This window comes from Monodon monoceros, unplaced genomic scaffold (genome assembly GCF_005190385.1).
Source record: "Monodon monoceros isolate NGI ecotype Baffin Bay Population unplaced genomic scaffold, NGI_Narwhal_1 Super_Scaffold_20, whole genome shotgun sequence".
Lineage (NCBI taxonomy): Eukaryota > Metazoa > Chordata > Mammalia > Artiodactyla > Monodontidae > Monodon > Monodon monoceros.
The window spans coordinates 17,506,246-17,650,424 of NW_021703777.1; the positions used below are offsets into that span (position 1 = coordinate 17,506,246).

The 144,179-nt window shown below is 38.8% G+C and overlaps 3 protein-coding genes across 7 annotated transcripts in view; 1 reads left to right on the forward strand and 2 right to left on the reverse strand.

Moving 5' to 3' along the window:
* Positions 1-27,615: 27,615 nt before the first annotated feature.
* On the forward strand, positions 27,616-87,481 carry DAPP1 (dual adaptor of phosphotyrosine and 3-phosphoinositides 1). Of its 2 annotated transcripts, XM_029235135.1 has the most exons (9): positions 27,616-27,812; positions 47,691-47,813; positions 50,446-50,579; positions 63,568-63,698; positions 78,863-78,910; positions 80,305-80,367; positions 81,792-81,877; positions 84,330-84,417; positions 85,752-87,481. In XM_029235135.1, exons 1-9 carry the CDS (start codon positions 27,712-27,714, stop codon positions 85,818-85,820), a joined length of 843 nt encoding a protein of 280 aa, XP_029090968.1. In that variant the 5' UTR covers positions 27,616-27,711; the 3' UTR covers positions 85,821-87,481. The 2 variants fall into 2 exon arrangements, with proteins under 2 accessions (XP_029090968.1, XP_029090969.1); XM_029235136.1 differs by lacking the exon at positions 84,330-84,417 and having other exon boundaries at positions 85,752-85,822.
* LAMTOR3 (late endosomal/lysosomal adaptor, MAPK and MTOR activator 3) lies at positions 85,239-102,783 on the reverse strand. 3 transcript variants are annotated; one of them, XM_029235137.1, is made up of 8 exons: positions 102,644-102,783; positions 102,280-102,325; positions 99,654-99,688; positions 97,079-97,137; positions 95,414-95,547; positions 94,213-94,276; positions 89,492-92,523; positions 85,239-88,692 (listed from the first exon to the last, which is right to left on the reverse strand). In XM_029235137.1, the coding sequence occupies exons 2-7, from the start codon at positions 102,286-102,288 to the stop codon at positions 92,450-92,452; spliced, it is 375 nt and encodes a 124-aa protein (XP_029090970.1). In that variant the 5' UTR covers positions 102,289-102,325; positions 102,644-102,783; the 3' UTR covers positions 85,239-88,692; positions 89,492-92,449. The 3 variants fall into 3 exon arrangements, with proteins under 3 accessions (XP_029090970.1, XP_029090972.1, XP_029090971.1); XM_029235139.1 differs by adding an exon at positions 93,664-93,716 and having other exon boundaries at positions 85,239-92,523; positions 102,644-102,741; XM_029235138.1 differs by adding an exon at positions 101,327-101,384 and having other exon boundaries at positions 85,239-92,523; positions 102,644-102,741.
* An 8,407-nt stretch (positions 102,784-111,190) lies between these two features.
* DNAJB14 (DnaJ heat shock protein family (Hsp40) member B14) overlaps positions 111,191-144,179 on the reverse strand; it is a 42,980-nt gene continuing 9,991 nt past the window's right edge. Inside the window, exons 2-8 of one of the 2 annotated variants that reach the window (XM_029235166.1) lie at positions 138,483-138,654; positions 131,988-132,133; positions 119,371-119,556; positions 117,731-117,825; positions 116,803-116,912; positions 115,790-115,962; positions 111,191-112,984 (exon numbers count right to left, since the gene is read on the reverse strand). In XM_029235166.1, coding sequence (XP_029090999.1) covers positions 112,860-112,984; positions 115,790-115,962; positions 116,803-116,912; positions 117,731-117,825; positions 119,371-119,556; positions 131,988-132,133; positions 138,483-138,654 — 1,007 coding nt within the window. In that variant the 3' untranslated portion in view covers positions 111,191-112,859. The remainder of the gene's footprint in view (positions 112,985-115,789; positions 115,963-116,802; positions 116,913-117,730; positions 117,826-119,370; positions 119,557-131,987; positions 132,134-138,482; positions 138,655-144,179) is intronic. The other variant, XM_029235167.1, reaches the window with a different exon arrangement.

Sequence of the window (144,179 nt, forward strand, 5' to 3'; positions counted from 1 at the left end):
GATTTTTGTTTGTTTTGTGCATAAATATCTGTTGAATAAGTTAATGAAGGAATTAAGCTCAGGTATTGATACCAAGAGATAATCAATGACTGTCTTTAGGTATTAAGAATATACTCCATCTAAAAAATACAACAAACTAGTGAATATAACAACAAAAAGAAGCAGACTCACAGATATAGAGGACAAACTAATAGTTACCAGTGGAAGGGGAGGGGCAGGAGAGGGGTATGGGAGTGGGAGGCACACACTATTGGGTGAAAGATAGGCTACAAGGATGTATTGTACAACAGGGGGCATATAGTCAATATTTTGTAACAACTGTAAATGGAGTGTAACCTTTAAAAACTGTATAAAAATTTTTTAAAAATTAAGAACTTAAAAAACAGTACATAAATAAAAACAAAACAACTGGTTGTAAATAAAGGCTTTATCGTCCTGAAAAAAAAAAAGGATTCTAGTCTAGATATTTGAAATTTTAGGTATTAAGAAATCACCTGGACACAGTGACGAACTTTTCATAATATGTGGAATATCTGGGGAGACAGAATAGCTTAACATTGAAAAGCATGTGGTTAGGGAACTAATTCAAATCCCAGCCCTGCCACTCACTAGCTGTGTGACTTGTGAACCTCTCCCAGACTCAGTGTCTTCCTTAGATAAATGGAAATAATAACACTAACTACTCCATAGAGTTAACGGGAAGAGTAAGTCAGAGTACGTTTCTGAAACCAGCACATTGCCTGACTTATATTGGAAGTGTTCCGTAAATGTTTTGTTATTGCTTCCAGTCATAGATAATTTATGTACAATTTCTATGCCATGGTGAATATATTTAAAATTTTTACCTTATGTTAAATTCAACTACACTTTTGTAAACAATTGAAACATTTAAGCCCTCAATTCCACTGATTATTTTTATTCTGCTCCTTAGCCAGCTGTGTGACCTCAGGAGGTCACTCTACCTTTCTGAACCTCATTTTCCTCAGACATCAAATAAGCAAACAGAAACGAGCAATCCCAGATTAAAGGCCCTGGCAATGTTGACATTCTATGTATACATGTTTGGCTTCTATACCTTCCTAACTGTATCCCACCACATCCCCACACTTCTTCACACATTCCATGTGTTAATCAAAAACACAGCCCACAGTTCCAAGGTTCGCTCATTCCCTGCCACCTGCATGCCTTTGCTTTTATCTCAACAGGCCCATGCACATTCAGAATGCCTCTTCCTTCAGCAAGCTCTCCTCTATTTCATCCTGTTGGATACCATGACCCTCTCCTCTGACATCCTGGGATACTTAAAGTATATGTCTCCTGTGACAACATCATTCTCTACCTTATATTTTAATTATTTGTTTACATTTTGTCTATTTCAGACTCTGAGTTCTTTTGAGAGAAAGATATTTGCATTGCTTAAATGTACTCTGCCCATCAGAGATGTTTATCAGGAATTTGTTGAACTACTTAATTCCTTTAAGACAGTTAATACCGTCAAGGCACAACTTACATCACAAAAGAAATCTTTTAATATTAGAAATTTAATATTAGAATCTAATATTAAAACATCTGAATCAAGTGATCAAGAAGTCATCATTATTTTAGAGTACAATATGTTTCTGCATCAAGGTTTGTCATGAGACATCTAAATCAGTTGCGTCTGGTAATTGCTATCCCATAGGCCTTTAATCTGGAGAGAAGGACCATAAATGTCTGTCTGAGAAAGCGTGTGTTCATTTCTGAGGCTGAATGGCACTACCTTCCTAAGTAGGGCAGCAGGGAGACAGCAGAAGAGCTGACTCTCTTTGTCTCATGTTGGTCTTTCTCTCTCTGGCCTCCTGGGTGTAACAGATGCAAAAGAAAGGCTTTGCACAGTTATAGCTAAGCCAGGAGAACCAACCCCAGGGAGGGTTCAGTTAAGCTTCATTAGTTGCTAAATATCTTTTGCAGGTTGTTGCTAAATTAAGTTCTGTAGATTAGTGACTTTCAGTCTTTCCATGCATGAAGCCGACTGTTCTTGCTCCTGTGAGTACTCCCTAAGGAAGTCATAGCCATGATGATCAATGTGGGCTTGAGAGCTAAACTCAAGACCAGAGGGGTTATCAGGGTAATAGTTTTTTTTTTTTTTAAGTCAGAATATAACATAATGATGTAGAATGCTAGCGGGTATTAAAACACAGGTATCTTTCAAACAGGAACCTTTACAAAACGATTTACAGAGAAAAGACAGGTGTGTCTGTTGCATCTGCAAGGAAATGATGACACCTGGCAATCAAAGACCAGGGGTAACTGAGAACCTCCTTCCCTGCTTCTCTCAGATTTCACTCTGGAAAGATGTGTCAGACTTCTTGTTCCAGGGAGAGTTTCTAAGATTCACAGCAGAACTGTATCTTGCCTTGAATCATAGTTACATTGTCAAGGAAGAAGAATGATACATACTCAGACATGTTTTGGTGAATTTGTTAAAAAGCATGTCAATTTTGAGTTCAGCGCTTACTGGAAAGCAATATGAAAATATGTACTTTTTTTTTTTTTTTTTTTTTTGCGGTACACAGTCCTCTCACTGTTGTGGCCTCTCCCGTTGTGGAGTACAGGCTCCGGACGCGCAGGCTCAGCGACCATGGCTCACGGGCCCAGCCGCTCCGCGGCATGTGGGATCCTCCCAGACCGGGGCACGAACCCGTGTCCCCTGCATCGTCAGGTGGACTCTCAACCACTGTGCCACCAGGGAAGCCCAATGTGCCTGTACCAAGAAATTGCACTTCTGGAAATTTAACCTAAAGAAACAGTCCAAGATTTGCTCCAAATATGTACTTCTAAGAATATTTGCATGAGAACTGTTTGTAAGAGTGAAGAGTCAGAAATAACCTCAATGCCCAACAATAGAGGATTGGTTCCATCAATTATAGCCCAGCCATATGCTTGGGTATTATGCAACTCTTTAGAGGGATGTTATAGAAAAAGTATCATTGCAATTAAAAGATATTCACTATACATTCTTAACTTGAAAAATAATATGTAAGTTACACACTGTTAAAAAAACTCAACAGCTAAAATAACAGTCCAATATTTACTATGTACTAGCATTTCGGTACATCTTCATATTTAACTCTAAAACAGTTCTATGAAGTAGATATTACTATTACCTTCATTTTACAAATGATGAGTGTTCTCAAGGTCTTATGATAGTGAACAGCAGAGCCACAGGAAAAAAGAGTGAGAGAGAGAGAGAAAACTCAGAAGGGAGAGATAAATGAGGATACGACATTGAAAATGATCTGCTGCAAGATGTTAAAAGCTGATCTCTCTGATTGTATGGGATTGTGTGAATTTTGTTGTTTTCTTCTTTTTGTGCATATATTCTGTGATTTTTTTTCCTCTAAGGGGCCTGAGTTGATTTCATAATTAGAATTGCTTCATCTCTCAAGTGTCTTTTCTTCTCCTTGGTCCTTTTCAGGACGGCCTCACGTTTACAGGAAGGAGCTCTGGCTCACGTGACCTCATGGTTGGGGGAATGGTGGGTAAGACAAGAATCCACACAGAGTCCTCTAGATCTTGCCACGCTCTGCTACAGAGTGGCTGGTCTCAGGTGCTCCTTGGACCAGTGAACACTGAGGTGCAATGAGTCTTAGCTGACTTTTTGGATAAAGTCTTCCATTGCCACATGGTCTTTGGCCACTGGGATCCTCATTCTCAGTGACCGCTTCTTCCCAACCCCAGGCTCTACAGATCAATGATGTTCTAAGAACAACTGTGCTCCTATAAGTCAGCACCTGGGCACATCTGCACCCCATGAATAATCTGTGTAAACTGAAGTATTACCTCTTTTTTAATTGTGTTGAGAACAGATAACATGAGATCTACCCTCTTAGCAAAATTTTGAGTGCACTTAAAGACAATGTTGTACGGCAGATCCCTAAAACTTACTCATCTTGCATTACTGAAACTTTATATCCATTTCCCCCACTCCCTAAGCCCTGGCAACCATCACTCTATTTTCTGCTTCTATAAGTTTGACCATTTTAGATAAGAGGTTTTATCTCTTAAGCTCACTCCTGCTGGTACCCTTCCACTATCTCTCCAAATCTTGTTGGAAGTGGTCCCAAGGTTGGCTTCTCTTAGAGCCTTGTAGCTTTTCTCCAGCACACTCAAGGATATAGGACTCCTCTGGGTTGTTCTTTCTCCGTCACCCTCTGAAAGCTCCTTTCTTCCCCCTCAGTCCATCCCCCTTAGAAGGAGGAAGGCTTTCCTCCCTTCCTCATTCTATCAGATCGGGACTTTCCTTAAAGCCATCTTTATGAACAAGTGCAGCAAGCCTGGTTCTTGATATGCTAAAGGTGAGTATAAAGGAATTTTATAATTTTCTTTCTCCAAAATGCCTAGCTTTCAAAATTATCATTACAAAATCATATTTTGGATGCCAGAAGAGGAATATTAATTCTTTCTTTCTCTTGATATTCCTGATGCTACAATTCGAAACCTTCCTAAGTGAATCAGTCAGAGGTAGCAAATGGATTCCTTTGGAGGATATAGGGGAGCTCGGTTCAGGAAAATTCAAACACATAATATTTGTATTTCCCTAGTACATTGCTATAGAAAAGATTGAAACTTGACATAAAGATTGTGTAATTAGGGAACAGGACAATTTATGAGGACTTTCAAAGTTATAGAAAAAAAATCTAAATTAGTGGAGGCTTAAGAAAAATGATCAGATATTTTGTCTTCCTATAAAGCTCTGGGAACAATATTCTGAGAACATCCTCTGAGAGTTCTAGGTAGTGGTATGCTCTGAATGTGAGTTAGGACAGAAAGGCAAATTTGGAAATGGCCACACAAAAGTACTAGTGAAATAAGTAGGATACTTTGAAACAAAAGTCCGCGAAGCCAACTCAGAAGTAAGAGGAACTAAAAGAGATGACAGTGGAGAACCACATGTAACCACCTGTCGCGAAAGCTGTCAAGAAGGAGGAGCCTGAGCTTTGAGGTCACACAGAACACAAATTAAATGCAGCTTTGCTAGTTACTGATGATATGACAATTGGAAGTGACCAAACTTCTCCCTCACGCTCAGTTACCTCATCTGAAAGATGGAGAGGGTAATACCTAATTCAATGAGATGTACAGAGAATAAAAATTAGATAATGAGTAAATAAGAGTAAATAATGTATGTAAATTTCTCACAGCAGTGTGTGGCATAGAATAGATGTTCAGTAAACAGTGGCTAAACAAAACGCACCATCACCATCACCACCACCATCATTAGAAAAGGTATCGTATGAAGAACTAGAAAAAGGCTCCTGGTCCAGGCCTAGAGGAAGCTGTTAGAGGTCATGACACAGATGCTGAGTGAGAGCCACAAAAGAAAATGGGAGATAAACCAGACACTTAAGGAACTCTGAGGGAAGGTAAAAGGAGAATGGGGGTGCATGTGGGATCCTTATGGATATGCAAACAGGCGTGGTAGTAAAATCAGACTCCATGCAGCTGAATTCAGAAAGGTCATCTTGCTTCCTCTGCTTTGAGCCACACAACTCTGAGGGAAGAGGGAAGAAGCTGGGAGGAAGAAGAGGAGAAAAAAATAGCACCCGCTATATTTAGATTTTCCCAATTGCGGTAAGAGCCATGAATCCTATAAGCATCCTCCACAAAGGTAGCTTCAATATCCAGGCATAAAGCCCCTTCTGAGCACGGGATATGTTGCAGCCTGGGTGTTCTCATGCTGCTTCTGCACAGGGCCTGCTTTTCCCCTTCTTCTCTTCATTTCCTCATCTTCCTGCACAAGGCAGTTTTAACTATTGAAAAATCTTTACTAATTGCTATGGCTGGTGCTGTGCTGGGGACAAGGCTCCTGACACACATGGGTGGGCACAATGGCTTACCACTCGGGATGGGTGTTTCAAGGAAAGGAGAGATGCCACAGTGGGGCTTCCTCTGGGAAAGCCTTCCGTCTGGCACAGGATCTAGGGGAGGTGTTTCAATACTTGCCCCCTGTTTAAGCCTGCGATTTGTTGTTGTTTCACTGCGGTTCTTCGAGTCTGTGGAGCCTGTTTCTAGCCTACAGCGTGGCAGGCCCGGCCCCCGTGATGAGTGTGTGGGTGGATGGCTGCCTCCCTCTTTGTGTCTCTGTGCTCTCCTCTCCAGGAGCCCCACACAACTACGCGACCGAAGAGCAGACGTGTCTGCAGGCTGCTTTGTGGTCTACTTCTCTGCCAGGCAGGACAACTCTATGTGGGAACATTCTATCCTGGCATGAGTAAAAGCTTGCTTACCTCTCCCAGCAGACCAATGTATATGTCTGTTACCACACCACATACAGTTTCACAGCTGGGTGGCTCTAATGATAACAGAGAATTATTTTTGATCTACATTAATATTATTCTTTGCCTACAATCTCTTCTTAGAAGGATATTGTTAGGAAAGGGGGGCTGAATTATCTCATCTTCATCTATGCATTTCTGTATGTACAGAGGTTCAGGAAAAAGCAATTTTGCACATTCAGAGAACTTGGAAATGAATGTTTGCATTATTTATACTATAAAAATGCTTTTCTCCCATAATACGACTCCAGAAATCCTTTACTCAAATCATTTACTATGATATAAATATTGTGGCTAAAAGTACTAGCCTTTGGCTTATTCTGTCCTCCAAGTCTCAAAAGTATCTCTTCATTTAATTAATGCCTCAGTCTCAAATCACATTTATTAGCATACGAAAATACTGGCCAGGTTCAGATCCCCAAAGTCTTCTGAAACTCAAACACAGCATTAAAGTCCAAAGTCAGCTTAATTGATTAGTGATCCTTATGTTAAGGGCCTGCTAGTTTTGTTCCATTCCACTCAGTTCAACAAATGGAATGTGCCTTGCCAGGCAGAGGGGAGACAAAGATGCCCTCAGACACCTGATGGTCTCCTGGGGACAGCTGGAGCACAAACACATCATTTCAACCCGATGCCTGAGTGCTCTGGCTAGTCCTCCCACTGGTTGCTATGGGAACACAGAGAGGGAACAATTTAGCAGTCTGCAGTTTGGAGAGATCTGGAGGAATTCTCCACCAGACCTAAGATGTGAAAGATGTGTAGAAATTGATCAGGCCAGGGGAGAGGATGGACACCTGCATTCCAGCAAAGGAATTTACCCCCTCATGTGACGTATGAGTGAGGAAATGACAGTAGATGAGGCCAGAGAATTTTTAGGTTACCCATAAAACATTGCTAGAGTCAAGCATTTTGACCTACAGAAATGACAATTTCATATGGTTCCACCACCTATCAGAGGGAGGCAGTCACAGACAACTTTGTATTAATTCCAGGTTGAAGAATTTGCACTGTATCTTGCTTGGGGTGGGAAAGTAATGAAGAATTGTAACTAGATGAGTTTCAAACTTTACTCTTTTTTGTTTCTACAGTGCCCCTTCTCTCCTGAGCAAGCACCTTGTTGCTTCACTTAGAATATTTCTGTGAGAAAAAGAGTCCCATGCCTAAAGGCTGCTCAGCTGGCAAGGGCACCTCATCTCCCTAAGGAGCGCTCACGTTAATGATAGGTCTTTCTTGCTGCTCGAAATTAAAAGAAAAACATTGCTGACATCTCTATAATGCTTTTTAGGTTATTTTATGTACATCATTACACAGCTTTAAATATGTAACATGTATTTAAATTTACATTGTATTCAAATTTACATTAAATTACATTGTAATTACATATTTAAATATGTAAATTATAATACAAAAAATTATTTAATTACAATATCTGTACATTTCCCAATTACCAAGAACTTTCCATAGGTGTATAATAGCCACTTCCTATAACTGCAGTATCAAGTTTTCACTATTTTCCTTTCCTTCTTATTTCATCTGGAATGTGTCCTGTCCTTCCAGTTGGCTCTTCTGAACCTTTAAAAATCTCTGACTTAGGCACTTCCACTAGATCAATAACCCCATTCACGCAAATGTGATTCTGTGTGTTTCTTTTCCTCCTTCAATTTGCTCACACCTGACCAATTTGTATTCAAAGAATTCAGAGACCCTGCACTGTTCTTTCCTCCAGCCTTCTCCATCTTTTGGTCAGAGTATGCTGTAGGCCCTGAATGCTTCACTGCCTGTAGCCAGCAGAGGGCTATGTGAGTTTTCCATGTATTTCTGCCGTCTAAGCCCCTCTATTTCCTGAGCTCATGCCTCATCCTCAAGTCCACTCCTTCCCAAGGCTCTTCTTTATATAGTATAAAGCAGTTGTTTGGAGCTCCTTTTATCCATTCATCTGACAAATACTGTTTGTTGAGCTTATATTATGTGCCAGGCACAGGTGCGTTATCTCTATGTATCCAATGATGAACAAAATAGACATCATCCCAGGTCTCAAGGAGCAATAAGGAAATAAATGTTGTTTCAATTGGGTTAAGTGCCAGGAAGGAAATAACCAAGGATCACTGAGGAGAATAAAAGGGGAGACCTACTTAGAATGGTCAAGAAAGACTTCTTAATGAAATGTCATTATAGCTGGGATCCTAACAATTTTTCTATGATACATTTCCCTGATTTTCTCTTTGGGGGCTTTTACCCTTGTCCTTCATTCTTCTCCTAGGATTCTTTCATAGAGATGCCTATCTCTGTTAGCAAATCCCCTAGATTAACACACCCTTGCCCACACCTTTTTGCAGAACTGGAAAAACTTGCTTTCCTTGTTGTCATCTCTTGCCTTAGAAATAAAAGAGTGCTATCCTCTGGTGGCCTACACATGGGTACACGAGCCACCAACCATGCTCTACTATGTGGTCAAAATAAGATCCCCTCTATAGATCGCCCCACCACCCAGACAAACTTGGCCTTTGGGAGAGAGATTTGGCACCAGGCACCACGTGACCAATTTTATCCTGTTTTCTGAAAACTTTTCTGATCCAGTCCTAAGATCTTTTTTCCACATTTTGATTTTGATTTCCGAATTTCTTCTGCTGCCTCATCCCCTCTGAATGGCATATCAAGATTCCCTTTAACCATCCTCCACTTGTATAATACATCTTTAACGGCTTGAAGCTCCTTTATTCCCTGGACTCTTAGCTTTGGGAAGCAGAAGAGCACGGTGGTTAAGCACACAGCCATGCACTTGAACCCACACTTTACCACTTCTTCCTAAATGACATCTTTGGTGATATTATTAACTTCATCCTCCCCTTTCCACAGTTTACAGCACACTGTAATGTAAAACTTTTCCTGATAGTTTTACTGGTGCTCTTGGGTTAGCCAAAAAGTTCATTTGGGGTTTTCCAGAAGATGTTACAGAAAAACCCGAATGAACTTTTTGGCCAGCCCAATATTAACTTATCACACCAGATTTAACCACAGCATAATACCATTTAAAACCCCTAATCAGTTCTGAAAGAGGATGAGAAGTTTTTCTTTTTTCCCCTAACTGCCAATGGCTCTTTTTATCATCCCCTTTCCTTGATAAAATAAAGTTAATAAATGTAAAACAAATCTAATTTCTTTGCTGTTCCAATGGGTGTGAGTTCCCCTCACACCCATTCACAAGATTTGTTCCAGCAATAAAATTCTATTCTTCCACACATCTCTTCTTCCTTCACAGAATTTGAAGTGCTACAACCATTCCTTTGGTTTTATCTCAATGGAATTAATAATCAAAGTACTCAGTGCCTTGCTGTGGCCAATGTATGTTGTCTGCTTTCCTAGTAAATCCAGAGAGTCATGCTTTCTACATAAAAATGAAATTCCAAACAATACTAAAACCGTTATACTTTAGTAGGATGCTAAGGATAAATAGTAATAGATTTCTTAATCTCCAAAGGTTGAACCATATTCTAAACTCGATGAGAGACAGTTAGAAATTCTGTATTTTAAAACATATGTCCTGGAAAAGTTTCAGAAATGATTTTAAGCATCCAGCCTCTTCTGGTTCAAGATGTCCCCAAAAGCCCCTGAGCTCATCCTGCCCCTTTTGAAGGACTTCTCTGGCGGCTACTTTCCTCTCCATCATGTGACTCACAAGAGTAAAAACTGTGCCTTCCTTAAAGTCTCTCCCATTGAGATTCTATGAATGTTACTCATGCTGGGTAAGGAACCATCCACAAATTATTTAAGCTGTCATTGGTGTGAGAGTTGTTGTTGGAATATTTTTGGTCTTTAAGCAAATATATTTTTAAGCAGCAATTCAGTTCTATTTTTGGTTTCTAAAGGATTTTTAGGAATCAGGGTGATCAAGAGACTGTTCTAGCAGTTGAAGCTTCCGACTTGATTTCAATGACTTCCGAGATGTATTTGCCAAGTGAGACCATGGCGGGAGACAAAAGAGATACATAACCTCAGCCCTAAAAATGCCTGCCTTCTGGCAGCGAAGATCAAGCTGACTAGCATCTTTAAAACAGTGAGCGGCCAAGAAATGCAAATAGGGTGGCACTGATGAGAAGCGTAAGAGCAGTTCAGAGAAAAGACAGAAGTGTGGTCCGCAAAATCAGGGAAGGCCTCAGGGAAAGAAACAGTATCTTAGACTGAACTTTAGGAGTGCGTGGGATTAGGGTTGATAGGGTAGGCGGGAAGGCACTGTAGTCAAGAGAAATAGCATAGGCAAAAGCATGGACATCTTTCCTGGAATTCTCAATGGAGGAGAAAAATCTTCAGCCTCCAGCCTTTTCCTCCAAGATGCGTGGGTGCCTGGCCCTCACAGGACTCTGAAAGCACCCCAACACTGAAGCCCATGTGTGTCAAGTGAGAGAAGACATTGACATCTATCTCCAGAATAGTTGTGAGCAGTCTCTTGATTTTTTTCCATTAGATTTTGAAAAAAATAAATGAGCGAATGTCAGATTCAAATAGATTCCCCCAAGAAGGATAATTTTAATTGACTGTTTGGGACTGGAAGCCTGTCTGGGCACGTATAAGCACACAGATATCAGGTACCTTTGCTTACTGAGGAGGAGAACGTGTCTAAACAAAGCTTCTGCTAGCCAAACTGATTTAAAATGACACGGTCTTCCTCCACAGCCTCAGGGATTAGCGAGTGCGGCAGCCCCAAGATCACCTTCTCTACAGATGGCTTCTGAGGACACCTGTACTTAATTTACTGTCACAGTCGATGGCTACATCTGAACCGGATATTCTGTCCCAAAAGAAACACGAAGTTATAATAGTACAACGCCGTTGAGCTCAGGACCTGGAGAAAGTGACTCCAGGCTATCTGTCCCGGGTTCAATGACTTTTGGAACGATGCTGGGTCTCTCTGAGCTCCTGTGTAACTCTAAGTAAGTCAGGCAAGGGTACAACTTATTATACTTTCTTATTGCTGTGTTATTCCTTTTTCAATTTGTCAAGCATGTTTACTGAGCATTTATTTAGTCTGTGCAAGGCTCTCTGCAAATGTTTGAGGGAAAAAGGGAAACACAAAGGTGAACGAGGCAACTGATGTCTTCAAACAGTGTAAAATCTTCTCTGGTATCTCAGTAGGACAGAGTAAGTCTGAGGCCATGAGACAGGTACAGAATATGCCAAGGGAAGCAGGGAGTCGAGTGATTAATTCTGAGGGAAAGTATCAGGGATGACTCCTCATAAGTATCTTTTGACTTGTATTTGGCAGAACAGACAATATTCTGACTGGGAAGAGAAACATTCTACCATACTGGAAGTGTGTTAACAGAAGTACCAGAATATGCAAATGCAAGGTGTATTTGGAAAGGATCGGGAGCCCGGTGTGGTTGGAGGGGATATAATGTAAAATATGTTTTCCAAGGTAGGTTGAAGTTAGGCGACGGGGAAGTCGAATGCCTGGCTAAAGAGATGTAACTTTTTTTTATATACAAGTAATAAAGAGTGACTCAAAGTTTTGAGGAGGATATAGCGTGTAAACATAGTGTGTAAATATTAGTATGTGAAGGATGGCAGACTACGCCACCCCAAAATAGGCCACTTGGGCATGTGGATTATTTTGAGCTGAAGGCAATTGAGAAAAAGCAGACACGAGAAAAGCTCCCCACTCTCCTCTTATTTGTCAGTCTAACTTACCGGGCCCCATTCAATAAACCTAAGATGGGTGGAAAGAAAATAACTTTTCCCTCCCCTACATATGCTATCAGGAATGGGAATGCTGGACGGGAGATTTAAAAAAAGGCCAGTTAGGACTAGCATTCACCTTATTCCTAGAGTGAGATGATGGAGGCCTGATCTGGTCCAGAGAGGTTGAGAAGGGCTAAAAAAGAGGCTGATTCAGTACAAGGTACAGAGAAGAAGAGAGCATGGTCCCGAATCTAGCTGGAGTTGATGTTTGAATGCCATCTTCCACCACACTTTTCACAAACATCCCATCTCATGGATGGGACCTCAACCCTATTCACAAGTAAAGAAACTTAAATTTACAGACCTTCTAGAACTTTCCAGACCACAACTAGCTATGAGTAGACTAAGGCTGGCCAAGGATCTGACTTCAAATCCAGTAACTGGGAAAATAAAAATAGCTGCAAATGAGGAGGAGGGAAATAACAAGAACCAGGTCATGAAGGGAGACACTGAGAGACACACTTGATCTTCAGCTGCCTGGTGACCATCAGGGTAGCGGTCACGCAGGGGTGATGAGAGATGCTCCCTCGTTCTCTCACAGCATTTGACAAAGGCGATGGCTGCTAGAGCAGGTATTTGGGAACATTTAGGGTGACATTTTGTTTGTTTTCTGTTCCTCTGTTTGGAAAGTTAACAATTGGGGAAATATAAGTTTCAGTTCTGGTGAACCTTCCAAACTAAAGACAAGAAGAAGGAAAATATTCTGAGATCAAATTTCTTCTAGAAAACTTCAGCAGAGTGTAGAGGCAAACGTTATGGGAAATGTCGTAACAGAGCTACAAAGGCCACGAGCATTTGTCTTTTAAGCAGGGAGACCAGGCCTTTGGCCTGATGGCATGGGATGAGGTTCATTTATTTTAATTCCGTCTACTAAGACCCTTATCTACATAAGCAATTGCTTTTGGCCAATTAGAAAGGGTTATGCCTTCCTTGAATGCCATCTTGAAACATGCTCTTTCCCAAAGATTCTGAGGAGGGGGACTTGTGATCTTGGGGAGCTCCAAAGAGGTGGTCCCCCAAGAACACACCTCTGCTCTGAGAAGCCTGTAGGTCTTGCCTCAGGAACAAGACAGGCAGCAGCCCTTTGACCAAAGAGCTCATGCAGGAATGGCGGAAGTAAAGCAATTCAGTAGAATTCGTGCTGAAGAGTTTCAAATTCCTCTGAGAGTAAAGCTAATGCGCTCGTGTATTTCCAGAGCAATTATTAAAGTTTTTATTGGTTGAAAACTTTTAAAAGATTCAGATTACTGGAATTAATACCTTTAAGTGATCTTGCCCAGCATCTAGATAATCAACTTGAACAACTTCGGTGATAACATTTGCTTTTACTCCTTCAAAAAAACATTTGTAAAACACGATTTGGAAAATACATTCTTGAATGACAAACACAGAAATATAAAGCAAATTTGGTACCCAGATGTGGGCATTTTGATATGTTTATTCATAGTTATAATTGAGCAGTGTGTTGATCCAATTGACAATTACGATCATTGTTACCTGCAAAGGAGTATTTACAGCGTAGGATTTCAGAGTAATTGTGTGTGTGTATACGTGAGTTTGTGCATGTTTGAGGTTTGCCTCAACTTACAGAAGAAGACTTGCATAAATTTGCCTCGTAGGAAACTGTCTTTGTCCAGAAAGAGTTCTTGATTCCTGTACTATATCATTACCTTACAGTTTGAGGACGATGAAAACGTCATCTGAAAGGAAACACGTGCTTAGGAAATTCGCTACGCCTCTTTTTGATTTTTTAGGTAGTTTCCACAAAGCTGACATGAGGTTTTTTCTTTGTGACTGTTTCTCTTACAAAAGAAATGAACAAATATATAACTGAGAAGATGTTTTTAACAAGAGTGAGTTTTACCGCTGTATATGATCCTAAAACCAAACATTCTCAAGACACGAACTTCCCAAGCAAGGGGAAACAAACAATAACATTCTTTGTAAAAATGCCGTCTTGCCACTAATAAGAATGAGTTTTGGTGATTACAGCTAGCCGTGATGCACATGCCCGTGACACAGGGGCAGTGTGACATCAGGCATGGAAAGTACAGACCCTTTCTCAGAGCCTTGGACACCCTCTCCGGTCAAGTCCTCTCTGCCCCAGGCCTCTTTCTGGCTCATTCCCAGCCCATGGCCTCTCATGTGGAACCTTGTTTACGTCTGCCAGCTCCACCGGGTCTTACACTCGGTGGAAACTTATCACCGGCACATGCTACTTCCCATCCTCCATGCTGGAAGACGCTGCTGACATGTAATACTCCAGACTTCCAGAGTCACTGCCAGAAATTCACTATGTTTCATGGCAGGCATCCATGAACCACTCTACTCTATAGATGGTCAGGCTGAGTCCCAAGGAGTGAATGACTTGCCCTTTGAAAACAGAGCAGTGGCAGAGCCAAGTTCAGAAGGTAGGAGGGCCCCCCCAAAAAATGGGTCACCCCACATGCAAACTCAGGAAGTGAAAATGTGGCCTCAAGCTCTACGGCAGGGGAGAACTTTTAGTCCGGCTAAATATAGTGACCCGAACTGGAGGACAGCCAGTGCGCAGGGTGCCAGCCTCACGGGAGCATTCTAGGATCCTTAATTGCCACAGGTGGGCTGCATAGTTCTTTTAAAGCTCGCCTAAAAATAAACCTTCAATGAGTCTAACTCCAAGGGTTGATTGTATTATCATTATAAAAATCAGGATGAAAAGAGGTAGTGGTGAGGAAGAGAAAGAAGAAGTAGGTTATTGTTTGGAAATTGGAGGAGGTACCTTCCACGAGTTGCTGGGGAATGATGTTGAAAATCGATATTTTTTTCGTCTCCTTTTAAAAAATGTCTTACAGACAACTATTGTATTTGCTGTTTACAGTATTCTCTTTGTTGTGTAGAAGCCTGAGAAATGTACCTGTCAATCTGTGATTCCTCACTGCCAGAGGTCTGAGGATGACCTCCGGAGGTGTCTATTTGCAGCCTGGGGCACCAGCCCCAAGCAGGGAAAAGTGAGCCCACCGATAGGCCGGCAAGGTGCCTTCTCCACTCCCTGGGGAGCCCTAACCTCCTTGGGTGCAACAGGAGAACAGGGTGGGAATGAACAAGAGCTTTGGAGCCAGATAGACCCAGAGTTTGAAGCAGGGTTTCACTCTCACTGCCGTTTCTAGATGCAAGCCTTGGGTTTTTGTTTCTACCTCAGAAATAATAAAATACCCAACCTTCAGAGGTCACGAGATCAGATGAGGGAATGGTACAGGGTGGCTTTCAAAGGGCCTGACACGTGATACCGTCAGCCCACTTTTAGGGGTCCTTGCTTAGCATCTAAATAATCATCTTGAACAATTTAGGTAATCGCAATTACTTTTAGTGCGACTAAAACACTTTTGTTAAACAAGGTTTGGTGCTGGGAATAGAGTACTGGGGACAGCATTAGTTTTACAGTGGCAGTGCTTCCATGGGATAACTTGCAGAGAATAACTTATTTTATGACTATCAGAAATACAGAGGGAAGACCTCTTCTCTTTTTAAAATTTAAAATTTTTTTTATTTCTCTTTTTTTTTTTTTTTTTTTTTTGCGGTACGCGGGCCTCTCACTGTCGTGGCCTCTCCCGTTGCGGAGCACAGGCTCCGGACGCACAGGCCCAGCGGTCATGGCTCACGGGCCCAGCCGCTCCGCGGCATGTGGGATCTTCCCGGACCGGGGCACGAACCTGTGTCCCCTGCATCGGCAGGTGGACTCTCAACCACTGCGCCACCAGGGAAGCCCCTATTTCTCTTTTTTTTGGCCGTGGTGTGGCATGCGGGATCTTAGTTCCCCACCAGGGATCAAGCCTGTACCGCCTGCAGTGGAAGCACAGTGAAGTCCTAACCACTGGACCACCAGGGAAGTCCCAAGACCTCTTCTTAATTGGTATTTCAAATGTCCTCTGATTTTTTTTATTTGACTACCAACTTAAAGTCAAATGAATTTCCTTCCTGGATAGAAGGTGAGTGAATTACCGGGGCCCAACTATGCCAACCTGGCTCTTTGTTACACGTTTGCTATCGGGCGTCCTCCACACTGTCATGTGCCTTTTCCCTTCCTGAAAAGCAGAAGCCTTCATAGCCACATCTGTTGTTCTCTTCTTCCGCAAGCTAGTGACTCTCTAGTGTTCTGTGAATTCTTCATCCAGTAACATTGGACTCACGTGGGACCATTTTCTGCTGAGGGATTTCTCCAGACACACAACCTGCAAGCTGAGTTTCCCGGTCCCTGAAAGCCACTTTCTCCTCTCAAACTTGTGCATTTAAATATAATCCTCAATAAACAAACAGTTTTTGCCACTACCAGTTGGCCCCTTTTTTCAGTTTGACTGTTTTTATTTCCACCCAAGTCTACTCCTTTGTTTTCTTCCTGTAAAATCTTTTTAAAAACGAGGTTTTACTTGGACACTTTTAGCTTTCCTGAGGCTGGGGTGGTGAATTTCTATTGGTTGAATTTTGTTGATGTGATTGAAAAATTCTAATTAGAACCCTCTGGGGAGCTTCTCTGCACACAGCTGTATAAAAGAAGAGCTGGAAGGATGACCTGACACACCAGCGAGGATTAAACAGACATGTCACTTTGGGGCTGGCACAGCTGCCGCAGGTCGTGCCCCAGCCAGTAACCCTGGGACAAAGGTTTGCTGTGATACATTGTTATATTTTCCTGGGGGCTTAGAAGGAGACCTCTTCAAGGAAGGATTTTGTAGCACTGTTGATTCAGGTGAAGTTGGCTGCCTCTCCCAGCTGATTTAGGGGCACCAAGGAGTCCCCGGAAATAATCCCCCTACCTTGTTCTCTGAAAATGGTCCAAGCCTTTCATCTTATAATTAAAAGGTCAAGTGTGGAATCTAAACACCCCTGCTAAAGTCACAGTGTGCCACTTTATAAGAGAGTCACCAACTGGTCAGGGAACGGTCACAGGAGACGCCATGACGTCTTAGAAGTCCCCTTAGAAGGAAAAGCTTTGGAGAAGGGAATTTATGAATATGTGCTGTCCCTGGGCCAGTCCAATGAGAGGAAATAGATTTTCTCATTAAGGACATCCAATGAGGAGTCTCAGGACAGCCACTGCCCCGACCCCCCGATTCTCACAGCCCTTGCTTTACCTTAGAGCCTACAATCCACCATGAATGTCTAGCCCTTTGGGCTAAGAATTGTCTTTCTCCCTGAGTGCCTATTTTTGGTTGCTGTTTGCAGATGTAGGGGCTGGGGGTGCCGGCAAGGAGAACACCAGGTTGCTTACACTTTTGCTTCGCAAAGTTTGGCCCATGGCCCATCACCTGGGTTGATGTTGATGAGAAATGAAATATTAATGAATTGGAATTAAAGTCTGTATTTTAACAAGGTCCATGGATGACAAATACGCATATTAAAGTTTAGGAAGCACTGACTCACAGCTTAATGTATACTTATTTTTGTTTTTGTTTTTGCGGTACGCGGGCCTCTCACTGTTGTGACCTCTCCCGTTGTGGAGCACAGGCTCCGGACGCACAGGCCCAGCAGCCATGGCTCATGGGCCCAGCCGCTCCGCGGCATGTGGGATCTTCCCGGACCGGGGCACGAACCCGTGTCCCCTGCATCGGCAGGCAGACTCTCAACAACTGCGCCACCAGGGAAGCCCCTAATGTATACTTATTTATTTGGGGTTTGCATGTTGGAAAGACAATGGACCATTTCTGGATGTTGAAAGAGGATATGAGGACACAAGAAAGTGGACCTCATTCTATTCCCTGGTAGATTTACTTGAATGTCTCCAAGGCCCATCAGCTCGGCTGTCCTAGGTAAAGCCCCTTTACCAGTTTATCCCCGTGCTGACTCGACCCACACCCTCCACCCGCCAGTGGCTCGGTCCAAGTCACTCCCCATTCTTGTGTCTGTCTCGAGGGTCCTGGGAGGGGAAGGGAGTCTCTCACAGACACTCGGGCCTCTACCTACTGCTCCAGCTGCCGCTCAATTCTTGGGCAGCCTCTGCTTCCAGTCTCTGAAGTCTAATGCTGCTGCAGGCACAGGTCTCCAACCGCGCATGGAAAAAGTGGACACGTTCCAGACCTCCAAGCCCAGAGCAGCTGTTCGCTCTTCTACTGTCACCTGGAGCGCATTGCCATCTGCTTCATGGTCTCTGATACTCACCTCTTTTTCAGGTAAGAACATCTCCATCCACGTGGCCACCTCTTTTCTGGAGAGGAGGCCAGGGACAGAGAAGTTTGGGAGAAGAAAGGAGCCTCATGCAAGATGGTGGAGAACGTGATCAGACGGCGAAACTGATCCCCAAGTAATGCTCTGGGGAGGTGCTGAAGAAGACATTCAGCAGAGAGAGACTAGTATTCAACGTGAAGATTTTCTCTGAGCTGTGCTACAGTATGAGTCTCTCTCCATCTCTCCAAGCAAACCTTCAGTAAAGCTTGCTGTCTCCAGCTCTTTGGCAGGAGAACTGAAGTTCGAAGGACCACGTGTGGCCAGAGGTCGGGGGTGCAGTGAGGGGAAGCATCACCTGACCTAAGAAGGCAGCCGGCTGGCAAAGTGACCTAGATTTCAGTGGAAGCCAGAGCGGAGGAGGGCAGTAACTACGAAAGTGTAATCTTGGGGAGATCAGCAGATTGGCCACAGGATATGGGATGGGGAAGGCTGGAACAAGTACTTTTTAAATTAAAGGAGTGGAAAAGAATAGATACATGTACATGTATAACTGAATCACTTTTCTGTCCACCTGAAACTAGCACAACATTGTTAATCAACTGTACTCCAATATAAAATAAAAAGTTAAATAAATAAATTAATTAATTAAAGGAATGAATGCCCCCAAAACGGATGTGGATCACCTAGGAAACAGTTACACTACTGAGTGTCATCGGGCCCTTTCCTTCCAGGACACGAAGTGCAAGAGGGTGAGAGAGATTAGGTTGAGCTGAGGTCAGGAAAAGCCACTGCTACCTGCCTGCATCGAGCCCTGAGGACCCCCTTCGTCACTCCCCGAAATCCAGCTTCTGCCCCTGTCTGTCAGGCGTGTGTGTGTCTGAACACTAAGTCTGGATAAAGTTCAAATTCCCTTTCATGGGACTCCAGGGCACAAAAATTACCAGTGATATTGAAAAATCCCTGACCCCTAAGAAGGCTTGGAACACACAGGGAGGATCCTCACGGGGAGCCACCACATCCTGACGCCTGCAGAGAGCTGAGTCTCAGCTGAGCTGCAGCCGAGAGACACGGGCACAAGAGAACTTGGGATCACTTAGCTGCCACCGTGCAAGCAGGAAGAGATCCTGGCCTTTCCTGTTTTTAGAAGTTCTCCTTTCTCCCCAGCCCCAGCCCACTGCCAGCCAGCACACACAGATGTTTCAAGGGAGTGACTGAGCCTACCTTGGTGAAGAATGTTGACAGGTGCAAACGTGGACAGCGGGTTAGGTCACGCCATGCCCAGCTTCCTCGGCCCAGGCTTACAGCTCATCCTTTACCCGCAAGCCCCCAAATCTGTCACCATACCACTCTTGGTCTGCAGGCTCTTCCCTAGTCTCCAAGAGTCCTCAGCCTTTGGAGGGTATAAGAATTACCTGGGGCGATGGTCAAGGATGCAGATTCCGGGCCCTGGGCACGGCTAGGGTTTTGAGGCTGTGGACGCCGTGGGAGAAGCCCAGCTCCAGTACTTGGTCTTGGTTATCCAGTACGCTAACTCCAAGCTCCCTGCCCTCCAGGGTCTTCTGGAGCCATTCATTTTTCCTTCTACATGGCCTTTGGATCCTTAAATTCCCTTCAGCTTCATCCTTTCTACTTCTGGTATATTATTGTTTTAATAGTCACCTATTTCATCAATTTAGCCAAGGGCCCTCATTTTTAGTTTTCCTGATCCCTTCATTTTTCTTTTCTAATACCCTCTTCTAGTTCCTCATAATTCTGCCCTTCCTCCTGCTTCCTCGCTCCACTTAACCTAGAAAAAAAAATCACCTTTGTAATAGTCCCCTTAATATAGACCAAAAAGACCAAAACAAAACACAATTACATTTTAAGGGAAACTTCTCTTTATTATCATTAGAATGTTTAAAATACCAAAGACCTCACATTTATATAGTTAACCAGAGACCTATAGGCCAGAAAGGAGCAGTGACAAACAATCTACTTCAAAATTCTTGCTGTGGCCAAATCATGTTCTCTGTCAATGAGCGCCACTCTCAATTTCTTGCTGCGTGCGAGCTTCCTCTAGTTGTGGCGAGCAGCAGTTACTCTTCATTGCAGTGCGCGGGCTTCTCATTGCAGTGGCCTCTCTTTGTTGCAGAGCATGGGCTCCAGGCGCGCAGGCTTCAGTAGTTGTGGCACGTGGGCTCAGTAGTTGTGGCTCGCCGGCTCTAGGGCGCAGGTTCAGTAGTTGTGGCGCATGGGCTTTAGTTGCTCCGCGGCATGTGGGATCTTCCCGGACCAGGGCTTGAACCCGTGTCCCCTGCATTGGCAGGCGGATTCGTAACCACTGTGCCACTAGGGAAGTCCCTGAAATGAAACTTCATTCAGTGGAAGGATTCTGCTCTAGCCGTTCAATAGTTAACAGTTAATAATAAAAGGCTTCTACTTTAGCAGTTTGATAGTCAACCACATGCTTTATTTCACATGAAAAATGAGATGCTTTGAAGATTTATATTTACTAACTGGGTGTGTGGGGGGGAAGTAAGTGCTTAAAATATATTGTAATTGCAGGAACAAAAATCATTTCTAGGTATACAATTGAAGTTTTAGGTTCAAATCTCTTTTTACTCATTCAAATCCTTTTGGTAAGTGTCGGAAAGCTTTAAAGGCAAGGAGAGCAGAATAATGAACGGAACCATTTAAAGCCCGATGAGACAGGTAATGAATGATACTTGAATCATTTAATGGTTTGGTTTTCAGTATATCTTCTACAAATGAGGTGTTGGGTAGTAGTGCTTAAATTCGGCTTCTTTAATAAAGAGCTATGCATACTCTTATAGATAAGAGGAAAAAGCAATGGATCTAATCTCCACTCTGGATAAAGCAGCCGCCGCAGAACCCCCTAACCGGTGCGGTATGACTGCCACCTAGTGGCGGCATATCCTCACCACAGGAGTCCGGCCCAGTGGAGGTGAAGGAGAGGGGGGGCCCCGACAGCTCCCCAATGGCAGGGCTGATCTGCAAGTTAAAGCACCCGGTAACTAGAATAAAGTTATATTTTCTAACATGTCAACTCTTACAGCTTCTATCTTAAGGTCTATTTTAAGAAATATACTTTTATTGATTCAGTTTCAAAAAGAGTTATATAAGGACATGAAACCTTGGTTTTCACTTGAGAGTTTATCTTTATTCCATGCAGGCTCCAAATGGACAAATAATATATATCATATATGTGTGTGTGTGTGTTTGCATATCATATATAAAATATAAATTTGTATGAATTTAATTCTAGCCCAGAAAGCATTTTGTGACTTAAAAACACTGAAGTTTGCTGGCTTTTGAATCACTGGAATCAGTAAGGAAAGAACCGTGAGCTAAGTCAGATTCACTCAGCTCCACCACTGACCAGCTGCCGGACCTCAGACAAGTACTTTATTATGTTCCAACCCATTTGCCCAACGTGTTAAACAGGGGAGTTGAAATAGATTCTCTCTAAGATGCTCTCCATGAAAAGTTCTAAGACCTCTCCTGTTGATTAATTTCCACCCTAAGGGGGACCAAACATTTTGAAATTATAGCTGAGCTACTCCATTCCCTCTGCACTCCCCATTGCCACTCCCACAGTATTATGGGTGATTTCAAGGCTGACCCATTTTCATAACCTGGTTCTGCCCTGGAGCCTCCAGAGGAGCTAGAATATCTCAGAAATATCTCAGCTGGCCAGCTGGTCAAATAATTTTTGCTCTTTGCTATTTGCCCCTATTAGTACAGCAATCTTTTCAAATGAACTCAGACCAAGACAAAAAGTATTAAAATAAGGCCCACAAGATCTAAAGGTGTGTAACCTGACATAGTTTCACTTTGTTGAGGTAGCAGCTAATTTTTGCAAGCTGGAAAACAAAAGCTGGTGTGTTTGAGGTTTCACTTCAATCCGTGCTTTCACTATTCAGCAATCAGTGCAAAGACAGTTAAGCATGACCTTTCCATACAGACGGTGCCACCCTTCACCAGCTCAAAGAGCACCTGTCCCGTTAACCCTCAAAGGCAGATGTTTGCTTATTTTTGAGACCTAGTCTGTTAAAATGGCAGAGAGCGCTGAAGTAAGGACTTTGCAGAAGGGAACATAGTATCACTTAATCTGCTTGCACTACTTGAGAACAAAGTCATACTGCCGTTCTAGGAAATTAGTAGGAGACACATAAAACAAAGCACTCTTCTTAAACCACATGTACACGTGCTTTCTTAAAATTATTACAAACACCGCTCTATTTGAAGGCATATTGATCACAGCGATAAGAGGTGTTCTGTTGAATGCAGTGGTCCCCAGCTTCAACACAAAGCATAATGCGTACTGCTTGTGGGCAGGAGAGCTTCGGCAACCCTGCAGGATTGTTCCAGAAAGTCCGAATATCTCAAAGTTTAAAGGAATCTTAAAAGCGATTTCCTCCAAATACAAGAATCCTTGTATCAGTAGCTACAAAGGCAGGGTAAATGAGGGGGTGAGAGCAGTCCAACCCCAAGGATAGCCAGTAAGAAATGAGAAACAATGATAAACCCCATGAGAAGTCAGCCTGCTTTTGTTATCACAAGACACCAGCAATTCCGAGCGACCTCAGTGATAAGATGCTCCTTTGGGCAGGGGTAGGCCATCCCCACTCCCCAGACCCACCCTACCCCATCCCCTGCTTTCTACCCTATCTGGCCTCTGATTTAATGTTAGGTGACTAAGAGCACGCTCCTTTCTAATTTTTAAAAAAGAGGTTTTCTACTTCATATCTCCTAATTATCAAAGTGATATTTTATATCTTAGAAGATACACCAACAATAATAAGAAGGATTTAAGAAATTGTCGGGCTTCCCTGGTGGTGCAGTTGTTGAGAGTCTGCCTGCCGATGCAGGGGACACGGGTTCATGCCCCGGTCCGGGAAGATCCCACATGCCGCGGAGCGGCTGGGCCCGTGAGCCATGGCCGCTGAGCCTGCGCGTCCGGAGCCTGTGCGCCACAGCGGGAGAGGCCACAGCAGTGAGAGGTCCCAGTACCAGAAAAAAAAAAAAAAAAAAGTCATGCAGTGTCACCTCTACCCCAGGCCTAGCTGACACCTCCACTTGGCTGCTTTGTATTTTTCAATGACTAAAATTTACCTTTATGAACTATTTCCTGAGCGTCTGAGAGCCCATACCTTGGGTCTGCTGATGCTATTTTTTCAGAATTTTAAATCACCGAGGAAACCATATTATCTGTAGGAATGCTTAGGAAAGTAAAATCCAACGTGTTTATATCCTTCCTTTCCCCTTCAGAGAAAATCCTTTCATTTGTTTCTGGTTTTCTGCTCTCCTGAGAGAGGAAGGGGTTAGAGTGAAGTTTATACCTGGAAGTTGGCGAGTTATAGCCACATACAGACAGCTTTATCCAATAAAGAAGCTAGGACTGGTTATCTAGACGAGAGAAGAAAACGAAATACGGTCCCGGTTAATTCAAGGCAACCAATTGCCTTGGCCTTTGATACTGTAGTAAGTGATCACATAATTGTGGTAGAGAACACAGAAGTGGCAGCTTGAAATAAAACTCCAGCTGACATACTTTTAAAAGCAATATGGCAGCTGTGAGCTTGCCACAGAATTAGGAGGAGAGCTGGAAGACTTCCCTTTGGAAAGCCGGCCTGCAGCTGAAAAACAATGGTGAGTTCTTTCTTCCTCTGCTGTTCCTCTGTTCCAATTTAATATGAAATGATAATTTCTTCTTTTTCATGGGTGGGGAGAACAGCCAGTGGGAAACAGAGTAAGGGTCCCTCAACCCCAAGCTATGGTAACCTCAGTCCATGGTAATCCCAAGCCATGGTTTCCCTTTACAGAATGTATCCTTTCTTTCCCACCAATATCAATGATGGAGAAGACATCATGCTTATGTAACAGTTAACAGTTAACCAACCAAAGGAGCTAAAGGACCATTCCCTCTGTGCTGTGAAGAGCATGAGTAGAGTTGCCATTGGCAGGTAAGCAGGTGTGAAGCAACGCTGTGATATTTGAGCTTTCTGTAGAGACGAATAAATTAGGAAAAGATTTAAAAGGGTCTTCAACCCGGAGGAATGGATAAGGAAGATGAGGTACGTATATACAATGGAGTATTAGCCATAAAAAAGAACAAAATAATGCCATTTGCAGTGACATAGGTGGACCTAGAGTTTGTCATACTGAGTAAAGTAAGTCAGACAGAGAAAGACAAATAACATGTAATATCGTTTATATGTAGAATCTAAAAAAAGGGTACAAATGAACCTATTTACAAAACAGAAATAGAGTCACAGATGTAGAAAACAAACTTATGGTTACCAAGGGAGAAAGAAGGAAAGGGATAAACTGGGAGATCGGGATTGACATATATACATTACTATACATAAAATAGATAACTAATAAGGACCTACTGTATAGCACAGGGAACTCTACTCAATACTCTGTAATGGCCTATATGGGAAAAGAATCTTAAAAAGAGTGGATATATGTGTATATATAACTGATTCACTTTGCTGTACACCTGAAACTAGCACAACATTGTAAATCAACTATACTCCAATAAAAATTAATTTAAAAAAATTTTAAGAAGAAAAACTTTCTTGAACAATTATAAGAAAAAAAACCACATGGAACTATTTCTTTTGAAAAAGTTCTTCTTAGAGTAGTCGCAAATGTTAGAAATTCAAATCTGTGGAATTCCCTGGCAGTCCAGTGCTTAGTACTTGGTGCTTTCACTGCTGGGGCCCAGGTTCAATCCCTGGTCAGGGAACTAAGATCCTGAAAGCTGCGTGGTATGGCCAAAAAAAGAAAAAAAGAAAAAGAAAAGAAAATTCAAATCTGGACAAAATAGCTCTCCCTGAATCCTCTTTATGAGAAAATTGATGATTTGAGTGTGATAGTCATCCCGACGATGACTATCTTGATAACATTTATAACATTTCTTGAAAAAAAAATATTTTTCCAACAAAAAATAAGATGTTCCAAAATTGTTAAAACGCTCGATTGTTTGTGCCCATTTCTGTGTGGAAAGAATTCAGTTCCATGAACAAGCATCATTGAAAAGAGAATAATGAAATAAATAAGAAGTGAACTATGTGCTTTTAAAAAATATTCTTTGTGCTTGTTTGCAAAGTGTTTGAAAGCAAAAGTAGCAGTTTCTTTAATTAAAAGAAATTATGTAGCATGTGACCAATCTAATATAAAAAATATTACCAAATATTTTATGACTGTCCAGCATTTTATTGAAACCATCTAGTAATTCTGCGGCAACTGGTTCCCCTATGATGCTGAAAGCATGCAGACTTAGTGGAGCAGAGGGATGGGAGGGGTCCTGGGGAACACAGAATAAGTGACAAAAAGAACGAATGACATCAAAGGAAAGGACAACAGATGGGATAGCAAAATGAGAAAGGGAGGGGACAGGAAGATTGAAAAGGGGATGAGGGTCATACAGAGTGAAGTAAGTCAGAAAGAGAAAAACAAATACTGTATGCTGACACATATATATGGAATCTAAAAAAAAAAAAAGAAGGTTCTGAAGAACCTAGGGGCAAGACAGGAATAAAGATGCAGATGTAGAGAATGGACTTGAGGACAGGGGGAGGGGGAAGGGTAAGCTGGGACGAAGTGAGATAGTGGCATGGACATATATACACTACCAAATGTCAAATAGATAGCTAGTGGGAAGCAGCCACATAGAACAGAGAGGTCAGCTCGGTGCTTTGTGACCACCTAGAGGGGTGGGATAGGGAGGGTGGGAGGGAGACGCAAAGAGGGAGGAGATATGGGGATATATGTATGCATATGGCTGATTCACTTTGTTAAACAGCAGGAACTAACACAACATTGTAAAGCAGTTATAAAGATGTTTAAAAAAGTAAAAAATAAAAATATGTTTTAAAAAGAAAGAAAAGGGGATGAGGGTTGTCTTAGTAAATTCTGCTACTTTCCTAAAAAAAAAAGTTAAGCAGAAGAACAACCCGAATTTGCTTAAAGAGGAACGGAATAGATACTAAAACCCTGAACAAAGAGCTGTAGAAAGGGAACAAGAACTCTGCCCGGCTCTCCCCCATCTCTGCTGTGTTCCCATTCAGCACCTCCCTGGCCAGGACTGGCCTCTGCTGCAAGTGGACACTGTGCTTCTCTCCGAACAAACTGTAGCCAAGAGAATTTAAGTGTTGATGTACCATAACGAGAGCCCAGTCTCCACTCAGGAATCTCTCCCTGGCAGTCAGAGTAAGCCAGGGTCTCACACATCACTGACAAACAGATCATAGGGAAGGGCTGTAAGAAAAGCTGGAATAATGCCAGGTGCTGACCAGCCTCTCCTCTTGGAACAGCTCTGCTATCTTGGTTTCCTATAAAGCAGTCTCCTCAAACTTTAACTCGCACAGGAGTCAACTTGGGGATCTTGTTTAAATGCAAATACTGGTTCAGAGGTGCTGGGATGAACCCAAATTCTGCATTCTAACAAGCTCCTGGGGACCCTGCTGGTCCTCAAGACGCACTGGGAGAAGTGAGTTATAGAGCACCCAGGTGAACCCTGAGTGAGTCAGGTGTGACAAGAGGGAGAGACAGAGAGAGAACAGGCGAGAGGGAGAAGCACACTCTCTCCTGCAGGTTACATACCCAGAGAACACAGGAAGCAACATATGTTCTTTGTTCATTCATTACGGTACTTTGTCCAATTCCCCAGCATTCAGAGTGATGACAGTTTCCCTTCTGGACTTTTCGGCAGCTGGCATTCTCTACACATGAGTCTGGACCCACAGCAATACCAGCTGTGAATAAGCCCAGGGAAGGAAGTAGAACTCGAAGACTCCAGGAGTTCTAACCTGCCCTGTTAGCTGGGCACCCGGCTGGGCCCCCTGCAGCTTTTCCTACCTTCTTCTCACCCAATCTTTCTTCCACGGAGGAACGATAATTGTCTCTGAATCGTGCTCAACCTGAATGTCAAGGGTATGCTGGAAAGCTTAGGTGATTGAAGCAGAACTATTGAGAAAGTGCTAAAAACCAGACTTCCTGATGGAAGCTAGTGGCTTGAGTCTGATTTCTTTACCCCTTTGAAAGATGTTCCAGATCCAGAAGCTTCCTCGACGCTCCTTACGTTTGTGTGTGAGACGGAAGGTGTAGGTGATGGAGTGCATCCTGGACAAACCGGAGGCAAATAGCACTAAGGAAAAACTATGCTTTGGCCTCACGAAGAGAGCTGGAATTAAGAGTCACTCAGTTGGAGCAGTTTGATCTTTATTTCCTTTGCCAGAAACTGCGTGCGGCATGATGCAGTGTGGGTGTCCTCAGAGGTGCTACCTAGCTTTGCATGTTTCCTGACGGAGGCAGCACTCCTGCCAGCACCTAAGTGGGGTGTGTCGGTGGGAGGAGTAAGCAGGTTTCACTTCCTTGATGGTTGGAGACTCAGCTACAGCTGGCTTCTCTCTCAGCGGGGAGGGGAGGGCGTGAGGGGCAGCAGAACGTGTCTCTCTCTGCCTCTCACCCAGAGCACCTCGCAGGGGCTTAGCGGACGCGAGGGGTGCGAATGGGCAGAGCAGAATCTCCAGAAGGGAAAATGAGCATCCAGGATCCTTCAGATCTGTGGAGCAGGTCGGACGGAGAAGCTGAGCTGCTCCAGGACTTGGGGTAAGTGGGCAGGTCCCCTTTTCCAGGTGCTCATTGGGTGAACCTTAACTCCTCACCCCTACGCAAATGCTCATCTTGATGAATGATTCTCTTTAGCACTCTTTCTCTCTGACACCCCAATCTTCTGTCCTTTCCACTTTACTCATCTGTGTCTGTGGGGGCCCAATTCCATTGTGAAAGTGTGGATTACCTTTCCACATGTGAAAACAAGTAGGTGGAGAAAATGGGACAAAAAAATCAAATGCTGGACGTTCTTTGAGATTTTAGGGACAGAATTGGGCTGTCGTCGCGGTTGTTGCTGGGTTTCCTTGTTATTGATCTGGTCTATGAATAAATGTGCTATAAAAAGTTCTGAGCTCCAAGCTACTGACAGTAAGAGGGCTGAGCTGCTGTTGAGATAAACAGAAAGTCTAGACCCTACAGTAAGGGAGAGGGACTTTTTCAAAAGAGAACGAACGAGGAAGTGTCTGCAGCAGTGTCCCATGTGTGTTTCTTTCTCCTGACACTGCATTTGTGAGCTCTTGTATGCACGTATGTCTTTTAGGGCAACTTTGAGCCTTTTAAGTACTAACAAGTCAGGAAGAATATAAGCACTCTGCCCCAGACAGGTTACACATTTAGGTAGGAAGAGGCACTTATTTAAGAAGGGACCAGATGAGACAACTCATCAGGATACTTAATAAAAGAAGCAAATGTTACACAAGAGAGGCATAGGGGATTTCCTACAGAAACTGCTCCTTTCCCCTGAAGCACCGGGAATAGCCTGGTGAGGCTGATTTTGACACCTGTGATTCCTAAGAGGCGAGACCTGCACCTGCTGTCTCACTAAATAGCTCTAATCTTCACAAACACTCAAGAGCTGTGATCATCTCCATCTCACAAAGGAAGAAAACAAGCACCAAAGGGATTGAATAACTTGCCTGCGGTCACACATCAGTTACAAATCAGGATTCCAATCTGCCAAGTCTATGTCTTTATCCAGAGAAAAGCTAAAGTAGGGATGAAATCTCTCTGTGTCAAGATTGCAGAGATTGTATTTTGGGGTGTTGTAAGCGTTCTCAATAAGTCCTGTCTTTAGATTTTAAACTTGAGGTCTCAGAATTGAACTTTACCTTCATAAGGTAAATCAAACGCAACAGCTAGACTTTTCATTAAAGTAAACTCCCCTTATGGGGAGTCAGAGCTCCAGGACACCTCTAGCCTTCTAGACCAAATCCCCAAACTGCAGAGGTAAAATGTTCCCTGAGCATCCAAAACGGGTGTCACAGAGTCCAGGCACTAAAGCTGGACCCTGGGCTCTCACTTAGATCCGTATGAAGTTATTAAACTATCATTCTTTATGTGTTTGGTTATGTGGATTCCCAGCCCACGATCGGTAGGAAGCCACAGAGGAGAAGAGAGACAAAGGAAATATTCAGCTCTGGTCCTTTAATTCAACAATCTTTGAGCCTACGCTCTGTGCTTGAGTACCCTTGGCACTCACTTGGATGACAAAGATGAGCTAAACACTGTCTCTTCTCCCCACCTTAGTGCCCGTAGCAGGAAGCAACCTTAGATAAAACCCACTAGGAAACAGAACTGTATCTTCCCTGCATGTGCAGAGATGGACATTCAATTCAACCCAGAAACACCCCAAAAAGGTGCCTTTATGTCCATACTTCACTATTTCAGAAAGTCTGGAAACGTCTTAAACATTGGAAGATGGTTTCTGTAACAGGCAAGTTACAGTGGTCTAGGGAAATTGCTCTACGGTTGTGGCTCTTAACCCTGGCTGTGCACTAGAATTACCCAAGGAGTTTTTTTAAATTCCTGCCCAGGCCACACACCAGACAAATGACATCAGTATCTTGGGGGTGAGCGTTTTCTTTTTAAACTTTCCAAGTGATTTCAGAGCAAGACCAAGGTTGAGAATCACTGCATAGAATAGAAATCCAACAGAAGCACTGAGTAAATGTGCCCTTATTTGTTGGAAATGTACCTGAATCTTAAAGCCGTTAATAAACGTTGACATTTCGTCTGTGGGTTTGGGAGCATTTTGTTTAACAATTTTATTGAGCTATATTTTATAGATCATAGCGCTCACTCATTTCCAGTGTACAATTCAGTAACCTGAATGCCTTTAAAGAGTGGTACAACCATCACCATAAATCAATTTTAGAACATTTTCATCTCCCCAATAAGAAACCTCAGAAGCATTTTTTAAAATATACTCAGTGGTGTGTTAGTTAATAAACCACCTGGGTGAGGGATAGCCCTGATTCAAGAGTCTGCCTGTTTCCCCGGTATAAATACTCCAATCACAGGCATTTTCAAGCTGCCAAGCGTTTAACAACAAGATTACAAAATTCCTGAGAATTTAATAATGGACTTGAGTTAGTATTTGTGCCTCTAGGACAATCCTGATATACCTCTCATAGGTCATAAGATCTGAGCAAACTTGAAAATGACCTGTTGCCTCTGGCAGTATTCTGAATAAAATGAAACTTCTTCTTTGAACCTCTAGGCTACTGGTTAGGTATAATCTACCCCCAAACTTCTAATTAATTCAGTTTTTAAAACGCTCCTTAAAAACAAAATGATTTAAAGCAGTTGATAGATAAAAAGTGGCTGGTTTTAATGCCTTCATTTTGAAATCGTTTTTAATAGGTTATCTGAGTAGTTAGGTAGGTTCTTACCTTTGTATTTTTGATAGATACAGACAGACAAGGTGGTGGTTAAATTAAAGAGATGGCATCTTTGTTCTTTGGTCCCATTTTTCTTCAGGTTCTGGCATCTGTAAGCTCTGCAAATTAAACCCTGCATTGCAGCAAATCCATCCCCTGCCTTTCTAGGACACACACGACTTGCTCAGAAGACATTCTTTCTAAAGTACCTAAATCAAGCAACTCAGATGCATTTCTGTGTCTCACATGCAGAGTATCAGTCTAAAGACACTTAGTTTCCTTCATCCTAAACATATTAATGCTTCCAGAAGCAAAGGGGAAATAACACAATTTGCAATGGTTGCTCAGCTTCACGTACACGTTGGCCGAATGGGATGGGGGAGGGAGGGGCAAAGGCTGTGGAGAACGGTCGGTGAGAAGCAGGAGGTGTACTGGGAACAGAAGGCAGGCTGTGTGTGGCCTCCAAAATGAAGCGACGGGGCTGTGAAACAAATAGTGAATATTTGAGGCACCACCTAAGGAACAAACTAGGATAGAATTGCTAATCAGTTAGTAATTGATGATTCCAGCAATTCTTTGATTATAACAAAGGTTCCTACAAAACCATGTCGTTTTGTATGTAACTACAAACTATATAACTACAGACACAAAAGGGATACTGTGAAATAAAAATATCTTAGCATATCTTTAAATATTCAAATTATCTACTCAGACATATTCCTTCAAGCAAGAAATATAATAAATGTTCCCTTTTTTATATATTTTCCTGTCTCAAATTTTATAAGGAAGTGTCTGTGTTTGGCTGTGCTGTCAGAGTCAAGAAAGTAGATTCGAAGCTGTGGATATTTAAGTAAATTAATTAAAAACTAATTTCTCTGCTGCTTCCCATGTAAGAGAAGGTTGGAGCAGATCAGGGATCAGCAAACTTTTTTTGTCAGAAGCCAGGTAATAAATATTTTAGGCTTTGCAGGCTTTATGATTTCTGCTTCAGCTACTCACATCTGTCATTGTCATGCAAAAACAGCCATAGATAACACAGAAACAGATGACCGTGACGGTGTTCAAACAAAATATTATTTAAGGACGCTGAAATTTGAATTTCATACAATTGTCACGAGTCATAAAATATTCTTCTTCTTTTTTTCCCCTAACCACTTAAAAACGTAAAACCACGCTCGGCTCACAGTCTACACCAAAACGTGTACCCTGGTAGGAACTGGCCCTCACATGGTGGTTTGCTGATGACCCAGGGAATAAGTAACAATCACCAAGGCGAGGTCTTATGAAGAGGCAGACATTTTGCATACAGGAGCTCTGGCCTTCAAAATGTATCTACGTTCCAGCTTTACACATGAGGAGACTCATTAGCAGAGAAATCAAGCTGCTTGGAGTCCCAGAGAATCTGGGTCCCAAGGCCATGCTTATTCCACCAAACCAGGTTGACCTCCTGTTGTGAGGGTCGTTGGCCGGCACCAGGTCGTTCACAGAGTTTGGCCTTCACAATAATACCATCAATACAGTAGGATTATACTCATCTTATAGATGCAGAAGGCGACTTCAGATCAGTCAAGTGAACTGTCCAGGTCACAGACCTCATGGGTGGTGCCCTGAGAGTGCCTAGGCGCGTACTCCAGAGCTGACTCTCTCTCCACCGATGGAAGAAGGTACACCTTCTAAGAACGGCAATTTAGTAAGGGTTGGATGCTCACCATGCGCCAGGCACTATTTTAAGCCTTTTGCTTGTATGACTTATTAAATTCACACATCACTGCCAGGGAGTTACTACCACTAGTGACATTTCTGCTCACAAATGAGAAAAATGAAGGACAGAGCTTTTATCACACGCTCAAGATGACACTTTCATAAACCTTCAAATCCAGGAGTTTGGCCCCAGAGCCCACATGCTTCTCCACTAACACAACTTCCTGCTTATTATACCAGCACTGTTAGTGCTAGTGAGAACTGAGAGAAAAAGTAGTTCTGTGATTGCTACCACCAACACATTTTTTTTACTAAAAGACATTATTCTTTCACATTCTTCACATAACAGACATGCATATACAAAGCCAGATCAATATCCTAATTCATCAGAACTTTTTTGAATTGTGTGTAGATTCCTTTCTTCGGGGCTAGGCAAATCGAATAGGCTAAGAAGAGCATAGTAAATTCAAGGCTTTAAAGGAAGCTGTTTACAGAGCTGATACCAAGTAGAGCAAAAAAGCTTGTTCCTCTTCTGGGCACAATTCCGTAATCTTGGACTCTAAAAATGGAAGGTGATTCTCTTGTGGCCGAGCGAGAGTATGTAACTAGTGTACAGTTTGATCTTGCTTGGACTCAAGCGAATTTCCTCTTCAGTTGTTGTGTTTCTGTTCCTCTATGGGTAACGGTGACCTCCTTCTACTTACGTGTGGAGATCTGGCCACACACCTTCTCCACATCGAGTGGGGTCACTTTGTTTCATTCGTTCTCTTTTCCATTTATTCAGACCTATCTGTTGAGTGGTGACATTATGCAAGGCGGTGTGGGAGTTACAGTAAGAAGAAGTGGCTGTCCCCTCAAGGAGTCTACAGTGCAGAGGACAGAGAATGCACGAGTGGGTGGAGTTAGAACGCAGGATAGAGGGACTGAGGGTCACTGCAGTGTCTACATAAAGAACACAGCAGATGGCAAGAAAGGAGGAGATCATTGGATGTGGAGAAGATGGCCTTGGAACCCGTAGGATTTTTGTCAGTTGAAGGCAGAGAAGAAGACATTTTCTAAAGAGAAAATGGCATGAATAAAGCAGTAAAAGTGGCAAAACATATGAATATTCAGAAAATAAAAAGTGTCCACATGGACTCAGACCCTCCCAGTCCCTGGGACCCAGCAGTAACTCATCGTTCAGTCTTGCTCTGGTCTTTGCCTCTCAGAGTGCCCACCTTCGGCTACATTCTATGAGAAAGCTTCCACCTGGCTTTCCTCTTCTAGTTTCTAGTGTCATAACCATACACTTAGCCTGTTTTTTTTGTTTTTTTTTTTAAGCCTGGGTTAATTTCTTGCTCCCACCAACTCCTCTCAATGATCCTGTCAACTAGGATAAATTCCTAGTCTGAGCCCCCATGCTCTGGCTACTCTTCCCTGAGGTGGACCTGTCTGAACCCAACCACAGCTCACATAGCCAAGTCTTGGCTGTCACTCGGTCACCTACAGATTCCCTGTGGTCTTGCTTCCCCAACTACTAGTGCCTGCTCCTGTTATCTGTTGTTAGACTTTCTTTGCTCAAAAATATTTAAGTTTTGGGCTTCCCTGGTGGCACAGTGGTTGAGAGTCCACCTGCCGATGCAGGGGACACGGGTTTGTGCCCCGGTCTGGGAAGATCCCACATGCCGCGGAGCGGCTGGGCCCGTGAGCCATGGTCGCTGAGCCTGCGCGTCCGGAGCCTGTGCTCCGCAACGGGAGAGGCCACAACAGTGAGAGGCCCGCGTAATGCAAAAAAAAAAAAAAAAAAAAATTTAAAAAGCCTAAAGGCAACAACTTAATTTGTTTTGATAAAAGTATAGCTATGTAAGAGAATGTTGCTTTTTAGAGACACATGCTGAATTACTTAAGATTAAAGTGCTATGATATCTGTAACTTACTTTTAAAACATTCATCCAAAAATATATGAAGGAAATCTGGCAAAAAGTTAAAAATTATTCCACCTAAAATATGGGTATTATTTATACTCAGTTTTCTACTTTCTTGTATATTTGGAATTATTTATAATAAACACTTTAATAATAAAACGTATTAATTATTGAAAATTTGGTGAATAAAGAAAAGCACCAAAAATGTCAGCCCTGTACCACCACCCAAAATGACATATTGCTCAACTTCTCTCCAGTCTTTAAAAAATATTTTTCTGTAAACACATACACACACACACACACACACACACACGCACGTGCACATAGATTGAATTGCGCTCGTACCATGCATATAATTTTGCTCTCACTTTCTGGTAGCATATATTTTCATCATCTACTTCTTGTTCGTTCTCAAAGCAGGTTCTGGGTCTGGTCTTTCCCAGGCCATCCTGTTTCCCTGTATTAAAATTTGAATATTTAGATTGATCCAAATTCCGGAAGGCCTTAAATAGATTGAGTTTGGACTTTGGTCAAACATCATTTGACAATATATAATCATTGAATGTTTATAGGAACGTGGAACTACATGGTCATCGTGGGTTTTTTTTAAGGTAGATTAATCTGGTAGTTGAGCATGATCAATAGTAATGAGTCCAGAGACAATAAAACTAATGAGTGAGAGAGTTTACAGATTGGTGTATAAGAAGCTAGAGCGAGGACCTGGGAATAGTAAGGAAGGAACAGGGGTGGAAGCCAGTAATTCTACTGAGCTAAAAACATAAGTGATTCACAATCAAATAAGAATGAGTTCTGCTTTTGTATAGTTTTTCAAAATGGCATCAAAGCAGTTTTGAAAATCTTAATGGCACGAAATTCTTCTAATTCATCCATGGTTTGCTTTCTCATTGTAAATATCTAAAGTTGCCTGGGTCTCATGTGATTGCTCATACGATTCTGACTCCCCACCAGTTGAGTCTGTACTTGGGGTTAATTCTCTACATAACCTTAGAATCATTTTCTAGATGTCAATCCTAAAGCCCTAAGAGGTTTGGCCACCTGATCTAGGCTGAGCACAGTGCACTCTTTTTGACAGTGATCTCCTTAGGGGCAGGGCAGTAGGTTACGCGTATTTGTCTATTCCATCCAAGCTCAGCACTTGACAAAGAGCAGATGTCTAAATATCTGAATTGTCCCAAGTTGGGTCAAAGCCAAGACCAGAACTCAAGGTCGCTGACTTCAGCCCACCACACCAACACTGGTGACGTACTTGTATTTATTACCCTCAGACTCACTCAGTCCTCTTAACAAAAGTTTTTACTGCTGGGACAAATTGACATTGGTTAGAGGCAGCATCTGAGCAATGGAATAGACAGGAGATAACTAATGAAACAAAGATCTTTTTTTTACATCCCCCAAAGTTTGGGACTTTTTCCTAGAGTTATAGCTTCCTGAAAGTGACCTTCTCTGTCTCCTGTCCCAACCCACAATGGTAGGTTGTCAATGGCAACTACAGTCCAAAGACAATTACCCTGAAGCAGCATTTTATGATGTATATAGGATGCAAGAGTAACCACAGTAAGTGCAGAGTCAAGCTTGATTCCACTCCGAGATGAGCCCTCCTGAGAGAGCCTCTGGTTTGGAATCTCTGCCCAGGCGTTCAAGTCCCCCTCAAGCTCTTATCCATGAAATAGTTTTTCTAGTCAGTCTCTGAGCTTTGGTTCCCAGTCCAAACCAAACATTCCCTGAGCCCCAACCACTGGAGGAGCAATGATGCTCTTTCGGTTTTACAGCCGTTTGTGTGCTGTGCAGGCTGACCTGGGGACTGGACAGGACCTCTGCTGGAATGAGACGCAATTTGCCTCCCAGCCCCCATCTCCCCATCCGTGACTCTGCCCTCGGGTCTCTCACGTCTCTGACAGCCCTGGGTGCATTGACCCATGTCATGCTCTGTGGGTCTGTATCTTTCTCCCACTTTGGTTTCTCTGCCTCTGTCTCTGGACCACTCTGATTGGGTCTCTATTTGTGTTCCCTAGGTCACTGTCCCTAGGTGCCTCTGGCTATCTACATGAGCCGCTGTGCCTTTCTCTTGTCTCTAGGTCTGTATATCTCTCTTTCTACAGATTTTGACTTATGTATCTCTCACTCTTTGTGCCCATCTGTGTCTCTGGATCTCTGAGTCTCTCTCTTTCTGTGTTTCCATCTCTCAGAACTCCTTGCCTCATTCATCAGGCTCCTTCAAGAACAAGTTTATCCTGGTTTCCAACTCCCACAGAATTATCATACCCCTTCAGTCTTGTTTCCCTGTAGCTGAACCTTGACTCCCACAAAAAAACACTTGGGGCCCCACCTTTAGTTCATTGTTTGACCAAATACATACTCTGCCTCTGTCATCACTCAGGTATGCTTCCTAAAGCCTGGGGCAGCTGGCCTCACCATTTAGCTCTGCTATCAGCATTTGTAAATGTGGACATTTAGAATGGTAATGTGGAAAGCCTCAGACAAGCTGGTTCCATCACAGAAACCTCCTGACTGGAAAGACTATGATCTTTCTTCAGCCTCCCCTATGTATCACACTACGATACATAGAACTTTCAAACTTTTTGCAAAGCCTCTCCTTGGTTCTCTCCTTGGTCAGGGTCCATTTGCTGTGATCAATGGAAAGGTAAGCCCACATCTGTGAACAGGGGACTTAACATGTTTATGTGGTCAACACCACGTTGTCACATAATATACGCCACGGCCTGACTATAATACAAATTGCCGCACTGATAGTTTTTGAGCTAAATAAGACATTTCCTTTTCCTTAATCCATGATTTCTGATGGCGTAAAGAGTCAAGGGCTTCATGTTTTCATGAAGTCAAAGTGTCTAGCACCAACACTGTGAACAAATGTACACAAAGGCGAGCAGCAGTCAGGCAAATCCCATGGAGTGACTCAAGTGCTGAGGACACATGAGCCCAAGTTAAAATTGCTTAGATTGACATTGCCTAATAGATTCATTTTTTATTCTATCATCATTGTGTTAGCAGGATTCTGAGGCCAAGCACAGACCTAGCAAGCAAGAAGACAGATCAATGAGCTATGTTACCCATGGCCTTAAGAAAAGCTCTGTTATCCATGGCAACATAGGTTATGCATTTGCCATCTTTGGTCTAGAGAGTTCAGAAAGTGTGTCAGCATCATTCAAAAGTGAGAATAAGTTTGAAAATGAAAAAAAACGTGAAAATTCTCCAAAGAAGAGCGCTTTCGTTGGCTGTTCAACTCCAACGCCTGTTAGCTCTTTTTACACAATTAGGAATTTCTAGTATTGCTTTGGGTTGAAATGTATGTCCTCTTTATAAGCCTGAAGGGACAGAAGCTAGGTTCTATGTCACTTCTCTTTGCCAGGAAGGGGAAAAATATGTCATTAAATATATGAATAATCTGTAAACATGGGTTACTAAGAAATTTTCTCCCCAAGATGTATGTAATGTAAACGGATGTATGGCTCATGTTTTAACATGCAAGACTGATTTCTGTGCCCACTTGTTCTTCCAGTCTTGTTTTGCATTACTCCTCAACATAGACCCTCTGTTCCAAGTAGGCATTGTGTTTCCTGTATACACCATGCATATGTCAACCTCAGTGCCTTTGCTTATGCTACTGCTCTGGTTGGGATGCTTTTTTCTCTCACACTTGATGAATTCTATATCTGTGCTTCAAGTTCCAACTCATGGTATTCTTCCTCCATGAAGTTTTCCCTGATCATTTCATCCCCTCACGGGCTCCTCCTTCTATACCATTTACTGCCCCCATCACTAAGATGGCAGCTATTGGGGGATTTTTTGATGAAATTTGCCACAGATCCTTCTCTTTTCCCCTAAGTACTTATTTCCTAAGTACTGTAAAGCTCCTTAGTACATTCTTTGCTCTCTCTGTCCCGCTTTTAGATACCAAACCATCAAGGTTATTGAAATGAGTTAAAGTTTTTAGGACCAAGAGTTCTTCAGCTCCATGCTTCTCAAATGCTAAACTGCATAGCAATCATGTGGGGCTCTTGATAAAAACAGATTATAATTCAACAGGTCTAGGAAGCCTGCAAATGTGAATTCCTAACAAAATCTCAGGGTATTGAGTGGAAAGGCTTCGCATTGTTTTTCAAACACCAGGTACAACCCAAGAGTGTTCTTAAAGTTAATTTAGTGGGTCACAATCAATATTTGTTAAAAAAAAATAGAAAAGAATAAAGTAAATAGTGTTTAGAAGAATAGTGTTGTTTCCTATAACACTTTTTGGGTTTTTTTGTACGTTTATAACGTAAGTGTGTGTGTGTATGTGTGTGTGTGTGTGTAAAGAGAGAGGCAAAAGAGAGGGAGGCAAAATGCATTTTATACTGTGGGCTAATTCGAAAAGTTTGAGAGCCTCTCCTTTAAAGGACAGAGCAGAATGAGATATAAACTTGTATCAGCAAATTAAGACAACGAAACCGATTGGGATAAGAAACTGTGAAGGCTCCAATAGGCAGGGGCAATTTCCCAGAAGGTTCTAACACAAAGGGCACGGGAATGAGAGAAGAGGCAGAACTGAGGACCAGCTTTCTGGATCAAGCCCAACTGCCTTCTCTGTGGTTGATCTTATTTCCTGTATCTTACTGAGAGGCAGCTATGAAAATTCTTTAGTGAGTGGGTGTTTCCTGATTTGTTACTGTATCATGGGAGGGATAAGGCCACTGTTTCCTTCAAGGCCAGCTGTGGGTTTGATAATCTCATAAACCCAGTACAAATATTCTTTGGAAGCTTGATGAGCCTCTGCTCACTATTAGCCTTGAGACTTATTTATGACGATGTGTGGACCTTGGGGGAAAAGGAAAATACAACATTGCTTCGAAAGTGCTGTTATAAAGAGTAATTTCTTGCTCTTTTTTACTTCTTCAGAGAAAATGAGACAAAAAGGCTTTTTTTTTTTTTTTTAAGTTTCAGGAGAATGAACCCTATCCCAAATAGCAGAGAAGTCGTATTCCCAGCACGCAGCACAGTGCCCAGCATATTCATAATATGTTGTATAAATAGCAAAGTGTTTACCTTGTTCTCTTCTGCAAAAGTTAAAGACTCATATAAGAAGTTTATTAAAGAAGTCAGTGTTCCAACATGAAAATAAGAGAGCTTTCCTACCAGGTGTTATTATTAGTCACATTGGCAGATGAGAAGGACAGAGGTTGCTACTCGTGTGGTGTCACATAACGAACGCGTCAGAAGTCATTGGAGCAGAAGGACTCATTGCTAAGGAAAAGAGTGGAGACAAAGGCCAGCTCTCATCTCACAAAATTTTCACTGATACTACATGGGTGTTTGTGACCCAGGTTAGCTGCTTATTAGCATTCCTTTTCACTTGGCAGTTCCCAGGAGCAAAAAGGTTTCTTATTGCACTTAATTCTAAAAACATCATCTTTCTAATGCAGCTGTGGGAGAAGTGGCAGAGCCACAGAGGAAGATGACTTGCTTGGGGGTTTTAATCAACAGCAGGTCTAGCGTGAATCAGCAGCATGATGCAACTGTCAAGAAACGAATGCAATCTTGGGTTGCCTTACAGTGTACCTGGCAGCCAGAACGGGGATATCCTGTGGGGCTTTGTTTTGCACGTCAGGTCTTACCTTGAAGATAGATTTTGAAAATCTAGAAGGTATTCAGAGGAGATAAGTTCTCTGGGTGATCAAGGGACTGAAAATCTATTGTGAAATGAGAAGTTGAAGACGATGGAAGCAAAAGAGAGAACATTCTAAATGCTTCTAACTATTTGCATAAGTATCATGTATATAACTCCAAGAAGTAGCTCTGAGACCATCTGTTGAAAGCCGTACAGCAAGAAACGGTAATTTGATATATAGGCAAGAGTTTTCTGGCCATCAGTCATGGAAGTATGGGATGGGCTTGCCTATACAAGTAGTGAGTTCCATATCATTAGTAATATGTAAACCAAGATTGAATAAGGGTCTTCTTAGGGTTTAGACTTTGTACAAAGTTTAGAAATATAAACCAGGCTGCTGGTTGTGATTTTCTCTGCGATGAGGGATTATATATGTGGCTTTCATTTACTAAGTTAAACATTTTTAATTATTTAATTTTTAAAAAAATAAAAAGCAGACATGGCTTTTATAATCTCCAGAAGTGAGAGAGTGAAACCAATGAAGCTTCAGCTTCAGATCCTCTGCCTTGCACAGACCCTAGTGATGTAGTTAAAATAAATGGAGTCAACTCAAAGTCCCTGAACATTACAATTTTAAACACCCTGAAATCTTACAGCTCATTTATGAAAGAAATTTGATAGAGGTTCTCAAATTTTCCAACGGTCCTAAAAACTTCATTAGCAATATCACATCGTGAAGTTGAAAATACCTTTTCTATGCTATCAATAATTTTAAAAAGCATTATAGGTAAAAGACTGGCTTCTTATTCTATCCTCTATAGAGAAAATTGTAGTATACAATTGTTTTTAGATGAAGAAATAACCAGAGATGACATGGCCAAAAGTATAGAGAAAAAAAGGTATAGGGGTATGTAAACACTTAATTAATGAATATAAGTTGTTTTCTCAGTTTTGAAATGTTTGTGGTATTTGTCAGTTTTTTATTTTTATTTTTTTAATTTGTGATATAATTGACATATAACATTATATTCATTTCAGAAGTAAAATAAATATAATGATTTGATAATGTATATATGGCAAAATGATCACTGCAATCAGTCCAGTTAACATCCATCACCACACATGGTTAACAAAACTTTTTTTTTCCTGTGATGAGAGCTTTCAAGACCCACTTTTCTAGCAACTTTCAAATAAGCAATACAGTATTATTAACTGTAGTCACCAAGCTGTACATTACATCCCCATGACTTAGTCATTTTATAACTGGAAATTTGTACCTTTTGGTACCCTTTACCCATCTCACTATCCCTTCCTCCCCCACCTCTGGCAACCAGCAATCTGTTCTCTATATCCATGAACTTGGTTTTTCATTTGTTTTTTGTTGTTTTATTTTTACTTATTTATTATCTTTTCATAGTTAAAGCTCGGTGAATTTTTATTCTTTTTTTAATCAAAATATAGTTGACATACAATATTATGTTCGTTTCAGGTGTACTACCTAGTGACTTGACATTTGTGTACATTAGGAAATGATTGCCATGCTAAGTCTAGTAAACATCTGTGCCCTACAAAGCTATTACAATATTATTGACCATATTCCTTATGCCGTATATTGCATCCCTGCGGCTTATTTATTTTATATCTGGCTGTTAGTACCCCTTAATCTCCTATACATAGTTCACACACAACCCCCTCCCTTACGGCAACTATACATTTGTTTTCTGTATCTCTGAGTCTGTTTTAGTTTAGTTTAGTTTGGTTGGTTGTTTTGTTTTCTGGATTTCTCATATAAGTGAGATCATACGGTATCTATCTTTTTCTGTCTGACATTTCGTTTAGCATAATGCACTCAAGGTCCACCCATGTTGTCAAAAATGGCCAGATTTCACTCTTTTTAAAGCTGAATATATATATATATATATATATATATATATATATATATATATATATATAAAACATTTTCCTTATCCATTCATCCATCAATGGACATTTAGTTGTTTCCATGTCTTGGCTATCGTAAACAATGCTGCAATGAATATCAGGGTGCATATATCTTTTCTAATTAGTGTTTTAATTTTCCTCAGATAAATACCCGGGAGTGGTATTGCTGGGTCAATATAGTAGCTCTATTTTTAATTTTTTGAGAAACCCCCCTACTGTTTTCTATAGTGGTTGTACCAATTTACATGCCCACCAACATTTTCTCCACATCCACACCAACACTTGCTAGTTCTTGTCTGTTTGACGATGGCCATTCTAACAGGTGCGAGGTGGTAGCTCACTGTGGTTTTCATTTGCATTTCCCCAATGATTAGTGATGTTGAGCACCTTTTCATATATCTGTTGGCCATCTGTGTGTCTGCTTTGGAAAATGTCCATTCAGATCTTCTGCCCATTTTTAAATCGGATTGCTTTGGATTATTTGTTTTTTTGCTATTGAGCTGTATGAGTTCTTTATCTATTTAGAATATTAACCCATTATCAGATATATGATTTGCAAATATTTATTCCCATTCAGTAGGTTGCCTTTTCATTTTGTTGATGTCAGCTTTTAAAACTTGTAATCTATTGTGAGTTCTCATTCTAAATAATTATTCTTTTCTTTTTTTGGTAATTTTATATTAATTTTCATAAAGAGACTTCCAAATTTTATAAGTTTCAAGCCCCTTAAAATTGGACTCTTCCATCTAATAATCAGAAGAACAAAATAAAAAAATGTTAAACACAGTCCCAGTTACAGGAACTTCAGGCCCGTGCAATTAGGACTCTATGTAATGAGCTATTGTATATGCATATTAATCCATAAAAAGCTCTGTAGACATCAACCAAGGAACTGTCAGCATCCAGGGCCCAGTATAAGACAGCATCAGTCTCCCCCCAGCTTCGTCTCACCATGCCTGACTGCTGCCCTTTGGCACTCACCTGAATTACTCACCCCACCCCACCATGCAGGGCTCTGACCCCGTACATACCTGGCATTCTCTTGCTTCTTGGCCTTTGTTCCTGTTATTCCCTTTGCACAGAATAGCTCCCTGAACGATTGTCACTCCGTATCCCACCAGACTTTAAATAGAGAAAAAGTCTCTCTCTCCCTCCCCGCAAATGCTAGGTCATTTCCGGTGTTCAATAAACAATAGTTGAATAAGTAAATTAAGTAAAATAATTAAATAAAGCCAACATTAACAGGGCCCTGGAGGTTGGATCAAGGTAGACATACAATTTTCTCTTTTTCAAATTTTAGTTACCCAATTAATATATACATGTATTTTATTTTATTTTTCATTAGAACAAGCTAAATTAGGAAAATTTGATTGAGCTAAAGTCCCCTTTAACAACACCCTCAATCCTGGTTCCTTCTTTTAAGGACCAAACTTATGAGTTTGGTGTGTATTTTATCAGACTTCTATTTTGTGCTTTTATATATTATTGTATGTGTTGTATTGTTTGGAGGGAAGGAGAGAGATTTTTCAAAATGAAGTGGTTTCAGACTATACCTGCCACCAGTTCCTCTAACTTAACAATATGTTTTGGGATCTGTCAACTTTGATGTGCGCGGACACAAATATTCACTCCATGTTTCTCCGTGGGGGAGTGATTAGCATTCTGAGCGGGACAATTCTCAGTTGTTCAGGACTGCATCGGCCATCAGAGGGTGGTAATTATTCCTGGTGCCCCCTCACAATGTGTTGGTAGCACCCAACCCCCTGCCTTTAGCATTTGGCAACCAACAACGCTCTTAGCTTTTCAAACTCTTTCAGTTGACTTTTAACGTATTCTCATCCTATGAGCACTCACTGCCCTGCACTTATCTGTCGTCTCACTGTTGGTAGATATTTAGGATGGCTCCTAAATTTTATTCTCACAAACGCTCTGCAGTAGACACCTTAATTCACACTTCCTTCTGTGTATGTGTGAGTGTTTCACTAATAAGTCACCAGAAGTGGAGTCGCTGGTCATGTGTGCATGTCCAGTTACACTAGATGTGCTAAGTTCCCCTCCAACTTAAACACCTGCCAACAGTAGATGATAATATCCAGGGCCCCCAAATTCTCCAGTACTTAATGCTAATCCTTCAATTTTAGCAGATCTGGTGGATTACAAAAGTACTGCGTTGTTGTTTTAATTTGCATTTTTCTGATTAATAGTGAGACTTTTTATTTGAAATACATATTTCCTCTTCTGTGAAAGACTTTCATTTTCTCTTCTGTATGTGTACATATTTTAACTTTTACTACATATGCTTTATAATCAGAAAAAAATAATACACACTTTAAAAAATAACTTACATATTCTTCAAGGCCTACTTAGATGTTGGGTCATTCAAAAAATGGCCTTGATCTTTCTTCCTATAACCCCCGCTGGATACTTTACTCTCTCTTGGATGTAGTTTGCAAAGTACTTGTCTTACCCTCCTGAATAGATTAATGGTTTCTTGAGGCTCGGCCTGGGTTTGTGTTTCCTTTGACCTGCCTAATACAATGCCTTGCACAGATTTGAGCTTAATAGATAAAGATTTATAAAGTTAAATGATAGAAGGTAGAGAAGGTTAACTGTGGGAAAACTACCAGCTGAATAAGACTGTATTTTCAACCTTTCACTCTTTATGTACACAGTCTTGAACCATCCTTACCAAAGATGGACATATTCCTGCAAAGGGTATGTAATGTTATTTGGCTTTATAGTCACATCCCTGGAAGATATGCTAATCGGAAGTTCCTAGGAAAGGATGCTTAACTCAATTAACACAGGGAGTTTAGGTATTTGTGGAAGAGTTGTTTGGGGAATGAGGGTCCTCATTGCCCTGCAGACATCATGAAGCGTAGGTGGCTGCCTGGCAGCCTCTGTCTTAGGTTTGCCCAGGCCCAGGACTCCACGAAAACTGTGACAGTGATGTTGACTCAACCAAGTGATGTTTCTCACCCAGAAATTAACACTCCCTGAGATGTTCCAAATTAGAACACAGTGTGATCCTTCTTGCTTTATATTCAAGGATTTCTTATGTGTTTATGATATATAGCCACTGTTTCAAAGATTACCATAAAAAAGTTCTCAGTAAAAACTGCCACCAAGCTGGAATGATCAGAATTCCGTAAATGGTTTAGATAGACATCAGATCTTGTTGAAAAGAATCCCAAGGAATGTTCAAATTCTTTACATTTTAGAATTTTGTTGATCAAATTTTGTTGCTTCAAGGGACTTCCCTGGTGGTCCAGTGGTTAAGACTCTGTGCTTCCAATGCAGGGGGCGCGGGTTTGATCCCTGGTTGGGGAACTAAGATCCCACACACTGCGCGACCTAAATAAATAAATAAATAAATAAAAAATTTTTGTTGCTTCAAATAAGTAATCTATTGGCTCAAACTAAATGGTTTGCTGAAATGTTCATTCAAAAAATAATTACAGGCAAAATGTATTTAAGAACTTGTGACCTCGTAGAGATTTCACTTATCAAAAGGAATTAGAATTTTGTCTGTAAACAAACCTGACGTTTTTGATAGCCTCACTTTTAGCTCCTCCAATTGTCCTTTAAAAAAAAAAAAAAGAGGTATAATCGACATACAACATACTAGTTTTAGGTTCCAATTGTCTTTTATAGTAATTTCATTCCGTGAAGATTTGAGCATGTCTGGGAATTAGTCGAATGAATGGGTAAATAAGTCAATGGGATTTCTTATAAAATGCTTCACCTTGCCATTGCTTTCAGCTAGCAAGCACATTTCTAACACAGGATGGAGGCGTCTCTGCCCCAAAGAGGAAATGTGCTAAAGAAGCAGATATTAGCAAATGCAGATTTAGAAAACAGGTAGCTCGGAGACCTATGTAGAAACTTCCTTCTACATTTAGTCTTACGTTTAATTTTTATTATCAGGTGAAAATATCGTGCCACAGGGACATCCCAGTAGGATCCCTCACCCCCAGAGCAGGGGTCTTCCTTGTACACCATGCACATTTCTTTAACAGTACTTAGTTCACTGACATTACCGATATTTGTGTAATTGCTTGTGTCCCCTTCCCCTCCACTGCCCTGGACTGTGGGTCCCTAGCAGCAGCTACTGTCCCCAGGACCTAGCTTTCTGTTATCTGCAGTAAGTTGAAAGTAATAAACAATTATATTTGAGCAACAAGAAAATCACGTCCCAGAAGATACATTGCAAGTTATGGCTTTGTGGATCTCAATGGCTTCATGACAACTCCTAATGTGTTTTGAGCCCTGCTGTTTGCCAAGCCTGTTCTGACCATTTCATATGTGTTAATGTGAACAGAACTTACAACTGGCCCACAAGGTCCAATGTTACTAATTCTATTTTAGAGGTGAGAAAACGGAGACTCGGATTGGTTAGGTAACTTGCCCACAGTGGTACAGCTAATAAGAGGTGCCACCCAGTTCGGGACTCAGGCAGATTGACTGCAGAGCCCACAATTCTCATCACCACACTGAACTCTCTCTACCAGCTCATTAAAAAGAGCGGGAAAAAACTGTCATTAGGAAAAAGGAGTGAGGTGCACAACAGTGCACCTGGAATGCTCTTATTTCCATAGAACTGCGGTAGCGGACAGGCCTGAATGCGTCTAAATGCATGGGATACCTCTCAGGAGGAAGCACAAAAAATGGTTAACGTTGGGGTCCTCTGGGGAAAGGAATGGGGGACTGAGGATTAAGGGAGAGAAAAAAGCTTTATGTTCATTATGTTTTCTTTTGAACTACATAGATTTTTTTTTTCTACTGTGGATATATGTTACCTTTTCTGATGTGTTTCTGTTTTCTGGTTTTTAGTTTTATTTAAAAATTTTTTTTTGGCTACATTGGGTCTTCATTGCTGCACATGGGCTTTCTCTAGTTGTGGCAAGTGGGGGCTTCTCTTGCTCCAGAGCATGGGTTCTAGGCGTGCGGGCTTCAGTAGTTGTGGCACGTTGGCTCAGTAGTTGTGGCTCGCAGTCTCTAGAGCGCAGGCTCAGTAGTTGTGGCTCACGGGCTTAGTTGCTCCGTGGCATGTGGGATCTTCCCAGACCAGGGCTCGAACCCGTGTCCCTTGTATTGGCAGGCGGATTTTTAACCGCTGCACCACCAGGGAAGCCCTGTATTTTGTTTTTTAAAACACATACATCAGTTTGAATGTCCTTGGGACTTCCCCAGCTGTGGAGATATTTGTCAGTTTGAAACAACATTGGATGGGGCTTGCATCTCAGTATAAAACATCTGAATTCCTTGTGCCCAACTTCATTTCCCTCATGACAACGGACTCCGGTATAACAGCTCAGTGGTTTTCTACACTGCAAAAAGTGGTACCACACTTTCGAAAGAGTGTGAGAGAGAGAGACCAAAAGAAAGAGAGAAAATTGGCCAAGATCTATTCTTATGGTTATTTTTGACTTGGATTTTTAAAAAACTTTCTGTCTACAAAGTAAAGTGTGTGTTTGTTTGCTAGGACTGCAACGATGAAGTACCACAAAACGGGTGGCTTAAACAGCGGAAACTGATTATCTCACAGTTCTGGAGGCTAGATGCCCGAAATCAAGGTGTCAGTAGGGTGGGTTCCTTTGGAGGGCTGTGAAGGAGGATCTGCTCCAGCCCGCCCTCCTTGACTTGCAGATGGCCTTCTTCATGTTCACATGGCATTCTCCCTGTGTGCAAGTGTGTCTCCAGAAGTCCCCTTTTCACAAGAGGACACCAGTCCTATTGAATTAGGGCCCACCTTAATAACCTCATTATAACTCACTGAAGACCCTATCTCCAAATAAGGCCACATTCTGAGGTACTGGGGCTTAGCACCTCAACAGGATACAGTTCAACCCATAACACTCTGCGATTAGCCAACTCTCTCCTTTCCCCTTCAGCCTCATCCAGCAATTTCCTTTTCTTGATGTTTTGGCTCAGAGTCTGGTCTCGGGCCTCCCAGAGTGGAGAATATTGATGAGAGGAAAACCCAGTGCAGGAAGAGTCCCCCTGTGGTTCACCCTGAGTGAAAGCGCTGCTCTCTTCTCCGCAGGTGGTACCATGGTAACCTCACCCGACATGCAGCCGAGGCTCTTCTCCTCTCCAATGGATGCGACGGGAGCTACCTTCTGCGGAACAGCAATGAAAGGACAGGGCTGTACTCTCTCTCTGTGAGGTAGGATGCCTAAGAACTCTGTAAATTCAGTGGGGTCCCACCTCTTATTTATAGGGGCACTGACTCCATGGTCACACTCAGATTGCCAGAGAACCGAATTCTCTTGATTCCTGCTAGACCCGCAGGTCCGAGGATGCCAAGCTCTGAGTGGTGAGCCTGCAAAAAACATTCTTGCCCCTTCCATTGGTGGAGAAAAAATGTTCGAGCTGAAGGAGATTTTATGAATTGTTTAACCCAGAACTCTTGCTTGACTGATGAAGAAACTGAAACCTGAAGTGGTAAAGTGTCTTCCACCCAATAAATCAGTGATAGAAACAGCACCAGAATCACATCCCTGAAACCTGGCCCGGTGCCCCTTTCACTATCCCTTGCTTCCTCTGGAAAATCAGAATGACTTGTGGCTGTGCAGTTTTCATGATCACAAACTCAAGCAGGCAGTATGCAACTTTTAGTTTTTTTCTATAAATGGACTGACCTTCTTTCTTGAATTTCCATTTCACCTATTAAGAAAGTTAATCTAGGGCTTCCCTGGTGGCACAGCGGTTGAGAGTCCGCCTGCCGATGCAGGGGACACGGGTTCGTGCCCCGGTCCGGGAAGATCCCGCATGCCGCGGAACAGCTGGGCCCGTGAGCCATGGCCGCTGAGCCTGGACGTCCGGAGCCTGTGCTCCACAACGGGAGAGGCCACAACAGTGAGAGGCCCGCGTACCGCAAAAAAAAAAAAAAAAAAAAAAAAAAAAGAAAGTTAATCTAGTCCCCACCAGGTACGCCCTGCTCAAAACAGTGATTGTCCAGTCCTTCCAGGGTTTCTCTCCCATCCCCTTCCTCCTGGTTGGCCTCCCTTTCAGAGAAGGTGACCTAGTCACGTGATAATCAGCTGGAGTCATCGGTTATCTGTCACCTTGGCGTCCATTGACATGTAGCAAGTCTTTCTGGGTTCACAGGGAGTTGCCCCTGGGTCAGAATGGTGATGTGAGGACTCCATGTAATTGCCCTCGGCCACCCAGCCAATAACCTCAAACCATTATTGTTTTATTTTATTTACAAATTTTCTAAAAAACATTTTTGGGTAAAATATTCATCAAAAATAGAATTTTGCTTTGGGGGAAACAGGAATTGTGCTTTCTCAAATCAACAGCAAATGTTAAAATTACATTAAAGTGGTTAGATTGTTGATCCTTTATTGCATGGATCTCCCCCAGATCTCAACCAAATCTGTGGAATTGTTGGCTAAAAGAATGTTAACTTTTCACTTTTGTATGTCTCGCCTGAACAATTATAAGCTCCTTACAAAGAGATGATATATATATTACATCTATATACAAAGTTAAAATATAGAATATTAATTTCCATTACAAGCACTTGGAAATGCTTTAAAAAATAATAACCACCAGCAAAAGTAAGAGGAATCACAGACCAGATCAGGAGAATGATTGTTTTTATTCATTTGGTCATTCGCTTCCTTAATAATAAATATTTCAAAGCATCCGCTCTGTGCCTACCACTTTGATAAGTGCTGTAGAAGATTCAAAGACCTTGACATCAGGAAGTATAGCCTCACAGGGGCAATAAGACCATATCCAAATACCTTACTACAAAGTAGAGCGCTGTAAATGCCATGAAAGAAAACAAGGTAAGTGCTTGGGTTGTTGAGAAGAGAAAAGGCAAGTAACTCAAGCCGGAAGTAGCAAGCAATATTTGATAGAGTAAGTGGCATTTGAACTGAAACTTGATCAGGAACAAAGTGGAAGAAGTCACAGGTGAAGGGAGCTGTACGAGCTAAGGGACAAAGGCAGAAACTCCTAGGAGAACAGTAGGCGTGGCGGCACTGCAGCAGTTCCCAAGGTGTGGTCCCCAGACCGGTAGCATCACCAGAGAGCAGGTTAGGAATACAGATCTCAGGCCCCACCCCAGACCTACTGAATCAGGAACTCGGGTGGTACGGTCCAGAAACCTGGGCGCTGCAGGTGGTTCTGATTTCTGATGCTTGCTAAAGTTGCAGCATGCCCTGCAAGAGAGGAATAGTGGAAGTGAGGCTTGAAAGATAGGATTGGGTCAAATCAAGTATATATATATAAATTTTTAAAAATTTAATTCTCTGCCTTATTCCAAAAATGAAGTGGAGAATGACAATGTACGAAATCTGATATTTTATTCAGCAGGCAGTGGACTAGGCATGGGAGGCAAAGGGCTGGGCTCACATAACTGATTAAGTGACAGAAGCAGAATTTGGATTGACTCCCAAACAAGTAAGGGAGGAGGGCCAGGCACAGAGAAGAATACGGGGAGGGAGTGACTTGCCATTTCTATCATCTCTCTTCCTGCCCTTCTTAAACTCATGCCCCTTAAGAGGTTAATGTTCAAAGACTCATTCGGCAAGTCAGAGAATTCACAGGGAGCACCGAATCCACAGGGAGCACCGGCTCTTGTCTTTCATTAGAATGAAAAACTGAGAGCACGCTCTGCCCGAAGAAACCAGCGCTGTTCTTTAAGTGCCAGTGGTTTCAGTGATGGTATCATAACTCTCAGCTTTTAGAAGGGTTTAACGGTAATGCTAATGCCTAAGGTTACATTCCCCTTCAAAAAAGATACTCGTTTCTTAAATAATGTTAAACATTTTTTTCCCTTTTAGAGCCAAAGACTCCGTCAAACACTTTCACGTTGAATATACTGGATATTCATTTAAATTTGGCTTTAATGAATTCTCATCTTTGAAAGATTTTGTCAAGCATTTTGCAAATCAGCCTTTGATTGGAAGTGAGACAGGTAAGCTATGAACAGATACTTGACCTGTGAGATATCGTTTCAGGATGGAGGCGGGACAAAGTGGATTTCAATTAAATAGTTGTCACTTCTATTGAATTATGTGCATACTATATGCAACTGGATATGTTTAGAAACATTTTTTCCAATTACAGTGCCATATGCTACATTAAAAAATATATATATATATATTTCAGTATATAATATACTTCAGTATATTATATACTTCAGTATATTATATATTATATACAGTATATATATATTCAGTATATTATATACTTCAGTATATTATATTTCAGTATATATATACTTCAGTGTATATATATATATATATATATATATATATATATGTCAGTATGTTAGTATTGTTTTTAGGAGAAAACAATGTGCCTTGTGCAAAATAGGTATTTTTCTCAGAATGTGTTATTTAATGGATTGATTAAAAGCACACATTTCTTTAAAATGACCTATTTGTTTTATAATGATATATACAGTAAACAAAGAAAGAACAAAGGAAAGAACAACTTTTTGATTCCTCAGAAGTTTAGGTATGAGAAGTTTGCATACTGGGGAGACCCAAAAATGATCATTTTGAGCAGTTTTTGAGCATTTTAAAATGAAATGCAATTTCTCAAAGATCATTGGATATTAAAAATACTGACTAGAAATTACTCTCCTGAACAATTTCTTAATTTCATCATAAAATTCTGTTTCTCTTGTCTTGGTTTCTGATAAGTTTTTACATGGCACTTAAGTATGGCTGGAAATAGTTTAAAATTTCCTTTCTGGGTGGTTAGAGTCAAACCAGAAAATTCAAGTTAAAAAACAAACACACTCGCTTGGTATTTAAATTATCTAACTCATTTGTCTGTACTATTTAAATAAAGTAAAAGATTTCCTCTGTATTTGTGACATAGAATCACAATTTTATGTGTCCTAAATGTTGGTGATTCTCAGTTAATCCAAAGTTGGACAGTTCCAAGAACCAGGCACAAGAGGAACCCAAGCCTCAATAGCAGAGTCAGTTGCTGCGAATTTGTACACGCTCATTTTCATGGTAAACTTGGTTAGTGGGCTTTTTGTTGATCACACTGGGAGAGATGCCACCAGTGCCTTTTCCTTTTCTGCTATTTCTGTGGCCTGAATAGACCCTGATATGACTCACACAGAGTCAAGGAAAGACAAAAAGCACAGTGGAAACCACAAAATAGTTGACTTACTTTATACTGACCATACAAGGTCTTTGATAGATTATTTCAAACCATAAAATTGAAGCAATCATCTTTTTTTTTCTGGAGGAAATTCTCCTAATCAACCCTGAAAATTACTTTATCATTTAACCAGCAATAATTCTCATAAACAAAGGGCAAGTGGTAATGATTTTATTTCCTTTGCTACTTTGGTCTTGGCAAGCATTTCAATTTCAAATTCCTTCCCTTCAGACTTATTTCTTACTTGCGTCCCAATCTACACTCATTTTCATTCAATTCTTGGTCACTGGCAATGGAGAGGAGATGTTGAAGCCAAGGACTCTGTTTTGTCTACTTCAATTTTTGTCCTCTGTGTCTCCCAGGTCCTGGTACATTGCGTGGTGCTTTGGGTGAGTGAATGAATAAATGAATGAATGATGACTGTAAGTTGCAACTCTTTGTATCCTTCAAAGCCATTACCATTGTTACTTTCCAGCCTCCTCTTCTCTCGCCGAACAAAATCAGCTCCCTTCTTTTAAACTCTCCCTCTAGACTCTAGTTTCAGTACCTTTGGTCATTCTCCATACTCCTTTCCAGACTTTCTCCAAGTTAGGAAAAAGTACATATTCTGCCTATTAGCAGGTTTCAAACCCCCCCCTTTTTTTAAGTTTTTTTGTTTTATTTTAAATTCTTTTTAATTGAAGCATAGTTGAAGTACAATACTATATGTTACAGGTGTACAATCTAGTGATTCACAATTTAAAAAATTTTTACTCCACTTATAGTCATTATAAAATATTGGCTATATTCCCTGTGCTATAGAATATATCCATGTAGCTTCTTTTAAGCACAATAGTTTGTACCTCTTAACCCCCTACCCCTATACTGTCCCTCCCCTCTTCCCTCACCCCACTGGTAACTGTTAGTTTGTTCTCTATGTCTGTGAGTCTGCTACTTTTTTATTATATTCACTAGTTTGTTGTATTTTTTAGATTCCACATATAAGTGATATACAGTATTTGTCTTTCTCTGTCTGACTTATTTCACTTAGTATAATGCCCTCCAAATCCATCCATGTTGCTGCAAATGGCAAAATTTCATTTTTTTATGGCTGAGTAGTATTTCATTGTGTGTGTATATGTATATGCCACATGTTTGAGATCAAAGTGAATGCAGTACTTTCCGGTTGAGCTTTTCTGGCACTGATCCAATCACTAGGTGAAAGGATCACCTAAGACTGCACCAAAGTAAAGGCTCCTCAGATTACATTTGGGTCAATATCAAGCTTCCCAGCAAATAGATTAATCTGACTAAAGAAGGTTTGTGATTAATGCAATAGGAATTATAAAGATTTGTAATCCAGACACCTATGGGAGTTTTCTTCAAAGTGACAGAGGGCGGGTGTTGGTGGTGTGATGAACTGGGAGATTGGGATTCACATACATACACTAATATGTATAAAATGGATGACTAATAAGAACCTGCTGTACAGAAGAATGAATACAATAAAATTCAAAACTTAAAAAAAAAAGCTGAAAGTTGCTGTAGCCCTATCATCACTATAATTGTTATTTTATTTATTGCAAACTTAGGAAACTGAGATTTTTGCTCTCCATTGCCTCTCCTCTGTTCTATTCATTACCCAGTTGGGAATTTGTTGCTATTTAAACCCCTGCTACAGACCCTGGGTGCCGATAGATATGACAAACTGGCTTCCAGCTCTTGAGTTAGATCCCAGTAACTCTGAAATATTCCTCTTATCTGTCCCTGCCAGCTGAAGGCAAAGCCACCAAAGCTGGGAACAAGGGGCAAAACCCATGACATAGGAGCTTCCGTTATGCCCCCTGAGAGTAATAGGCCTCAGGAAACAAGATAACCTGCTGAAGCTATGATGGCTTTTAAGCCCAGATGGTCCTTGGAAGTCACGGAGTCAGCAGTGTGACCTATGAATAACAGTGAATGGAAACTGGGATTCCATCTTCTAGAAACAGATCTCTTCTTGTTCATTTAAGAATTGGTTCCTGGGGACTTCCCTGGTGGCACAGTGGTTAAGAATCCACTTGCCAATGCAGGGGACACGGGTTGGATCCTTGGTCCGGGAAGATCCCACGTGCCGCGGAGCAACTAAGCCCTTGCACCACAACTGCTGAGCCTGCGCTCCAGAGCCCACGAGCCACAACTACTGAAGCCTGTGTGCCTAGAGCCCGTGCTCCACAACAAGAAAAGCCACCGCAATGAGAAGCTGGTGCACAGCAATGAAGACCCAATGCAGCAAGAAAGAAAGAAAGGAAGAAAGGAAGGAAGGAAAAAGAAAGAAAGAAAAAAGAAAGAAAGAATTGAAGAAAAGGGGAACCCTCCCACACTGTTGGTGGGAATATAAACTGGTACGGCCACTATGGAAAAGAGTATGGAGATTCCTTAAAAAACTAACGTAGAACTACCAAATGATCCAGCAGTCCTACTCCTAGGCATATAGCCAGAAAAAACTATAATTCAAAAAGATACGTGCACTTCTACATTCATAGCAGCACTAGTCACAACAACCAAGACATGGAAACAGCCTAAATATCCATCAACAGACGAATGGATAAAGAAGATGTGGTCCATGTATACAATGGAATACTACTCAGACGTAAAAAAGAATGAAATAATGCCATTTTGCAGCAACATGGTTGGACCTAGAGATTATCATACTAAGTGAAGTAAGTCAGAAAGAGAAAGACCAATACCATATGATATCACTTATGTGTGGAATTGAAAATATGGCATAAATGAACCTATCTATGAAATAGAAACAGACTCATAGACATAGAGAAATGACTTGTGGTTGCCAAGAGGAAGGGAGAGGGATGGACTGGGAGTTTGGGGTTGATAGATACAAACTATTACATTTAGAGTGGATAAACAACAAGGTCCTACAGTATAGCACGGGGAACTATATCCAATCTCCTGGGATAAACCATAATGGAAAAGAATATTTTAAAAAAGAGTGTGTATATATACGTATGGCTGAATCACTTTGCTGTGCAACAAAAATTAACACAACTTTGTAAATCAACTGTACTTCAATTAAAAATTTAAAAATTTTAAAAATTTAAAAAGAATTGGCTTCCAGTGATCAGGAGACCTCCAGGCTGATGATTCCTTCTTCACCATCAGATGAAGTGTAAATTCTTATTAAAAATTTTGGTCGGTTAAGGATCACCAGGGGAAGCATTTTTCTGCACGATGGATGAGGCCCTGCCAGGGTTCTGACCTCCAGATCCCCAGAATGGGAAGGACTAGAAGTGGGTATTTCAGGCCACTCTGCAGACCAGCCCAGACCCACTCAGGCCAGCCTCACCCTCCAGGGCCTGGGGAGTGAGTTTATTTAAGAGAGACTTTCTCACACTCATTCACTGGCAGGAATAGCATCACCTTTGAGGGCAACAGGGAAGATGTCCAAATCAACAACCGTACACTTTTGCCTTACAATTTTGTATCTATTTAATGTCTTCAGTAAAGTGAAACCAGAATTCTTGGTCCTGGGTCATAAGAAAATATTTGCTCTCAGGATAGGTAAAAGTGTTAACCTAAAGGGATGAATACTCTTCTAAGATTTCTTTTTCCTATTTTATTCCTATTATTTAAACTCCCAGGATTTCTGCCTCCTAAGCTAAAGAGTGAAGATTCTGTAAGCAAGGTCTAACCCTCCTGACAACTTTAAGATTCTATTATTATAATTCTCCCTTTCCCTTGTTGTAATCTACATTTAATCTCTCTAATCTGCATTAGAGTTTCCGTTCACTCTAATTTCTCCTTATGAACACCCACAAACACTCTTATTTCTCATTCTCAAAACCCAATCATCTCCCAAGTATATCATAGAGATATATACAATGTACCCACTTGCTTTACTCTCTTCAATGGCCCATTTACCTTCTAACATATTTTTAATTCACTTATTTTTTTAAAACCTTCACACTCATATGTAAGCTCTATGTGAAGAGGGATTTTTGTCAGTTCTTTTTCCCTGTTATGTCCCAGCACCTAAAAGAATAAACGCTAATCATTATCCACAACATTCTGTGGTGGGTATCCCATTACCAAATCCCGCGTTGCAGCTTTCATGGCAGCATCGCAACTAGCAAGCTACTGACAATTAATGTTTATTTCCAAAGTGTATACAAAGCATAATTTGAAAATGATGATTTGCGTTGTATGTATGCTCAGTAATGATCAAATTCAGACTCTGCCTTTCATTTGTAATAGTAAGATGTTATGTAAAACTTCTATTCATATTTGTACAAGGCTTCTAAATTCAACTCAGATAGACTTGGAAATTTGAGACTTTTTTAGTATGAATATGTTTGTTCCATTATTAATTTTTACTGTTTCCTCTTATAACTGACTGAGTGTCATCTTGGAAAATGTAGACACCATTTATCTTTACGCTTAAGTGTCCAAATAGTATTAAAACAAAAATTGCCTTTCCCATTACCTTTTATTTATATTGCAATACTTTTGTACATGAAATTGTCTTGTACAATTTATTATAGGAATTACTGTGTTGTTACTCTAATCACCTAACTAGCATGAAAAAATATGGTATAAGTCAAGTGTGCTGTGTTTGTGCTTTACCCTTTATAGTAATTGGTTCTCAATTTTGAAGATCCTATCTGGTTCTTTCTTAAATGTCAAATTTCCACTTCTCTTTTTGTTTTGATGTGGGGATTCCCAACCTTTTAATAACTGCTACAGTTATTATTTTATTTTGCGACACCAGCCATTTTACCCAGCCAGCATTTTAAAATAATTAATTTAAAATTAATTTGAATTTGAGAATTATGTGACACTTCTGAAAATAATTGGTGACAACTTGGAACATTGCCAAACCACAACCAAGAGTCACTTCTTTAGTTTATGTTTGCCAAAAATATAAATCTCCTTAGTTTGTAGAGGAGGTGTGTTTGAAAAAGGAAAAAACAGACAAGGAAGAGAATGAAACAAATCTTTGTGGAGTTTTACTAAGTTTGAGGTATTTAATCTTCTGGACTACCCACTATAATGTGTAAAGTGGTCCCATTTTCAGATGAGGAAATAAAAACTCAGAGATTTTAATTTATTTGCCCAAGCTGCACACATAGAAAGCATCAGAGCTGAGACTGGAATCCGGGCTAACTGGTTCTAAAGTGTGTGTGCTTTCCACTCATTTTGCTGTCTCCTGAAACGGGTGTCACAGTGACACCGAAATACAGTATCGTCACATCACAGCATGGCCTTGAACGGATTTGAATGGGAAGAATCCCTGCCACATGATGTAACAGAATGCTTGTAGGATACCGCAGGCCTACAATACATGTTTTAGTCCTCAGTCTCTTTAAAACCTTTAATATTTTTGGTATGTGATATAAAGCCACTGTTCTAAAGAATGTGACTCAATTTGAACTTCTGTCTTCGTGTTTATTGCTCTTCTTAATTTATTTACATAAATTGCCATTGGAGAAACTATACTAGGAAATCATAAAACAAAAGAAGGCTGACTAGGAAACATCCCCCAAATACTTAGCCCCATCTCATTCATGCCTCTCCAGAAAGGATATAAAATAGCCTACATAATAACAGTAAAGTAAAATAAAATTTAAAGTTTGAAGAGAAGGTGGAGGAAAAGAAAAATGAGAGGCAAAAATAAAATGACATCAGGACTAAAGTATATCAAGTGAATACTGTACATTTGCAGAAACAGGATAAACATTTTGTCACTAAGCATCCTAATATTTCTTGCCCTTCAGTTGGGCCTGTGCTTTTAGCTAGATTTACAGAATGTTGGATTTGGAAGGGAGCTCAGAGACCATTTCATTTCTCCTTTACAAATGAAGAAACTGAGGACTGGTGAGAAATGTTGAAGCAAAAACTCTCCTCTTCTTTCCTCAAGCTGCCTCTTAAAGAATCCACTTCTTCGAATTTTGATTTGTACATGTGATCTCTGGCCCACAATAGCCAAGAACAACATTTCACATGCCGTAGAGAGTTTCCATGGTGGTCATTATCACCAAGGCTGAGAAAAATGTATGGCATAATGAGTAAATATGTGAACTCCCAGTTCTAACTCCAGCCTTTGCCATGTATCAGCTAACTGTGTGTCCTCAGGCAAGTTATGTGACCTCTCTGAGCTTCAGTTTCATCATCTTATAAAACTGAGCTGATGGTAATAGTTGATATCTTAATGACTTTCTGTGAAGATTGAATGAGATTAGGCATGTAAGATATTTAGAATCATTCTTAGCATGGCATAAATACGTACTCATTATTACTGTTATTTAATGAAGCCCTTTTATGGTAATTCATTCCAATAATTATATGCGAGAGCTGTATATTCTTTGGCATATCATGAAGAGTTGCTTTGGGGCAATTGGATTAGTGTTTATCAAATCTTTGTAATGTCCTCTTCAGATTTTAAGCCAGTTCCATAGTGCATTCATCTGAAAGGTAGAATCAAGTACTCCAAAAAAAGTGACCTGATTTGACTTGCATGTTTAACAGACTCTTCTTTTTCTCTGGCTAACTGGTCTGCTTTTCCTACTTCAGTATATTTCTCTTCTCTTAATATTTTTAATATTAAAACCAATATTAAAACCCTTTCATCTATAAATGAATGTGGTTTTACTAGCCCCCTTTTATGATGAGTTCAAGTTTATTTGCAGAAAAGGTAGCAAAGAGAAAGATCTTAAATATTCTTATAAACCCCCTTGGAAAGTCACTTCCCATTGGTGGGAGGAGATAGATGAACCCACCATGCATACGCCAGTTGGAAAGTTTGCTTTCTGAACCTGAGGGCAATAATAAAACATGGATGGATATAATCTTACTTTAGTTTAATTCATAATTAGCAAATACGTATTGAGTGCCAGCTATGAGCTGGACATTGCTGGCCACTGACAGCACAGTGATGAAACAGGTATCATCCTTGCCCTCAAACATCTTACAGTCTAGGTGGGCAACCTGGCTGAGTAAGTATTGAATACTAGCTTTAGTGCATAAAAGAAATATTCTAAACAAAATGTTTTTTTTTAGGAGCTATATGTGCTCTGCCCTACTCTCTATTTTAGACATCAAACCAACGCCTAAGGCTTGAGACTGCCCTTACTCTTTTTCTGAATTCCTGCTGGGATACAAGATAAGGAGTCCTTCAATGCAATCTCATAGTATTACACACTGAGTAGGTGTCCTATAAGTTACAGTTCAGCCAAAGCAAATTTAAATACGTGCCTCGATCCTGCTGTAATCACTTCAAAAATATACCTCCGCCAAGCATTTCTGATACCAGGTTTCATGTCAAAGGCAGGAAACAGCAGTCTCCTCCTTCATGTAGTTTAGAAACTGAAGTGAAACTTACAGCGAGCATTCCAACCTGTGGTTGCAGATCTGTGTCTCGTCTCCCTCTACCAACCCTTGTCTCCTGTTGCCTTTTATCTGAATCTTCAAACCAAGTCCTGGGGTTAATTTTGTCTGAATATCACTAACCCAGAGTTCTCTCTTATGGAGCCAACATGCTGTCTTGAACCTTGGGTGGAACTTATATAATGAGTCTGTGGTGGCAACATTAGATAAGTTTCATTTGACTGCAAATGATGGAAAGTAACCCTGGCTAGCTGAATTTTTAAAAAAAAAAAAGGAAAAGAAGGATACAGGGAGAAAAGTGGAATTTTTTGGAAGGATATTCATATATCCGCTCAGAATTTAAGGGCAAGCTAAACCACAAGAGACAGTAAGTAATCAGCCCAGCGATCATGGCAACTCTGTAGCTTTCAGCAAATTGAAATGCCTGTCTTCCTCCAGCTCTGATCATCTCAAAAACGTGCCTCCACTGAGTGTTTCTGAAACCAGCTTTCATGTCAAAGGCAGGAAACAAGTCTTCTTCATGAACTCAGAAACTGAAGTTAGTGGACCTTTTTCCCAGAGAAGTGACTAAGCAGATCCCTGGGTTGGTCCAATGAGTGTGTCCAGGTTAGGTGTTTGTGGAGGAGGGCCAGGGTCTTTGGGGTCTACTTCTGTGTAAGGGGATGGAACGATTTCTACAAAAGGGGAAATCATTGTGAGGCTAGCAGCCATGCCAAGAAGTCCATATATTGGCCCTTCCTTGGGCAGAATAGTTGGCTAAGGAGACCTGTTTCTCAAGAGGCCATATTTTTATCAGTGAAGTTATTTTATTCATTTATTTATTTATTTTTGGCTGCGCCATGTGGCATGCAAAACTTCCCCGCCCTGGGATCGAGCCCATGTCCCCTGCATTGGAAGCGCAGAGTCTTAACCACTGGACCACCAGGGAAGTCCTGGAGTTATCATTTTATAAGTAGTTTGTCATTTTCTTCATTCCACCATTCAATCTAGCCTCATTCATGGTCTTAGTAGTTAATATCTATCTATGGTCAATTCTGCTTTCCTGGTTGACTCATAGCATTTACCTTAGCTTAGCTCTTCATTGGTTAAACTTCAGAGGAAGTTTCAAAATGGAATTTGGGTCCCCACAATGGAGATTTGGAGAGCCGAATGTGGAGTTGTTGTCCTGTCCTGTCCTTGCCCCAGACCAGGGTAATCATGGACCTGGAAGAGCCTGGTTCATCTCAGACTCTTCCCTGCCTTAAATGTGAATTACTGTGGCATTCATTCATCCATTCGCTCATCAAACCTTCCCTACGTCAGAAACTCTATCAGGAGGTAGGGCTACAAAGATAAATTTGGCACCATACCTGCTCTGAAGGGACTCACAGGGCTTGGAAATGCACGTGTTGGAAAGGCAATGGCTTTACAGTACCGAGTGATTACAGCACTGCAGGCTCAGGCAGCAACCCTGGCCCAGAGATCCTTACACTGCAGCACAACGGGCCCCTATGGCTATGCTTACCTCCCAGAAACTGATACCGTGGTAAGCAGGGTAATGACCCCCCCAAAAGCATTCACATCCGTCCCCGGAAATGTGAATGTTACGTTACACGGCAAGAGGGAATTAAGTTTGCTGATAGAATTAAGGCTACTAATTAGCTGACTTTGAGATGGGGAGATTATCCTGAATAATCAGGAGCAACCACTGTAATCACAAGGGTCCTTATAAGATGGAGGTAGAAGAGGGAGAACTGGAGAGATAGCAGCATCAGAAGGACTTGACCCACTGTTGCTGGCTTTAAAGATGGAGGAATGGGCCACCAGTCAAGGAATGCAGGCAGCCTCCAGATGCTAGAAAAGGCAAGGGAATGGACTGTCCCTTAGAGCCTCCAAGAGGAAAGCAGCCCTGCTGATACTTTCACTTTAGTGAGACCCATATCAGACTTCTGACCTCCAGAACTGTAGGATAATAAATTTGAGTTATTTTAAGTCGCTACGCTTGTGATGATTTGTTACAGCTGCAGTAGGAAACCTGTATAGGTAGGCATATACCTAGAGTATGCTTGGTTCTATGCAAAAGGACAGAGGATTGACCAGGTGCATCTTTCTTGGGCATCATTTTAAATATTATTTTCATATTAAGCATATGGAAAAGGATGATAATTTAGCATCAACTTTGAAGATGAAGCACAAGATTTCGCATTTTTTTCTTATTTGTGAGCTGCTTTGAGCCCTGAGCTCCCGTCCCCTCTCCTCCACTGTCAGATGAAATGTTTAAGAGGCACCTGTTTGTCTTAGTGCTATGTCGTCAGTGCCTACTAAACTACTGCCATTTTTATTCTTAGCACATCGTTACACTTAGATCTTTCTTATTTTAAAATCCGCATTCCCAAAGATGGCACTCATTGGAATTTCACTCAAGGATTTAAAAATACTCTATATCAAAGCATAACAACATCGAACATTGTTATAATCCTTTCACAAACACTTCTTTATTTGGCGCTTAAAGCAGCTTCATGAAGAAAGCGTAATTATGCTCACTTGTCAGAGGAAGAAACAGAAGCTTGTGATAGAATGTCCAAAGTCAACAGGTGCTGAGTGGCCATGGTTGCTCCTTCCATGATGCCTAGGTGGCTGCCAGGAGCTGTTTCTCTGGGGTAGGTCACTTAGAAGCCAGCCCCCAATTCACCAAGCATCTGCCGTGTCACAGGTGCATCCACAATGCCCCTGAGCCTGCATAACGGCTGCTCTTGATTTAGGTGTTGCTGCTTTCATTATGACTGTAAACCTGTAACTGGCCCCTTGTCCTGATATGACTGGATCTGTTCTCATGAAAGAATCACATTGACAAAAGGGAGTACAGACAAGGTGCATGAACAGTACTGGAGCTTCTCATAACTGCAAGAGCCATTTTTCACTGTGTTCCCAGGGTTCCTGAGGTGAATGGGGTACAGAGAGATATCAGAAGGCACGGCTCTGGTTTTGCAGTCAGTACATTGTATGTACTCAAGCCTCATAGAAAGGTTTTGCTTTGTTTGTAGGTTTATCGTTATTATTAAGGGCTTTTTAACTGCAGAGGAGGTATTTTCCTTTCCTCCTTGTCTCTTTCTTGCTGCAATTCAAGGTCTATACTTTCTATGAGCTTTCTGTCACCCTGTCAAAGAAGGCTTCCCTGACCTGATATAAATACCACCCTCACCAAACCCTCTCTTTTCGCTCTCTGTTCCTTTACATTACTCTGTTAGGGTTTTCATAACGATTCTCTCACTTGACATATCCTTTTGTTCAAATATTTTTCTGTCTCCCCTGCCATGAGAGCAGACGCTACATCTCCTTTATCTGTTGCTGTATCTCCAGGGCCTAGACAAGTGCCTGGCACTTAGTAGAGCTCAGTAAATGTCTGTTGAATGAATTACTGAAATCTTTGCATCTCCCCCAGTGTCTGGGTCTGCCCTATAAAAGACCTGAGTGAAATTTAAAAAGCAAGAAGCCATAGCAAAGGGGAGAAAACCCTTAACTTAATCTTTTTGTAATCAGTTTCTAATTTCTGACTGACTGATTGACTGGGGAAAGGGAAGGATGCAGAAGGGGGAAATGTCAATGTTGAGCTGAAAGCGCTCAGCCCTCTGAATGACTCGCCCAAGCCCCCAGTGCCTGGCGCCTGGGGGGACCCTTTTTCTGCCGGGACCCCCCTCCTCCAGATGGAAGTGAAGGTAATCACACAGGAGCCCCAGCCTATTTACTTCATGTTCACTAAAGAAAAGCAAAGATTTCATTTCCTCCAGCTGTGTATTGGGTGGTAGGAGATACTACGGAAAATGCTACGAGTTCATATTTTTCAGGTCCACTGATTTGTTACAAGTTGTTCTGAAACCAGTGAGAAGTAGGGCAATGGAATAAATCCTCCTATACCCAGAGTATTTGATTAGTTTTGTTTGCATGGCTTTTGTAAAGCCCACCTGGAAAACCTCCAGTTACAGCTTTAAGGTCTAGAACGGTGTTGCCTCCCCTAGGAAAGAGTTTCTGAAGCATTCCATAGAAAGGCTCTTCTTACGCATGATCTTTTTGTCTCTGTGGTACTTTTTCTACCCTGCCACCAGTGACATCTCACCTAAAAAGCACAGTTACCACATAGGCTCCCAGCATGCTTGGTTCACGTGGCCAACGTTGGTCTCATCACCCCGTTCAGTTAAATGACTATGTTCATTGCTAGCTCTGTCCCAGCACGAGGAGGCCAGATATCGTCTCATCCCACTTTGCATCTCCAGCGACTGGCTTAAGTGCCTGGCATGTAGTTCGTACTCGATGCATGTTGAGAAAATGAGTAAGTGAATCCATGAAAAAACAAGAGACTTTACAATTCAGCCACAGTTATCCAGTTGTTAGCATTTGGACCTTATTTCTGGGGATTCTACTTATGGTTTTTTGTCTTCATTCAGGCACTCTGATTGTTCTGAAACATCCCTATCCAAGAAAAGTGGAAGAACCATCCATTTATGAATCCGTCCGGGTTCACACAGCAATGCAGACGGGAAGAACGGAAAACGACCTCGTGCCCACTGCCCCTTCTGTAAGTGGCCGTCAATCTACCCACAGGGCTCACTGTCTAAAAGCGGTAACAGTTACACACTTTTAAAAATACATTTGTTCACATAAGAGTTCTAACTTGGGATATAAAAGCTGGAAAGGAACATAAGGTTCGAAGCCTATGACTCAGTTCATCCGGTCCGGGGTAAATTGTAAAAAATTGCAATGCGATAGTGATAGGATTTTTTTTTTAAACATCTCTATTGGAGTATAATTGCTTTACAATGGTGTGTTAGTTTCTGCTTTATAACAAAGTGAATCAGCTATACGTATACATATATCCCCATATCCCCTCCCTCTTGCGTCTCCCTCCCACCTTCCCTATCCCACCCCTTTAGGTGGTCACAAAGCACCGAACTGATCTCCCTATGTTATGCAGCTGCTTCCCACTAGCTAACTATTTTACATTTGGTAGTGTATATATGTCCATGCCACTCTCTCACTTCGTACCAGCTTACCCTTCGCCCTCCCCGTGCCCTCAAGACCATTCTCTATGTCTGTGTCTTTATTCCTGTCCTGACCCTAGGTTTTCATAACCACATTTTGTTTTTGGACTCCATATATATGTGTTAGCATACATTATTTGTTTTTCTCTTTCTGACTTACTTCACTCTGTATGACAGACTCTAGGTCCATCCACCTCACTACAAATAACTCAGTTTTGTTTCTTTTATGGCTGAGTAATATTCCATTGTATATATGTGCCACATCTTCTTTATCCATTCATCTGTCAATGAACACTTAGGTTGCTTCCATGTCCTGGCTAATAGTAAATAGTGCTGCAATGAACATTGTGGTACATGACTCTTTTTGAATTACGGTTTTCTCAGGGTACATGCCCAGTAGTGCGATTGCTGGGTCATTGGTAATTCTGTTTTTAGTTTTCTAAGGAACCTCCATACTGTTCTCCATAGTGGCTGTATCAATTTACATTCTCACCAACAATGCAAAAGGATTCCCTTTTCTCCACACCCTCTCCAGAATTTACTGTTTGTAGATTTTTTGATGATGGCCATTCTGACCGGTGTGAGGTGATACCTCATTGTAGGTTGTTTTTTTGTTTTTTTTCTTTTTGCGGTACGCGGGCCTCTCACTGCTGTGGCCTCTCCCGTTGCGGAGCACAGGCCCCGGACGCGCAGGCTCAGCGGCCATGGCTCACGGGCCCAGCTGCTCCGTGGCATGTGGGATCTTCCCGAACCGGGGCACGAACCCGTGTCCCCCGCATCGGCAGGCGGACTCTCAACCACTGCGCCACAAGGGAAGCCAATAGGTCTTTAATCCATTTTGACTTTATTTTTGTGCATGGTGTTAGGGAGGGTTCTAATTTCATTCTTTTACATGTAGGTGTCCAGTTTTCCCAGCACCACTTATTGAAGAGGCTGTCTTTTCTCCATTGTATATTCTTGCCTCCTTTATCAAAGATAAGGTGACCATATGGGCGTGGGTTTATCTCTGGGCTTTCTATCCTGTTCCATTGATCTATCTTTCTGTTTTTGTGCCAGTACCATACTGTCTTGATTACTGTAGCTTGTAGTAGACTCTGAAGTCAGGGAGCCTGATTCCTGCAGCTCCGTTTTTCTTTCTCAAGGTTGCTTTGGCTATTCAGGGTCTCTTGTGTTTCCATACAAATTGTGAAATTTTTTTTTCTAATTCTGTGAAAAATGCCATTGGTAGTTTGATAGGGATTGCATTGAATCTGTAGATTGCTTTGGGTAGTAGAGTCATTTCCACAATGTTGATTCTTCCAATCCAAGAATATGGTATATCTCTCCATCTGTTTGTATCATCTTTAATTTCTTTCAACAGTGTCTTATAATTTTCTGCATACAGGTCTTTTGTCTCCTTAGCTAGGTTTATTCCTAGGTATTTTATTCTTTTTGTTGCAATGGTAAAAGGGACTGTTTCCTTAATTTCTCTTTCAGATTTTTCATCAGTAGTGTATAGGAGTGCCAGAGATTTCTGTGCATTAATTTTGTATCCTGCTACTTTACTGAATTCATTGATTAGCTCTAGTAGTTGTCTGGTAGCATCTTTAGGATTCTGTATATATAGTATCATGTCATCTGCAAACAGTGACAGCTTTACTTCTTTTCTGATTTGGATTCATTTTATTTCTTTTTCTTCTCTGCTGTGGCTAAAACTTCCAAGACTGTGTTGAATAAGAGTGGTGAGAGTGGGAAACCTTGTCTTGTTCCTGATCTTACTGGAAATGGTTTCAGTTTTTCACCATTGAGAAAGATGTTGGTTGTGGGTTTGTCATATATGGCCTTTATTATGTTGAGGTAAGTGCCCTCTATGCCTACTTTCAGGAGGGTTTTTATCATAAAAGGGTGTTGAATTTTGTCAAAAGCTTTCTCTGCATCTATTGAGATGATCATATGGTTTTGTCCTTCAATTTGTTAATATGGTGTATCACATTGATTGATTTGTGTATATTGACGAATCCTTGCATTCCTGGGATAAACCCCACTTGATCATGGTGTATGACCCTTTTAATGTGCTGTTGGATTCTGTTTGCTAGTATTTTGTTGAGGATTTTTGCATCTATGTTCATCAGTGATATTGGCCTGAAGTTTTCTTTCTTTCGACATCTTTGTCTGGTTTTGGTATCAGGGTGATGGTGGCCTCGTAGAATGAGTTTAGGAGTGTTCTTCCCTCTGCTATATTTTGTAAGAGTTTGAGAAGGATAGCTGTTACCTCTTCTCTAAATGTTTGATAGAATTCGCCTGAGAAGCCATCTGGTCCTAGGCTTTTGTTTGTAGGAAGATTTTAAATCACAGTTTCAATTTCAGTACTTGTGATTGGTTTGTTCATATTTGCTATTTCTTCCTGGTTCAGTCTTGGCAGGTTGTGCTTTTCTAAGAATTTGTCCATTTCTTCCAGGTTGTCCATTTTATTGGCATACAGTAGTAATCTCTCATGATCCTTTGTGTTTCTGCAGTTTCAGTTGTTACTTCTCCTTTTTCATTTCTAATTCTATTGATTTGAGTCTTCTCCCTCTTTTTCTTCATGAGCCTGGCTAGTGGTTTATCAATTTTGTTTATCTTCTCAAACAACCATCTTTTAGTTTTATTGATCTTTGCTGTTGTTTCCTTCATTTCTTTTTCATTTAGTTCTGATCTGATCTTTATGATTTCTTTCTTTCTGCTAATTGTGGGGATTTTTGTTCTTGCTTCTCTAATTGCTTTAGGTGTAAGGTTACATTGTTTATTTGAGATGTTTCTTGTTTCTAGAGGTAGGATTGTATTGCTATAAACTTCCCTCTTAGAACTGCTCTTGCTGCATCCCATAGGTTTTGGGTTGTTGCGTTTTCGCGTTTTCATTGTCATTTGTTTCTAGGTATTTTTTGATTTCCTCTTTGATTTCTTCAGTGATCTCTTGGTTATTAAGCAGTCTACTGTTTAGCCTCCATGTGGTTGTATTTTTACACATTTTTTTCCTGTAACTGATATCTAGTCTCATAGCATTGTGGTTGGAAAAGATACTTGATACGATTTCAATTTTCTTAAATTTACAAAGGCTTGATTTGTAACCCAAAATCTGATGTATCCTGGAGAATGTTCCATGAGCACTTGAGAAGAAAGTGTATTCTGTTGTTTTGGGATAGAATGTCCTATAAATATCAATTAAGTCCATCTTGTTTAATGTATCATATAAAGATTGTGTTTCCTTATTTATTTTCATTTTGGATGATCTGTCCATTGGTGAAAGTGGGGTGTTAAAGTCCCTACTATGATTGTGTTATTGTCTATTTCCCCTCTTATGGCTGTTAACATTAGCCTTAAGTACTGAGGTACTCCTGTGTTGGGTGCATAAATATTTACAATGGTTATATCTTCTTCTTGGATTGATCCCTTGATCATTATGTAGTGTCCTTCTTTGTCTCTTTTAATAGTCTTTATTTTAAAGTCTATTTTGTGTGACTTTATGAGAATAGCTACTCCAGCTTTCTTTTGATTTCCATTTGCATGTAATATCTTTTTCCATGCCCTCACTTTCAGTCTATATGAGTCCCTTGGTCTGAAGTGGGTCTCTTGTAGATAGCATATATACGGGTCTTGTTTTTGTATCCATTCAGCCAGTGTATGTCTTTTGGTTGGAGCATTTAATCCATTTACATTTAAGGTAATTATTGATATGTATGTTTCTATTACCATTTTCTTAATTGTTTTGGGTTTGTTAATGTAGGTCCTTTCTTTCTCTTGTGTTTCCTGCCTGGAGAAGTTCCTTTAGCATTTGTTGTAAAGCTAGTTTGGTGGTGCTGAATTCTCTTAGCTTTTGCTTGTCTGTAAAGGTTTTAATTTCTCTGTCGAATTTGAATGAAATCCTTGCTGGGTATAGTAATATTGGTTTTAGGTTTTTCCCTTCCATCCCTTTAAATATGTCCTGCCACTCCCTTCTGGCCTGCAGAGTTTCTGCTGAAAGATCAAGCTGTTAACCTTATGGGGATTCCCTTGTGTGTTATTTGTTGTTTTTCCCTTGCTGCTTTTAATATTTTTTCTTTGTATTTAATTTTTGATAGTTTGACTAACATGTATCTTGGCGTGTTTCTCCTCAGATTTATCCTGTATGGGACTCTGTGCTTCCTAGACTTGATTGACTATTTCCTTCCCCATATTAGGGAAGTTTTCAACTATAATCTCATCAAATATTTTCTCAGTCCGTTTCTTTTTCTCTTCTTCTTGTGGGACCCCTATAATTCGAATGTTGGTGCATTTAATGTTGTCCCAGAGGTCTCTGAGACTGTCCTCAATTCTTTTCATTCTTTTTTCTTTATTCTTCTCTGCAGTAGTTATTTCCACTATTTTATGTTCCAGGTCACTTATCGTTCCTCTGCCTCAGTTATTCTGCTATTGATTCCTTCTTGAGAATTTTTAATCTCATTTATTGTGTTGTTCATCATTGTTTGGTTGCTCTTTAGTTCTTCTAGGTCCTTGTTAAATGTTTCTTGTATTTTCTCCATTCTATGTCCAAGATTTTGGATCATCTTTACTATCATTATTCTGAATTCTTTTTCAGGTAGACTGCCTATTTCCTCTTCATTTGTTTGGTTTGGTGGGTTTTTATCTTGCTCCTTCATCTGCTGTGTGTTCCTCTGTCTTCTCATTTTGCTTAAGTTACTGTGTTTGGCGTGTACTTTTCGCAGGCTGCAGGTTCGTAGCTCCTGTTGTTTTTGGTGTCTGCCCCCAGCGGCTAAGGTTGGTTCAGTTGGTTGTGTAGGCTTCCTGGTAGAGGGGATTGGTGCCTGTGTTCTGGTGGATGAGGCTGGATCTTGTCTTTCTGGTTGGCAGGTCCATGTCCGGTGGTGTGTTTTGGGGTGTCTGTGACGTTTTTATGATTTTAGGCAGCCTCTCTGCTAATGGGTGGGGTTGTGTTCCTGTCTTGCTAGTTGTTTGGCATAGGGTGTCCAGCACTGTAGCTTGCTGGTTGTTGAGTGGAGCTGGGTCTTGGCATTGAGATGGAGATCTCTGGGAGAGCTTTCATCGTTTGATATTATGTGGACCTGGGAGGTCTATGGTGGACCAATGTCCTGAACTCCACTCTCCCACCTCAGAGGCACAGGCCTGACAACCGGCTGGAGCCCCAAGACCCTGTCAGCCACATGGCTCAGAAGAAAAGGGGGGAGAAAAAGAGAGAAAGAAAGAAAAAACAATAAAATATAAAATGATTTTAAAATAGAAAATAATTATTAAAAAGAAAAAAAAAGAAAGAGAGAAGAGAGCAACCAAACAAAAAAATGATAACAATGATAACACCAATGATAACAAGTGCTAAGAACTATACCAAAAAAAAAAAAACTAAGGAAAAAACAGACAGACAGAACTCTACGACAAATGGTGAAAGCAAAGCTGTACGGAAAAAAATCACACACCGAAGCATACACATACACACTCACAAAAAGAAAAAAGGAAAAAAAATATATATCCTTGCTCCCCAAATCCCCAGCCTCAATTTGGGATGATTCATTGTCTATTCAGGTATTCCACAGCTGCAGGGTACATCAAGTTGATTGTGGAGATTTAATCCACTGCTTCTGAGGCTGCTGGGAGAGATATCTCTTTCTCTTCTTTGTTCTCACAGCTCCCAGGGGCTCAGCTTTGGATTTGGCCCCGCCTCTGCGTGTAGGTCGGCAGAGTGCGTCTGTTTTTCCGCTCAGACAGGACGGGGTTAAAGGAGCCGCTGATTCGGGGGCTCTGGCTCACTCAGGCCGGGGAGAGGAAGGGGCACGGAGCGCGGGGCGGGCCTGCGGCGGCAGAGGCCGGCGTGACGTTGCACCGGCCTGAGGCGCGCCTTGCGTTCTCCCGGGTAAGTTGTCCCTGGATCCCGGGACCCTGGCAGTGCGGGCTGCACAGGCTCCTAGAACGGGGGTGTGGAGAGTGACCTGTGCTCGCACACAGGCTTCTTGGTGGCGGCAGCAGCAGCCTTAGCGTCTCATGCCTGTCTCTAGGGTCCGTGCTTTTAGCCGCGGCTCGCGCCCGCCTCTACAGCTTGTTTAGGCGGCGCTCTTAATCCGCTCTCCTCGCGCACCTGAAACAATGGTCTTTTGCCTCTTCAGCAGCTCCAGACCTTTCCCCGGACTCCCTCCCGGCTAGCCGTGGCGCACTAACCCCCTGCAGGCTGTGTTCACGCTGCCAACCCCAGTCCTCTCCCTGCGCTCCGACCGAAGCCCGAGCCTCAGCTCCCAGCCCTGCCCGCCCCAGCGGGTGAGCAGACAAACCTCTCGGGTTGGTGAGTGCTGGTCGGCACCGATCCTCTGTGCGGGAATCTCTCTGCTTTGCCCTCTGCACCCCTGTGGCTGCGCTCTCCTCCGTGGCTTTGAAGCTTCCCCCCACCACCACCACCCGCAGTCTCCACCCGCGAAGGGGCTTCTAGTGCGTGGAAACCTTTCCTCCTTCACAGCTCCCTCCCACTGGTGCAGGTCCCGTCCCTATCCTTTTGTCTCTGTTTATTCTTTTTTCTTTTGCCCTACCCAGGTACGTGGGGAGTTTCTTGCCTTTTGGGAGGTCTGAGGTCTTCTGCCAGCGTTCAGTAGGTGTTCTGTAGGAGTTGTTCCACGTGTAGATGTATTTCTGATGTATTTGTGGGGAGGAAGGTGATCTCCACGTCTTACCTTTTCACCATCTTGAAGGTCTCCCTTCAGTGATAGGATTTTAAAGACTTCGGAAATGGCACTTAAATCCCGGCCTTACTTCACCAAAGAAGTTCGTGGTAGAATGGGCCAGAGATGTTTATGGTCACACAGTTGGCTAAACTCTTATTCTACGAATTTCTTAAATTAAGAATAGAAAAATCTTCTTTTACATTTCAACCTTCTATGGAAGAAAAAGATTCTCCACCTTGGCCGCAATCTCTCAGGATGTTATTTTTTTCCTGGCCTTTTCTTCCTTCACTGAATGAAAGGTATGGACAGAAGACACTTGCATTTCTTTGCAGCGTGTGAGCCACTGTTCAGTTTCAGTGTAACTGGGGCTTTCATTGTTCCTCTCAGTCCGTTTACGTTTGTTCTGGGAGCTGTGACCCTGCAAAGATTCTTCTCCAGCACCCTTTTCCCTTCCTCATGCGCAGTGCTTCCCTGTTCTTTCCCTCTTCCTCGTTGGCCACACGCTCTGGTATGAGACATCTGGATGTGTGCTGATGATAAGGAGGACAACACCCAAATGAAATCTCAAAAGCTAGTTCTAGACAGCAACCATTATGCTTGAAGATGTTCAGTTACAAATTATGTTAAAACACACGTGACCTTTTTGTCTTTGCGGTACTTTCTCTACCCCGCCAGCAGAGACATCTCTCCTAAGAAGTAGATTTACCATGTGACCTCCCTGCTTAACATCCTTCGGCGGTGCCCGCTGTCTTCATCCGCCTGGAACCTGCTCACCCCTCTGGCCTGGCCTCGTGCTCCTCCTACACTCACGCTATGGACCCCACCTCCCTCCACAGCTGTTCTCCTCTTCCCCTCCCTGCATCAGAAATGCTGCCAACACTGCTACCGTCCCCTCATCCTTACAGACTTGCATCCGGGATCAGTCTCTTCCAGGAAGCCTTCTTGGACCCCTCTTAGCTTCCTCTAAAATGCCCCTCCTCTGTGCACCCTTGGCTCACCTTTATCCTGGAATCATCATACTGGGGGCTGACTACCTGCACACTGTCTGCCCTCTCCAGGAGCCTGACACTTCCCGGGACAGGAATCATCGCCTGTCTTCATAGCTTTATAGCCTAGCCAGGTTCACGACATATTACATTGTTACTATGTATGCTACATCTACTCAAAAATAAAAATTCTGGAAATTGGTTGAGAAAGATGTTTTAGCTTTGTTAGAGTTAGAAGGGCAAGTATAAGACCTCAGAACTAGAGAAATTTAGGAAAGCAAGACAATAAATAGTCCCAAGTCAAAACAGACCAAAGAACACATTAAGATCTACCCTCTAACCAATTCTTTGTTTTCCCGTCGACGGGACTCTTCCTAACCTTCCTCTTTACGATCCTTACCCCACCACCGATCAATTTAACAGAGTTTTCATTTGTACTCTCAGTTAAACTTTACATTCCCCTAAAGATCTCCACTCAAGGTCAATCGAACCATACCCTACTACATGCATCATTTTTCAACAGCAAAATGCAGATAAGACCTAATTTGTAGAGTTGGTGTAAGCATGAGACACGGCATACTTAGGTAGATACAGCCCTCTTGAGATCAAATTCTGCAAGCCTTATTGCTTACCTTCTTTGCTCGCTCCAGGTATCCGATGGATTCACCTGCCCAAGTATTCAAATATGAATATACACAAAAGGTTCTGTATAATGGAGTTTTTAAAACAGTGATGAGTGGATAGTTGAAAATGTCTGCACTCACACTGTATAATGAGAGGTCCATGAATTTATTGTGTATTGATATAGACAGCAAACTATAAAGGTTTTCTAGTGGATTTTGCAGTCACACTATTCCTCACTAAGGAATGATTGATAACTGGACCAGCCTGCTGGGGAACCAGTTCTAGTCTGATTAGAAGCTCTTGTCCCTTGCTGAGCACAAGAGTTCACAGCCTTGATTGATTACTCCCATGCACATATGATACTGCCCCTCCACCCCAACCTGAGAGCTCTGAGGGCTTCTAGACATCTGCCTTCTCCTTTGGGAATGGGGTTCTTGCACAAGCTCCGGCAGTGGAGGAAGAGGATTAAGTGCTATTTACAGGAAAAAGAACTTGCTTGAAGTGAAAATGAAACTAGGTGTCTTATTGCCCAGAAATGTAGATGTTTCTGCAAAACTGTTTACCATCCTTTGGCAACCACATTTGGGGAAATTACAATTTATATATTTTATACACAACATAGGATCAGGCTTCTGAGATAGGATGAAATTTAACTGATTCATTTATTTAACAAACTTTTTAAAAAGTGCCTACAGTGCACCCAGGACTGTTTTAAGCACTGGAGAGTTGGGAATAAATTAGGCAAAGGTTCTGCCCTCACTGAGCTCACACTGTAGTAGGGGGAACACAGACAATCATCAACAGAATATTATAAACCCAGATACTAATAGGTCATAAAAAGAAAAAGTAGGATAAGGGTAGGAGAGGGAAGCAAGGGAGGCCTCTAGGAGGAGGTGACATTAGAGCAGAGGCTTCACAGAAGGGAAGGAATGACTCAGGTCAGGATGTAGAAGAGCGTTGCAGGCAGAGATCAGGACAAAAGCCTCGAGGTGGGAACTAAATTGAGGCCGTTTAAAGACTAGTAAGAAGATCTAGCAACTGGCATGGAGTGAGCTAGAGGGAAAGTGGTAGGAGATGAGATTATTGGGGCGATGAGGGGTCAGATCATGTAGCCAATGGAGTTCTCAAAGTGCAGTGCCACCCAGCTGAGTGTCTGGAAATTTATGAGCATTTCAGTTGTCACAATGCTCTGGAGCACTGCCAACATTAGTGGGTGTCTGGAGCTGTGAAGGGTCTGGGACATTACCCTTCTTGCCAGCTAACAAGTTCACCTGCCACAGTTTCACAGGTGTTGAAAGACACAAAAGGCTTCTGCATGTCTGTCTTTTCCTCTGAAGGGAGCACTATTTCTACCTTTTCAGGCTGTCTGCTATACAAATATGCTTTAAAAATTGGTGTGGGACAAAGAGCTATTGGTGTCTTGCTCGTAAGACATGGAGAAACACAAGAGACCCCTGGAGAATTGTCCAACAATGGGCAGGGGTCATGGAGGCTAAATATCCCACAACACATGATGAAGAATTACCCAAAATGCTAATTGTCCTTTCCTTACACAACACGAAAGGCCTTGTAGGATAAAGTAGAGAATTAATTTTTTTTCTAAGCGTTGATAAAATAAATCATGGGAGGTTGAGTTACAAAATTTGCTTAAGTTTTAAAATTTTTAAAAAGATAATTTTCACTACTAAGTTGAAAATGGAGTCGGGGAAAAGTTGGAGGCAAGGAGACCAGTTAGGAGGCTGTGACAACCATCCCGGTGAGAGACCGTGGTAGTTGAAACCAGAGAGGGGAATAAGAATAGTAGTTAGAACATGAGGAAGCCATAAGAACTGGTCAGCTTCACGGTGTGTTTCAAATGTAGAAGAAACAAGACTTACTGATGGATTGAATGTAGTGTGTGAAGGAAAGAGCAACGGAGTAAATACTGCTGTTTACTGAGATGGCTGAGATTGCGGAGGAATGGGGGATGGGAAAGAGGTGTAGTTTTGGACCTGGGGACTGCAAACCACCAGTTAGTTTTGTTAGTAGAGTTTAAGGGAGATAATATACGTCGAGTGCTTGACATAGACCAGAGCCTATCTCAAACGTTAGCTCATTAGCTTCCTTAGCTTCCCTTTTGTGGTATTTGACATTTTTAAGAACTCTCTTCCTCTAAAAATTCTGTTTCCTTTGCTCCTGCAACCTCTTTCTGTCTTTATTATGTTATCTTTTCAGCACATTTTACAGTTCCTCTTCTTAGACACCTCCCTTGCATGCTGGCCTTTCCAGTATTCTGTCTTTGAAGCTCTTCTCACAGCTTTGGTGTCTATCCTAGTCTTTTTCTTGAATAAATTTATATATTTTGTTAACTGCACAAAGTCATGTTTGGTTTTGCCCATTTAAACATTATCACACAATCCTATTCTAAAAGACAAATGCTCATTAAAAACAAACAAAAATAAAAACTCACAACCTTAATAACCTAGAAGATTTGTCATTTAAAGAAGGTTTAAAAGGAAAAAAAGGGGGTGGCAGAAGAGAGGTTTTCTTACAAGCTTTTCAGCAAGTGTCACATTTTCTCCTTAAATGGGAAGGATTTCAAAACAAAGGTGAAATGGCTTAAATAGAAGTATTCATAAAAAGGAACTTTACAGAATTGTCAACAATATTAAGACAACATCGACTAACCAGTTTCATTATGGCGTCTTCCCCCACTCTTCATTGTAGAGTTATAATATGCTTGTTTAATTAATTATATATTGTGAACATCTTCCATGTCACTACATAGTCTTCTAAAACATCATTAAAACAAATTCCTTAACATTTCATTATTTGGATATATCATAATTTATTTTGTTAATTCTCTATTATATTTTTACATGCTATTTTTTATTTTCAATAACTGCAAAGTTATAGAAAAATTGAAAGAACAATACAAAGAAAGTAAATTGCCTGCATGATGCCATCACCCCAGTACTTCAGTGTGTATTCCCTACACACGAAGACATTTGCCTCATGACCACACGGAGCCATTCAAATGGGGAAACTCACATTGATACAGCACCATGGTCCCATCCACAGATCTCATTTAGGTGTCACCAGTTTTCCCAGTAAGGCCCTTTAGAGCAAAAGGATCCAATCCAAGATCACAAGTTGCTTTTATTTGTCCTGCCTCTTGAGTATTCTTCACTCTGGAACACTTCCTCAGTTTTTCCTTGATATTGTGACTTTGACACTTCTGAATATTAAAGGCTAATTATTTGAGAACTGTTCCCCAACTTTAACTTATCGGCTGTAACCTTGTGATTAGATTCGGGTTTTGCATTTTTTGGTAGAAATACCACAAAAGTGATGCTCTGCACGTCTCACTGCATCCTGTCAAGTGGAACACGATCTCAATTTGTCTTATTCCAGTGTGTTTGATGACTTGATTAATCGGTGTCTGCCAGGTTTCTTCACTCTGAAGTCACCTTATTCCCTTTGTCATTAATAAATATTTTGGGGGGAGATTATTTGAGACTAAGTAGGTATCCTGTTCCTCATTAAACTTGCATCCACCAATTTTATCATCCATTGATGTTTCTTGGCTGCTTTAATTATTACTGTGATTGTTGCCAAGTGGTGATTCTGTGGTTGTCTTATTTCTTTTACATTTATTGATTGTCATTCTACTGAAAAGAAAAGCTTTTTATTCTTTGAATTTATCCAATTGTTTTTATATTATGGGTTCTAATCATGACTGCTATTATTTATTTTCATCCCTCAAATTTCCCCAGTTTTGGCCAGTAAGAGCTATTTCCACATGACTTTTTGTATCCATACAACCTCATAATTCTTTGAGAATTTTCTTAATTTCTGGTACAGCGAAGTGTTCCAGGCTTATCTTGTACTTTTCTTGTATCCAGCTCTACAATTAGCTATTTCTGGAGAGTAGTACTTTAGAAATCCAGATCTGGTTGCTACAATTGCATTATTAGCAGAATGTCACTCTCCCAGCCCACTCTGAGAACAGAGCTAGGGAAAATATGTATGTCTATACATACGTACACTTACCTATATTGCTGTCTGTATTTCTTTCTAGTTCTATCTAAATTTCTATCTATCTATCTATCTATTTATCTATCTATCTATCATCTAACCATGGGTTTGCACCCATACCTCCAATCCTACTCCAGTTCCACAAGGCTTTTTTTTTTTTTTTTTTTTTGCGGTACGCAGGCCTCTCACCGCTGTGGCCTCCCCCGTTGCGGAGCACAGGCTCCGGACGCGCAGGCTCAGTGGTCATGGCTCACGGGCCCAGCCGCTCCGCGGCATGTGGGATCTTCCCCGACCAGGGCACGAACCCGTGTCCCCTGCATCGGCAGGCGGACTCTCAACCGCTGTGCCACCAGGGAAGCCCCACAAGGCTTATTTTAATTTCTTCACTTTTCATAGTTGTAAGTCTCTTTCCCCACAGTGAGGAACATGGATTCCATTATCTTCAATACATTCACTTATTTGTTGATCAGTCAAATGTAATCAATCTCCAATTGCAGCCAGGCAGGAACCCCACTGCATGTCTACTTTCACTCCCTCCCCTACCACAGATGCCCACATAGCCTGACTTGGCTCTGAAACTGTGCCCTGGCCGGCACCTCCACGCCTCTGGGGTGGAAGCCCTCCTCGCCCTGCCAGGCTTCAACGCCTGGCACCGAGCTGCCACCCCCGCCATTGTCCCCACAGATGTCCTCTGTTCCCTGATTTGACTCCACCCTGTGCTAAGGTGCACCAGTGCCCTGCACACACTCACACTAATGCCTGCCTTGCTTCATCCCACCTGATGGTTTTGGACTAAATTTAAGGCAGGTAGGGAGGCAGGTAGAAAGGAGGGTAGGCAGGCTAATGCTTTATTTTTAAAATATTTAGGTTGTTTCCAATTTGGGGCTATTATAAACATCTTTCTTATTACAGATCATATATTTTTAAAAACATAAATCTGCTGTATAGTTGTTTCCTTTCTTACCTCCTGAGGCCATGAATAAAGTTGGTATTCTCAGCTTCTTTCTCTGCAAACTTCTATTTATCTATCAAAACCTTAGGAAGATACTAGACTTATATTGTTTGGATGGAGGTAAGATGGAGTGAATAGCATATCCCTTAGTAAGATTTTAGTAAATAATTCTATCAGACTCTTCTATGAAATAATTTACCCTTAATTATTTTGCCTCTGCAGACTCAACAATCCAAAATGTTAACTTTTTTCTATTTCCATAATATAATACCCAAACTCAATTCAGTCAGTTCAATTTTGTTTAGTGTCAAAATAAATCAAGCTGATTATTTGATATCAAATTCACCAATATTATTTAGCATTATTTAAATGAACGCCTGGGAAGTTCATCCTTACTTAAATGCCATAGAACTGTAGAGGAAGTGGTCATATATTATTTCTAGTTTTCACTCTCTTTGTTGTTCCTCTTTTTATTTGGTAGGGAGAATTCACCTCAGGGAAACATACTCTAGAAACTCCCAGGAAAAAAACATTGACATCAACAAGTCATTTCCTAGTTTTTATTCATTTTTTCTTACTAATATAAGATATATTATGACATTATATTAGAACATAACATCTTACCAGGAATTTAATTTCTTTGGAAATTTATGAACTTAGAATATTTTTCATCTGAGGGTCCTGGTTTTATGCAAATTTCTATTCACACAGTTCCCCACCATTCCTTACATTTTGTAGGTGCCAGCTAAGTGTGTAATGTTGTTACTCTGGAATTAATGATGAGTGAGTTAAAAGGAATGACTCATTCTCACTTCAAATCCCTTTTGGATGAATCCCGTGTAAATAAGTCTGCACTCATGAAAATCTGTTCCATGGACTATAGGTCTCAAGAGGCTGTCTGCAAAAAAATAAAAGGGGGTTTAAAGGAGAATTACATGATAAAATAAATGTTGAAAATGCTATTTCTAATGTTCCTTCTTTACAATTCATGAAGCACATTAGCATAAAACAGACTCCGGGAAGTACAGAAATCCTTCTTTGAAGGATTAAAATCCTTCTTAATCCAGAGTTTCCCAGATACTGACCCCATGTCAGTGTGTGTGGACATATTTATGTGCATAACACCCCACCAACAATGCAAGCAGCTGGGATGCACACACACACTTTGCCCAATGCCGACTTTTATGAGTGGTATGATGTGGCTGATTGTCTGCAAACTGCGAACTCGTGTTAGAGGAGAATCTGTCCATTGTTGCCTGTTGCTACAGAATCACACCAGATGATCTGGTCTGAAAACAGTCTCTCACAACACAGGGAGGATTTTCAAGTGCCTAGATGAAAACTGAGAGGCAATTACTTAAAGATCAAAGGCAAACTTGTGTTTCATTTTAAAATAGGACAGAAATAGAAAAACAAAAATAAAGTTGTGATAGCTCTGGGCTTCACTTGTTTCATTCTTTTTTCAGCTGGGCACCAAAGAAGGTTACCTCACCAAACAGGGGGGGCTTGTCAAGGTAAGGAAGCACGTTGCTGCCAGCCACAAAGAAAGAGAGCACATCATGGGGGCTTAACTCTCATTTTGACTTTTTAAAAAGCAGAACCTACTTATTTTGACCCAGTTATAATATTTACCTCTTTCCAGAGTTCATCTTTATGGCCAATATTAGTCAAAACTCTGGAAAATGACTTGACTATTCTTTGGCAAAGCCAAATGTATGAGAATAGCCTACATTTAATACCCAAGAAAACATATAATCCTTTTGATGCAATGATTGAGGATGAACGTAGCAAGTTAACTCTAGCACATATCTTGGCCTTTTAAGATTTTTTAACAAAAAAGAAGTCAAAATTGGATGAAATGTTTACCTAACAGTAGGCCCCAAAAGACCCGTCACCGACATGAATGTAACTATATTATAAAATCCCAAAGAAAACAAAATTTAGGACTTTACTAGTTGGAGGGGTATCCTCTGTTTATGTGATTATACCTTTAAAGTTACTCTATTCCATTTTCACGTGCCAAGAAGACCTTCATGGAATGTGTCTGTTCTTTCCCATTTTAAGAGTCAGGACACTTAACCTCTCTCAAGGATACTGGCCTGCTTGAATTTAAACTAAGTATTTAGTTATTTGTGTCCCTACTGGACTGGATGCTTCCTAAGGAGAGGAAGTATTCATGTTCATAGCATTATGTTTAAATCCAGTTACTTCTTTTAACCGGGAACATTGCCACCCAACATCATTAGTGTTCTGTTAGTACATAAGAAAGAGGCAGTGGGTAACAGCTGTTTTTCCACCAATGTCATGGAGTTCTTAGGCAAGGTTTAGAATAGCATGTGGTTGAGCTTCCTAAACCTCAATCTGCTTATTTGTAAAACAAGAATAATAATATTGGGTTGGCCAAAAAGTTCGTTTGGGCTTTTCCATAGGAGAGTAGAAAACCCCGAACGAACTTTTTGGCCAACCCAATATTTGGCAATGTTTGGGGATTGGCTATAATGTATATAAACCTCTAAGGATAGTATGTAGCCCTCAGTAGGTGCTGAACAATGATATCTATTTTTATTATGGAGTTTTATTAAGATTATTAAGTCTTAATAAGATGGAAATTTCAGCAGTTTGTTATAAATCACCTTGAATGTTTATGATAGGTTATTTCTTTTTACTTGTTTAAAAATGTTGATATCTTTGCCTTCGTTGTGAGCTTAATGCATGGAATCATTTTAATTTTTGAAACTTTAAAATTTTAAGTTTTATTTTGAAAGTTTTTCCCTCAGAAACAACACCGCAAGAATATTTTATTGTATCTAATCTTTTAGGTATTTTTACAACAAAAGGAAATTATCTAGTTCAAATATTGTGGGCCTGTATTCAAAACCTACATGTTTTAATTTTTCTTTTTTCTCAGACCTGGAAAACGAGGTGGTTCACTTTGCACAGAAATGAACTGAAATACTTCAAAGACCAGATGGTAAGAAACATGGTCATATATTTTCCCTTTAAAAATGAACCCTGTACCACTATGGAGAACACTATAGAGGTTCCTTAAAAAACTACAGATAGAACTACCATACAACCCAGCAATCCCACTGCTGGGCATATACCCTGAGAAAACCATAATTCAAAAAGAGTCATGTACCACAATGTTTTTACAATAGCCAAGACATGGAAGCAACCTAAGTGTCCATCGACAGATGAATGGATAAAGAAGATGTGGCACGTGTATACAATGGAATATTACTCAGCCATAGAAAGAAATGAAATTCAGTTATTTGTAGTGAGGTGGATGGACCTAGAGTCTGTCATACAGAGTGAACTAAGTCAGAGAAAAACAAATACCGTATGCTAACACATGTATATGGAATGTAAAAAGAAAAAAGTAGTTCTGAAGAACCTAGGGGCAGGACAGGAATAAAGAGGCAGATGTAGAGAATGGACTTGAGGACACGGGGAGGGGGAAGGGTAAGCTGGGACGAAGTGAGAGAGTGGCATGTACATATATACACTACCAAACGTAAAATAGATAGCTAGTGGGAAGCAGCCGCATAGCACAGGGAGATCAGCTCGGTGCTTTGTGTCCACCTAGAGGGCTGTGATAGGGAGGGTGGGAGGGAGACGCAAGAGCAAGGAGAAATAGGGATAAATGTATATGTATAGCTGATTCACTTTGTTATACAGCAGAAAATAACACGACACTGTAAAGCAATTATACTCCAAAAAAGATGTTAAAAAAAAAAAAAGAGCCCTGTAGATGAAATGTCTGCCTTCAAAATCCCTGAAATTTTATGAGCACCTGAAACATCCTATAAACGATTGGAGATGTGAATTTTTGATTCCTGATATGAGCAGTGTTCTTTTGCAAACACGAGATGTGTATCCCAGACACGGCTCTCTCAGGCTGGCTAACCTCTAGCTCACTGAGGACATCATTCCCTCCGTCTAAAGCAATGGAATTGTTCTCTTGCCACAGTATTAACTGTCTCTTGCAGCAGTGTCCCCCTTAATTAAAAATATGTCCATTTCTCATGCCGATTTCATTAAACAAATTAAAAATTATTTCATCTCTTCTCATCTCTCCTACACAAAATTTCTGAGTAAGTGGATGTTTAAAAACATGGGAGACAAATATGACTCCCTTCCACGTGTTAAAAATCCATCTCCACCAAATTTAAATTGACAAAGAAAATCTCTTCCTCATGTCCAGTTTCATGAAAAGCCAATCCCCAGATGAGTATGTGACTTCCCTTAGGAAGGTTTTCTATAATCAGTCCCCATAGTGGAAGGAAAGTTGACAGTCGCTCATAGTGGAGACTTGTTAGGGGAACAAGTGATGTACAGATTTGTATGTGTGTTCTTATGATGACACAGTTTGCCCTTTTATTTTATTTTTTTAAGTCACCAGAACCAATTCGGAGCCTAGATTTAACAGAATGTTCGGCTGTACAATTTGATTATTCACAGGAAAGAGTGAACTGTTTTTGGTAAGTTGTTTTATAAAGTAAATGTTTTTAAAAGTCTTCTTGCCAGACAGTTTAGCAGAAGAATAAAAAATTGTATGTCTTAATGTGTACAAATGTTCTGATCTGAGGCAAGTGGGTTTAACCGTCACACAGGGCATGTATGTCAGAAGTGCTTTCAGCCGAGTGTGACATAATACCTCATTTAAAGTGACTTAAACAAGTAGGAAAATCTCCTGGGTATAATTGTTTAGGTTGTACACTGCACAAGTATGATGCACTGCACAAGTAGGATGCCATTCACATCTTAGACAGCTTTTATTCCTTTGAGGTGTTTTATTCAATTTCAGTTACAACCTTGTTGACTCCAACAATGAGTGATTTGTATAATGACAATTCTGGCAGATGGCACAAAAGTGTTTTGTTCTGTCACAATCAGTATATCATGACAATTTTATAACTGGGAGAAGTAAAGTATCTTGAGAAAAGAGTGTCTTATTTCTCACCCTGAACTAGTTGAAGGTACGTTGCAGACATCATGGCACTTTATCCCTGAATACTTAAATTTGCATCTCCTAAGAAAAAAAAATCACCTATAGAACTACAATACCATTGTCACACCTAAGAAAATTAACATTAACTACTATTAATTAATGATTGTATAGTATCAACCAATAATGGAAATCTTTTTAAAATTCACATAAAGGTACCATATGAATTAACAAGCGGTTATATTTCTCATATAACAAGCAATTGGGAGATAGGCAGCTACCTTGACAAGGTCAGGTCCAATGTCTCTATAATTCTCTTGGTCTTTTCCTCATGCTTACTACTTCAGGGTCCAAGAGAGCTACTCTAAACTGTAGGCCTCACATTTTCATGTAAGCCATAAAGAAAGATGCTGGGATGGTATTAGCCAGGTCTGCCCTTTGTATCAGGAAAGCAGACATTTTCCCAGAAACTCTTCTATCGGATTGTTCCTCATCTCATTGGCCAAGACTGAGTCCCATGGCCATCACTAGCAGCAGAGGAAGCTAGAAAACAGTACAGTACGATCATAAGTGGCTCCGACTAATTATAATTTATCACCTGGGGTTCTGTTAGCAAGAAGAGAGGAAAAATTATCTGTATTAACAGGCAATTAATCATGTCTCTCCCAGGGAGGACCAAACAATGACAATTCCAGCAACTGGTTCTGTACACAATATCACACCTTCCCCCCAGCTCCCCCTCTCTCTACTCACTGCCCAACCGGACCTCACGTCAGGGTTTACCTTTTATACACAGGGACTTCCCTCTTGTCTATTCAACATTAATTACTGGTATAACCAGATGTGCTGCTTTGGTTTTAGGATATAGAAACCCTTCTGATTTCACTTTAAGGCTTTTTTTTAAAATTAATTTTTTATTTTTGGCTGCATTGGGTCTTTGTTGCTGCGCGCGGGCTGTTCTCTAGTTGCGTCGAGCGGAGGCTGCTGTTCGTTGCGGTGCGCGGGCTTCTCACTGCGGTGGCTTCTCTTGCGCGGCACAGGCTCTAGGTGCTCGGGCTTCAGTAGCTGTGGCACGTAGGCTCAGTAGTTGTGGCTCGCGGGCTCAGTAGTTATGGCTCACGGGCTCTAGAGCGCAGGTTCAGTAGTTGTGATGCATGGGCTTAGTTGCTCTGCGGCATGTGGGATCTTCCCCCATCAAGGATCAAACCGGTGTCCCCTGCATTGGCAGGCGGATTCTTAACCACTGCGCCACCAGGGAAGTCCAAGGCTTTATTTTTTTCATTTTTCACAAAAAGGACAAAAAGATTTTTAGTGTTTGGCATCTCAACTGTAAGGACAGGAGGTGTGGGCGAGATTTAAGTCTGACGATTTTGACTCTATAGCCAAAGAGACAGAGAAGGAGTTAACTCTATTCCTAGAACAGTCTTTCATGCCAGTAGGCAAGTTTGTCTTCCCTTCAGCAAAGATTACCTCATGGCCAGAAGTGGGCAAAATAAATAGTTGAAGAGATTTATTGTCTCTTTTTCCTGCCCTGAAAAGTTAAAACTGTCTTCATCCACAGAGGGCAGTGTCATCCTCGCTGAAGTCAGCTAACACAAATGAGCTCCTTCAATAAACTCTCTTATCTGTCTTGCTTGTTCTTTGAATCATAGCACAAGTTCTGAGTCATTTAACAGATCAGCTGAATAAACACACGTGTATTCAGTCTAAGACATGAACAATAAAGTGATCTGGGGGTGACCTGGACCTTTTTTTTTCTTTGGGTTCTCATTAGAAAATACAAATCTGGTCTGTAATATGAATCTGCAGCCTCAACATTTCTGCGTTTGCTGGCAGGACTAGCTTCATATATACCAGCTCCTTAAGTTCTCACCCAGGTTCTTTGTCAATTCTTTTTCCCCTTGGAATACTCTAATTAGTGCTCAACTAATAGATGTTCAACCAACTATCTGGAGTGTCTTACATTCTTTCTTTTGTCTTATCAGCTTAGTATTTCCATTCAGGACATTTTATCTCTGTGCAAAGACAGGAGTAGAAGCTGACGAGTGGATCAAGATATTACGCTGGAAGTTGGTGAGCTATTCATGCCTCTGGATACCTAGTACTCAGAAATCACATGTTGATGATTTCAAACATATTTCTATTGAAAGAGTCAGACAACCCCCGAGAACGGGCGGGAGGTCTACTTACAGACTTATGGAAGAGTCTGTTCATTCTTCTGGGATGTGGAAGGGATGGAGAAAGGAGTAAAAGAAAAAGAACGAAAATGCACTGGGGTCTCAGCCCCAGAGCCTAGCCTCGCACCCTGGTGTCTATCAGGCTTCCTTTAAGTGTGTGGGCTGGTCCAAGTTTGCCTGGAGGAGGACATGTGGGACCAGAGGCCAGACAGAGGAAAGCAGACATATTTCTATAGTAGAAAATCCTTTTATTTTGTCAGAGAAGGAGGCTTGCCAGAGAGACTTAGCTTAATGTCCAGTGTAAGCGTTACTTTGTGCCAGTCAAGGACCAAAGGTGTGTTAATTTATCTGCTTTCTATGTACCTCCCAGGAGGAAGACAAAGGGCTTTTAAGAATTTACTAGTCTCATGCATTTTTTGTGTGTTTGCAAGTTAGTGAGTTGTTAGCCAAGAACTTGTCCTTAAAGCTTTCTCAAATTTCCTATAAATACCATCTTGAAACCCTTCATGTTTTCAACTACAGGCAATTATTCCTAATTTTTTAAATGAAATTAGCTGATATTTACAATCTTATTGAATATTCCTTTCCAAATACTGGGATTTTTGCTTTTGGTTATCTTTTCAGTTTGAGATCCAAAGCAATATACTACTCATTCTGAGACAGTTCCAATGTATTTGATATTCAATGGGGAAATACTCTGCCATATGAAGCTTTTGCTCAAATACGAATCATTTTTTATTTCTTCTGTTTTGTGACTATGCAAGTGACACAATCATTATAGAAAATTTAAAGTAAAAATATATCAAATGCACATCCTTTCAGACTTCTCCCTCTGCAAATAAATATTAGAAACAAAATTTCATCATTCTGCAGTGTTCTTTACTTGCTAACTCCACTTAACAATATATCATGAACATCTTTCCAAATCAATAAATTTAGATCTGTATCTTCATTTTGATTCGTTGAATAGTATTGCATTTTATGGATTACTAAAAGTATTAGGCCAGTTCCCAATTTGTGCATGTTTTAGCAACCACTTTACAGTATAGTCTCCTGAGAAAAATACAGAAAACCAGAATAAAACTTGGGGAGGAGGGGACATGATAATTAATTTGCAGTTGCACGGTTTTCTTACTAGTCAGCATTTCTTATTTAATATTTGTTAAAAGCCAAAGTCTGTTATCTTAAAGTTGCTCAATAATAAATACACGTGGGTGTGCTTTCTTGCAGTCTCAAATAAGAAAACAGCTTGATCGAGGGGAAGGCACAATCCGATCTCGCTCATTCATCTTTAAATAGACAGACCTTCCTCGATGAGGGATGCCCTGACCCAGGAGCAGGGTGGAATGTTCCTGATGTTGTGATCCACAGCAGGTTTCAGATGAAAGCTAAGGATTTTTCTGTAGAAACAAATCAAAAGCAGATGCAGATTTGGACCTCTCAGAAGACACCACATTTGCTGACTCACAGAATACTGCTGCCCTTCAAGATCCTACCATGTCCCTGAGAATACCGAAGGCTCCTCGTTCTGATGGAGACGGATGAACCACTGCGACCAGGTGTGCTCGATCTTAGAACACGCGATGGGAGATGGTTTTTGTTTTCCCTCATTGTTGTCCCCAAGCTGGTTGACATTAGTTACCCAAAGTCCCACTCTGCACCAGGGTCAACTCATCTGACTTCCAAGTTGTGCTATTATCCAGGAAGGAAACAGCTATATATGTAGCCCGAGGTTTAGACTGCTTTTCAGAAAGTGTATTGGGATAGCAAATGTCCAAGATTGGGGCAGAGGAGCAGTGTTGTTTTTACTTTTTTTCCCCTTTATACAAAAAACAAAACAATTTCCAAAACTAAAATGGAAAATGTTTGTAGTATTTATTTTCTCTTTGTAAAAGGCTCAGATATCTACCGGGTCCTTTCTTCCCCTCTAATGATAAACCTGTGAGAACTAAATCTCCTATGGGCTATTGGGTAAGATGATAAGGATAATGGAAGGTACAATCTTAAAAAAGCATCTCTTTTAGTCATTTTGGGGGAAATGCTTTAAAGAGTGAGAAAACATAAATTGAGGAAGAGTGATAAAGTAGTAACTTGTAGTTTAATAATAATTATCACGATAATTATTATAACAGTAATAGAGCACTTGTAAGCACTAAGTTATCTTCATCCAACACTTCTCAAACAGACTGAAAGAAACTTTCCAAGTAGAGTGTGTTACAACAATCCCTTCCCCAGAGTGAGAGGGAGGTATTTGCCCAAGAGAAGAAAGATGTACCTTGCACTGCATGGAGCACCCTACACCTTATTCAAGAGGAACTTCTTTTGTCTATTGAGGGAGTAACACTAAATCCACATGCAAAGGGTAATGCTGTGTTTGTTACACAGCATTTTCAAGCCAGAACAAGGGGATTGAAATAGGGGGATGAGATACTGGCATCCAGAGCTCCTAAATAGATTTTAACCCCTTCTATTATCTTTATTAATACTGCTTTTTTAGACTGAAGTTTGAAGGGAGACAAAAGTGGAGGAAGAGCCCAAACAAAAATGTTGTGGAGCAAAGCTATGATATGATGCTGCTCTTGCAGTCCAAAGGGCTACTTTGTTGAATACGTTTCTTCTGTTATTTAAACATCTAGGACTCAGAAATTACATTAAATTTTTGTATGTTTCAACAAGGTTTTTAATGTATTTTGTAATGTTTGTATCATACAGAATATAGCAAATGTCAAGTTAAAATGTATTGTGTTGGGCTTCCCTGGTGGCACAGTGGTTGAGAGTCCGCCTGCCGATGCAGGGGACACGGGTTCGTGCCCCAGTCCGGGAAGATCCCACATGCCATGGAGCGGCTGGGCCCGTGAGCCATGGCCGCTGGGCCTGCGCATCCGGAGCCTGTGCTCCGCAGCGGGAGAGGCCACAGCAGTGAGAGCCCCGCGTACCGCAAAAAAAAAAAAAAAAAAAAAGTATTAAGTTTGCAAAGTAAGGAGTTAGACATAAATCTTCACTGAGACGTACAGTTTTGTTTTGTTTTCTTAGATCCAAGTGTGTTGTGTAGGTAACATTGTTTTCATTTTTTGTAAAATATGTCATGTTTATTTACATTCTTTGGTTATGTTTATTAAAAACAGCATGATTTTGCTGTGCCTGTAATATTTTGCTACTAAAGTGTTTTTAATAACTGTAATTTAAAAGAAATATAACCAATTAATATCATAAATAGCAATGAAGAGTCCACTTTGGTTAGACTATGAGCTACAAAGGATTGAAAGATTCAGAGTTGAAGAAATAGTCCCCGTCCTCAAGGAGTTTTCAGTTGAATATGGAAAAGATAAGAAATACATCCATGACGACGTACAGAAGTAAATACGATAAATACTTCAAGTGAGGCACACAAAGCTATATGATGGAGTGGGCTTCAGCTGGGATAAAGCCATTGTTTGGAGGGTTTTGATATGAAAAGGGCGATCTAACATACACCATGCAATTAGTACTACCCCAGATGCTTTACCTGCTCTCTTTACCTGTCTCAGCCCTGAAAAGTGATCATGATCTCACCCCGAGGGATCTCAGGGAAGGGCCCTAGGATGAGGGAGGATGATTCGTGCCAAATCGGAGTGGGGCTGTTTGGGAGAATAGCTATCTGTGTCAAGCTCTGTCGCTAACAGTATGTGCTCATCATAAAGTACCTCAAGACACAGCCGAAGGATTAGCAGTTATTCTCAGAATCCCCCCAACCCCGGGAAAATCTTGCCCCGCAGAAGCACTGCTGCCTCTGGACCAGGAGAGCGCCCCACTCAACGGTAAGATGGCTGTTACTGCCTCGGAGGGAAACCCGTCCCTATTCCTGGGCCACTGGACAGGAGGACACTCAGCAGGCCACAGGCCTCTCTCTCCAGCCCAGGGCACTCGGGAGACTGGGCTCTTTGGTCCTTCCCTCTCACTCACGCACGGGGTGCAGGTCAGGGAGTTACACTGAGTCCCTGTTTCAGGCAGAGAGCAAGAGAATTATTACAGGATGAATATAAACTCTACTTCCCTCCTCTACTGCTACTTCAGGTCAACTGCAGCAAACTTGTAGTTTTGCCAAAGTCTTCCCAGCCACGTTGAGCCTACACTCTGCTCACCACAATTCAGGCTGTCTGGGCATGACGTCGAGCAGAGCTTCTTAAATTATCTGTGGAAAAGGGCCAGATTTATTTTCTTTTAAAATTTATTTTCTATCCCAGACTGGGAATTTGTAAAATCCAATTAAGTTATTAGAACACTGAAGTAAAAATACAACTATCACAATCCCAGTTTTTAAATCAAATTCAATAGACATAGTATGTCTGCTGTTTTTTAAACCCTTAACCCTCAACTTCTGTAACTTATTTTGTACTAACAAACAGAACAGCCCAGTCTGTGGACATTTCAAGTAGGTCTGGCTAGTGGACAGCCACGTAAAATAAAGCAAGAGCCTTCTTGAGAAAGAATTCATCTTGATGCTGCTATGAAGCTGTTTCATAGATGTGCTTAATAACATCTACAATCCCCTGAATTTATATAAAAGAGGTTATGCTCCATAACATGGGTGGGGCTCATTCAAGCAGTTGAAAGGCCTCAAGAGCAAAACTGGGGTTTCCATGGGGAAGAAATTCTCCCTGTAGACTGCAGCCTCAGCTCCTGCCCAAGATTTTCCAGGCTTCTGGCCTGCCCTGCAGATTTTGGGGCTTGCCAATTTCCAAAATCAGGTAACCAGTCCCTTGAATTAAGTCTAATTCATGTTTATATCCTACTGGTTGTTTTTTGGTGAACCCCAAGTGATACAACTTTCTTTCCCAAATACCTCATCACCATTTTATTATAAATTTTGTTGTTTGCTGAAATATTTTATTTAGTTAATTTTAATTTTATCACTTTTGGATAGTTAACAATTCAATAAGTAAAGTTTACAGTGAAAAGGGTCACTCCTGGGAACCCTGTCCCCCAATTACCTAGTTCCACTCCACGGAGGCTACCCATGTTACCACATTCTGTGCATCTTCAGAGATACCTATCATATACAAGCAAATATGAATATACATCTATATTTTTTCTTCCTATACATAAGTTGTAACATAGCACACAGTTTCACACCATGCTTTTTCTTCTGAACGTTATGTTTTGGAGATCATTCCATCTCAGTACCCAAAGTCGTCTTCGTTCTTTTTTCCATTGGGCAAATGTAGAAATTTCTTTAACCAACCCTCTATGATTAGGGTGAACACATAATCTATCTAAAGTGGGACCCTTCAGAGTTGAAAGGAGCACTAATAATTACACCGAGAACAGCAGGTATAAAATGGCATTGTTACAAAAAAAAAACAAACAACAGGTCACCTCATCTATGATGGATACTTGTTTCCAATCCTTTAATGTTACTAAATTGCAATGACTGTAAGTATATACTTTTCACACATCCATATGCATCGGTAACATGAATATCTAGAAGTGGAATTGTGGGCTTTTGTGTCAATTTGACTCAACATGGGGTGCCCAAATTAAATATTTTGTCTCTGTGGGTTCTCTTTCTCTGGAGAATCCTAATACATTGGGTAAAAGGTTATGTGCACTTGAGTTTGGTAGAGATTGCCAAGTTGTCCTATTTAGAAGGATATAACAATTCACACTTCCATCAGTAGGGCATAAAGAATGTCTGTGCTAATTTTTTTTTTTTTTTGCAGTACGCGGGCCTCTCACTGTTGTGGCCTCTCGCGTTGTGGAGCACAGGCTCCGGACGCGCAGGCTCAGCAGCCATGGCTCACGGGCCCAGCCGCTCCGCGGCATGTGGGATCTTCCCGGACCAGGGCGCGAACCCGTGTCCCCTGCATCGGCAGGCGGACTCTCAACCACTGCGCCACCAGGGAAGCCCTGTGCTGATTTTTTAATAAATCTTTCCCAACTGACTTATGATGTCATCGTCACAATGTTTTAACTCCTCATATGTATGTACTAAAGTCTGTTTCTGGGTTGTTCTGTTCTACTGATCTGTCTAGTTGTGCACCTGATGCAGTTTTACACTATCCTTTAAAAATAATCTAGTTTTATATTACCTTTTCAAAAATTCCTTAGAAAGTTTCAACTTATTTTTCTGGATGAACTAAAGAATAATTTAACTATTATACCCCTTAAAATAGAAATTTTAATAGTAGCAGTGTTCACCATGCAAAGGTTAAACATCTCCATTTATTAGTTCTCTTTCCTGTGGTGGGTATGAATGTATGTAGGTATACATATAAAATTACCAGTAATTACAATTTTGGTCACCTCATTTATAAAAGACTTTCTTGCTTCATGCATCACTGCATTGGCAAAAACTTCCTGGACACTATTAAATAATAATCTGGATAATGGGAATTCTCGATTTTAATGGATGTGTCTAATGCTTCATTAGGTTATAACAATTAACTATTTATAGCATGCTGCAGGTAAAACATATCTCCTGCCTCTATTTCTTTGTAAAGGCTGTTGTTCTTGCCCAATTTAAATGCCCCACTCTGTGTTTTCTATAGCATCCTGTGCACAGCTTCATCACAGCATTTCCTATACCTGTTCCGTTTACTAAGCTGTACATTCTTTAAAGATAGGTACCACAATTTAGTCTCATATTTGTAGAGGATGGGAGAAGAGAGGGAAGGAGGGAGGAAGAAAGGAAGGCAAGAAGGAGGAGGCAGGCACAGTGCCCGGCTGATCTTACTGCACAACTTGAGAGACTGCATTTGTACACATGTCATGTAAAATGCACTCCTGGAGCACAGAAATATGATGTACACTGTGCTCCTTAGAATTCTGCAATGTGGTAGCGCTAGTGAATAGTGCACAGTAGGTGCTCAATGCCAGGTACCAGTGACAAACTCTGATCGTCAAAGATCCTAGGAGGAAATTAACAACCTTGAATGATGGACTGCATTCCTGAAAATGAAAAGCACATGCTAGAACTATAATACCAATTTCAGAGATTGAATTAGGCTCATGGATGAGGTTTATTTTCCAACTCACAGTTTATGTTAGGTAAAACGGTCTCCAAACCAGACGTGAAACAGTCACTTATTCGTGTGGTTGAAAGAGTGAATTAAGTTAATTATAGTCTTTAAACGTTTGAAAACAGTCTGGGGGAAAAAAACCTACATAGTGCTCAAACTGTACTTCTAAAAATACTATTTTATTTATACTCATGTATGAAAAAAAAGGGCTATACTACCATGTTTACATACATACCAATATTGGAAACAATTCAATAATGAATCACATCTAAATTTTATAAAGAATACACAAACATTAAAAAACACTGATTGGTTACAGAAAGCAGAGTGGAAGAAAAAAACATTAGCTATCATTTTCATTTCCATTAAAGAGCAGCACCCTCTGAGAAGAATCAAATCAGTTAGTAATACTCACCTATACTGCAAAATAATATATACAAAGGAAAGTTAGTGATTGTACTGATTCTATTACTTTTACTAAGCCATTTTATCTTCCTCTCAATGCAAATAAAATAATATGAAGAAAAATATGTCCTCACTATTCACAATAAAAAGAGTCTGCTTCATTCTGCAGGCCTGGCATATTGTACAATAGGGAGCACTTCATGGCTCAAGTGGATCAAAGTATCATTTTGATTCTGAGCCACCGAATAGAATCTCATGCATATTTGGTGACTGGACTAACTCCATAGGAGCTGTGATAGATTGAACCATTTCTGTGGAATCCCCAGATCTCACAAATAAGAAAAGGCCCTACACAAGAAAAGATAAGAATCAATCTGTCCGTAAATTCTATCTATAGGCTCTTTCTCTAGTGTAAGGTGGAAAAAGGGGCCCTTTCTTGAGTACATGGATACAAGTGTTGTTGTGGTCTAAAGATTGCTGGATTGATATAATGAAGATAAGGTATACACAGAAACCACTGCCAGATTAAGAAACTTCCACAACTTGTCTCAATTCTTCAAATAATGGAGCAAGTTCCTTTTCTAGGCTGACAATTAGTCCTAAAACAAAGGGATTAAGAAAATTTGAACATTAGAAAAATGTTTATCAAAATGTATAATACTAAAAAAGTGAGACATATTTCATTCTCCATTACTAAAACATACTTAAAACAAAATATTGTAATTCTAAATAATCAAAAACCCATATTCATTATGGTTTATTTTTATCATCTATTAACATAAATAAATGAAAATATTTATATGTATTAGAAGATGTAAAATGAATTACATATGTGCTATAATTTTGTTAGTTTTGAAAGGAAAACTTTAATTTATACCTTATTATTTCAAAATCTGCACTGATTCAGGAATAATACACATGATTTTTACTAAAAAAAGGTATACTTTTTTCCTGAGCCAATTTTAATGAACTTTATCAAGATAGGTAGATAGCAAAGGAATAATCAAATATTTATTATATAAATTCAATAAAGCTAAGATATAAATGGGTATTTCAAATGAAAACAATAATTTTAAAGATGCTTGGTAGGAGTATAAAACATATACTGAAAGAAACAAACTAGTCTAGAAATTAGCTTCCCCTTAGTTTACCAGAGTAGAAGGCTATATATATCTTAAATACTGCTTGTTTTATGCTCAAATAAAGATCTTCCTCTGTCTCACAGAGCATTAAAAGCATCTGGGATTCTCAAGGAAATGTTCTAAGTATCAATACTAAAATACAGTTCTGCACATTATCATAATTTATAACAACTGATGATTTTATCACATGACTGATTTATCAGAACTGAGGTTTAATATACTTAAAATATTGACACCACTACCATCCTATACAATTTATAAAGTGTTTTCATATATGATATTTTATAGCTTCAAAACATTTAGAAATGGAAGAGACCCAATAGATCATCAGATCTAAACCCCTCATTTTAAAGATGAGGAATCTAAATACAGGCTTCAGTGACATAGCTGGAAACAAAGCGGGCTCAAAGAGCTTGGAAAGAGATAAAACAGAAAAGGAATGCATAACAGTTCTAACAGCGGTGAAAGCTGAAGGAGACAGACCTTAAAAAATTCCACTTTAACCAAAAGAGGAAAAAAATTACAATTCAACTGAATACTGTCATTATTTTACATGAAAATAGACAGTGAAGGCTACTGGATACAATGAGATCTTACTATCCTCTTTAGAAAGTACAGCTTCCCAGTGTTCGTCCTCAAATTCTTCCACCCTAAAGAAGAATGAGTATATTCATCCTAGTCACACTCTTTAAATTCTCAATCACATTCATCTTGCCCACTATTGTTCAACATTTTATAGATTGGTCTATATGGAACTGAACTCATCCTTGATCGTTTTTACGTGTTCTGTTTGGTTATCTTCTCTACTCTTCTTTGTTTTCTTAAACTGTTGTAACGTGAGCAAGATATAGCATTCAAGAGGTGGAGATAACATTTAATTTTCCTTTCTATCTTAAACGATCACTTACCTATACACTGTCTCATTTGAACTAAAAAATAAGCGCACAAGATCGAGAAAGCAGACATTAGCTCCATTACACAGATATGAAAAACACAGTTCAGAGAAGTTACACTTCCAGAGATCAAGGAACAGATGGTAGACTGGACCATGAATTTAGGTTTTCTTACTCTAAATCTGCTATTCCTATCATATTAGACTGCTCAGATATGGTATTATAAAGAATTAAAAGCCGTATTAAAACACACCTGTATTAGCATTGCTGCTGGCTATGAAACTCACCACCAAAGGTAAACGATTGAATTGAACCACCTAAAAAGAGAACAAGATCTAAATAATATGTTACATAGTGAAAAGGTAGTGTAGTTCAGATGAAATATCTTAATCTTCCAAAAAACTTTAAATGGTCAATGTGTAAGATACTAGCCTAACATCATGGTATTACATCATGAAAACATGCAACAGTGAAAGTAAGTATTTCCATAAAACAGGCTTACTGATTATCTCTTAGAGACATTAATACCACTTAGCCTGGAAAGTTTTAAGGTGGGGCTGTGTCTTCTTCATCTTTTTTTATCTTCTAAAGCCCTGCAGAGTGTCAATTACATAATAGGGGCTCAATAAATATTTGATAAGCAAATAGGTCAAGGCAGTATTTCTCAGTCATTCAAGTGGTTATAACTTAATGATCTTCTGCCTCCTCTGAACCACTATAATTTAAATTAATTTAAATTTAAATTAACTTTGAATCAACTATCTTTTTAAAAAATTTAGCTTCAACCTAACCCTTATTGGCTAAATTAAAGGTCAGATGGGCTGGTTATCTCTTGCCTAAAAGACATTAAAATATATAACTTTTAAAATAAAAAATGTCACTTATGTAGCATCAGTAGTACATGATATACTCTGGGAAACATTGTTCTAAAGTAGAAGTGATTAATTTATTCTAAAGAAGAAAATCCAGCTGGAGGTCAAGAGATATGTAGCAACTAATTTCTTTCCCACAAATAATAACCTCACTTATTTTATATATTTCAAACCAAATGAAGGAATTAGTAGTGATAACAAATTTAAATAACTTATCATTTGACTTTCAAGGAAAATTCTGTACCTGTCACCACCACAATTAAAAAAGTGTGTCATTTGAGAAATCACAGTTGTTAAATAAGCTAAGGGCACCATCTACTGGAGGTAATAGTGACCTGATTTACCCTTTTTAGGATAACATATACTTTACTACTAAATCTTTTAATCTAATTTTCTATAGTAATTAATTGCTGAAATGTGAAAAAAATTACTACAGTTTAACATAACCAATTTGAAGGTTAAGATTTTATAATTCCATCCCCTTCGAAACTAAAATTTAGAATTATAAAACAAACTATTTTATACAGAAGACATAATAATAGTTGAAATCATCAGCAAACCATTTGATAATTATGAACTTACCTGGTAGGTGTTATAGTAACAGATGATACTTTTATTTTTTGAAAGTCCAAGTTTGCTCCCTTGGTCTGTTGCAAGGGCAAAAGTAGACAAGAAACCAGGTCTCAAAGCATGCTCTGGAGCATTATCATTGGCCACTGGAAATATAAATGATTTAAGTAAAAATTATGCAGGAAATATGGTAGGGAAAAGATCTAGAGCACTTTTTTTTTTAACATAAACCTGTAAAAAATGGATCACAATGGTTATGCTTCACAATACTGAAAATCACATTACTAACTGGGTCTCATCAATTTAGGTGGGAAAAACCACTCAGCCAGAAGTTAAGTGATCATAACTAAGGGAAGAAATGCTGGTTCTCACAATTTTTTAAAATTTTCAAATGAATACTAATTGTTTCCATTTTCTTAATATCTAACTTAAAACACAGATTATGATTATCAGTACAATTAATAAATTGAATGTTTTGGTTAACTGAGAGCAAAGCTAGAATAGTAAAAAAAAAAGCTTCAAAAACCTTTGCTCTTATAAAACCCACAGAAGTATCTTTTGTAGATGATAATAATTCTACAACTGGCCATGTGTTTTAAGTTTCTTTCACTCATTAAAAGGTCTAAGTGGAGTTAGTTGTACCAGCGAGTTCTGAGCTTAAGGCTTTTAACACAGCGATCCTCAGAAAGAACATGAGAACTGGAAAATCTCTGAGATTACTTTCTTCAAAGCCCTCATTACAGAACTGAGAAAAGGTAAGTGACTTGCCCATGGCTACCTATGCTCTATGCTGGGTTAGAAAGCACACTGGATCACACATCAGGAGATGATGGGTTCTTTGCCTATCTTGTCACTGACTCATGTGCAACTTTGGACTGACAATGTATTCTTTGTGCTTGACCATTTTCATTTATAAAATGAAAGAACTAAATTAGCTAATTTCTAAACTTTCTTTCAATTCTAAAGTCTGAAATTATCTGACATATATGATAACCCCAGGTGGAAAATAAATTGTAAACAAAATATGCAGAACATTATTTACTCTTTCTGTGACATATATACTTTAAAAAAAAAGGTAAAACTCAGGCAAAAAGAATTTTTTTTCTTTTTCTTTCTTTTATTTTTTCCTTAGGTTAACCAGTTCTTCTTTAGGCAAAAATTATTGTTAGATTCTGGTAAACTAAAGTAATTGTGAAGTTAAAAGCTTTTCAAAATCTTACTTCCAGTAAGGAAGCAGAACAAGAAAGAGTAAACAAAACAATAAATTTATGTTAATTCAAATGTATGGATGTTTATCCTAAAACTACTAGCAATACTGATAAAAAACATATATTGGGGGAGTCTGTGTGTATAATATATCTAGCTGCATATATGCCCACTCTCATCACTTAGATTTACTAATCGTTTACATAAAATGTCTTTAATGGGAAACTGGGTTTGTGATAAATCCAAGCTTAAACTCTGGATGATATCGTGATACATTTGATATATAATAAGTTACTTAAGATTCCAACCCAGCCTTCAACACACAAAAGCAAACATTTCCTCCCAAACTAAGACCATCTCCTGAATGTATTGAAATGGGTTATTTTATGCTTGCCTTCTATATTACTCAGATATAAATACATTTTTATTCAAAAGCAAACAGGACACTGGCATGTAATTGCTCCATTTTACCTTTAATGACAGGCACTCCATCTCTATCTGACACAACAATAGCATGGAGCCCCTCAACACTAGAAAGAAAACAAGAAGTTAAAATATTATAAAACATTTTCTCAAAATATGTACCTTCAAAGTCATAACGGTAATTTTCATGTATTATTTCTGAAAAACCATGGGAACTCAATTATTGATATAAGGTCCTATAACATGTTTGCCAAAACTCTTCCACCATAACAAACAAAAACAGACACTGTTGCCTTCACACAACTTATAATCTAAAAGGAGAGCAGCTATCATTCAGATCACCTCATGCAAATATAAAACTACAACTTGGGAAGTGCCATTAAGAGATATATGGGGATACGTGAGCCTATAAAAGGGGGGTTGATTCAGACAGGTGGGTCAGGGAAGGCTTCCTTGAGGAAATGGTATCTCAGCTGAGATGCTATGGTACTAAGAAAAGAGGGGCAGAAAGATCATTGTAAGCTGAGGGACCAGGACAGAAAGAATGGAGGTCATACAGCAATCCTTTCAGCCACGCCTACACAAAAAGTAAGCAGAATGGTTAAGTCTACAGCTGTGAAGTTAGAAAGACCTGGTTTCCAGTTCAGAGTCTGGTGCTTACTGTTTAAGCTACCTTGTGTCAGTTACAAAACCTCTATCTAAGTCTCAGTTAATCTGAAAATGGGGATAAGTGTACTTATTTGGCTACTGTGAAATTTTAAAAATAATGCATGTAAAGCAGAGGGTGGTTGGTACATAATTAACATTCAAAAATATTAACATCAATGTTGTCACCTGTGCACACTGAGAATGACATAATTTATCCATGCAGTTTAAATACTAAATTATTAGTGAGAATCCCTAGAGCACAAAAATGTTAAAAATTATAATGGGGAAACATCCTCAAACTTTCATCATTTACAAAGGACCTATAGCCCCTTAACTGTAACACAAAGCCTACAGTCCTGTAACTACAGGCACACCTCATTTTACTGGGCTGCACTTTACTGAGCTTTGATAACCCTACACCGAGCAGATCTATGGGCACCATTTTCCCAACAGTATGTGCTCACTTTGTGCTTCTGTGTCACATTTTGATAATTCTCACAGTATTTCAAACTTTTTCATTATTACCATATTTGCTACGGTTATCTGTGATAAATGATCTTTGATGTTACTATTGTAATTATTTTGGGGTGCCACAAACCATGTCCATACAAGATGGTGAACTTATCTGATGAATGTTGTGTATTGTGACTGCTCCACTGACTGGCGGCTTCCCCACCTCTCTCCCTATTCCCTGTGACATAACAATATCGAAATTAGGCCAGTTAGTAACCCTACAATAGCCTCTAAGTGTTATAGTGAAAGGAAGAGTCACACATCTCTCATTTAAGTCAAAATCTAGAAATTTGATAATTAAAATTGCTTTGGACAGTTCCAGCTTGGATGGTCATCTTTATGGCCCTGCCCTACTGTGCAAAGCTGAGGCTACTGGTACTGCTGATCATTAGGTTGAGAACAGAATCGGCAGCTTGTCTTTACAGTTGCCAGTACTAGGAGGGAGACAGTAAAAATGAATCTAAGTATCATATTAACATAAAGTCAATGGTAACAAATAACACTTCAGTAGTGATTTCTTTCTGAGTAGAGAAGAATATAGATAAATCAAAACTAGAAGATAATACTAATTTCAACTGCTCTGTAATCAGAGTAAAGGCACAAGCCTAGGCAAACCACACAAACCAATTTAGGCAAAAATCCAAACAAGTGTTTTTCTTTTTCTTTCCCCACCTATGTAAATTGACATCTAAAACCTTTTTAACATCAAACAGATTTGGAGAATAAGAAATAAAAATTAAAAAAAAAAGGATCTCACTACATATTCTGCTATACTAATTCAAAGGTTATTCAATTCTTCTGGAATGTGAGAATGGATGTCTCAATATATTCCTCTCTTTCATGCCCTTAACTCTAAGGTATCATTTTACATTAAACTAAATGTGAATTTTAATTCAACTAAAGTGACAAAGTCCTTTGAATCAGTAAAATACCTAAAAGGAAGTCACTGTCCTCAACACAAGAGCCTAATTTACAAAATGGTGCATCAAATGGACTGTGGGCAGGGAGAAGAAAGCCTTGTGATTTTTCCAAGTATGAGCTGCTAAGTCTAGCATTTTCCGGTTATGTAGACTCAGCAATTAGGTCTTACAAGCAATGTGAAAAATAAAGGCAAATTCTTAGGTTTTTTCCCCTTGAAATTACTCCAACTACGTCAAAGTATAATCCAGTAAATCGCTATGAAAGAACTCTAAAGTGGCAAGAAATCTGGGTTCTAGCCCTCTGGCATTCACTAGCTGTTTAACCTCAGACAAGTCATGTAACTTCTCTAAGGGCTCATGTTGTTTATCTGCAAACTCAAAGCACATCACTTGTGCTACATAACATTATGTTAGATATTTGAAAGTGCTGAATAATAGCATAATACACATATATTAGTCTAAGATAAACAGAAACAAAATACTACATAAAATTAACATATGTTAAGCAGAATTTATTTACTAACAAATTAGTAATTTTTTACCTTGGTAATTTTTTGTACAGGAATCGTTTTAGGTCCTGAAAGAGAATATAAAAAATCGTATTATAATAATAATGCCTTGTACTGGTTCTCTAGACACCGTCCTATCCACATCTCAGGTAACTTAAGTATTCATTCATAACCATTCTTGCTTGTGTTCTTTCTCTTTCTGATTTGATGCTTTAACTAGCTGTGTGATTTCCAACAAGTTAACTAACCTTTTTCTCTAAGCCTCAGTTTCATTATTTGTTGAGTAGGGATAATTATAGAACCTACATCATAAGATTGTTATTGAACTTTATTGATACGATGCATGTAAAGCGATTAGCATATCCAGAAGTGGAAACACAAATACATATTAGCAGTAATATTAGATCATACTTTTCATACTATTGTACATCTTCTTGTTGCTAACTTTGTGTTCACTTGAGAATATATTATGAACATCTTTCCATATGCACAGACTTTCTAACATCACTTTAACAGTCTTGGTAAGTTGACGAGCTTCTCTGAAACTCAGTTTCCTCGCATGGCTAAAGACAAACCACAATGTGTGTCAAGTGTTTAGCATGGTACACAATTACGACTAAAGAAACAGAAGACTACATTGTCTCATTACACTCTCTCATCTGGGGAGTTTCATTGACAATCCCGGCATCAATCATGAGCTCTACATAGGTAAATCAGAGTGTTTTGGCCCTTTAATCCCTACTATTCTCCAAACCTGGACGTTCACTTTATTTCATGTTATCACCATCAGCTTATCTTTGCACACACTATCACAAAGCTCAACTCATCACTTTTCATCCGAAATCCAGATTTCCCCAATTTCTTCTTGTTTCCACTAATGGCACTACCAATCCCTGTTACTTACTCAGCTTTGAAACATAAAGTAATATTTAACCCAAAACTCACATGTATCACTTTAAAAATCACTTGTGAAGCCAAATGTTTTTAAACTGATGTTCTTCTCTCCTTTCCAAATGATGTTACGGTTTAGGTTCAGTTTACTGTTTATGACTTACACTGGCCTCCCAATTGGTATGACGGTCTACCATTTCTACCCCACACATTTCTACACAATGCCAATAATCATATTATTCTCCTTCTCTAAATCTATAGTTGCAGTGATTCTCAACCCTGGCTATGGAAAACACCTGGAGAGCATAAAAATAACTCTGATGCCTGGTTTGGAGGGGCTCCCCACATGATTCCCTGTGCAGCCAAGATCAAGAATCAATGTTTGAATGGCTCTCCACTGTTTACCAAATTATGTACAAATTCTGTAGACATCTGAGGCTCCCTACAATATGGTCTACAACTAATTTTACAGTCTTGCTTCCTACCACTCCCTCATACACTTCCTCAGCCGCAGCTGAAATGGACTATTCACAGCTCCTCCACATACATCTTTTCCTTTCCTATCTCTAACTTTGCTTATGCTATTTGTTCTACTAGTAATACCTTCTCGGCCTTTAAAAAAAAAAAATTGCTACTCATCATTTAGAGCTAATCTCAACCACCAAATACTCCAAACCAGCTTTCCTGATAAAGACAAACCGAGGCAATCCCTCTCTCCTTTGAATTTTTACACAATAATGTATGCACATGTATGATCACTTGCTTACTATACTTTTTTTTTTAACTTTAGAAACCCTTAAGGAAAGAAATCATACCTTAGTCATCTTTATTTCTCTCACAGCCCTTACTACAGCAATCTTTTCAAGGGAGATGCTGAAAAGAATTTAGTGATTTGATTATGCCTGGAGAATAAGGCCTCAAAAATATAATGGAAGACACCCAAAAATGGAGTGATAAAGGCATAAAAAGTTGCTAACTGTTGAAAAACATAATCTTGCAACCTAAACAGAAAAATCCGATTCATATTGATGTTGAATGACCATTTAGTGTGCTGGTTAAGAGCACGGGCTCTGGAGCCAGTCTGCCTGGGTTGCTATCTTGACTCCACAACTTCCTAGTTGTGTAACCTGAGGAAGTCACTTGATCTTTCTGTGCCTTAGCACCCTCATCTATAACACAGGGATGATAATAATAGTGCCTACCTCATAAAAGTTACTGTAAGAATTAAATGAGTGTATGTTCAAGGTTCCAAAGAATGTTTAGCATGTATGTCAGCAAAATAACAGTATGTAAACTATAAACAAACACAGACGTTAACAGTATTAATTACCCGCTGTTTCTAGGAGTGAAGTTCTCTAAGTTTAGAATTTTGCTTGTATTTGCGTGTATTGCTGTGCTAAAGACGTGCTGGTTATAAATCATCTGCAATTGCTACAATAAGCTCAGAGAGACGTAACACTTACTGGAAAAAGATTCAGAGCAACAAACCATCATTTAGAAATCGAAATGGTAGATATGCAGAGCTTCTCTCATGCCCGCAGAACTGGGGCGTGGGAAAAAAAAATCTTCTCAACCTCAGGCACCTTAGAGTCCTCCAAGCCCATTCCAGGCAGAAACTCGGGACCCCGCAAACTACTCAAATTAATCTCTCACTTCGGATCCTAGAGAAAATAATGAAGTGGAGGGAAGCGCTAAAACGAAACAAATTTGTACTTGGGAAGCGCTACCTCTCCCCGCCCACTCTCTCCTTCCTCTTGTGTAAACTCACATCCGCCATGATGAACCCCTTCCTCTCGCAGGATCAGTCTCCACGCCTGAAAAAGAAACTCCTGATGACTCTCCTCTCACCACTTCCTCGCCCTCCCCACCTCCAACCCAATACGCGGGGTTAGCCTTCCTCAGGGTCAGACAAGGATCCGCGACTCCAGGGCTCGTGACAGGGAGGCTGAAGGCACTCGGAGTTTCCACATACCCAGACGGGTAACTGAGATGCCTGACCTCAGCCCACTTCACCCTCTCACACCCAAAACTCAGGCCTAAAGGGGAGACGAAAGGGGCGTTCTCTCTTCCGTCTCACCGCCCGCGCCACCTGCGGGCCCAAGCCTAACACCGGGCAAACTGGCTCCAGTTACCTGGGTTTCTGGGCTGCCCGGTTCCCTGAGCTGTCACTTCAGACGACAGCTTCTGACACAGGTTCTTCTAAAAGCCGCTGTCACGTGATTTGTAACCGCCTCCATGCTCCAGGAAGCACTTCCCAGACCTCCGACCCCGGTGACGCCGGATTTCCGGGGAGGTGCTTCGGCGAAAGGGAGCGCGCATCCGCGCGACGCGCCCAGCCTGACCCCTGCCCCCCAACCCGGGGGCTGCTTCCTGCACCTGCACAGAGACCCGGACGTCGCGACCTCGGCTGTCGGATCGAGATTCCTAAGAGATCGCTGAGCCGTGAAGACCCCCGGAAAACGCAAGCAAGAAGACGTTTTTGTTTGGAGAAGGTGGAAAAATCTCATTAGTTTTTTTTAGGGCCCGTTATCTTAAAACCTCTTCTTGTAGATTGAGAAATTTGAAGGGGTGGTGTTACACGCTGAACAGCAAACACCAGATTGCCCGTGATTAGAAGTCAAAGGTCCATAGGTTTCTGACCCCAATTTACTAGTCTCTTTTGGCTTTCCCATGGGTGCTACCCACGTACTGTGACTCAAGGCCCTGCCTAGATTGAATCGAGGATCCATGAGCTTTCTGGAGATGAGTTATGTGTGTACCTGAAGCCTCTACATATGCAGACATTGAACAACTTTCTTTCATTGGCCCTTGACTTAGAAGGCTATACCTTTAAGGACTGCCTACATTACTTTTTGTTTGGTGCATTGCTTGTGTGCACATTTAAGGAAAACCTACAGTAGGTGGTAGGAAAATGAGGTCTATGGGAACTTGTTTTCGACTGATTGTCAACTCCAATCCCAAAAAGTAGAAGTGCAAAAGGAACCATAGTCCAAGACGTGGTGAAAAGATACTTATTTCCTAGTTATCCTTAGGAGGATGAAATGGTAAACTACAAAGCTCCCAGCTGTTACAAATGACCTCCTTGTCATTACAAGTGAACTTGACAGTTCCATAGCAACTGACGTCATTGAAGAGCACTTCCTTTTCCTTCCTTTCATTTCTTAGCTTCTAGGACACTGCACTTATTTTAGCTCCTCACCCACTCTAGCCTCCTCTTAAATGAAGGCATTTAAAGTTTGTCTTTGATTCCTCTGCTGTTTTTCCCTTTCCACAGTGTCCTGAGAATGTGAGTCCTAAATCTGCACTTTTCATCTGAGTTCTAGGTTCATATTTTCAGCTGCTTGTTGGATGTTGAATATTTCTACACGTGTCTGTCAGTTCTAAGTCAAAGGCTCTAAAAACGCCAGTAAACCTGTTTCCTGATCTATGTCCATGTTGGTTCCAAGATTTCATCAGGTATCATCTTTGCTCTCTTTCCTTCCTCATGTTCTTTTCTTCCTTAACAATGCTTTTTTACATCTAGATTTTTTCAGTTCTTCAAACCATTATTCCATTCAGCAAGACTGTATCAATAGCCACTCAACAATGGCCAGTTAACCCTTTCTAAAATAACGTACATTATTGCTGATCAAAAAATCTTTAGTGATATACCATTGCAGACAATAGTTGATGTAGTCTTTAATCTGGCACTAACGTGTCATTTTATTTTACTTCTAAATGCACTCTATTGTGAATCCTGTACTCCCAGCCGAATTGATTACCTCACCCTTCCATCCAAATGACTCTTATCTTCCCATGCTAGTTATGGAGGTTCCCGAATCTGAAATGCTCATTTCTCTCGTAGGAGAGGCAAAACTTCCTTTTACCTTCTTTGATTTTGTGGCTGGGTCTAACAATGAAATTAACAGACAGATTAACAGGAGGAAAATCATACAAATCCATTGAATATTTTTACATGTACATGGGAGTCTTCAGAAGGAAAATGAAGACCCAAAGCCGTTAGGCCCAAAGTTTATATACCTTTTTACACAAAGAACAAATTGTGGGGATGAGACAGACAAGGGGGCTTGGGCTAGGGGCAGTAGATTGTACAACAGTGACTATTAAACGTATGGGATAAACTAATGGAAGATAAGGGTTATTTTAGTAGGTTTGTTTGCACAGGTCCATTTCAGTGTCAGTTCCATCTCTGGTGATAAGAATGTTCTTCTCTTCCTGGTAGAGGGAGGGCACCTTTCTCATGGGAAGTTTTATGACAAGCCTTTAAGTAGAAAGTAGGAGGTCAGAGAGCCCTTCCTGCATTTGCTGTTTCCTAGTGCCTTCAGATCAAAATAATCAATATGCTAAAGTGGCATATTTCAGGGTGGCATGTTCTAAACCCCTTCATTTTCTGCCTTAGTTATTTAAATCTTGTTTCCTTATAACACCTTCTCATCCATCGCATTCTCTTGAATGCTCCTATATACTACCAAGAATGGTTGATATTTATTTGTGCATAATTATGTGTCATAGATTTAGTTTGTTTACCCAGTGAGACCATAAGGTCTAGAAAGAAGGGTCACGGTTTAGATTTTTTCCAGTTTCCTACAATGCCTCTGTTTCTTGCATTCTGTAGGTACTCATTTCAACATTTGTAGAATGAAAGTGATTACAAGAAACCATTAGTCCTGGCCCTGACTAAAACTAAAACTCCGTATTTCCCCCGTACCTCCCCACCATTTGCCCCCAAGTTTGGAGGCAAATCAAAATATGAACTCTAGCAAGAACTTCTAATTTCTGGAAGCACTACTTTTCATTTTAACATAATTATCCATTTTAATGACATTATTATATGGTAGTTGATCTGGAAAATATTGCTGATTTTTTTCTTCCTTTTGAGTGGCAAGAAGGGAGAGCACAGCTTTCCAAAATCCCCAAATACCACGATGTCTACAAATTGAAAAATCTAGTAAGATTTTTAATTTCCAAGTGTGGTGGTTTCCAAATTATGGCATGTCAATAGGAGAGTTCCTTATGTACTCAGATTGATCTGTTTGCATTTACCCATCAATAACACTGCTGTTGGTATAGGACTAAGGGAAATATTACTGACCTAAAAGATTATCAGGACCGTGTGCCAGTTCTCCAAAGTGGGATTTAACAGATGATCTCTGAGGTTCAGAAAGAAACAGATAGTATACACATACATGCATATGCGCACAAAATTTTTATCCCATTATACAAATTTGCTATTTTGTTCTACTATGTACACAGCATACTAGTACATTATATAGTCAACAAACATACACATGTTAAAGTTCTGAGTTTATTATATCAGAGCCTTTGTTTCTGCTTCTCTTTAGCTTAAATTTCTCTTAGCTGTTGTATACAGCAGAGCTCTCAATTTTTTTTGTCTTTTTTTTTAGATTCTGGTTTCCTATCAAAAAATCAACAATCAATCATCTGGATTTAGGCTGGCTCTGCTGTCTGTGTGAAAATTCTATTGGTATTCAAACTCGTATGAAGAGGAGACTCTTGCTGATTCTCCAACATACAAAAATGAAAATTTTATCACTTACACTGGCCAAGTTGGAAAATGTCTTACAAATTTTGATTTTGGCTCTGGTTTGGGATTTGGCCCACTGAAAATACAATTATAAGGTCTATACAATAACTTTCTCTAGTCAATTATAAGGTCTATACAATAACTTTCTCTAGACTTAGGCGGTCACCTCAGGAATCACTAATTCCCTCGATCTCTGGCTTACATCTAATAGTCAGTGAAACCACTCACTTGTCAACATCTTAAATGCCCCTACCATCTTTCCTGCCTGACAGAACCTCAAATTTGGAAGAGTTAAATGAGTTGTATTCTACATGTCTATGCCAAGGCTGCTGGACTAAGTTGGAAAAAATACACAAAATTTAACAGATTGTAAATTCTGTCACCACTGTGGGACTCAAAGAAATCCTACTTTTCACTAGTCAGATGACTCAGTGAAAATGATTCCTTCAAATTGTCTTCATTCTTTTTGAAGTGTCTGCTTATCATCCTCTCCACCCCCTAATTTTCCATAAACTGCTTATCTTATTAAGAAAATACAAGCCATAACCCATATATTCCTTTCTGAAAGAATGCTGGTGGTGCCTCTTAGCTAAAGTAATTATTCCATCTTTGCAGTGGCTCCAACATCCTCTAGAATACCAGGTACTTAATGCTATTATCCTTCTTTTTCTGTATTCTTTCACTTTCTACTTGCCCCTTTCCACCAGAATAAAAATTAGTAAGGTCTCTCATGTAATAAGTAGTAAGGTTTCATGTAATAAATAATAACTGAAAAAACAAAAGCCTTCTTAGAAACCACATCTTCCAGCTACCACCCCTTTTCTCTACTTCTTTTCATAGCCAAATTTTTGGAAAGTTTTTAATTGCTGCCTCCATTTATCCCAAATCTAATCAATCAAATAATTCTCTTGATTCTACATCCTGACTGTATCTCAAAACCAATCACTATATTCCTACTCTGGTCCAAGCCATGATCATCTCTCCTTTGACAATACTTCCTATCATTTCCTACATTCACTTTTGCCCTCCAGTCTTCTTTGCACAACAACTAAAATGTTATTTTAAAAACTCAAGTCTCATCATGTTAACTCCTTCATTAAAAATCTCAAAGTTTTTCTTTGAACATAAATCATCATGGTTTATATATAGCCTCATGGGATCTGGCCCTTATCTTATTTTAATTCTCTAACTTAGCCTGGCTTCCTATGTCATAATCATACAAGTTTGTTTTCACTTCTGTAAAGTTTCTATGACTTTATCAATTTAGCACACTCTGCCTGAAATATTTATCTAGCATTCACCTCTCTCCTACTTATCTCATCTTTTGGGTCTCAGCTTAAGCTCACTTCCTCAGAGAAACCTTCCCTAATCCTCCCAGAGTAGGTTAAGCCTTCCAGATATATGCTTTTGTTGTACCTTGTAATTTTCTTTGTAGCATTCATCATAATTATAATTAGTTATTTACTTGACATTTATTTCCCTTGCTAGATGTAAACTTCATAAGGATTTTTGCCTTGTTCAGTGATTAATTTCCATATTACTGCCTGGGTTATAGCAAACATTCATACATTTGTTGAATGGTTGAATGAATGAAGGAAAGGCCATATTAAGAATACAAAACATGATAAAAACAAATCCTTTACAGTGAGAACAGACCTTCTTTTTATTCATATACTGAGATAAACTGCAGAGACTGAAAGACAAAAATTCATCATAAATCATTCAGCAGAACATTCATTAAAAATCAAATGCATTTTCTTTAACAGAGTTCTCACACAGAAAATTTTATTTTATATTAAGTCTGATATAACATTAAATATTTTACAAATCAGACATTTCATTGACATTTCATTTTGAAATCTAATTGTATAATCTTGAATGCACTATAGACAAATAAAGTAAGATCTCCTTTACCAATTTCACTTCATTTAACTTACACAAGGCTTCCAGTAAAATTCCATCACACCTTGAAAATTACCTGCAGCTTTTAAAAAACATGATCTAAACTTCATATGGAAAGAAAGTCTTATGTAGCAACCCAAAAATTAAACAAAAAAGGTAAGAAGCATTTCTTAATACAAATAAATTATAAAAATATTATTTATGTGTGAGTTTCTTTCTTCTCATTGATATAGTCATCCATCCATATACAGTCCAAAGCAGTTCATTTTTAAATTGATGCTTAAAATACTCCAATGTCATTGAAAAATCTCTATTATTTTAGTGGTGCTCTTAAACGGCAAAGTAGAATATCAGATTAGAATGTCCCAACTCCTGGACTGAAGTGAATGAGACATTCACATTCATGCCAGATGTCATCTGTTATGCAGTTACCAGACAGCTTGGCAACAAGTAATTCTAATTTTTTATGGTAACTTACTAAAACATTCCAAGAAACACTTCTTACCCCTACATACTTGCAGATTGCTATAGAAAGATACAATTATATTTGAAGTATGGGCCTTATAATAGGAATCTCTGTTAAAATATGGAAAAGATCAACAGAAAGAATCCACACCAATGAAATTCTGTGGACTGATTTTCAAAGTTAGAAATAAGAAAATCCACTGCTAATGGAAGCCCTGCTCTGTGCAAATATAATGTGGTATATATTAAACAATCACATATTTGAGGTATTAGCTGGAAAAAATATATATATATACATGTGTGTGTGTATATATATATATATACACACACACACACACGCACACACACACACGTATACATGGACACATCCACAGAATATTCACAAATCTATTGGCCCCAAAACCAGCAGATAATAAAATTAAATAAATGAAAAGGAATCACATATCAACAGGAAAGTTACACACAGGAAGTTACAAAAAATGTGCTTACATAATCCTTAATATAAGGAATATGTTTTGAACTAGTGTTTTGAGGGAAAATATTTCCACTTATACGAAACTGTCTATTTAATAGTAATAAGGAAAGCCTTAAAGTAATAAGTAAAGAGGAAGCCTGAATTCGAGGACTGTATTGCCTGCCAGATTATTAAAGGAATGTGCAAGAATTATTGAAGATCATCATTCTACCCACTTCTTCTTTGAACTTAAAAATTAGAATTAAAAAAACTTTGAAGTTATTGTGAGACTACTCTCTTTTCTTTTTCATGGGTTTATGGAGAATTTTATGGACTTTGGGCAGTAGTCCAATATGGCCAAGAGACAAGGTTTTTCAGCTATCTAGTACAGATTAAAATTAAGATTTATTGTTCATTTTCAGAAGATTTTCTGTTCAGTTAAGAAAAAAGATTATGGGGCTTCCCTGGTGGTGCAGTGGTTGAGAGTCCGCCTGCCGATGCAGGGGACACGGGTTCGTGCCCCGGTCCGGGAGGATCCCACATGCCGCGGAGCAGCTGGGCCCGTGAGCCATGGCCGCTAAGCCTGCGCGTCCGGAGCCTGTGCTCCGCAACGGGAGAGGCCACAACAGTGAGAGGCCCGCGTACCACATAAAAAAAAAAAAAAAGAAAAAAAATTATGAATGCCTTTTCAGTTGGTTCACTCAGTATGACGACAGATAATAGTAAGAGTAATACTGAACACAAGCTTCATAAGGGAAAGCTAAATAAGTGCACAAATTCTCCTTTTGAATCATTTGGTCTTTTGACATAATTCTTACTTAACTAAAAAGATGGCTCATTTGGTCCTCAGGCCAACATCTAGAAATATTTCACTGCCTTAACACAGGTGGGATATTTTTTAAATGAAATACGTTAGAATGCATTATTAAGTAATACTAACATGTCACATCTGTTAAATAACAGCTGCATTTAAAAATATTACAAATCAACAAAGGGAAATCAAGAGGTTAACCATTTCTCTCAGTAACAATTTTACATACTAGTATAACTAAAGATTTAACAGGAAGAACACTTAAGCATGAAAGTGCAATTAAAGCAAAGGGCTGGAATTCTATCTTCCTGTTCCTAATAACACCTGAGCTGACATAAAAGCAAAGTTGTTTAATGCACTGGCATATATATATACCTTAAGGGCTTACTCTTCTCTACCAAATCTTTGTAATTATCATATATAAGAATGTAATGATTATGAAACAAATACTTATTTAAGCATTCAAATGCAGTCTGTTCCCAAAACATATTGTTTTCACTTATTATTTCTCATTGTTGAGAATTAAATTCTCAGATTTGATCACAATAAATTCCAAAACTTACAAATGACTAGCACCTATTTGGAAACAAAGGAATTAAAAGAGGAGGAGAAAAGGTACTATTTACTTTCCCCCAAATCCTTGCAAAGACAATGATGTTTGTGTATGTGTTTTAAAAGGGATAAAAATGTAAAGCACTAATAAATATAATTGCTGCCAAACTTCTAAAATACCAGTTAGAAAAGCTAGTAAATCAATACTCAAAGATTGAGGGCTTTTAGGCAATGATTAAAATGAAGAGGACAAGTTATCAAATTAAATTGGAAAGCTCAGGTAGCTAAAAATAAGATGGCAAAATGGAATTTTTGTTAGAAGAGCAGCAAATGTGAAAATCTTACATCTCAAGATAGCTGACACTGTAAATCATACACTTTGATTAAAAAAAAAAAAGATAGTAGAAGTCTTTTTACTTTGTAGAATTAACCCAAAATTCTAAGACACTTGGATGGGCCTTTACACCATGATATAGGTGACATTAAGGACTTACTTTTTACTTGCATACTTTACATGTGGCTTAAATTGTCAGGCACTCGATCAGTCATTTCCCACAGTTGTTTGAAAATTTTATCAAATGCATTTTATGAAATGAAATGTAATGCAACTGAAATATAGTACTGTCCAAAAGCCATGTATGACTTCACAATATATAACTTCACTTAACTTGATAACTTCACCTATCCCCTTGAAGTCAGGATTAAGGGAAAAAGAAATCAGTCAACAAGAGTTCAATTCACATAAGCATCAATCACAATAGTGTAAATATCCCATTAAAACTGGAAAAATAATGGATGAAACTTTTTTCATTTATATTTGTATAAGTTTTCTGATGCATATAAACTTTCAAAGTTAATTAGAATGCTATGACCTTGTTTTTAAGAAACTAATTCTATAGGCTGAAGAAAATATTTTAAATTGTATTTTCTTTTAAGCACGATATTTTTTCTTTTTAAGGTTGCATTTCTAAAGAAAGTTGGTTAAGCTGTCCAGTTTTCCTAGGATAGTATGCTGTTTAGTTAAACAACTAATTCAATCAAGATTTCTATTGATTTACCTGGAAAAGGGGATACAAGAGAACATTTAAAAAAGAATGGTCATTTCAGAAGTTCTATTCAACAGATGGTATATAAATTACATTCAGAAAAAAATCTTTAAATAAAAGAACACTGCACTCTAACTAGCATTCTCTCACACACAAAAAAACCTAACCAAAGATGTGCTCATGTTCTGTTAAATGAGTATGAAAGCAAAATCATTAAAATACAACTGTTAAACATAGAAGAAAGAAAAAAACATAGACTAGAAATCAAATAGTTTCACATCCAACATACAGGCACCAAAAACTTCAATTTCCAGCTGATTTTTCCAATGTATATTATGGATTTAATTATAAGGAGCTTATTCCTATAGGATTAATTGAATTACTCAATGGTGAATAGATTTTAGCTCAAATTTTTGTAAGGATAACTTGCTATAAATCACTATTCTACCTACTGCTATGTTTCTGCTCACTGCTGTATATGGCCAAACAGATCATGCTCTGATCAAGTAAGTCTCATGTTAATCTACCTATATGTTTACGAGTTGGCAATCAGGTTAAAAGGCACAAAGCTTCATTTCAGTAGTAATTTTTCCTATTACTTAGACAATATTAAGAACTCATTTAGTTTCGGATCCTGTTTACTAAGGATCCTGATCACTAAGAAGAAACTGCAAATTTCCATGGGGGGTAAAACAGGTAGGCCCTTTTCTTCATAAATTTTAGCAGCCTTCAAAGATGTATATATATGAACATTTGGGGGCCTTTTAGTTACTGGAATTGCAAATGACATAACTGCAATTTACTGTTGAAGACCCTTTTTGGTTAATGTTTATATAGCCGTTTCCTCATATTTTCTTTAAAATCTATCAGTATAGCATTTCATTTCTATGCATGGCTTAGCAATTCATAAAACTAAATAAATAGCAAACTGATACTTTACACCAGTTCATTTATCTCAATATACAATTTAGAATATAATGGCAATATTAAAAATATCGATTCCCTCTACGCTGATAATGCTACAAGATTTTACACAAAGTTAAACAACTTTTGTTTTTTCTTTTCTTTTTGATAAAGTTTCATTGCAACCTCCACACACTGGACATCTGACAAGGAAAATGTAATTTCGTCATAAAACATTTATTCCATCACTTTAAACTAAAGTGTCTCATGGAGCTAAACACCAAAAGAATTTAAATAAAAAGGCAATAACCTGTATATACAGAAAATGATCATTCCATAAATATTTACATGACAAGGGAAAAAAATTGAGAATCTAAAACCAGAAATGGCTACAGGTGTGATAATCCTTTCTCAAGACATTTTTAGTTAGGAATCATATAAGCTTTTAAAGTGAAAATAATTACAGAAGCATAACTAAAATATTAATTTTAGTTTTCAGTTTCTTACTATTTAAAGGAGCCAGTAGGTCATAAACAGTCCAAGATTTCAGGGACCAACTATTCAGTTTAGTTTTCAACATCAAATCTTTTTCTTTAGCTCTCATGATGAAACTAAACTTACTTACAGAAAAAATAGAGAGTACTCTAAAAGGTATAAATAAAATTCCAGTTCATCCTCCTTTATAAATACTTGTCAGCCGCTCCAATTCTTTACAGTTGTCCATGCTCAAGGCATCTGCCTTCCTTCGGAGTCGTTCATCATGGTATACTTTTGCTGCATACTGCATATCTGTTTCTGTTAACAACAACCAAAAAATTTTCTAAGTAAATAGTAATTTAGATCAACTAGTTGTTTAAACTCAAAGATGTTTTCATGTAAGTCCTTCAATATATTTCTATTAACTGTTTGTTTGTTTGTTTTAAAGAAATCCAAGTACTAGACCTAAAAGCCATTTGGAATCCTACCATGTGAAACAAACACAGAGGGACTTCCCTGGTGGTGCAGTGGTTAAGAATCCGCCTGCCAATGCAGGGTTCACAAGTTCGAGCCCTGGTCCAGGAAGATCCCATGTGCTGCAGAGCAACTAAGCCTGTGCGCCACAACTACAGAGCCCGTGTGCCACAACTACTGAAGCCCTCATGCTCTAGGGCCCACGTGCCGCAACTACTAAGCCCAAGTGCTGCAACTACTGAAGCCAGCACGCCTGGAGCCGGTGCTCTGCAACAAGAAGTCCATGCACTGCAACAAAGAGTAAGTCCCGCTCCACTGAATTTGTTGAATTGTATATTGAAAATTTTAAACATACACAAGTTGAGTACCACAATAAACACTCTAAAACCCCTCACCTTGATTGACCAATTCTTCACATTTTGTGAAACTATTGATATTGATCTTGTCGGATTGTTAAAAGATTAAACTAAATTATGCCAGAAAAACTACTTGGCTTATGCTAGGGATGGAGTAAAAAAAAATAATAATAAAAAATAATAATATAGAATACTTATGTACTTATGGGTACAAGACATTACGCTAAGTGTTACCATATATTATCTGTTATGGTCCATATTTTAATGACAAGATAACTAAGATTTAGAGAGGTTAAGTAACTAGGTAATGCGTTGGTGAAGACAGGATCTTGCAAGGCAGTCCCAGAGCCAGCACTTTAAACATAACATTACACTCATTCATAAACATGAATATCTTTCCTTCTTTCCTTCTGTTTATGCAGTCAATTCCCAATTTTTATTTAAGGTAATAGAATGTAAGTATGCATAACCCCCAAATCACCCGTATTTGGCTGGGGACTAGGACTTGTATTTGAAAATGAGATATCTAATGTGCTCATCATTCTTTTAGCACAAAATAAGCAGGTCTTTCATACATTCATTCATATGAATTCATTAATCATTCATCCAACTGTTCATACATCCATCAAAAATTTACTCTGCCTATATTGTACCAACAATTGTGCAAGGTGCTACAGATCAAAAAATTAGGTGAAATAAAATTAAATAAGTAAAATTTGGGAAATACTTCCCTTAAGACCTTTAGCTAATGCATGGTTTCCCAACCTCAGCAATACTGGCATTTGGGGCTAGATAATTCTTGGTGTGGAGGTTGTCCTGTGCATCCTAGAATGTTAGGCAGCATCCCTGGCCTTAACCCATCAGATGCCAGTAGCAATCCCTTCCACCCCAACCCCGTGTTGACGCACACAGTTTCCAGACATTACCAAATGTCCCCTGGGAGGCAGGGGCAAATCATTCCCAGCTGAAAAGCCACTGGTCTTATGTAACCTTCTCCACTTTGAGAACATACTGATTCACAGACTCAGAGACTTAGAAACCAAGGAGGTTTCTCCTCTAACTATCAGTATATAGATGAAGAAACCAATGCCAGAGATAAGAACTCTCTTAGAAGTATACAATGGTTATGTTTTATCAAATTTTCCCTAGTGAATAAGAGATGATAATTGCTCCCATTTTCTGAGTATTTACTACATGTGAAACACTTCAACTATTGCCTGATTTAATTTTCACAACAAGCCCATAGTTAGGTATTAGAGAGAAGACTGCGAAGCACAGTGCCTAGATTATGAAAGCAAATTGGTTTTGAATCACAGATCACCTCAATGACCTTGGGCAAGTTACTAATTAATCTCTCTATGCCTCAGTTTCCTCATATGTAAAGTGGGTATAATCGCCTCACAGTGTCATTGTGGAGCTTAAATGAGTTAATATATATAAAGGGCTTGGGACATGACTGAAAAAATAGGCATTATATAAATTATAGTTACTTCCTGTACCCACTCATCATCGTCATCATCCACTTTATACACGAGGGAATAAATTCATAGAGGTTAGAATATTCGGCCTGAATCACTCAGTTAAAAATTTCAGACCTAGGATTCAACTTTAGCCTGTTTAATTCCAATGTCTACACTATATGGTCTATATTATTATCTGGAACAGTAAGAAAAACAAAAAACTATAATAACAGTTCACATGGAGCATCTCAGCAGATTCTTACGGTCAATAGTCAATATTTTTATAGATATAACTGCTTAAATTAAGGAAGCTGAGGCTGGAAGAGCCTAAACAAATTAAGTGTTCACAAGAACTTCTCTACCTACAAAATAAGTAAAGGAAAGTGGAATGTCAACAAAACTCATTGTACATTAAGTGTTACCTGTTGAAGCTAAATTGATGAAGAGTTTCAAATTTAATTCTGAAACAGGATACATATTAAAACTGATGACATAGTTTATACCAGGATTTTTTTCTTTCTTAGTGCTACATAAAATAATGTTGCATGTTACAACTGACAACATCTTAAATACAATGAAATTTGATATTATCTACTTATTTCATCAAATATTTATTAAGAACAATAACATAAACACCGTTTATTAAGTTCTTGCCATGTGCCAAATATTGTTATAAGACCACATGTACATTAAAACATATTGTCTCATTTAAGTACTGGGCTCCGAGTATGTGCCAGGCAATTCTAGAACATTCCTTGAGTAGGGAAATCTACAGTAATCAATTCCAAAGACTCTGAATAAGTTTTTAGATGTTAAATATTTGATAAACTTACTTTGTTGTCTTTCTTTCCAGCAATTATTTCGAATATTAGTCACATAGTCTTCTTCCACACTCTTTTCTACCTTTTGTAATAACATTCCTTTATATTCATTTTTAAAGTCTTTGTTGACATAATAAACGACACCCAAGTTTTCTGTCTGCATTTTAATCGTTTGCCCTGATCCACTGTAAAAGAAATGCTTGATCATTATTTTTTTAATTAAAATTGTACATTCTGATCTGCTTCTACAAATCAAGCTAATAAAAATAATTAAAAAGTCAATATTGGTAATCAAATATTTAATATCATCTCAAATTACCTAAAACCACCACTTATGTCATAAAAAAGTAATCATATTTTAATACATTATGTTCCTGTAAGTTCTCTCAATTTTTAGTTAATAAAAAACTTATTTGGAAAAAATAAATCACTTATTTTTAGACCAATCTGTTTTTAATACTATATAATCACTAGCAATATGATTTTACAAAGTTTCCATTATATTCATTGTATTACACTAAAGTTTTTTGGAAGGTATGCTGCATTAAATTTGCTATATGTCCTGATCACTTATATATAAAGTATATTGTGGAAAAATACCTCACATAACAAAAAAGTAATATTTGCTTTTATTTAATCAATATTTTATAAACAGAAGAGTGAAGTCATATCCTCTTTAACGACACAAATCCTATGTGAGATCAATCACAACTCTATTTTTGTCTTTAAAGTCTTCTAAAGCTTTTTGTCTTTGATGTCAACACATTACCTATTACATTAAATTGCCATCAAGTTCAAACGTAACACTTCTGTCTTTATCCACAATAGAACAGAAATGTAAACTAACGTAATACAAACTTATTGCATAAGTAAACTACCTTTAAAATTAGACATTTTAAAATCAGGTACACACGTAGTAATAGAATATTTGGCACTTAAAAGTTTAAAAGAGGACAAGGCCCTTTAAAGTTAGTTAGGTAAGAAACAAGAGTTCTTTTTTTGTAAAACTTCACTGAGCTACTTACGATCTGGGATATAAGGAATAAGGAGGATTAGAGACCATCAACTGGCTTAATAATGACACGAGGATCAATACAATAATGGGCATCAGCTGGATAAACACAGAAAAACCTCCCTACAAAAAAATCATCAAAGAATAACAAATTGTAATATAACTTTATTTGTCAATACTCCAACAATTGTCAAACATTTTTAGAGGAAGAAAGGACATTTGAGATCATCAGTTCAGTGCTTCCAAATCTGCCTGATCATACCAATGTCCTGGGGTGATTCTTAAAATATAACTTTTTAGGTGCTTCACCTAGAGATCCTGATCATGATTTGGAAAACACTGGTATAACCTGATCTCATTTTACAGATGAGGAAGTTCTCTGTCTCCCTCTTTTTCTTCGTACACAGAGACTCTATCAATACGCAGCAGGTTGCAAAACTATTTTTATCATGGATTTGAGGGTGGAACATGGACACTGATGAGAGTGGCACAGCTGGGGACCAGACCTTTTAATTTCTGGTCCAGTGCTCTTTCCATTTACCTTTCTCCTTCACGTAATTTAACAGCTATATGCAATTAGGTATTACTGCATTAGAATAAGGCAAGTTACTTCTAATTTAATTTTTTCAGTATTAATTCTAAATTATTTAGAACCAACAATAAGAATTTACATTCAGAACATGCACACTGCAAGTTTACCTTCATTAGAATCATAGAATACCAAATGTGAAAGTGTCATATTGCCCAACCATCCCTCACCTTGACTTCTACCCCTGCTCCCCCAATATCCCTAAGGATTCTCTAGTCTCTATTGAACACCTCTGGTAAAAGAAAACTCATCACTTCCTTTTAAAACAACTTGCCCTATTTTCAGACAACTCTATGCTTTTCCTGAGCTGAAATTTGCCATTTTCTGATTTCTAATCATATCATAAACATACATCTCCTCTTTCTTCTTCTCTTTCATGTCCACTATGTTGATGTTGATGTTGACTGCTATAGCCAGCTCGTCCATTTGAAAATGAATGTACACTACCTAGAAAGTTAAAAGCAAGGTTAAATTAGGGAGAACAATTATCATCAGAAAAATCATATTTTCCTTTATATTTTTATTTATTTATTTTAATTACTAAAACAATGCATGTTTGAGTAATGAATGCTTATTGCCCTCTCCTCTTGTGAGTGAAGGGTGGACAAAACCAGGAATGATTCTTCTTTGCTTCCCTTAAACTAAGGAGAAGCGCTTTCTTGATGAAAACTTGAATGAGAGGTCCTCCCTAATACTGCATACAGAGAGGACTTTTGCTGTGGTTGGTTGATTTTACAAACCTTGGATCATTAAACTGAAACTCTGCTTTCTGCATTTATCAATGAATCACAAGTACTTCTAGAAATCAAAAGCTCATGCTCTGATTCATTTTTTAAAAAACAGCTGTATAATATACTATGGTACAGGTGGACCACAATTTTCAAACATTTTCTTGTTGATGGACATTCAAGTTGTTTTCAAAAAAGGTGACCAACCAGAAATGGCTATCACTGATAAAGTAAACTATGTTATAACAAGCAAAAGAACTGCAAATCAACTATCAGAAAAATTCACTATTGTCTGAAAGATTTCTAATTGTTCCCAGCATATTTTTAGTCAAAATTATTAGTCTGAATAATTTTTTTGTGAGAGGTAATTATGTATCCTAGTATGTCAAAATGCAGGTTATATTTTCAGTCATTAATTTGTATTTACACATCCTCTTTCTTTCAAGGATGCTTTACAAAATGCCTTATCAATGATCACAATCTTTCTCAATCATATCCAGACAGGACTACCAGGCCAAATTATATTGCTACATTCATAAAGACTATCCTAATTTTGAATGGGATGTTTAACTTAGCACCTTTTGTTACTGCTGTAAACAAGACTGGACCTATAATTTTAAACACCTTAGAGAAGCTACTCTTAAAGAAAATTAATTTCCACACAAGCAACTTACAGTAAATGTAAGTAAAACACAGTACTACTTATGCTGGTACTAAAAATCTATTCATTTAGTAGTACTTCTACAGTATTTTACTTTGATAGCGTAGTTTAAGAAATTATTTGTATCTTAATGTAATTTTTTAAAACCCACTTACTTTATATGTAACTTATGATTCAGACATTTCAATGGACAGTACCTCCACATACATCCATATTAACAATCTACAATATTATTAATGAAATCTACAAAGATCTTCAAAGAACCAATGTCAAATAGTCTTTCAAGGTACAGGTTACCTCCTACAATTGTATTGGCACTTAACTAATGCATTGCCACTGGATTTCCTACTTACAGATCCTTTCTTCAGCTCTATGTAAAATACACATCTTTTAAAAAATAAAGTATGTTCTAGAAAAAAGACAGACTTACAATAAAGGTAATAAGTCTAACAATTTTCTTCTATCTTCATGAAAACCATCACAGGATCATAATGCTATAAGAAAATGTCAGGGAGAAGGTACATAAATCTCTAAATAGCCTAACTGGAGGTGATGATCTCTAGCTTCATAAAGTACACATATTTATAACTAACATTAAAATACCTGAAGGAAATCCACCACCAAAGAATATATTAAACAAGTCTTCTGGAGTTATATCAGCTTCACAACCTCTATGGAAATTAAATCTACCATTGTTCTGCTGATTACATGCTTGTTCCTCATTGCCTGTGAGGTCATACTGCTTTCGTTTTTCTGGATTGCTTAAAACCGCATAAGCATTTCCAATCTCTGAAAAAGTAATGAGCAAAAGTTGATAAGCAAAGCTTTTATATTATAAAAGACTGCCCCATATAAAGGCTACTTGTCAAACAATAACAAAAAGTGACTTGAGGTTAATCAAAAAAATAATAAGACAGTAACAAGTTCTTTTAAAGGTATTATACATTGCTTACAATTACACATATTACCTCCCAAGACAATTTTTTATATTATCCAGGCAAGTCTCCCTACTGCCTTGAACATAAAGGAATGCTCATCTTGCTTTCTTACCATTGTGCTCCCCTAACTTCCTGCTTCTTTTCTTGAGTATCCCAATGTAGTCATTCATTACTGCCCTTCAAACCAATAATAATAGCAGTAGCCACCAACTACCAGGCTCTGACCTCAGTATCTTATTACTTTATCCATTAGTATCTCAACTTTACAGATGAGCCCCCTGAGGTTCAAAAAGGTTAGGAAACTTGTTCAAGATCAAATTTATTTTAGGATAGTAAGTAAACTCTATGCAACCTACACCATAAACCTTTTTTTGCACACTCCAGCCCAGAGTAAGCTATTCTTCATTTTATTCCTGAACAATTTATTTCTCTTAAACTGTCAACTCCATGAGGGTAGGGACTGTATCTAAGTTTTCACTGCAATATCCCCATGGTAGAGCATAGAGGCTGAATTTGTTTTGAATGAATCCATATATCCATATCTCTAGTCCTCCTATCTCACTTTGCTACTTTCATGATATTCATAAAGAATTCTATTGCCTACCTCATACTCCCATGTCCAAAAGAGCACATTAATTACCTAAATGTCTTCTCGAGGTAATTTACAAAAGCTGTAATGCTTTAATCAAAATGCAAGAATTACTCTATTCATATTCTGAAACATCTAATAATTAATCATTTTATAAGAACAGCTTACTTCTTAAACTGGATCATAAACCTCTTGCATATGGGATTATTTTAAAAATACTTTTGAGATCCCATGTGGTGGCTGCCATAGGCACTGTGCAAGCAAATACATGCTCATTAGGTAGTTGTTTCTGGAGGACTACATATCACACTGAAATTAATCATATACAGATACTCTAGACCCTTTCTTCTGAATGAGAGATAGCTTTCAGGTGGTCTGTGAACCCTATGGTATGAAAAATTAGGTGGATGGTCCATTTATCTGAGGAGATGGTCCAAAACCTTCTTCAGATTTTCAAATAGATCTGTGACTCAGAAATACAGCAATCATTTATAATGCTGCTCCAGTGGAGAAGTACAATCAGAGATCCCAGCAATGTACTTACAAACACCATCAAGGTATTAACACATACCTAAAAAAGAAGTATATCTTTCAATATCTGCCAAAGTTGTACTTCGAGTAATAATATCAGTTTTAGGATTTAACCTCTATGCACTAAAAGGACTATTTCAGGTTCATAATGCTATTGCTTTTTATACTAATAATATATTGGCAGCCCAATTCTATCTTTAAAGCTTTGCTTTTTAAAAAAATGACTTCCAAACATTATGATGTTTTAGAAAATATTTGTGAAAGATTGTCATAATTCATAATTGTATATGTAAGACAATTTATTCTATCTACTGTGACTAATCTTCTATTCACTTACTTTGTGCTATACCTATAATCCAGATTTTTTTTTCAGGTCCTTATTATCTTACGAATTAAAACCAAAATTTATTTTGGTATTCAAAAGGCTCACAAAATACATTTCCATCTCAGTGTTATTTACTTCACTAAAAGATACCTACCTTCTGCTTTATTCATTTTTCCTTAATCACACTTTTTATATCTTGAGGTTAACTTTAGATTCACATGAAGTTGTAAAAAATATTACAGAGAGATCCCTTCTACCTGTTACCTAATTTCCCCAATGGTAATATCTTATAAAATTATAGCACAGTATCACAGATAGGATACTGACATTGATATAATCAGGATATAGAACATTTCCATCACCGTCTCAGGTTGTCCTTTTATAACCACACCCACTTCCTTCCCCTCCATCCCCTCTTTAAATCCCCACAACAACTAACCACTCTATTCTCTATTTCTAAAATCTTGGCATTTCAAGAATGTTATATCAATGGAATAATACAGTATATAAATAGAATGGCACCTCCCAGATTGGCGTTTTTCAATCAGCATAATTCTTTGGAGGTGGATCCAAGCTGTTATGTAAGCCATTCATTCCTTTTTTATTGTTTTCCATGGTATGGATGTTTGTTTCACTAATAACCCAGTGAACAACATCTGGGCTGTTTCTAGTTTTTGGTTATTACAAATAAAACTGCTACATAGGGACTTCCCTGGTGGCGCAGTGGTTAAGAATCCGCCTGCCAATACAGGGGACTCGGGTTCGAGCCCTGGTCCGGGAAGATCCCACATGCCGTGGAGCAACTAATCCCGTGTGCCACAGCTACTGAGCCTGCACTCTAGAGCCCGTGAACCACAACTATTGAGCCCATGTGCTGCAACTACTGAAGCCCACACACCTAGAGCCCATGCTCCACAACAAAAGAAGCCACCGCAATGAAGAGTAGCCCTCGCTCGCCACAACTAGAGAACGCCTGTGCACAACAACGAGGACCCAACGCAGCCAAAAATAAATAAATTTAAAAAAAAACAAAACTGTGGGCCTCCCTGGTGGCGCAGTGGTTGAGAGTCCGCCTGCCGATGCAGGGGACATGGGTTCGTGCCCCGGTCCGGGAGGATCCCACATGCCGTGGAGCGGCTGGGCCCGTGAGCCATGGCCGCTGAGCCTGCGCGTCCGGAGCCTGTGCTCCGCAACGGGAGAGGCCACAACAGTGAGAGGCCCACATACCGCAAAAAAAAAACACCAAAAAACAACAAAAAAAACTGCTATGTACATTCATGTACGTGTAAACATAAATTTTTATTTCTGGGATAAATTCCCAGAAATGCAATTGCTGGGCTATTAGTTGAATACTTAGTTTTGTGAGAAACTGCTAAACTGTTTTACAGAGTGACTGTGTCATTTCATATCCCATCAGCAATGTATAAGTGATCCAGTTACTCTGCATCCATACCAGTATTTGGTGTTCTTACTAATTTTTACTTTAACCATTCTGATAGGTGTGTAGTGATATCTCATTTTGGTTTTACTTTGCATTATCCCTAATGGCTAATGAATGATATTAAAAAACCTTTTCACATGCTTATTTGCCATGTGTATATAATCTTTTGTGGGATGTCTCTTCATGTCTCTTAGCCAATTTCTAATTGGGTTGTCTGCTTTTTTAATTTGGGGTTTGGGGAGTTCTTTATATAACCTAGATACTAGTCCTTTGTCAGATATGTGCTTGGCAAATATTTTCTCCTATATTGTTACTTGTCTTTTCTGTTACTTCATAGCATCTTTGCAGAGCAAACAAAAAATTTTTTGAAGTCCAACTTACCCACTTTTTGTTTTATAAACTGTCTAGGTTAAGTCTAAGAAGTCACTGCATAGCCTAAGATTCTAAAGTTTTGCTTCCATGATTTTTTGCTAAAAGTTAAAGTGTTGTTTTATATTTATATTCAAGATTCATGTCGAATTCATTCTTATATAAAGCATGAGATTTAGTTGAGTCAAGGTTAAATTTTGTTGTTGTTGTTTTACCTATGAACGTCCAATTGCTCCAAAACCATTTGCTGAAAAGGCTATCTCTTCTCCACTGAATTATTTTGCACCTTTGTCATACTGTATGGGTTCCCTGTCCTGTTCCATTGATCTATGTGTCTATCCCTCTCCCAATATTACACTGTTTTGCTAACTGTAGCTATAAAGTGAGTCCTAAAATCAGGTACACTAATTACTCCTACTCCTTACCTTTAATGAACCATTTTTATTTATTCAGGCTCTTTGTATTTCCATATGAGTTTTAGAATAAACTTGCTCTTATCTACAAAGAAGTCTTGTTAGGATTTTGACAGGAACTGTATTAAATGTGTTTATCAACTTGGGGAGTCTTGACATCTTTACTACCATGTCCTTCAACCCATGAACATGATATATCGTTCCATTTATTTAGATCCTCTGATTTCTTTCATTAGTATTGTATAGCTTTCAACATACAAATCTTATACAAGTTTTGTTAAATTTACAGCTAAGTATTTATGTGTGTGTGATTGTAAACAGTAATGTATTTTTAATTTCAGTGTCTACATGTTCACTACTAGTATATAGAAATATGCTAAATAGAAATTGATTTTTGTATGTTTATCTTGTACCCTGAAATCTTGCAGGATTCATTTATTAGTTCTAGGAGTTTTTTTTTTTTTTTTGGTACATTCCATGAGGATTTTATACATGATCATGTTATTTGCAAATAGGGACAGTTTGATCTCTTCCTTTCCAATCTGTGTGCTTTTTATTTCCTTCTCTCACCTTAATGCACTGACTAGAATTTCCAACACTATGTTGAGTAAGAGTGGAGAAAGGGGACATTCTTGTTTGTTTCCAGTGTTAGGGGGAAAGCATTAAGTCTTTCACTGTTAAGTATACTGTTAACTGTAGGTTTTCCATAGTTGCTCTTTTATCAATTTGAGGCAGTTTCCTTTGGAATTACTATTTTTCTATCAGTGTTTTATTTCCTGTCAGTTTTACCATGAATGAGTAGAGAAATTTTTCAAATGCTTTTACTGCACTGACTGATAAAATAAGATTTTTCTTATTTAGCCTATTAACACAGTGGATCACACTGACTGATATTCAAATAGTGAACCAGCTTTGCATCCTTGGAATAAACTCTACTTGGTCAGGATGTATAATTTTTTTAAAAGATTGTTTTTTTTTTTTAAATAAATTTATTTATTTTATTTATTTTTCGCTGCATTGGGTCTTCGTTGCTGTGCGCGGTCTTTCTCTAGTTGCGGCAAGCGGGGGCTACTCTTCGTTGTGGTGCGTGGGCTTCTCACTGCGGTGGCTTCTCTTGTTGTGCAGCACGGGCTCTAGGCGCGCAGGCTCAGTAGTTGTGGCGCGCGGGCTCTAGAGCACAGGCTCGGTAGTTGTGGCGAAGATTGTTGAATTCTGATGTTTTATTAAGGATATTTGGGTTTATTCCATGAAGGATATTAGTCTGTAGTTTTCTTTTTTTGTAGTGCCTTTGACTGGTTTTGATAGCAGCGTAATAATTATTTTGTGAAATGGACTGGGAAATATTTCCTTCTCTTCTATTTTCAGGAAGAGACTGTAGAATTGGTTTTAACTCTTCTTGAAAAGTTTCATAGAATTCTCCAATAAAGACATCTGAGCCTGGAGATTTCCTTTTGGGAGTTTCCTAATTACAAGTTTACTTAACTTAACTTACTTATAGGGCTGTTCATATTACCTACTTCAAAGTGAGTGAGTTCTGATCATTTTCAATTTTCAAAAAATTGGTTGTAAATTTATGTGTGTGGAGCTGTTCATAGTATTCTCTTACCTTTCTGATGTTTGCAGAGTTTGTATCCTTGTTTCTGATACTATTTTTGATAATAGTAAATTGTCTTCTTTTTTCCCTTTGTCTGTCTGTCAATTTTATTGATCTTTTCAAACAACTGGTTCTTTTGTTTCACTGTTTTCAATTTTACTGATTTTCACTATTGTTTTTCTGTTTTCAATTTTACTGATCTCCACTCTCACCTTTATTTCCTTCCTTCTTCTTGCTTTAGGTTTACTTTGCTTTTCTTTTTCTAGTTTCATAAGGAGAAGCCTAGATGACTAAGGCTGTTCCTCTCTTCTAACACGTGCACTAAGTGTTATGTTTCCTCTTAGTGTTGCTTTAGCTGGTTCCCTCGAATTTTTGATATGTTGAATTTTTATTCAGTTTAATGTATTTTTTAAAAGTTCTCTTTGAGATTTCTTTTACCCATAGATTATTTGGAAGTGTGGTGTTCAGTTTCCAAGTGATTGAACATTTTCCAATTATCTTTCTGTTATTGACTCTATTTTGATTTCGTTGTGGTCAAAGAACACACTCTGTATGATTTCAGTTTTTTAACTTGGTAGAAATTTATTTTATGATCCAGGACATGGTCTAACTTGGAGTATGTTCTGAGCACCTGGAAAGATTTTATAGTCTGCTGTTGGGTGGAGTGTTCTATAAATGTTGATTAAATCTTCTTGGGTAATAGTGGTGTTTAATTCTTTTATATTCTTGCTGATTTTCTGTCTTTTTGTTCTATCAAGTGTTGAGAGAGAGCTGCTAAAGTTTCCAACTATAATTGTGAATTTACCTATTTCTCTTTCCAGTTATATTAGTTTTTGACTTACATATTTTGCATCTGTTTTTTGGTGCATACACATTTATATTGTTATATCCCCTTGAAGGAGATTGTCCCTTTATCATAACATAATATCTCTCTCTGGTAATTTTTTTAGTCTAAATTCTACTTTTTCTAGTATTAATACAGCTATTCCACTTTCTTTTGATTAATGTTTACATGATATATCAATTTTCATTTCTTTACTTTCAGCCTGTCTATATTGTTATAAATGCAGTGAGTTTCTTATAGGTAACATATAGTCGAGCCATATATTTTTAATTAACTCGGCCGATCTGTCCTTTAATTGATATATTCAGATCATTTACATTTATATGTAACTACTGATAAGTTAGAGCTTATGTCTACCATTTTATTTTTTGTTTTCTGTTCTGTTTTCTTTTCCCTGACTTCCTGGGAGTTATGTGAACATGCTTTTTGGAATTCCATTTTGATTTATCTAGTGTTTTCTGACTCTATCTCTTTGTACAGTTTTTCAGTGGTTGTTCTAGATATTACATTATATATACATAACTTACCACAGCCTACTAATATCATCACTTTGCTAGTTCAAGTGTACTGTGAAATCCTTACTTCTACTTCTCTTTACTTTCCTTTGTTCTTCCCCATTTATAATGTAACTGCCTTATGTATTTTCTCTACATACATTGAGAACCACATCAGATAATATTAAAATTTTTGCTTCAAATGTCAAACATAATTTAGAAATTCAAGAGAAGCAAAGTATATTGCATTTACCCATATTTTTGCTTATGCTGTCCTTCCTTCTTGATATTTCAGATTCCTTTTTTTTATTTCCTTTTGTTTAGAAAATTTCCTTTAGCTATTCTTTTAGGGTATGTCTGCTAATGACAAATTCTATTACTTTTCCTTCATCTGAAAATATCTTGATTTCCCCTTCCTTCCTGAAAGATATTTTTGCTGGGTATAGAATTCTGGGTTGATAGTTTCTTTTCTTTCAGTATTGAAAAATGTGCCACTTCTTCCCGGCCTGCATGATTTCAGATGTGAAATTCACTGTCATTTGAATTGCTTTGCCCCTATAGGTAAGGTCTCACTTCTATTTTGCTGCTTTCAAGGTTTTTTCTTTATCTTCAGTTTTCAGAAATTTGACTATGATGTGTCTTGGTGTGGATTTCACTGGGCTTATCTTTTTGGAGTTTACTCAACTTCTTAAATTATGGAAGTTTATATCTTTTGTCAAGTATTTGAAGTTTTCAAACTTTATTTTTTTTAGTACTTTTTCAGCTATGCCCTCTTTCTCCTCTTCTTCTAGGAAACATGTAAGAATGTGAAATCTTTTTTTATTGTCTCACTTGTACGTGAGGTTATGTTCCTTTTTTCTCTTTCAGTCTATTTTCTCTGCTGTTCAGACTGAATAATGTCCACTTTTCTATTTTCCAGTTCACTGATTTTTTTTCCTGTTATTCTGCTGTTTATGCTATTCATTGCTAGTTTCATTTTGGTTTTGCACTTTTAATTTATAGAATTTCTATTTGATTCTTTATACCTTTTGTTTATTTGCTCTGACTTTCTATTTCTTTGCTGAGACTAAAAAATTCTAAATGTTTCAAGCCTATCTGTAATTGCTCATTGAAGCATTTTTATGATGGATGCTTTAAAGCCTTTGTTAGGCAATTCTAACTCTTCTGTCATCTTCATGTGCATTTCTATTGATTGACTTTTAAAATTTGATTTGAAGTGTTCCTAATGTTTAGTATGGTAAGTGATTTTCAATTGATTTGTGATCATTTGAGGTATTATCTTATAAAGCTGTCGACCTTTCTAAAGCTTCTGTTTTAATTGTCCTGTTTGGTACAGGAAGTGAGGATACCATCTTGTTACTCCAAGGTGGGAGCAGAAGTTGAGGTTTCCCCCTTGGCCTCTGATGACATCTGAAAGAAGAGGCTCCTCATCACTGATGGGCAGGGATGGGATTTCCAGTCCCCAATCAAGCCTCCACTGATATCTCTTTGGCTGGAAAGAGGAGGGGTGCCTCATTATTGCTCCCAAGGTGGCTTTAATGACACCCACAATGATATGGCTTTGCTTACCTCTGGATGGCAGTGAAATTCCAGGCCACTTATAACACTACCCTGGGTGGTGGGGGAGAGGAAGGGATACCTTGTTGCTGGTAGCAGTGGAAGTAACAGCTCCCTACTCAATCTTCTCTGTTACCACCCCAGTTGGGAGGGTAGGGCATCTCATTACAGCCTGGAGAGGGTGACAGTATAGGTTCTCAGCCTCTGCTGGTATGGATGTGGGTGGGGCCACAGTTTTTTCTGTGGTATTTGGCTGCGGTAGAAAGACTACTGCTTAAAAGTTTTCTGTCTTGCTATGTTGCCCCTTTCTGGGTTGTCTGGCTAGAGACAGCAGGCCTTTCTTGGGAATTGTTTGTCTGTGCTCATTGGTGTTTCTGGGTTATCTGCTTCTCCAGCACCCAGTCTAAGACATATAAGGCAAAATGAAACCCAAGCAACACACTGCCATGTTGTTCTTTGGGTCCCAAGGTCCTTAGCTGGTCTACCTTCTTCCCTCTATGTTTCAGTTTTCTTATGTTTATTTTATTTTATAACTAATATCCAGTTGCACTTTAGTGTGAGGAAGAGGGAAAAGTATATCTCTTGCATCTTCCTGAAAGTGGACGTTGTCACTGACTTTTTTTTTTTTTTTTTTTTGCAGTACACGGGCCTCTCACTGCTGTGGCCTCTCCCGCTGCGGAGCACAGGCTCCGGACGCGCAGGCTCAGCGGCCATGGCTCACGGGCCCAGCTGCTCCGTGGCATGTGGGATCTTCCCAGACCGGGGCACGAACCCGTGTCCCCTGCATCAGCAGGCGGACTCTCAACCACTGCGCCACCAGGGAAGCCCGTCACTGACTTTTAAAACACTTCCCTCATTCTCATATCCAAGTTTCTGCCATCTTCTCTCTTCGCTAACCATAGAAATCATACACACTTTGTGTAAACTCTTAATTCTCACCAATTATATGACGGCTTCTCCAATTACTCTGATTATAATTCTACTTTACCTTTCTGACTTTTCTTCAGACATCTTTATTCTATGTTTTGAATTTAATTACATTCAGTCTTCTGGGAGATCCTGGGTAAATCAGTTAATCTCTCTGAGCCTCAATTTTCTTATGTGTGAAAGAATGACACTGGTTCCCATCTATTTCAGAAGATTGTTAATAAGCATTAAATTTTTAAAAATAGGAAATAAAAAACTATAAAATGCTTGTCAAATGTTAGGTATTACCATTATTCCAAATGTTCTGTGTGAGTCTTGTCTCCTCTTCAAAAATTACAAATTCTTTGAGTAAGAGGATATCTCATATTTTCTTACTGTATTTCTCTCAGAATTAGCCCATAGGGTAGAACTGATATCTCTGTTCTTATAGATTCACTCTAGATGTTAAGAATATTGAACTACCAAACCTAACACAGGCAGTAGCATCTGATCCATTATTATTTATCAAGCAAACATATAAACAGCTAATCAATGCCCTTGTCATTATATTCAAGTATATGTAAACAGGCACATGTACTATTCAAATAGTCTCTGAAATACTTGGGAGTCTTTGAAGGTCAAGGTAGACTGGGCATGTTTTGAAGATATCCACATCAGATGGAAGAAAAGGGATCCATTTGATTCAAATATTTTTTTAAGGTACGTTTATACATACTATGCAAGTCACTGTCTAGATGTAAATAAAATATTCTCTGCTTTGAGAAACTCACAAACCTAACTAAAGAACAAAGAGCTACATGAAGTTAAGAGTTCATTTAGTCTACTCTCTCTTTTTTTTTTTTTTTTGTGGTACGCGGGCCTCTCACTGCTGTGGCCTCTCCCGCTGCGGAGCACAGGCTCCGGACGCGCAGGCTCAGCGGCCACGGCTCACGGGCCCAGCCGCTCTGCGGCATGTGGGATCCTCCTGGACCGGGGCACGAACCCGCGTCCCCTGCATTGGCAGGCGGACTCTCAACCACTGCGCCACCAGGGAAGCCCCTAGTCTACTCTCTTTGATAGTAAACTTTTACTTTTAAAGTTTTACAAAACACACAAATGAAAATATCTCTTCTATCTAATTTAATTCCGTAACCAATTATCTCCTCTTTTTCTATTCTTGAAAGATATAAAAAACAAGTGGTTTCCATTTTCTGTAAAAAGTACTTTGGCAATTACAGAGCAATAAATCTATACTCACCTCTCATATAAACAAAAAACTATAGTCTTTACTTAGAATAAACAGCTTGGTATCCCAAACACAGAAATTTAGATCAAATGCTTAAAAATAAAATAAGACGATTCAGAAGGTAATGAAAAGGTCCTATGTGTTGAATGAATGAAACCTGCCATTTCTGTGTGCTGACACACTAGCAGTAATATTTTCTAATTAACTACCTTTGCTCACCAAGCATCTCTGGCTTACAATCTGGCTTTTCTTTATTTTTTTTAGCCATGCCACGCGGCACGTGGAATTCACAGACCAGGGATCGAACCCGGGCCCCCTGCAGTGGAAGCGTGGAGTCTTAACCACTGGACTGCCAGGGAAGTCCCAACAATCTTGGTTTTCTATGTAGTTTCCACTCAATGAAATATGGGTTCATCAACCACCACCCTATTATGATCCTCTTTGGAGTTAATAAATTGGCATTCTGACTTACAAATAACCCCCTATGTATTGAATAATGTGCGCCTTTCCTCTAGAGATGAATCACCGCCAAGCATGTTGATAAATACTAAGTTTCTAGTTTTGCAAAGTGTAGTATTAGACTCTGAAATGTACCACACCAAAGAACAATCACCTTTGTTAAACTCCTCTAAGTGTCTGTGTGGGGTGACATATGTGTTGCTCACCTCTTCAAAACACAACACAGGCTGTAAAAATATTGGTAGGTTCACTTACTGTTATTCTAAGACCGATAATGCTAACATGACTTCAATACAGAAATGGGAGAAAGAAGCAGTTTAATGTCCTTAACATTAATGAAGAATTAATACTGAAATCGTCTAACAGATCACAAACATGCAAATAACTCACTGCCAAATGTGTTTAGACATCTTAAAAACACAAAAAATTTTAAATTAAACGATTTTAATTCAGAAAGTGAAAAAAAGGTTTTTAACTTTGGGGGGGAATATGTGCTAAAGTTAGTGTTTTTGAGTAAAGCAGCTTTTCCTATGCTTTCAACACACCACTTTTAATCTAAGGAGACAGAGAAGGCTCTCACTGTCACAGAGATAGTCTACTTTCACCAGCACCACTTTGGCAGCTGCTTTTACTGGAAAATATTAATAATCCCCAAATGTATTTTGCTTGCCAACTTCTTTTAAAAAATAAAACTGTTTTGCAAACAATTTTAACAGTATTTTTATGAATGACAATTGAGTCATCTATCTTTTAGGAACATTTAAAATGATTATCTCCTTCCTGTTATTCCAAGACCCCAGCATTTCACTGTAAACATCATACATTGGCTTTATGAATGCCAAATTCACAAGAACAAATAATCGCAAATTTAAGCATTTCCCTATGAATCAGAAGTTGACTATTATGAATAAATTGTAATAAACATGAATTATAAAACCAGTTCTCTCACACTTATTTACTAAATTGGCAAAAAAACTGAAATAATAAGGAAGAAAATGTTAGCCAAGAGAAAAGAAACATTCTTGAAAAAAAAATCACAGTAGTTAGAACTACATATAAAATATGCAAAAATTGGCCAGAGATAACAGAAATAGAAGAATACTGGACAAATAGTGATTCCAAGTAATTTCTCAATTCTAGACAGTCTCTAATATCTTAAAAACTCATAAAAAATATATTGCTTTTAGTTCTTTTAGAACCAGCTGGTAACACGCTAGAAGCTCATGCATAATCATCACACTACTTGCGTGTAGTAAACTAGAAGGCATGCACGGGTATCTAGAAAAGTTACTTAGAACTCTGCCAAAACTGACATGTCGCTTTTGTGAAGCCAAACAGCATTTGTTTGGCTCTTGGTATAACAAGTTAACCGTGAAGGTTTAAAGGATTTTGAGGAGGCTTGCTTATGCTGGCCTCTAAATGCACCAGTCTAAAGGCAGAATTTAATATTCTAAAACACTGTAAAATGGATTCTGAAAAGGGCTTAGAAAATTGCTTTAAAAGGTTTACTTTACTTTTAAAAGCATCTGTTGCTCCAGGTGCATGGTTTTTGTCTGGATGAAACTTCAAAGCAAGCTTTCTATAAGCTTTTTTCAAATCTTCATCACCAGCATCTTTGGTAACTCCAAGTACTTCATAGTAATTTTTACATTTGTTTATGCTGTGAACAAGAGAATGTGTTACATTGTAAGTAAACTTCAAGGAAGAGCTTCGAGTAATACCTCTATTTTTTTATTTACTAGAATAGTATGAAGAGCTGTCTGTGGACTGTTTTCTCGACATCAAGTTATAGTTTATCCATTAAGGGTTATTGCTCCATTCTCTTTTTCAATAACAGACCATTTTTCCAACCTCTCCCAATCTAAGAAGAATTGACCATAAGAATGTCCTTGGTGCAATTTATCACAACTACAGAGAAGTAAAGCAAAGCTCATAACAAATGTGGATGAAGGACAGAGCACACACTGTAACTAAAAGGAGAGAGTAAGAACAATTTTATAGTACTCTTAAGTGCATAAATAAATTCCAAAACTCCTCAGAAGTATGTCACAGCTAAAGATTAATGGGCATTGCATTCCAAGAGTTTTATTGTTGCATAATGTAACCTAACCAAATATCAAAGCAACAGTTTAGTGCATGTAGGCAATTACAGTACCCTATGGCTTCAATGTCAAGGCAAGTTAATTCAGCTAGGCAATGATAAAGAGAATTCATTTGTGTCAGTCTCTATGAAAGATACAATCTCATAATAAAATACATCATGGACTCAAAAATATTTGTTACACCTGATTTTCATTATGATGAACATACTCTTAATGATTACTTACATGTTTATAACCCTAAATATGCAACATTTAAGCCCAGAGTCTTTGAAGTATGTTAGGAAAAGAAATACTCTGAATGAAGCAGAGAATACTAATCCTTTTGTATGCTAACATTGTCCCATGGCCTAAAAATTTTTCTTCACTAAAATACAGCTACATTTTAAATATTTTTTGTTGAGTACTATATAACTTTAAATGTGTTCCATGTATGAGAGCCTTGATGACAGAAGTAGTAAGAAGTAAAAGGATCTGAGGCACAATTGTTCCCTGACAGCTAAAGAACTGCAAAGGCTGACTTGAAATTTTCAGAGAAAAGAGAAAAGATTGATCGTATTTCGCTACTAAACCTATTAGCCATCACAGTGCTTGGTACATGATGGGTTCTCAGTAAATATTTATGGAATAAATGAACCTTAGCTCTCCTTTCATAATGAAAGCATTCATCATTTGTTACATGAACAAGGGGAAAAAAAGAACACACTGAAAATATTATAGAATTTTTTAATAATCACAACAAAAATCTGTTAGGCAGTCTTCTTCAGAGTAATAATAATTAAAATTAGATTTTTCTACTTTAGATACTTAATAAATATGAACACAAGTCAATATTATTTCGTAAACATGACATTTCCTTTATTTAGTCAATAATATTTATTGAGCATGAACTACGTCCCAGGGCACTTGAGATCTGTTAGAGAACAAAACAGAGAACGATCACTGCCTGTGTAGAGACTCATTCTCCTAGATATGTTAAGAAACTATGTGATAGAAAAAAAGAGAAGAATGACATGTACGGAACACCTACTGTGTGTCAGGCACATATCCACAACCCCATATCCATGTTCCAACATCCATAAAGTTCTGAAAAATGGAAGTTATTCTATAACTAACTTGACTGCAAAAACCTGACTTGGAAACTTTCAGAGGCAAAATTTCAAAGGCAAAACTGAACTGATGTGAAGCTGCTATAGAGTCTTCATTTATCACATTCAAGTGTGATGTTTGTACCTTTTGCTGCAGAAATGGCACTATTAGGTTAGGGCTGCTTACCAGACCCTGCTAAGACATTATGTAATCTATAACATATGCTCCTTATTACTTTTCGAAAATATGAAGATCTCGAGTTCCAAACTACATCTGGTCCACAAAAATTTCACGTAAAGAATCGTAGAATCTTATTATGCTGATTATTTTATACAAATTATCTCATTTACTCCTCATTAGGTAGATATTGTTCCTATTTAACCAATGAGGAAATCAAGGCTTCGAGTGGTTATGTAAATTGCCAAATGTCATATAACCAAGTAACAGGTGCAAACCAGAATTTATTTCTTCAACAAAAATTTACTAAATATCCACTTTCTGCTAGATGCTGTTTCAGACACTATAGTGGTAAATAAAGCAGTCAAAAATTCCCTCCTCACATTAAATTTACAATTGGGAGAGAGATAAGCAATTAACAAATATAGAAGTAAAATACGAAGTACATCATATGACATCATATGGTGATATATATTTAGAGAAAAATGAAGTGGCAAAGGGAAAGAGTGAATGGAAAGAGAGGCCTGCTATTTTAAATAGGGCGATTAGGAAAGGCCTCACAAGTGAAGCTTCAATCCTCAGTTTGTCTGACTTGAAAATCCTGCTGTCTCAGAATCAGAATAAAGAAGAAAAGGAGCCCATTCAGACTCCAGACCAACCATCCACTTCCTTCTATTTGCTCTTCTAATCAGTGTTTAAACAGATTCTCTGTTGGTTTTGGTGCCCCAAACATGCCTTCTCTGCCTCTCTTCTTGTTTAGTTAGTTTCTACAACGTCTTCAGACCTCAGCTGAGCTCTTCCTTTTCTCAAGAACTCAGATTCCTCAAGACTAAGTTTGGTGACCCTCTTATATTCTCCCAAAGCTCTCTGAGCTTAGCCCTATCCCAGCAATTATCTTAAATGTACCACAGCTATCAGTTTACAGGTTTGCCTACTTTTCCAGACTATTAGGCCCCTTGAAGGCAGGGATTGTGTCTTGTTCACCGTATGTGTTGAATGGATGGATGACTAGTACAATTTGAGGGCAGAAATGGTGAAGACCTAAAAGTCATTTTTGGACCAAAGATAGTAAAGTGCTGTAAGAAAAATATAGTTGGCACCAAAAAATCAATTTGGAATAGAAGACTGTGGGACAAGGACCAGAGCTAAAAATATGACAGACACTATCTGAACACAAAAGACAAAAGGCAGTGATAAACAAAACACTGAAAAATCCTAAAGTCATTACTACTTGCTTTGAATGCGTCAGATGTTTCCTTATGTACCAGATTAATCCTATAAAATTATTTTGTTGATTATTTCCTGAGCACAAAAGGCTAGGCAATAGAAAAAGGCAGTCTAGGAGAGGGCTGCTGGATAGTATAGGGAAATTAGGTTGGAATTCACCTTCTAGAGATTCACCAGTCTTCTAGAGATGGGTCATAAAGCTAAGTACTGTCACAAAGAGAAAAAAGGTAGGAAAAACAATTATTTCACTAACTCTTAGCCGTATCTAGCTCTACCATATCTTCCTTGCACTGAATTTTTCATCATATATTAGAGAAGAAATTCTTTGAGAAGCTAGCAGAGAGGTATAAAGTCAACATTACCAATGGACAAGCTGTACAGTACGTATCTCAAGTAACGCTACAAATATACTCATTTACTTAATTTTTCACACCTAAATGAGAAATTATCATTCACAAATTAATTTTATTCTATATATTGTTCATTATACTCCTTTTCACCAACTAACTGCATTTGTCACATTTTTTTATAGTTCGCTCCTTACTGAAAGATTCAAATCTTCTTCACCATCCTCACCAAAGAATAAAAAAAGGAAGGAAGGAAGGAAAGAAGGAAGGAAGGAAGGAAGGAAGGAAGAAAAAAGAAAAGAAAAAAGAGGTAATCTATTACCTGCCTTGGAAGAAAATATTGTGCAAAAAGGCCAGAAAGATATGTCTGGGAGCTCAACAGGGGAGCTGTATGCATGGCTCAACTTTTATGTCTTCCTTTATGTGTGAGAAAGCATTCTGGCTGTGGAAGGAGGGGTCTCTTTCTATTCTTTTTTTCATATATTATAGATGATTTTTAAATAAACTTCAAATTTAATTGGTGTTTAGGAAAATAATTCTTTACTCCTGAGACAAAGGATTATTTATTTTATAAATTTAGCACAGTGGTTTATTTTCTTTTCATTTAAAGAACTACAGCTTAAATCCAATCCTAATGAAATCCCCATAATTCAAATAATTTTAACAGTTATACAGAAGTGTTCCTAATTGATAAATATAATGATGGCCAGTTAATGATTTCTCACTGATCTTGTAAATTTTTAAAATAAAAGATGGGCTTTTTTTCTATGAGATATTAAAAGTCTCTTTAAATTAGATCCAGGACACCTTTTGCTCTGTAATTTTTCAATATATTTCAATGCAAAGACAACAAACAGTGCTTAGTTTCACAGAATATGAGTTTTTACAAAGTTACACACTTTTTCTTCAGTCTTACTGTAACCTAGCTCTTACTTATGCAATGGATGCAGTATTATTGCATGGCTTCTCCCATTGAGCCAAACTGTCACTGGGCAACTTGTTTGCATAATCGTGCTAACCAAGATAACATGGCTTTCTTCAGAAAAATCCCCTGTGTATAGGTAAAACAAAAACAAAAACATACAGCATGTAAGTGTTTGCTGGTGATCTGTTACCTCACTAAAGCGACACTTACAAAGGCTAATATAACGAGTAAGTGTTACATGATTAGCTAAGCAACTCTTATTCAGTATAAGGTACCAAGAGAAATACTTTGAATAACTTAGGGGTTCTATTAAAGAATGTTCTGATCATATTTATCCCCAAAGGACAAAAACTTCATTTATTTAATTTAAAAAAGGTATGCTAAAATTATTGATAAGAGAAACAATCTCTAATACAGGTATGCTACTCAGCTAATACTTGTACTCCATAAAAATTCAGTATCAAACTTGGCTGGGTCCACAGTGCTAGCCAGCAATCCTCCCATTCCATCTGCCTTTCCGCTCTGCAAATATTCTATACCTTTACCACTCTTCTCAACCTTTCAATCTCATCTCTTTTCTTCTAACTGTCAGAGGATAACTTCATCTCCAATTTCATAGAGAACACAGACCCAAAAGACAGGAACTCCCTCAACATTTTATTTCCATCTGTCCAATTCTGGCCATATACAAAGGGGATCTGCACCCACTATCATCTTTCATCTTTCACACAATTCACTCTATTTAGGTCTTTTACTGAGAACAAGTTCTCCCAGTAAAAAGTAATTTCTACAAGAAAATAAAATTTGTTTTTGGAGAGATGTGGTTTCCTGAGACACATTTCAGCAAACTGTTTAATTAAAGGTTTTTCTTAAAGAAATTCAAAAGCAAGGATCTAATTTATTCACTTATCTCACTTATTCAGCCACCTCTGACACAATACTACTGTTATAAAAGTCATTAGCAAGATTATTTATAATTCTCAAAGTACTTCACTACCATTCAGGCTAACCAAATATCCTTTACCATGATTATGGAGTCTTTGTTTCTTATTGTGGTCACACAGATAAAATGTTACATTCAAGCTTTAGCATCTGAATATATATGAAGAAAAGCAAAATATGAATACATTGATACTTGATTTAAAAATAACTTCAATTCAAAATTATGGTGAGTAAAAAAGAATTAACTAAAAATAAGAATGGGGAAAAAAAGGTGAAAAAAGAAAGAAAATAAGATTAAAAGAGAAATAGGTAAGAAAGGGCAAAAGAGAAAGAAAACTAGCGTTACCTACTTTTCACTTAAGCTAGTTCACTGTACTATTCACTCTCTATGTTGAATTATCTGATTAATCACTGTTCAGAGTCCTTCATCCTTATACTTTAGTTTCCTTAGACAGCAATTTCAGTACAACATCAATACAGTTTCCTTAAGCTACAGCAGGAGACCATAACAGTATTTTCTCTAGTGTTTCATACTCAGAAGTTCATTTTTTTTCCAGAAAATCTTTTCTTAATTATAAAATTAATAAGTCAATCTCCAAAACCCAGTTTATAATTTTCCAATTCTACCTAATTCTTCTGCTTTAAGTAGAAGTGTATCATGAAGTAAAACTAAAACACAGACAGAATGATCAGAGTAAGAAAAATATTAAAAGGAGAGGACGTTATAGTGTTTGCATATGTATAAAGATAGCCTTAAAGAAAGAATATAAACAGAAAAAAAAACTATCCTTCATTAATATAAGTAGGAAATTGAAAATGCTGCTGCAGTTGCCCTCAATCTTCTTCTCATATGAAATTCTCCTGCTTTCATATATATATACATATGACAAAACAATTCTTTATCCTCTTTCAATATTGTTATCTAAACACTGTACTGTGTCAAAAATTGAAACAATTTGCCTCAAAAAACTTCTTTCTGTAAGTAGCTTTGTGGCTTATAGTTACTTTAAAAGACGGAAACTTCCAGAGTTGGTAATTTACAGACTGATTTCATAAAGAATATAAAGCATAAGACACCCAGAGTTCAATTCCTCAATGTCTGTTCTGCTACTGAATTATAATCCAAACCCATTTTTTAGGTGTTACGACATTAAACTTATATTAATATCAGTTATAATGGACACATAAGTTATTTATTCCTACCTGAGAACTCCATCTACTTGGTCTTTGGTGTAGCCTTTTCCACTTTCACCACTACCAGAGTAGCTGTCCTTTGTGCAGTTAGGCTTGCTTTGATCACTACTACCTGACGGTTTTCGGCAATGAGGGCTATTTCCAGCAGTGCTTCCATTTTTCATAATTATTTCCAATAGCGCTGTGGAAAGATACAGAAAGCATACTATCTCTGTTTACATACACATGGTCTTGAGAAAAAAGTTATAAAGCTGACAAATTGTGTACTTCAGAAAGATACACCATAGGGTCTTTTAAAATAAATAGCAAGCATTCCCTTATGTACTTAGCTGTTGACAGACTACTGATCACCATTTAGAAGTAGAATATTAAGAAGTTTAATGTTAGTAACTCAAAATTACTATCATCCAATAACTTATGACATACTTTTATTTGTCACATCATGGTGAAACTGCAGAATACCAAAGAAAAAGATAGTCCTTAAAGTAGCCAATGAGATTACCTAAAAAGAAACAGAAATTAGACTTCCTATTTATTTCTCAGCAGCAACAATGGCAGCTAAGTGAGTAATATCTTCAAAATACTTAGGGAGAATAACTGTCAACTTGAGTTCTGCACTAATTTTCTGAAAATTAGATAAGATTAAAATAAAAACATTTTCAAACAAACAAAAACTGAGAAAATTTACCACCAAGATTTCACTAGAAGATACTTAAAATACGTATTTTGAACAAAAGGAAAATGCTTGCAGACAGGCTGAGATGTAAAAGGGAATGGACATCATGAGGTCCAAATACTGTGGAACAAACACTGTGGTAATGTGTGAGTAAATCTAAACTGAGTCCATAAAGCAACAGTATATGTCTAGGATCTCCTAGAAAATACTGGAGAGGCACAGAAGAGGGTAGAGAGAATATATGAAATAAGAATGGCCATGTATATTCATAATGATTAAAGATGGGAGGGTGGGAGGGACTGATTAAACTATTCTCTCTCCTTTTGGGTATGCTTGAAACTTCCCACAATGAGTTAAAACTAAACATTGAAAAAATAAAATCAACAGAACTAAAAGGAAAAAACAGAGAAACCCACCTTGACAGTAAAAGATTTTAACACACTTTTAATCCAAAGCTGACACTGGGTCGATTAAATAATTACTAAGGATACAAATGACATAAACTTCTAATTTATCAAGTTTGATCTAAGAAACATAAAGTAATTATATCCAACAAATGTGAATATTCATTCTTTACAGGCACACAAGGAATGAAAATTGACTACGTTATAACTAGACCATAATATTATCCTCTTCAAATCTCAAATAATTAGTATTATAATATACTACAATCTCTGAGCAAAATGCATTTAAGTGAGAAATCAATTACAAAAATGTAACTAGATCACAAATGGGTTGGAAAGGAGAAGAGTCTAGAAAAACTCATGTATCAGAGAAACAATCATAATATAAACAAGAAAATGGAATTGAAGAAAAATGAGAAAAATGAACATACTACATATCAGATTTTGTGGGTCATCAAATGGTGCTGGCACAACTGGAGAGCTATATGAAAAACAATGAATCTGGACCCCTTCTTCACACCATACACAAAAATTAACTCAAAATAGATCACACACCTATATGTAAGAGCTAAAACTATAAAACTCTTAGAAGAAACTATAGGAGTAGATCTTTGTGACTTTGATTTAGTCCAAAATTCTTAGATTTGACAAATTAAGTGGCAAAAGAAAAAACAGAGAAACTGGACCTTATCAAAATTGAAAACTTTTGCCCCTCAGAGAATATCATCAATAAAGTAAAAAGACAATCCACAGAATGTGAAAAAATATTTACAAAATCATATATCTGAAAGAGACATATATCTAGAATATATAAAGGATTCTTACAATTCAATAGTAAAAGGACCAAAAACTCAATTAAAAATGGGTAAAGGATCTGAATAGACATTCTCCAAAATAGATATACAAGTGATCAATAAGTACATGAAAAGTTGCGCAACGATATCCACTAGGCAAATGAAAATTAAAACTACAATGAGATACCACTTTACATCCACTAGGATGACTATCATCAACAAGATGGACAATAACAAGTGTTGGCAAGAATATGGAAAAATGGGAACCCTTATACATTGCTGATGGTAATGTAAAATGCTATGTCCACTTTGAAAAATCACCTGGTAGTTCTTTAAAAGATTAAACATATAGTTACTATTTGACCCAACAATCTTATCCCTGGGTGTATACCCAAGAGAAATGAAAACATACATGTATACAAAAACTGGTTCACAAATGTTCATAAGAGTATTGCTCATAATAGAAAAAAGTTGAAACAATTGAAATGTCCATCAAATTATGAACAGATAAATAAAATGTGATATGTCCATATAATGGAATATTATTTGACAATTTAAAAAATGAAGTATTGATATATGCTACAACATGGATGAACCTTGAAAACATGCTAAGTGAAAAAAGCCAGTCACAAAAGACCACATATTGTATGATTCCATTTATATGGAATGTATAGAATAGGCAAATCTACAGAGACAGAAAGATCAGTTGTTGCCAAGGGTTACTGGGGAGAGAAGAATAGAATTGGGGAGAAATGAGGAGTCATTGCTAGTGAGTATGAGGTTTCTTTCTGTGATGAAGAAAATGTTCTAAAATTAATTGCTGTTATGGTTGCACAACTCTGTGAACCCACTGAATGGTATACTTTAATTGAATGAATTGTAAGGTATGTGAGTTACATCTCAGTAAAGCTGTTATATATATATATTTTAAAATCCAGCATTGTCATTGCCACACGGCTTGTGGGATCTCAGTTCCCTGACAAAAGACTAAACCCAGGCCACAGCAGTGAAACTGCTGAATCCTAACCACTAGACCACCAGGGAACTCCTGATAATTATTCTTAATATTTTACATATGAGAAATTTCTTCCATATCTTTTTCCTAGCTAATGCATTCAAGAGGTCACCAAAGACATATGATATTCAGTTTTTATAACAATCTAGCTGTAGATGGTACAGAAAGGCTCTTAATTAGACACCAATCTAGTAGTTATTAACAATATAAGAATAACATATAGTTAATTTTTAACTATAGTTTAGTTCATATTTAATGCAATCACATTAACCTTGAGAGCAGAAGCCAGCACGGTCTAGTGGGTAGTAGTTCACAACTTTTTAATATGAAAAATTTTGTGGAAATTCTGGGACGACAACAGCTTACATTTTAAACCTCATAAATTAGAGCAATTAGACAGCAAAATGAAAACCTCATGTACAAAATCCCAAAATACAAGAAGGTGGGGACAAGCCACCAATAGCTACAAGATCTATGTGGGTAGTATCATCTGTGCAGGAAAAAGCAGAGGACAGTAACAGGGCATTTTACCAGTCCACAGAACAAAATAACTGCAAAATAGCCAACAGGGACTCTCTATGAAGCAGAGCAGGTGAAAATGAGAAAAGTGAATAAAAAGTAATGGGTTTTGCTCACTAAAATAGCATATGATTGAAAGGGTTCACAATAAACTCTTAAGGGCATCCAGTCACTACAATTCTCAAAACTAATCAGTCAAAGCTCTCCTCCAGAACAAAGTCACACCAAGGAGAAACTGCTGGGAACAGGATCCAAATTGAAGAGACGAGAGGCAATAGAAAAAAAAGAAAAGCGAAATTCCAGATAAAGTGGGGAAGGAGAAAGGAATGAGGAGATCTTATATAGCAAGGTGACATACTTTCAAACATTACACAGAAACTGGAGAAGATCTCTGTGTATTTAGAAAGGCTAACTAACTTCACATAAAAATGAATAAAAGAAAATGACAGAAGCGAAATCTGATACAAAGTTACATTAAAAAAAAAAAGAACAGGATAAATCTCTGAACACAATGAAAGCACACCACAAAGACTTGCCAACAAAATAGGTAAACACTATAACCTACTATTTCAAAACAAGCTGAAAAGACTTTTAAAAATTATTCACAATACAAAAGAACAACATAAATTAGAATTAAACCCCCCCAAACTATCTACCCATAGCTTAGGTGATAAAACTCAGGAGACAAAAAAAAAAGAAATGGAAAAATCAATTCAAAAAAGAAGAATTAAACTAGAAGAAACAAAGAGTGAATAAACACAACAGAACTGCTGTGTAAATGAAAGAGAACATAAAAAGTACAATTTTTTAACTAAAACAAATGAAAAAGGCAAAAAATTAGAAAGAAAATGGCAAATATCAAAGATTGTTAAAGAAGATCCAACATACATATAATGAGTCCTGAAGAAGAAAAATAAAGGAAATATAACCAATATAACAATAATTGGAGAAAACTTTTCTGATACAAAAATAAAAACATCTGAAACCACATAATGAAAGGGCCAATCATGTACCTAAGAATACTGACCCAGAAAAACCAACATTAAGATATACTCTAGTAAAATTAATTGAGCATCTAGTCAAAAAGATCAAATGGCTTATTCTCTTATAAAGAAAATCAGATTGTCATCAGACTTTGCTCATCAGTAGTACTTGCATAAAACAATAAAAATATATATTTAGATACCCAAAGAAAGAAAATTTGAATCAAGGATTTTGTATCCCTCACTAACTTCAAGCATTAAGACCCACAGCTGAACTGTTTTCCACATTCCAGAACTTAGGGAGCATAGTTCCCACAAGGCCTTCCTAGAAATCTACTAGAGAACAGGCTTTAGAAATCCAAAATTAGACATACAATGACATAAGGACTGATGGTGAACATTAAATGTACAGTGACCTATTGAGTTAAAACTGAACTACAATTAAAAGAGAGCACATAGTATGTAGTAATAATATGCTCTGACACTGTAGATAGGTTCAAATATTTTTTAAATGGTAGGATTCCTCTGTCTTTCCTTTTACTTGTAAAAAAAAGATCATTTGTTTTCTCTTCCTTTCATTTTCATTTGGCAGCTGAAGCCTGGACCAAAGGAACTTATTGGGACCAAGGAAGAACTCATAGCCAAAAGCATGGCTAAGCTTGATAGGCCTGCACCAATGGGATCAAAAATGCAACTCATTACATACAGGGGGAAAAATGAACAAATAAGTAAATTGATAATAACGGGAGCCACATTTCTTACTCTCAGAAAATGGAATTACAGGGGGCTTCCTTAGTGGCACAGTGGTTGGGAGTCCGCCAGCCTATGCAGGGGACGTGGGTTCAAGCCCTTGTCCACGAGGATCCCACATGCCACGGAGCTGCTAGGCCCATGCACCACAACTACTGAGGCTGCACTCTGGAGCCCGCAAGCCACAACTACTGAGCCCGTGCACCACAACTGCTGAAGCCTGTGTGCCTATAGTTCGTGCTCTGCAGCAGGAGAGGCCACCGCAGTGAGAGGCACGCACGCCACAGCGAGCAGTGGCCCCCACTCACCGCAGCTGGAGAGGGCCCACACACGGGAGCGAAGACCCAACACAGCCAAAAATAAATAAATAAAATAAAATTTTAAAAAAACAAAGAAAATGGAATTACAAATATGAAAACACAGGTTAGAATGAACCCTGTGGACTTCAAACGGAGGTGTGTGAATCTTTGCACAGACTGCAAAATTAATATAGATTAAATTACTACAGGCATGTGTATACCCACAAACACATATAACACAGAGATATACATACACATACATACAT

What these genes read in the sequence shown, in the direction of transcription:
- DAPP1 (XM_029235135.1), top strand. Translation starts at nt 27,712, where the DNA reads ATGGGCAGAGCAGAATCTCCAGAAGGGAAAATGAGCATCCAGGATCCT. An exon ending in CTGTACTCTCTCTCTGTGAG is followed by an intron (nt 47,814 to 50,445) that starts GTAGGATGCCTA and finishes TTTCCCTTTTAG; the next exon opens with AGCCAAAGACTCCGTCAAAC. An exon ending in AGATATTACGCTGGAAGTTG is followed by an intron (nt 84,418 to 85,751) that starts GTGAGCTATTCA and finishes GCTTTCTTGCAG; the next exon opens with TCTCAAATAAGAAAACAGCT.
- LAMTOR3 (XM_029235137.1), bottom strand. An exon ending in TGGAGTGCCTGTCATTAAAG is followed by an intron (nt 95,548 to 97,078) that starts GTAAAATGGAGC and finishes TTATATTTCCAG; the next exon opens with TGGCCAATGATAATGCTCCA. An exon ending in GTTACTATAACACCTACCAG is followed by an intron (nt 94,277 to 95,413) that starts GTAAGTTCATAA and finishes TTCTCTTTTTAG; the next exon opens with GTGGTTCAATTCAATCGTTT.